The 122,591-nt window shown below is 40.5% G+C and overlaps 6 protein-coding genes across 8 annotated transcripts; 1 reads left to right on the top strand and 5 right to left on the bottom strand.

Annotated features, from left to right (window-relative positions):
• Positions 1-6,337: 6,337 nt before the first annotated feature.
• On the bottom strand, positions 6,338-9,834 carry LOC124415995 (peptidyl-alpha-hydroxyglycine alpha-amidating lyase 2-like). Its single transcript, XM_046896789.1, has 7 exons — positions 9,627-9,834; positions 9,180-9,337; positions 8,820-9,018; positions 8,514-8,715; positions 8,232-8,420; positions 8,034-8,146; positions 6,338-7,042 (listed from the first exon to the last, which is right to left on the bottom strand). Exons 1-7 carry the CDS (start codon positions 9,789-9,791, stop codon positions 6,923-6,925), a joined length of 1,146 nt encoding a protein of 381 aa, XP_046752745.1. The 5' UTR covers positions 9,792-9,834; the 3' UTR covers positions 6,338-6,922.
• A 930-nt stretch (positions 9,835-10,764) lies between these two features.
• Positions 10,765-12,452, bottom strand: LOC124416062. The gene is made up of 3 exons (XM_046896902.1): positions 12,266-12,452; positions 11,739-11,867; positions 10,765-11,663 (listed from the first exon to the last, which is right to left on the bottom strand). The coding sequence occupies exons 1-3, from the start codon at positions 12,299-12,301 to the stop codon at positions 11,481-11,483; spliced, it is 348 nt and encodes a 115-aa protein (XP_046752858.1). The 5' UTR covers positions 12,302-12,452; the 3' UTR covers positions 10,765-11,480.
• A 996-nt stretch (positions 12,453-13,448) lies between these two features.
• Positions 13,449-14,624, top strand: LOC124415994 (NADH dehydrogenase [ubiquinone] iron-sulfur protein 4, mitochondrial). Its single transcript, XM_046896788.1, has 3 exons — positions 13,449-13,593; positions 13,853-14,191; positions 14,279-14,624. Exons 1-3 carry the CDS (start codon positions 13,532-13,534, stop codon positions 14,454-14,456), a joined length of 579 nt encoding a protein of 192 aa, XP_046752744.1. The 5' UTR covers positions 13,449-13,531; the 3' UTR covers positions 14,457-14,624.
• An 8,190-nt stretch (positions 14,625-22,814) lies between these two features.
• On the bottom strand, positions 22,815-92,321 carry LOC124412794 (sodium channel protein 60E-like). Of its 2 annotated transcripts, none has more exons than XM_046892917.1 (21): positions 90,863-92,321; positions 53,265-53,473; positions 47,260-47,480; positions 41,147-41,327; positions 38,275-38,352; positions 37,820-37,961; positions 37,431-37,565; positions 36,090-36,304; positions 34,323-34,807; positions 32,916-33,004; positions 31,222-32,561; positions 30,777-31,092; positions 29,870-29,986; positions 29,573-29,734; positions 29,190-29,486; positions 28,040-28,194; positions 27,350-27,836; positions 26,898-27,217; positions 26,432-26,791; positions 25,431-25,805; positions 22,815-23,433 (listed from the first exon to the last, which is right to left on the bottom strand). In XM_046892917.1, the coding sequence occupies exons 1-21, from the start codon at positions 92,123-92,125 to the stop codon at positions 23,055-23,057; spliced, it is 7,326 nt and encodes a 2,441-aa protein (XP_046748873.1). In that variant the 5' UTR covers positions 92,126-92,321; the 3' UTR covers positions 22,815-23,054. The 2 variants fall into 2 exon arrangements, with proteins under 2 accessions (XP_046748873.1, XP_046748879.1); XM_046892923.1 differs by lacking the exon at positions 22,815-23,433 and adding an exon at positions 24,475-24,721.
• Positions 92,322-114,152: 21,831 nt separating this feature from the next.
• LOC124415338 (sorting nexin-2) lies at positions 114,153-118,025 on the bottom strand. Of its 2 annotated transcripts, XM_046896422.1 has the most exons (8): positions 117,881-118,025; positions 116,952-117,206; positions 116,593-116,839; positions 116,322-116,486; positions 115,942-116,063; positions 115,827-115,835; positions 115,196-115,495; positions 114,153-115,083 (listed from the first exon to the last, which is right to left on the bottom strand). In XM_046896422.1, exons 1-8 carry the CDS (start codon positions 117,983-117,985, stop codon positions 114,736-114,738), a joined length of 1,551 nt encoding a protein of 516 aa, XP_046752378.1. In that variant the 5' UTR covers positions 117,986-118,025; the 3' UTR covers positions 114,153-114,735. The 2 variants fall into 2 exon arrangements, with proteins under 2 accessions (XP_046752378.1, XP_046752379.1); XM_046896423.1 differs by lacking the exon at positions 115,827-115,835.
• A 419-nt stretch (positions 118,026-118,444) lies between these two features.
• On the bottom strand, positions 118,445-119,835 carry LOC124416063 (mitochondrial coenzyme A diphosphatase NUDT8). Its single transcript, XM_046896904.1, has 2 exons — positions 119,597-119,835; positions 118,445-119,241 (listed from the first exon to the last, which is right to left on the bottom strand). Exons 1-2 carry the CDS (start codon positions 119,660-119,662, stop codon positions 118,528-118,530), a joined length of 780 nt encoding a protein of 259 aa, XP_046752860.1. The 5' UTR covers positions 119,663-119,835; the 3' UTR covers positions 118,445-118,527.
• Between the last annotated feature and the right edge of the window lie 2,756 nt (positions 119,836-122,591).

The raw sequence follows: 122,591 nt of genomic DNA on the forward strand, positions 1-122,591 counted from the left end.
TGATTTGGCGAAGTATTCTTCGTTTGTACAATTAATCATGTTGATTTCGGAAAATCACTAGTTCGAGTTTGTACGAGTTGTATTTTCTGAGTGCCACTAGTGCCAATTAGTCAGAAGAGGCTGTTGAGAGTCTAATCAAAAACTGAGAGGTTTCCGACCCTAAAACTCGGAACGAAACTAAGGCTAACGCCTTCCATTTTTTGTTAAAGTTTTGATCGAGTTTGAAGACAACATGAAGTTACGTTGAGAATAGCTTCGCGAATGTAATTTGTGGTGAAGTGCTTCGCAGTTCGCACATCGATTAGACCTCGGAGAGTCAAGCTCAAAATAAATAAACGATAGTAATGGAACAGACAATAAGGAAATGCAATTGTATCTCTACTTTTTCCGATAACATCGTTTTGTAAGTCTCTTTTATTCAAATCAATCACAATTTTGAATAGGTAAAACATGAAAAATTTAAACAATACTAATTTCTTGGTACATTTGTACCCTGCACCGTATTGCATTACTAGCATCGAGCTGCAGGTATTTGAAACCAAGTTTCCCAAGTTCTCGATGATAGCAGTTTCGCCTCGCGTCCACATACTTATAGTATTTCGCAAAGATCCATGGCGGTGGTTTATAGTTACAGGTAGAATATTAACGGTTCCTCCGTTAAGCGTAGTATAACTTCTCGTCGACTTCTTTATCTGGATTATCTCAAAAGAAAGCATGAGTAATTGCTGGAGTGGGTTAACTGATCGAGCCTCATTAATTGGGTTTCTCGTACAGAAGTAAATCGTAATCATCGCGCGAGAGCTCACGTTGTAGAAAAATAAAGCAAGCAAGAGAGAGTGGGAGAGAGAGAGAGAGAGATCGAGGTTTGCTTTGAGGCAATTCTCGTCGGCCTTATGAGTGTTTTATACGGGTTTTATACGAGCCATGTACTCCGTGTAAAGAGGCGATATATGAGCGTATTAATATAACGAACGATTCGCTCTTCTGATATCAGGGATACTGATGTAGGTACCTACCTACGAAGCTGCGCAGTGCAGCCACACAGCATCCCAGCCTCTGGCACCTGCCTCTCGGCCATATATTACATCTTCAATGCGCTGCGCGGCGTCCCTCTTTCACTTTTCACGCCAGACCAGCCGTCAGCCACGCCCTTAAAGAGGAACCCATTCTCTCATAATTCGAATTTATGAACCCCTTAAACTTTTTCGATTCTGGAATCGGTCGGTCCTGCGGAGAGGTCCGGTTACACCTTCTTCGGGAAATACGTCCTCAATCTTTCAAGTCCTCGAAACCGCGAACGTTCCGCTCCTTTTTCACCCACGATTACCTGCGTTTGTTCCTTTTTATTTTCGTGCCGTCGACCGCAACCTGCGGTTTATCCAACCCAACAGCGTAACACGTCCCGCGGTGAGCAAACCGCGAAGAAGAAATTCTTGTTCGTTAAAAACTCACTCGATCTACCATCGAAATCATCACGACTTCTAGAAAAGCTTCGGAAGATTATTTAACGATGATAAATTTCACTCTTCACATTTCATTGCCACAACGTCGAACCGATAAGGAAGGTCATCGCATCCACGGACCGCGTTACTCAGATCATGGGTATATAATTACGTGGTAAAATCTAAATGAAACTATAAAGTTTTTATCCGTCACCCCTAATCTGTATCCGGTAAGCCAGAGTATTTCTCTGTATTCGAGATCACGGACGGTCAAAGATAAGAATTAAATGTTTCCGCTGATAATCGCCGTTCATCCGAACACATATGAGTGCCATCATTGGAAATGCATGCGGAGATCAGTTTGAAATACGTTTCACCTCTTCTTTGCGAGCCGATTTTCGCCCATTTATCCATTCAGCCGTTCCTTGTTCAGGCCTCGCCATCTTCTTCTTCCCCCGTTTACAATTCTTTGATCAATCCCCTTCCGACGCATCGGGACTACGGCCGTTGTTCGTCGGTCTCTTTGAAGTTTTGGCCGTGGTGTCAGCCATATTTCTTCCGGAACGGCCACTTAACTCAGCGATTTTTTCGCCGACGCAACGCCTGATCGGCCCCGGTCCCGATCTTTCAACGAAGCCTCTCAGAGGTAGTAAAGTATATAAAGCTGGGAATATGCATGTTGGTATACATACATTAAGTTATTTATGCGACAAACGCGAGCGCCTCGGTTCAAATCGCGAGTCGCAAATCGATCAGAAAACAATCCCGATCTCATCTCCCATCTCGCATATTGCAAAGTGCGACAATTGTACGCCTAATTGTGTAACCGTGAAAGGCGAAGCATGCTTTTCGCGTTCAAGCTCCTTCGAACGTCAGAAGTTGGCAGAGATCCATGCAGATGTATTCTGGGTAAAGTGTGCAAACTCTTCCTCATTCCGCATTCTTCGACCATCTGTAGAGATGCGTGTCGTGTGAGTTTGGTGATGAGTATAACGAAAGAAGGATCAAGATGTAGAGGCAGATCCTGCGCTGGGGGCTTTGCAGCAGACTAAAGAGCCGCGTAGGATAACAGTTAACAGACGATCTCATTAAACAGCGATTATTACGTAGCACGTAGCAATTTTGATGGGTATTTCGTGGAACAGATGGACGCTGCGCATCCGTCGCAATCCGGCCAGGCCTGCAGTTCGCGGTACAAGGAGGGCAATTAGATACGAGCTGGTTGATGAAACGGCATGGCTCCCAGGAATCTGCCAGTGTAAATGATCGAGGGGTAGGCGGAGGACCTCTTCATCTGGCAGTGAACGACGGCCATGGTTAGTAAGGCACGCGAATACCGCAGCTGCTTATCTCTTACACGACGCACGACGATTTGTTGTCAAATGTCCGATGGTTCGTTGAACTCCATATTGCACTGGCGAGTTATTCATGTTTGAAAATATTTCTCGGAAACTTTCACCGTTGTGTAATCTTATGATATGTTTGTAAACAGAGATTGCACGGCGTGCAGTGCGCTTGAATGCGAAAGAGCAAGAGTGAGAGAGATAACGAGAGTGAAAAAGAAGAGGTGAAAAAGGTCTTCCATTCCATTCCGTTCCGTTCATCTTCTCCAAGGGAACAATTTCTTGAATATATTAAAGTATACGGTCGCGATCTAGCGGCTGATTCACCGTTCGAAAACGGCGTAACAATTTATCCTGAACTCTCACGATTAGGGGAATCGAAACAACCGGATGTCGAAGAAGAAGCAACCGTCGCGACCTCCGGGGAACGAAAAGAGCGTCCGCTGTGTCGACCGCCATTACACAGCCATTCGCTGAGCGACGCGACGCTCTGTTCTCTTTGGGTTCGCTACGCTCAAGGCAGCATCTTAACAACTTAATTTCTGACGATAGAGCGAGCCGCTGGACTTTTTTTTCACCTTTTACTTCTTGCCTCCCTTCCACCACCACCACTACGACCACAACCATCGCCTGGTCCCACCGCAGCCGCTCATCCGCTTCTCTCTTCGTCCCTTTTTACTTGCGACTTTATCCATTTGGGGCTTATGATAAAGAGAGAGAGAGAGAGAGAGTGGAATTCAGTGATGATGTCAATCGATTTATGTGGTATTGGGGCCAGATATCACACCATTCTTGCTGGATATTCCAGTGCTCGAGAACCGCAACGTAATTTATACTGCGTAACTCGGATTTGGAGTTGGAATTACACACGTGCCGGATAATTACAAGACAGCTAAATCCTGGCCATTTAACTCGGCGCATCTTTGTCCTCGGTCCTGATATTATGTCGTGTTCTTCGTTGGTGTTCTACTCCAGCCCTGCAGAAGAAAACCGGACGTGTTAGATGCGGGACTAGCCAGTGTTCGGGGCAGTCGAGGATTAAAGCACTCAACGTAGCAGGTGTTGTCACGGTTTTTGTTTCAAAAATATGGGCTCATTTCAAGTCACTGGACCTTGTACGCCTCTAGTGGTGGAGCTGCGGCAACCCGTAACGAAGCCAATGGAAAAAATCAGACTCTGACTAAATGCACATTATACCCACTTCCTTGACGGTTCACCCAGACCCAACATCTATTCGGATACAAGTTTTCCACGAGTCGAAGCACCAGGAATTAGATCTTAATACTTCCACAGCTCAAATCATATGAAAACATAGACTACAGCTGCAAAGAGCTTTCGTTGGGAAGAGGAATGAGAAAAATGTATGCCTGCATGCTTTATTCGTAGAATTTAACCCAGTTGATCCAAGGTAAAGAAGAAGGTTCGAGTTATACGCTATCCGATGTACACACAGCTAGAGGCTAAGGCTCGGCGGTACCTTCGTGTTGTCCATGAGCTTGTTCTCGTGGCGGGTTCTCGGGGTTCGACATCGCGCGATCTCGCGCTGCCTCTGCAGCCTCGCATCAAAACCAGTTCAGAGATGTTTGGAGAGAGAAAGATCCTCGGAGGAGTATAAAATGAAAGCTGTAGCATGGGGAAGAGAGAAAGAGAGAGAGCGAGAGTCCAAGAGTGGAAATGGGAGGGCGGAGGGAACGAGAGAGAAGTTCGGAGTGAGTGAGAGAGAGAAGGCGACTGGTCCGGCACGTCTTCATTAGACCAGCATCTCGACCCTGACATTGGCGTCGAATTTCAGTGTCGTAGGAACCAATTGAGATGGAAATTTAATCGGTTTTTGTTTATCGCGGTAGTTCTTTTGCCGGAGGAGCAATTACAGACGGTATTATTACACACATCGTCCTCGTCTCAAGACGACCGTCTCTCGCCTTCCGGTATCCGATTTATTGCGACTGTCACGAATTCTGCACGCTTCGATGTCCGATTCGATGATTTTCGGCCTGACAGGTCGATGCGAATCGAATTCATGATCTCAACAGTTTTAACGAGCTCCGGATGTGACTCACTGCGTAGCAGTAGAGGAGGAAGTGAATGCAGGCGCATTGGAATTTTACGCCTGTCCCGCGTCGTGAATTCCGTAGGCCAAGAGTTTGACCACCTCAACGTGCATCTTCGTCGTCGCCGCGTATGGTAATCAACGGATGTTGAAAAACTGATAAAAATTCCCTTCGAAAGTCGCGCTCGACTCGCGGCTTCCAGCTTCCCGACTCTGACGCCGATGCTTCGTGCTTCCACCACCTCAGGGGCGAGATCAAAGCAGCCGAAACACGTTAACAAATCGTGGTAACTACGCGTCGTCCTACACCAGTACGAGTTGCAGTAAACTGGCCTAGTAATGCTGTACGAGTCCATGGTGAACACCGTAAATCCATGTGATCCTCGCGTTCCTGCCATGCAGGCATCGCTCAACCCTTTTCTTTGATGCCTCGACACCACGCCAAGAATCTGTAGGAAGCTTTAGGGTTGCGAGAAGTAAAAATAATTACCGAAAAACTAGGGTAATAACACCATGGGCTCCATTCATATCACGATTCTCTAAAGATCTTGCCGACCGATGTTACTCACGCAGCGGACTTTCTTGGTCGATACGAAGAAGAAATTAGTGTCAAAGAAGTGCACAATGCCCTGTGCCTTCGCTCTCTGGAGTAATATTGGTTTTTATATTAAATTTTACCTACTTTTTACACAGCTTACAACCGCCGCGCTTCGATGGCTTTTTTGCGGCAATTTTGTCACGGTATTCTCCTTTTGAAAGGCCGTCGGGAGGCTGAGGATGAGAAGGAGAGCGACTAGAGATGAGGAGGGAAGAAGACGAGAAGGGGTTTCGAGGAGTTTTTGAACCGAGGCGACGTGCGACGAGGAGGTGCTTCGACGGCTAAACGCGGAGCTGCATATATATGTATATATGTATACAGTAGTGAAATGTCTCCTTCGCTTAGTGCCTAGTGGCGTCTTTTTCTGAACTCCTTTTTCCTCGCCTCTCTTTTCTTTTCTTTGAACACAAAGAGCAGATGTTGTTGACGCTTCTACCGGGCCACTAATGATATTTGAGAAAAGCTGCAGCTACTTATATACCTACATCGAATCCGTAGGAGGAGAGCCGGATTTGAGCCGCATCTTTGTTTTTTCACGTCCTGGTTGAATGTAATTTACAGAATTGTGTCATCTCCACAAGGTTGAGTGAGGTGCGAAGAAAAACAACGTTCATTCCGGTTTTTACCGCGGGGACGACGTCCAATTTTCGTCCCCTTCAATTTTAATCCCGATTTTTAGTATGCTCGGGGAGACGGTTAAAAGGGGCCAATCACGGTTTTCGGTAGACAAGCAACAAGCAGGGGAAAGAAAAAAAATCGTTGTTTCTTGTTTACATCATAAAGTTTTCACCGATGATCTCATCTCGTCGAGAATACAACCGAAAGGTACGTGGATTCTTCGTTCAGACATTACGACTTATATGCATGCGAGTATGTTAAATATATTCGTATTTTACATATTTCATCATTTGACAGCTGAGCGTAATCGGTAAAGTGATATATTTTTTACACAGAGATATGAAGCTCGATTAGCGTTCTGGTACCACATAGTTGATTTCTAAATAACAGGTACACAATGTATTACCTGAATTACCCGTTGGCGATATTCCGGGTGAATCCGAATTGTACGTATACAGGCTTCTACGTGATCTAATACAATTACACACCTTTGTAGTCACAAAAATATTCAAAGGTTTCCTCCAGTTACAATACTTTCATTGCTAAAATATGGATATCTTGATATCGACGTTTAGGGTCATATTGGTCGTGTATATCGTGGTCCGGAAGTGACGTCACCAGCGGAGAAGAAGGGGTCAGGTAACCGCTACGAATTCTAACACCGTACATTACCTATAATCATAATGAAAACGCACGTGGGCGTTGCGGTAATGCCCGGGTACGACACAAAAAATTACAGATAACTTCATCGTCTTCTCGTGTGGATCGATATTTTTTTTAAATATTTTTTTTCTTTTTTGCAGGATAGATGCAGAGTTGCCGACATATTCCCGAGGGACTGCTAAATTGCAGCGTCAATGGACGTTTGTTGTTACTTCTTAGAATCGGTCCGGATCAGGTCGAACTTCCAAACCTTGTTAGGCTCAATTTCAACGACATAGAGCGCAGTTTCGTTCGGGCAAACGGCGATGGCGTGGGGCTGTGTAAATTTCTGAAAAAACGTATACATAGGTATAAGGAAATTAGTTGATCAAGATGCAAAGGCGGCAGAAATACGTGTGTTATTACCCCCTTACAAACGAAGCCAAAAAACCTTCCTGACACGGGCAATCACGCGATTAAGCAAAATGGCCGAAAAAGTGACGTGAGGAAAGAGACTCCCGACAGTTTCGGGAACTCGATGGCATACATGTGTAAGGTATGGTGGCACGGTGACGAAAAAGAGACATGCATGATATTATTATGTGATAAAAAATAAATGACAGTAATCAATCGAAAGAAGGCAATAAGCTCGCGAATCAAGTTCTACACACTCTAGAGCTGTTCGACTGTTCGGTTCGGCTGTGCAGGTGTAATCATCGAAAGTGATCTTTCGTGTCTGCCAGTGTATAATCATAATTTGTAATTTCGAACACACACATATACTAGAGTATTTTCAATATAGCTACAAAGAACCATTCATTTTCGCCTCGGGGCGCAATCATTCCTCAGGAAAATGACGGCGCGGCGTCGTTAAACCCCCTTAATGTCTTCATCGTGAGCTTGCGCCACATGGGCGGAAGTTGGTCGATGCTTGGGTTCGCGATTTTTAAAACACGGGGCCGAGAGCTGCGCGGCCCGATCGTGAGCTGCGGTCTGGAGCCCGAGCAATTTTCTTTTTTCACCCATCAACTACACTCGGGACCTTTCGACGCAAAAATATCCTGCATGGCTACTCACGAGGTAGCCAACATTTTAATAAAATTCAATTAGCTAACCAGTTCCATTTACAAAGCGTCGCTAATTTTAATCACCTCGCTAGTACGGAACAGCCTCCAACGGCTGAAGCCTAATGGCTTTGCAGCTGTGGCTAAATTACTACGTATATATATATAATAAACCGCCATCAATTCGACGTCTTTCAAGCTCCGCCGAATGAAACCTCGAGTTAACAAAACACTGCGATTTTTTCTCATCAATTCAAATTTTCACAATTCACTTACGCTCGATACCGGTGTCCAGTGATCAACGACTCTTTCTGTTCTGGGGTCCAGGGTGAAACCTCTCACCGGAATCATCGGCGACGTTGGACCATTTACGGCGTAGATGTAATTGCCTGCCGGAATGAGATTGAAATTGAGTAATTCATTCTGACGTAACATCTGATCCTAAAACCCTTCGAGTAACCCTGAACTTCTCACCGTACGCTGCAACACCGAACACTCTTCCGAGATCAGGCTGCTGAATGGTCAAAGGAGGACTTCGCGTCCGCGATCTTTTGAGACCCACGTTTGGACAGGTGACCCTCATATTCTCTCGGTCAGCGATGCAGACGACATCGAGTTCCGGAAGAAGAGCCAAACCATGAGGAACTTGCAGGGATAAGAATTCTGCGGAATGAAAATAACGGGAGCAGTTATCCCACTTGCAATGTTTCTGGTGTTTTCCATACAAAAGTCGATCAAGTATTTCTGCAGACTGACCTCCGGGCTGCGGAATGACTTCGAGTAGACCTCCGGCCGCATTGAAGACCATGATTCGGTTGTTGCAGTAACCATCAGCGACTATTATTTCCCCGGCTGGCGCGACGGCGACTGTTGTCGGCTGGCAAAAGTGGGCCGAATCGCTACCAGGTTGGAACCTCTGCCCTAATATGAGGCTCGGATTTCTGGCATTCCTTCGAAACTGTTACGTACAAACGAACGTAATGAAGAACACGTCAGCATAAAAATTGTACCAACTCTCATCTTCTCGGTTGGTGATCTCATTTTCCTTAACTACAGTTTTACCTTGAACACTTGGTGGAGGGCGACGTCCGTTAACCACACGTTACCGTACACATCAATATGCAGACCGTGAGGCATGTAAAAGAGACTCTTTCCCCAGCCTTCGATTACCTCACCGGTTACAGGGTCCAGGGTAAGCACTGTGTTCTGAAGGATTGGTCCTCGGGTCAGCTCTTGGTAGTGATAACTCGAGTTGAACGTACTGTGCTCAGAAAAAAGACGGTGATACGAGGTTACGCAAGCTCCAAATTTAATGCTTGGCAAAATGCTTGCAATGGAGGAACTGGCTGCCTTGTACAATTCACATTGAAAATCTATGCAAACCACAAGTAGGTAGGCTCGACCTTAAATGAAAATACTTACGAATATTCCCACGTGTGATGACCACGGTGAAAAATCACGGGTCTTCCATTCCAATCCACGGCGACACCCGATATTTGACCCAAACTCTCCGGCCCACGCCAAGTCGGGTTTTCCTCTGGACGAGGTGGTTGTTCTTCTTCGAACACTGACACTTCATTCTGTTGATTACGAAGCAAGATTTATCGTCGATAATACGCAAGGTATGCAGGTCGTGAAAACGGGGAATATTAACGCGATGTCAGATAGGCTTATATAATTCTACGTAATCTGTATCAAGGAAAACTTCTTCATCCCTTGTAGTCTGGACTTAACGATTCTACACGTTTCTGGTCTCCCTTGGCCTCGATTTAAAGAATTAAATATTCCAGCGTCAAGAGTGACGAATTTTTTTTTTTTGTTTATTTAGAGGCGGAATTATATCCGCCAAATGGGCTGAACTGCACTCACCTCTATCTCGTCGAGTCGTTGTCGTAAAAGTTCTCTTATCTCCCCGTAGAATGTTTCGCCGAGACGGGGTCTAGCGTAATTGTTGATGATTCGAGCCTCGCTAAATACGGCGACGAGCACCAGAAGGGGAAGGAAGAGCGTCAAGTAACTTGTCGAAAGTGTCATGGCGTCTTCTGCCTTGGCGATGCTTGTGGGACGTTTGGAAGCAGGTCGATAGCAGCATGCGCAACAACCGTCGACGATATCGAGCTCCGCGACTTATTCGGTCCGGGTCTCAACTAAATTGGAATTTGCGGGTGATAATATGATAGCGACGCCTATAACGACCCGTGGTTGGCTCTCATCTCGCGTCAGAAACTACCTTGACGAATACAATCAGCTGTTTTAAGATTTTTTTTTTTTTATCTGACACCAAGTTACGCATGTTTTTCCAAAGATTTTTTGAGTCACAAATTGAAGCTGTGCATCACAAAAGAAAATTGTATTCTTATTGTTCGCCGCAAAAAATGAAAAAACATTGCAACGAATTGAGCCATGGTTAGTCTGATATTCTTTGTAGTATTCGAAGTTATAGCGAAGACCGGTGGAAACTGATGTACACGTTTGTGTATACCTTGCTTTTACAGTGTTCGATCTCAGGCAAGGGATGTTTTTTGGAGAGGAAAAGACGAAGAGAAAAAAAAAAATCTCCCGGGTCAGGCGGTTCGTCTGATAAATTTATTTCCAACACTTGCTGACACCCCGAGTCTTTCTCGCTTTGAAAAATTTCAAAGGAGGAAAATGAAAGAAATAACACCCTGCCCCAGGGAGCCGGGATGGGATCTAGCTTTGCTAAGCGCTTGACGAGGGTCAACGCGCGTTTCTACCCGATAACAAATCGACTTTGGGGCTCAAATTCCGAAACCTGAATTATCGCTGGCAACCCTGCGGGCGAGGACCGATCACGCCCCGTGCTGGACACACTCGACAATTTCGAGTTGACTTTGTAGATGATTTTTTATTTTTTTTTATGTTCATTCTATCCTGCAGTCTTTGGAATTAGCTATGGACACATTCATTTGCAACGATCATCCATACAGCATCGAGAAATCGCGAAGCTGTATAGAATGACGTACATAATCACAATAATTCACAATTTTTCTTTTTATTTGTATAATATTGAGAAGGTATAAGAAAATAATAAATACCAATAAACATTGAGATATCACCTACGTTATTATATTTATATAGTATAATAATATTGTCGCAAACTTGTTTCTCTTGCTACTGCGCGAATATCGCGGCAATAATTGTAACGATTAAAATTCTATGAGTACATTTACTGTTATGCTTGCAGATCTAAAATTGTAAGAAAAATTGATAATCTGATCCTCTACCGCAATCTTATATTTTCATCTATTTTCCCTACTGATAGTCGTTGCATCACATGTTCGTTTAATAAGTTATAATTTTGTTCGACTCTATTCATCGCAATTCTCGATGTACAATTTTTTCAATCTTAGTCTATCATTGTTCGTTTTAAATTGTGGCTCATAAACGTCAGTGTCAACCCATCCTCCCGTTTCTCTCTGCAAAATCAGCATTCACCCGAGCCATTAGTCCCTCAACCACAAGAAGTGCAATCATCGCAAAACAATTCGAAATAAATTACAAATCATCATTCAATCAACTAATTCCAACGTTGGTTCTGTTCTCCTAGTATACGAAAATTTTATCAACGATTACTCCAAGCGAATCGTCAGATTCGCGAAAAGTTGTGCAGAAAGGATGTCCATGCAACCATAGCTAGAAGTCCGTCAATCTTGGTGAATTCAACCCAGCATCTTTGCGGGCTGTCATCACGGCCCTGATGGACTATTTTTGGATTTCCCGTGCCAAGGAAGTCTCCGGTTGGGTCCAAATGTACCCGGTCCTGGTCATGCTGCAGTGAGCGTCGTAGTAGCGACCTGGTGCCCTGCAGTACGACCATCGTGGACAACGGCAACGAAATTTGCTGTGAAATTCCTCCTTGCAAACTTCGTTCCACCAGCAAGTCCTCTGGTAAAAATATGAAAACAGTCAAAAGTTAATCTGGATTATCAAAGAAACGAGGAAAGCGAAAGGGAGGTCTACCTCTGCCAGATATCCTCTGACGCTTTGGTCACTGTAGTTTCGCTTGGTGATCACGTGCTTTGCCTGCGCTGCGAAGATCACTCGCGTGCAAATCGCTAAGAGCAGAAGGAGGCAAAGCTTGATCCCATTCTGAAAGAAAAAGTCCGATTAGACGTAAAATTATAACGACACAATTCCTCATTGATGAACACATGAATTTCGGTAAACACAAGAATTCGCAATCACAATAAAGGATTGAGGAATTGATTTCTCAACTGTAGAATGGTTAAAGAATTGCATATACGAAGAACAAGAAGGAGAAATGTATCACATAAACTGCGAACAAATTTTGGGAAAAAGTTGCGGGGAAAACGGGGCGTCAATACTTTTCGCATCTGGAAAAAGTGCGCAACAGCTGCTAGTGTAGCAACAGTTCCTTGCGATCGATCAGCCGTACATCTGGGGGATATTTGAGGCTACCATTGCGGTACGAAATGAAGTAAAATGAAATAGTACAGATAGCTAATATTGAGGTAGCAAATACTCACTTCCTGACAAATCCGGTTCTGTTTATTGGAGCTCATTATTGCGTGCCTGTTCGCACGTTTGATAGGCGAGCTTAGGACAGAAGGTGGAAACTAAAAATATGAATAGACTCGACAAGCATGGCCCTCCGATTACGGAAACTCAGGGAATGCGATATGATCCGACGTCGGCCGACATTGCCGCAACGAGTTCCTCCGAGCATGCGTCCTGCTTACTAAAAAGCTGCGATACCCGAAATCTAGCTGACTGATTTAGGACAGGTCATCCTGCCCATCGAACAACTGATTTGACAAATTTTTATTTCAATTAACTCTGGACTCATTGTCAGGTGGATTTCAGGGTGAGGAGCTGCTACGAGAGGTCATTGGATTGTCTATTAATATTGTCATCGCGTGCAATGATGTCCCAGATTGTGAAACGTCGGCTCATTTATACTTTATCAAACTTGATTTTCTCGGGAAAATTCGACTGTCGATTATTATGGATTGGAAATATCCATTTCTGAATTTATTTTTTGCAGCACTCGAAGTGAGACTTGCATCGGAAATACGATTAGATGTATGTACATACATATTTTTAAAATATGTTTTACATGTTTGGTCGCGATATCTATATAGGAAGAAATTAGTTCCAGAAAGTTGAACCTATCGCAAAAGATTCAGTTGTGCTGAATAGAAAATTTTACAATTGTGGGAATGAAAAGGAACAGTTATTTACGGTCTAACATTTAATAGAATCAAGAGTTTAATGGAATCATTTTATCAGATGCAAACACTATTTCAATTAGAATTGTTAAAGATAATGGAATGAATTTACACACTTTCAAATATCATTTTTTCATAATATTCCACAGTAAATAAAAATAGGTATGTGACGAATTTCTGTAGAATGTCATCGTTAAAATAAAGATGAGTAGAATTTTCCTTGTCCCAATATACTCCGAGAAAGAAAAAATAATGAATTGATTGTAAATAAAATATGAGGCGTAATTAAAGTATAAAATCGTGGTGGTACAAAAGTTAACAGAGTGAGAATCTGCTCCAGAAACAAATTTAGCTGACACGTAATCCGAATGAAAATCAAAATTGGCGGTCGTCGATGTGCCAGTTGCCTATCTTACCTTCCGAGTCAACGCTGCATCTGATGGTTATTCCAAAGCTGCATGAGGCGCTAGGGTACCGTGTGGTGTATGCATCTGCATTTGACACTGCTGCACAGTGTTTGCAACGTCTTCTGCTACCAGATATTCATCACACCTTGGCAGAAAAATGGCAACTCGTTTGTTGCTAAGAAACTGTACAAATATTATTAAAAACGGTAATCAACAATGGTGAGTAAATAGTGTTATTTAATTTCTACCAGCCACCGTCTTTTGTTTTCACTTACGGTCCAAACCTAACCTATAAATTTTATGTAATCGCACATATAACTCTGTTTTGAATAATCTGTCGTATTATAACCAAAGGGGCACATGAATGTACAAAAATATAGCTCAACGTGCACTGCGAAATTAGTAATAGATCCGAAACTGTAAATTACACATATGTATGAACACTGTTTTCACGGACCGTACTGTTTTCGGATCGTAGGACCGCCAAGAGCCTCTCCACAGGTAGCGTTCGCTACGGAGACGATCCCAATAAGGCGCTAGAGGTGCATGAACCCAACGTGAAGGACCCAAGTATCGAGTTGAATCCTACTGAATACGAGAAGCAGAAAGCTCTGCAGGGCTACATCACGATCGAGGGGCCAGAAAAAGTTGGAGTTCTTTCTGGTGTACCTGAGGAGCACATAAAAAATCGCACCGTTCGCATATACGAGCCTACAAAAAATGCGATGCAGTCTGGAACAAACAATATCAACTTCTGGCAAATGGATTTCGACACTCGCGAACGATGGGAGAATCCGCTTATGGGATGGACTTCTAGGTAGGGAAGAGCTACAGTTCGTAAAGCTTGGAATCATAATAGTCTTTCAATAAATAGTCACTGACTTTTATGCATGCTGCTTTCTAGCGGGGACCCACATTCCAACCTGAAGATTGAGTTCGCTACCAAGGAGGAGGCGATCGCTCATTGCGAGAAAATGGGATGGCAATATTATATTCAGAAACCCAATGCAAAAACTCCAAAGCCGAGAAGCTACGGAGTAAACTTTTCCTGGGACAAGCGCACTCGAGTTTCTACAAAGTGAGGTGGAAATTTATTTTCATTAAATCAATTTCTGTATCATATATCTATATTATAATAGTCGATATCGCGCGATGCCATCGGTATGTGTATCGATCGTGTGTTTAAGTGACGTGAAGTATAAAGTATGTATAGACATGTATTATATTGATGAATAAATATTGTTCGTGAATATTATTTTTAAATTGTCCTTTTTGCCTGGATGGAAAACTTGTGGGTAAAATTAAAGTTTTCGATGTAGCAATAAACTCCATTATTTATTATTTAGGAATGATTATATAATAATTTCTTATTTTTTGTTTTTGTTTTTCCCCTTTTTCTGTGTTTTTGCTTTTTACTTTTTTTCTTTATAATGTAATAATAATTGAAATATTATTCAAAACAAGCATAAATTTTACCTATAATGATAAATTCTAACTGATCATTGTCATCGTTTAATATTTATAATTATTCGTACTGAGTTGATAATAATAATAATTTATAATAAAATATCTGACTAAATATCTACTCCGCGTATAATATTGCTGATTTAATTATTATTGTTATTATTGTTGTTGTTGCTATTATTATTGTTATTGTTATTACTATTATTATTAGATCCGTAATCGAAAGTCACAAGATCCGAGCTTTACGTTCTCTGATTGTGAACTTATCACACGCAGAACTGCCTGAATTGCATAGAATTAGTAACGTACAGGTACTGCTTTCCAACGAATTACCGCCAGAAAAACAACTTAACGTGACAGCAGATCCTATGACTTGTCGAACGTGTCGATTATAGTAATGTTATTAATTTTTATTTGTTTTTTCTTTTCATCTCTGAGATGCCCAAAAAGGGGATTGAAACTTCTCACGATTCACGGACAGTCGAGGCGGTGTCACTGTCTGCTTATAACGATATATCCATAGTTATGCGTTTACGTATATATATTTGAATTTTGGTATAATGATCATATGCAGTGTAACAGTATTAACAGCGTCGATGAAAATGTAACAGCGTTAATGATAATATTAATAGTAGTAATAATAATAATGAAAAAGATTAACGCGCTCACTGATTTCTGTCCGTAAATTGTCGAGTGTAATTTAAATATACATGCGGTTAAAAAAAAAAAAATGTATATATACATATATATATATATTTATATATATATTTATATATATGTGTGTGTGTGTGTGTGTGTGTGTGTATATACATCACAAGCCAACGAGAATTAATTATTTAATATATATATTATCCATACATATATATATATATATATATATATGTATCTACACATGCTTGAGCCAAACGTACGCACAATTTGTTTTTTGTTTTCTCTTTGTATATACAGCAATTTTCGTCGAATTGTTACAAGACAACGAATGAATAATTCTCAAATTATCGTGTAGAGATATTATATGTATATACAATATATGTATGTATAATAATTATACCAAGGTTAATTGTATGCGTAAGTTTAATGCTCGATCTAGATTGCTTGAAAGCATAACAAAACAGGTAATTATATTATTTATATTATAAATTTAATTATAGTACGTAGGTAATAAATTTACAATATTACTCTATATGTACGATTTCAAACTGTATAATTTTCTCGACGTTATTCATTCTGTCAAATTATTATTATCGTTATTACTATTATTTCTTAGCTACAGTATTTATATACCTTCATGAGGGTCACCTAGATACCTATAGATATTTGTCTAATATTGATTCAAATTAGAAAATTAATATTCAAATTTATTTCGTCTATTCAAGCTTCATTCAATAGAAGGGCTAAAATATTTCAAAGTCTGTGAAAATGGTTAAAACTCAATCTATTCTTATAAATGGATGTAAATTTTTTTTTTTTTTTGTTCGAAAAACGAAAACGCACCTTTGCCAAAACCGTATTATATATTGTTAATCGCACAATATAACTTACGACACCGTGTGCAGCTTTTTAAACTTGACTTTTTTTCTTTAAACATTCTGTCATGTATACACATATATTTATCTATTTATCTATACTGTATATCGTTATTATGTACAAATTAATTACTAAATTATTTAAAATTAATTTTATCACGAAACTTGAGTCCCGTTCAGCACGGAGAAAACGCACTTATTATTATATATTGATCATTAGGACATAGCCCCACGCTATGGCTACTAAATTTCATACTATCTACGTTTTAATTACTCGCTATACGTGTGTATGTGTGCGCGCGCGCGCGCGTGTGTGTGTGTGTGTGTGGGTATGTATGCATGCGACCGTGACAAATATACGCATTTCCGTCGCATAATTCATTTGCAATAAATAATATTTCACTATTCTTAATTCGTCAAACATGCGTATATTCAGTCACGAAGAATATCATCAATAATACCTATATATATATACGCATGTATAGGTAATAAAATGGATAAATGATACAATGAAAACCGATAATCTTAATGTTAAATAAAGTTTAATTATATAATATTGAAGACATTAATTAACGCCACATCCGCTAACGTTACGTAGGCCTTTGATTGTAGATTTCATACAACTTTATTTAGAATTAATATTACATTTTTTTCCTTACTTTTTTTTCACATTTTCCGTGTGTGTGTTTTCTTTTTTTTTTATTCGTTTTTTTTTTATTTTTTTTTTCATTATTATTCTTTAATCTTTACTTAATTTTTGTGTTCTCCCTATTTCATAATCTTGCGTGGTAAATATTGTCAATGCCATTATACCTCTTAACATTATACGTAATGTACGAAGCTAAACAAAGGTATGATTAACTTTTAATCGAATTATGTATCGCGTATTGTACAATTTTCTTAATTTTTCATTAAGAATCTTTTTTTTTTTTTTTTATTCTTTATCACGATGCGCAAACCTCGCGTGCAGCTCCGCTTCGAAACGAATCGAATTAACCCTTCACCCTTCGCTTTATTACTAAATATACCCGAAGATTGATCGCACCGTTGAAATTAGTTTCAAAGTAAAGTGGATAGGTGAAAAAGGATTGGATGTTTACTAAGTTTTACGATCGTAATTTGATATATTATTATACATCTATAATGTAACACAGGCAGAATCGATGAGATTAATATTAAACCGCATTATGTATCGTGAAAACTATTCGCGTATATACGTCATTCGTCGTCGGGAAAATCTCATTCTTATAATTAAATCCAAATTCGAAACATTTCTCAGCCACAATTTAATATATCGTACGAGTAAATCTGGTGGAATTGGAAGTGAGAATTATTGAGTTCCAAACGCGCGATGCTAATGTATAAGCAACGATTTCAAGATTTTTATTACGTCAGTAAAAATACAGAAGCAACAAAGTCCTTTGCGTGATATCACCGGGAATGTGAATTTATGACTTTTGCATGCTACTTTCGTATTTCTACGTTGACGAAAGAACTTATTCATAATTAGGGCGTCCCGCGTTTCTCCTTTATACACAGTGAACCTGATTTTTTTTTCGTTTTTATCGTTTTTTTGCCCTTTATTTTTAATATAGAAATTTCTCGATTTTCACGAAATAAATTTTGAAAATGAGGTAATACGAGGTAATTTCGTGACAATTGATTGTTTCAAAGAATAATTGATATACGAAAAAAATCCAAAGCGTCGGATTGAAGGGTGCTATCACATTTCTTGGTGCCACTCTGAAGTTAAACGAGTTAATATATATATATACGCGTATAATATGTGGTTCCTTAGAATCGAATAAAGCAATTTCGGCGTCATCAGCCTGCGTAAGTTATAAATTTTGTCTGTTTTTTTTTTTTAACTAAATTCTCTTAATTTTTTGTCTTTCTTCGCTCTTTGAATTTGACGCGCTTACATCACATATATATCACATATATGTGTATATATTATACATGCAAATGCCACGTATATGAAAATTGTATGCAATGTAAATAACGACAGTATAAACAGGCAATAAATTGCGAAGACTGAGGAGTACACAGTCACAACAATTTCCATCTAAATATACGTCTATAATCTTTTCACTTTACACTTATTAATGAATTTTTTACCCAGATAATAATTTTTATCATTTGTTAGCTGTATTTATTGATTTTTTGTCACCGTTCGATTAATAAAGAAACAGAATTATTGCAGAAAATTGAGATTCGATAAAGTATACAGCTCGATGACTAAAAGTATAAGCAGATCCAGTATAGAAAGTTTACGTAGTAATTTGCATTTTTCTAAATGTACATTGTCTCAATTAGGAAAACGATTGATTATTTCATTTGTAATTGTGTATTTGTTTGTTTTTTTAAATTTTTTTTTTCGTCCTTTTGTCTTTCTTTAAAAATTGGAAAATGGTATCAATATTTTCTTTTTTTTTATATAAGTATAGTAGTAGACACGAATGTTATTCAACCGGTATAAATTCTACGAAAGTACGTTTGTGTGCGTGTGTGTGTGTGTGTGGGTGTGTTTTTGTGCATTTGCGTGTGTACCCTCCTGTTCTCTAACATATACAGATATAGTTTGTATTTAAAGGTGAAAATCGTAAGAATATGAATATTATAGCTCAGAAGATCTGCCTCTAGTATGATTTTTTTGTTTTCATACATTTTTATAACTCTATTTTATTTCTTTCTAACATGATATAACATTTTGATCGCGTACTCCTCCCGCGTAATATGAAAAAATTAATACGTATATTTATCGTGTAAACAACAGGCTCGAGTAATAATTTTCATTCGTTGATATGCTATTATGTTTATGCGTTCTACGATTCAATCATTTTGTCATTACAATTACAATATCTGTTATTATTATCATTATTATTATTATTATTATTATTATCATCGTCATTAATAATTTGGTTTATTGAGAATATCTTACCACAATACCTCGATAATTATAATATTACATGAATAATTGTCGTACAAACTTTTTTCATTACCGTTTCCTTTTTCTTCTTTTCTTTTATGATTTGTTTATTAGTATTTTTTTTTTTTGTTCTTTTTTTTTGTTTTCATCATCAAGCTCGTCGTTTTCTGCGCTTCTCTCTTGAAACGTTTACGTGAAGGTTTTTTCTTTTCCTTCTTCTTATTATATTTTATTGACCTATCGTTAAACACACCGGTAGATCCCCAGGGAGGAATTATATCCTCGATCCCTTGGCCCAAATGAAAGACGAAGAGTGCGCCGCGCTCTCACCTATCCAAATGGAACGGAAGACTGATAATATAAAACCTGCCTGGACCCTTGCGGCTTTGTTAGCCGACAATTAACTTGTAGTCGTGCCTCGTGTTTACGGATTTTAATGAGAGAACATCTTACTACCCCGAGTTTGAAGTCCGATTATTTTATTCAGCTCCGATTTTCTATATCGAATATACTTTCGTGACTTATATTTCTTTGTTGTTTTTGCCGGTTTTCGTCTTTGCAGTTCACGCAAATCACACTGGTTATACGGTTTGTAGAAATAGTTAATCGAAATAATTGCAATACCGTGCCGTTTAACGATCTCGAACGAGAGTGTACGAATCATATATTAATAAATTGCATAAACCAAACTCAAAGTTGATCCTGCAAGATATTAATCCTATTATTATAACAATAATTCTACAATACATATACGTAATAGTGACCCTTTTATGTATATGTATATGTATTTCTTACGTATACATAACATGTTATAATATAAATTATTCTTATATAATAGAATTATATAATTTATTACTGATTTCATTACAATTTATAATATATATTATAGTTTACTAAATAGGTATCATAATAATAATAATAACATATTATACATATATATTTTTATACAGGTGTAAGTATATATATACAATATACAGATATATATAATATACACCCATAATGTTTATTTATATGTATACGTATTTACGTATATACATATAAATGTATAACGCAGCTCTAAACGGCACTCTAGAAGCACCTCCATGATTGTACAGTTTTTTTGAGACATTTTCGTTTTATATATAAATATAAAACGAAACGGTATATATAATCGCTTTTGAAATTTTCACGTTTCATTGCTTCCCGCGCAAAGATTTGAAACATGTTAGGTATATACATATTAATTATACCTTTTCTCTTTCATTTCTCTAATTCGTCCCGCAAAATTTCTCTTGCTTGACTTCAGATAATTACACTATATATGTATATATATATACCATTAATTGACTTATATTTTATTATTAATATCTGCTTCGTGAATATCCCAAACTAACCGAAGGACGTCGCGGATTTTATTATCCTCTTTATGAACCGCTTTCTCTCTCACTCTCTCTCTCTCTCTTAACATACATGTATAGTATATATATATATATATATATATATATATATAAATATACACAACTACACAAGAAGTGAAAAAAATCTACTCGACACATCCCGCAAGGCTGTAATACATATAACTATATAACTCTTGTTGTAAAACTTCGAATTATAACGAGAATTATACAATAACATCGAATTAATTATCAATCGCGAACATTATCATACATGAAAAGTGCTTGCATCGCCTTATACATGTAACAATTAATTGAACCCAACCCATCAACCGATCTTTTAATGTTTTTGTTTGTTCTTATTTTTAAACATCTTCTTATTTTTCAATAAATTTGATTTGAAAAATTCGTTGTCCCGCGAACTATCGCTCTGTTATTTTACCTTTATTCCCGCGACGTCACTCGGTCAGCTGATAATAAAACGCGATTGTAACAGTTGTTCATCTATACAAGTAATAATAGTAATAATAATAATAATAATAATAATAATAATATATCGTAGCTACACCTACTTAACTGCGTGTTTTTATACATGCCTAGATATAATCGTCGTCACCCTTCACGTCTAGACTGCACAACTGTATTGTTTACTTTCCCTACGTAATAATGATAAATAATAATGATTATTATAACAATAATAATAATAATAATAATAATATTTTATAACTCCGGTAAGTAATTTCTTTCACCTATTATAATTTCTTTGAACACTTGTTGACATAAAGATTTAGCAGTTTGACGACTTTTCGTTTCAATTGCGGAAGTTATAAATTCGAAAATTTCAATTTCAAACGATTTTAAATCTGTTAACCTGTTACTCGCTAAAAGAGAAAGTAACGATGGAACGTAAAAACGAAATATCGAAAGAAGTGTGTGGAAATGTGTTTGACACCTCGGTTCTCTTGAAAGAATTAACACTCTCTTTTTCTACACGCTACGTGAGTAATTGAGGCAGTAGATTTTATTTTTTAATTTCATTATTTTACTATGGACTTTTCTTTTTCACTTCTGTTCAATAAATGACATCACGCTACGATAACTGGGATAAAATGTAAGCTATGTAAACATTTGCTAAAGTTGTAACACTGACCAGGGTAAATACGCTGGTTTGTAAAATGCGTTTGGGTTCGCAAAGAGAGGCTGGAAAAGTAGGTGATCGTGCAAATATACGTTTCTGCGCATGTAAATTAGGGTGTACTCGGAAAAAAACGTATTCATCTGCAACATTTATTTTTTTATCTGTATAATGTTATTCTTGTGCAAATTTTTTTTTTTTTCCACTGCTGAACTGACAAGTAATTTCTGGACTTGACGGTGTTTCCGAATGCATCTATCGGGACTCTGTATTTTTCTAGTTTTTTTTTTTTTTTTTTTTTTTTCCTGCAACTTTGAAACATACAATCGATGAACAAAAAGTCTAAGAAGTTTGAAAAGTTTTACCAATTCACCCGAAAATACACACATGCAAAATGATTTGCTGAATGTAGAAGCTGGGAAGAGTTGAAAAATGGTGTAGGAGGAGGGAAAAATAGAAAATCTTCCTAAGTGTATAATACATTCCCTAAAAACGACCGTAAAACTGTACAATAGTATTTTTATCCTTTTTCCTTTCCTTCGATATTTAATTCCCTATAAATCTAAATAAATCTACGGGCCAAGTTCAACTGCAACGAATTAGTATATAATGTATGAAAATTATGTCAAATTGCATGTTCAACTGCGAATTTAGCTGACTGAGGTTGACATAAATTTGACGTAAGTATGTATAATTTTAGATTGTAATTAAGAACAGCAGAGCGTTGTATGAAATTATTGTATAGCTGCCCTATAATATGTCTTGAAGCAGCGTCTGCGTTTTGAATAATTTTTTTAAAGTATAGTAAATTAATTACAAGTAGTTTTTTCAGTTATAATCGAAAAGAATCGAAAAACCAGAAAGTGATGAAGCAAATGAGAATATACTGGCAGTAAAGAAAGATTTCTCATTAAAATATAATATTTTTGTAGACGATCAATGAGCACTTGGTCGTCAACAAAGTAAAAAACTAATACTCGTTCTTTAAATAATAGCGCAAATGAAAAAAAAAAAACATGCCCCATACAAAAACGAAATTCGTTTCAAGAGACTATCGCATTGCACAGCGTGTATACGACAATTTCTTTCTATCTTCTTGTTCTTCTCTAAGATGTTGAAAGTCAACTGTAAGCTAGAAATTTGAGAAAAACCGATCGCCTATATATAATATAACTCTATCAACGATTCAAGTCTTGATAAATTTCCTCTTCAGAATCCGGGCGGGTGACCGCGTCTTCCGCATTATGCAGGGATCAGCTATCGTCACCGGAAACGTGATACTCCTCGCTCTCTCTGTGGACCAGGACGTGGACGACCGTCGCCTCGGACTGCTGACGAAGAAGAGGTGGCCTACTCGGCGGGGCGGTGCTTTCCGGGCTGGGTTCGGTCACCAGGATGCTCACGTCACTTCCGTCGGCGATCGGGAGCGGAACCGGTTCCGGAACCGGACGTCGCCTCAGGCTCCCGCAGCGCCTGTTGAACGCCTCCTTGATGTCCCGCTGAAGCATGTTCAAGGAAAGAGCCGTTCCACTTGGACGTAAGGAGCCGCGTTTCGACGTCGGCGGACTCAGGACATCTTCGTCGGCGTAGGACTCGACGGCGTCCTGACGCCCTAACGTCGCGCCTGACGATCTGCGGGAATCAAGACGTTTTTATACGAATTGGACACCCCCTCTCCTATTATCTAATTTCTAATTGTCCCAGTAGGATTTTACAATTAGTCTAATCGGGATATTCTAGGATTTATTGGGTGTAATATTACGGATGAATAAAGCAGTTTTCAACGAACAGTCGTAATAGCTAGATGATCACTCAGCGCCATCTTTCAACCACATGCATGTTTTTTTTTTTTTTTTTTTTTCACAAGACTGCAGAGGAATTCTGCATCCCAATTCATCGAGATCAGGTTCTCCGAATGACTTCTTCAAAGTGCTTCCAATTATGTGAGACATTCTTTTGAGTAATATATTTAATCGAAATTCGATAATTTCCTGCCCGGAAAATCGCTCGATTTACTCCGAGGTGAAACCTGCATCAGAGTAGGAGAATTTCTCTGCGGAATAACTCTGTAACGATTTTTCCTGACAATGGTGGGATTTCACCAGGCATTTGCCGCGGAGCGTGGGATAGCTGATAAGCGAGTGTGACCTGCGACACTAATCCGGAAAAAAGTTTTTGTATTCGGGCAGCCGGAAGATCCCAAGTTCATCAACTTGCCGCTTGAGTATAATCCCGCGAGTAACATATAGCGGCTCGTTCGTAAATTGAAAGAAAATCTGAGCGCAAAAGCTAAGCCCCATAGATCTCCCGCGCAACGTCGTTTGAAGATAGAGAAGAAAATATGAAACAAGTTCTCTTCATTACGTGTGAGATATGAGAGTATCATATATGTATAAGAAAATTACGATTAGAGGGAAAAAAGAAAACAGGGAGGACGTATGGCTCGGGTGAAAGCTCCTGTCTAAGAAACGAAATATGAAATCTCGTGTGCATACAACAGCAGTTTTTTTTCCTTTTTTTTTTACGAATAGCCATAGCACTGATGGAGAATGTTATGATATACATTAAACGATACGATATGGAAAAGAATCAAGGATGTATATGCAGCATAAACATTGTACATATTTTGTACATATATATGTATAAACGGGATTATGTTACATGGGAGAGAACTGAGAGAGATGAGGATATGATATACTCGTACAACGGGAACTCACTATATATCTTAAAAGGCTTCTAATCTAATTGTAAGTATATAGAATACGCTAATAATCTATGTATATATTCATTATAATAATGGGCGGTTACTCAACTAGTCGTAACGCGAGTAAACCACCAAAAAAACATATGTATACCTATGTAATATGTATATATTCTCGCTTATATGTATTTTGTACCGTTTACCTATTTATTGCCTTGCCTTCGGCAGTTTGAAACGAAGAAAATTTAATATCATTAATTAATACACAAGCCAATGATACAAAATAAAATTCAATAACTAATTATACAGCTCACGCGTGTTATTAATTTGCTATAACGGTCGCGCAAAATAGTCTGATTTACCACCTGCGCAGATCACCTTGCCGATAAGATCTCCAAATCTTATTATCGGATCATTTATACGTGCAGGCATATAGTTGTACCAAAAGAAGTCAAATAAATAATTACTTAATTTTTCATAATTTTTAATTTATCCTCAAGTAGGAATCTTGAAGTGCCAAAAACAAAAAAAAAAAAAACAAAGTTACGTAAGAGAAAAAAATTTCTAGGAATCAGGTTAATTTTTCCAGTAAGTGGTAAAAATTTCATCTCATTGAAACGTGCGAATTGATAAGCCCGCCGAAAGAATACTGACGTAATTTCGCGACAATCGTGAAAAAATGGTTCAGATCAACTCGTCGAGTATATTATAGGTATTCGAACATAAAATACCGCGGGAAGATATACAGAAGAGATAAAAAAAAATATCCTGAAAAATGGATAAACAGTTTAAAAAAACGCTTGCAAAAGAAGAAAAAAAAAACAAAAAACGAAGAAATCACAGTAACGCTATATCTATACGGATACGAGTGGATTAAATTGTTCACCAGCTGCAGGGTGGACATCGAGAATCGGGGGATGAGACTAACCTGACGGTGACGTGGGAGTCGGATCCCGAGCTGGAGGCTGCCGAGGGCTGCTCGGTGGTGGGCGAGGGGCGGGACACGGTCAGGGCAGGGGGCTGCAGGTCGTCGTGGGTTCCGGCGGCGCCGGAGAGTAGCAGCAGCGGTAAGTTCGGGAATAACCAGGCAGAGGCGGTCCCGAGTTCGCTGAGATCGCTGGCGTCGCTGGCCCGAGAGGACTTGCGGCTGCTGGCCCGGCTGCCCCGGTGCACGTGCAGCAGGGCCGACAGCTTCCCACCCCATCCACCCCCGCCCCTACCTTCGCTGCCTCCGCCACCCGGACTCGAGGTTTGGGTCTGCGAGTCGACCTCGTGGGCGATGCGCTCTCGCTCCTTCTTCATCCTAAGAGACGCGTCAGTTTCACTTTTACTTTTCATATTTCATTTACCCGAGTAGAATTGTTGCGGAATTGCTCTATTGACCACGGATTTTGAGTTAAAATGTTGAGGGGGTGATGGAAATTTTTTAATCGTGAGTTTATTGGAGCTTTTCCGCCACCCGGAGCTTTATAGTCCAGTCAAAATTGGTTGAATTCAATATATTCACTGGATGTGGCTGCGTTTTTGTAAATCCGATGTCATTTTTGAGCTGTGTAGCCGGTGTTTCGAGAAAACAGCAATGAAGTTTTTTTTTTTTTTTATCCATAGGTGAAGAATGACCAAGCCATCGTGGAGAGTGAAAAATTCTACGTCCAGTTATGTCCTCATATGACGGGAACGGAGTTGGATTTACAAATTGAGAAACAAGAAATTATTTGATAAAAATTCTCCACATGTCGTCGATAAGTAGAATTTCCTGATTTCTTGAAACTCTGGCTATGCAGTTAAAAAATTACTTGAGATTTGAGTTTCTGAGGGTGGAAAACCCCTGTAAACAAAAATGGAGTCGTATCCCGAATATTTTTAATTCAGACCCATTTTGACTGGATTATTGAAAGATATTGTATAAAATGTTGGAGGAATGCCTACCTAACGTATTCCCGGAATGTGTTCTGTATCAGCCTGGCCGCCTTGTCTTGGCGCTTCCAAATCCTGGTGGAAGACACAATCTCGAGTTCCTTTCTCGTCGGGAACTGTTTTTTGAACTTGACGTCCATCTGCTCCTGTAGTTTTCTGAAATCCTCAGATTCCTCAACGTGTCCAAGAACGTGCTTGACGAGAGCATGTAGGATGTCCAGACAATGGATCTTGTTACCCTTCGCAATGGGAAGATTAAAGCTTACCAACGCAACAACGTTGGGCTTTGATATTCCCAGCGGCGGGTCAAGACTCGCGATAAAATCGCTCAGCTGCGAGAACCGGATGAACTGGGTCGCGTGAGGGTCGTACCTGTGTGGAATAATAAAAGTGACGGTAAATCGATACACGTTGAAAACAATCCTTCAATCCGCAATCTCGCTTCCGCGCCACGAAACCGACGTCCATTATCACTCACTTTGACCACCTGATGTAAAACATCTCCAAGTCATCCTCGACTATCCCGATTTCCTCCTCCTGATGCGCTTGATTGAAATTCTCAAGTATTATCGCGATGTACATGTTTATCACGATCATGTAACTAATGATGATGAACGAGGTGAAATACGTTATCGCCAGGAGGGGATAACCGCAGTCGCCGTTTGACTGCCGGCTATTAGGCGTTGGATCGCAGTCTGGTGGTTGGACCATCAGAGACTCGAGGACGTCATTCCATCCAGCCGAAGTCATCAGTCGAAACAGCAGCTGCATGCTTCGTCCAAAAGTCTCGAAATTTACCTTTTATTCGGGAAAGAGAAATTCGGTCGCTTACCTCGTACGTGTAAACAGGAACGAAAACCACTGACGTCAAGTATACATAATATATATGCAATATATGTATGCAATAGAAGGTGAAGGAGAAGAGCTCACCATGTCATCAAGAGCGCCCTGTTTCCTTACGTGACCGAAAACGGACATGCCGATGATCGCGTATATGAACGTGATCAGGGCCAGAAGGGCGCCGATGTTGAACAACGCCGGCAAACTGACGACCAACGCGAAAAGTAGCTTTCTTATTCCCTTGGCAGCTTTAATGAGCCTTAAGATCCTTCCGATTCTGAACACCCTCACGACTCGCAGGAGCGTCGGGGACACGGGAAAGTCCATCATGATATCTTCCATTAGAATGCCGAGAATCGAGGCCAACACTAACAAAAAGTCAAACAAATTCCAGGGTACCGTGAAATAATGATATCGAAGCCCGATTATCTTAACGATAGCTTCGAGCCCGAAGACTGTTGTGAAAAATGCGTTCGATACTTCGAGGACGAAAAAGACGGCGTGCGGTTGGCTGTAGTGCTCGATTCCCATCGTCAGCATATTCAGAAATATCAGTACGAAAATTGCTATTTCAAATCTGGAAAAGAAACAAGAAAAAAACGTGTCTTCAACGCTGTTCCACAAATATATCAGAAAAATTGGTCCTCTTGTGTGTTTTTTGAAGGGTATAGGTAGTCAGTGTCGTTGTTTTCTTTTCGGTGTAGAGTTATGATGTGCCTTAGAGCGCTGCTGATTTGCGCCAGAAATGTGTAAACAGTGTACAACAATGGTTGTAATTACCTTCTAGAGTTGGACAGGTCGTAGAACATGGCGAGAAATTGATTCATCGGTCGCTTAATCACTTTCTGCGGCTTTTTGCGGCCGAGCTTTTTCATGGCAGTGTAGTAGTGCTTCTGACTCTCGGTCAGAAACATTTCTAGCACTCCACCTTCGTACTGAAAAATGAAAGATGGGAAAAAAATTTAATACGTCTTTCTCAAGCTGCCGCTCGTTGTGTTGCCTCTGCATACAGAAAAGCCGTGCTTTTATGGCCGTATTTAAGCTCCTCGTCAATCTTGATCTGTGTGTACAAGCACGCGGTTCTATCGTTCAACGTTCGCCTTTGATGACCGCCCTTATCAAGAATCTCCGATTTCATCCTGTTTCACTACGTACACTTTAGAAACGTGAGATTTTTTCACACTCTTGTATTGCTCAGAGTCCAGTTCACCCTGGTCAAATTTTTCTCCACTTTATCTTTGCAGATGTGATGTGAAAAAAGCCGATAAGGACATTTGCCACGAATTTTTAAGCTGCTCTAATAGGCTATGCAATTTTTTCAAATAATGTTGTGATTTTTTTTGTCTTTCTCAACATCCTTATCTTGTTCTCTACACATGTTTCTCAAAAGCTCGCAAATTTCATAAATTTTGCGCAGATGTTATTGTTACCGTGAGTTTTCGTACATTGAGAGTTAACCTGTACTAAGTTTTAAGTCGTATTGAACGTAGAGAAAAATTTATGAGAGATCGACATTCTCGAAAAGAGAAGCCAGACAAAGATTAAAAAGAAATTTAATGGTTTTCAAAGAGCAAAATTTAATGTTTCGGAAGAGTAATCACATAGAATGTCGGACATATTTTGGATGAAAAAGAACATTTTTTCAGCTTGATTCTGGGGTAAAACATGATAAAAAAATTTTAAGAGAAAAAATTCACCAGAGTAGCAGGTCGACTGACGTAAGCCTCACGAATATTTCGATATCATCGATTGACACAGGCAAAGAAAAGAATCTTGGTAGGGACTCTCATTAAGAGACGTAACTTTGAGTGATAAACCGGTGCTCCGGATGCTGTTTGATAGTGGCGAAACGTTAGTAGAAAAAAGACGCAGTGAAGAAGTGAAGCGGAGGGTGAAAAGTGTCGAATCTCGTGTTTCCTGGCGGTCTCACCTTCTTTTTGAGCATGTTGAAGTTGTCTATAATAACTCCGATGAACAGATTGAGCGTGAAGAACGAACCGCATACGATAAAAATGACAAAATAAATATACGCCCACAAATTGGCCTCCCTCTGAGGCTGGAGATCGACGCCTCGGGCGTCAACCGCGTCTTCCATAACTTCCATCCACCCTTCGAAGGTCGCGACTTGAAAGAGAGCCAAGTAGGCGATTCCCACGTGGTCGAATGTGATCTTACTATTCTCCCATGAATAGTTAAGATTGAGGCAGTCTTGTTTCGTATTTACTAACTGAAACCGAAATCCATAAATCATATTACCTGTTTTCTAATCGCTTGTATTAAACTTATTGTAACATAAACATATTATATACTGACCGATAAATTCTGCAGCAGTTCTCCGTTATCGTCGATGCACTTGAAGAATTTACCGCCGAAAAATTGCACCCCCATTATGGAGAAAATGAGCCAGAACACGAGACAGACGAGGAGCACGTTGAAAATACTAGGTATGGCGTACATCAACGCGTTCACTACGATCTGAGGGATGGAGAAGAGAACATGTCAGGCTTACAGATGAGCCGTTCAGAGCCCCGAGGTCTGATATTTTTCATCGATACGTGGGCACCGCCATACAGATATATGTATAGGTATCCGGGCACAACAAACACGTACCCTCATGCCTTGCCATCTTGAGATTGCTCTCAGCGGCCTGAGTGCCCTGAGAGTCCTCAGCGAGCGCAGCACTTTCAGATTCTCATTCTCCTCTATCAAAAGGCTAAAGATGGACACCTGTCAAAGGGTAAACTGTCATTGTACGCCCGTTATTACTGGCCTACATTATCGAGCACAGAACCGCTTCATATGCACTCACAAACAAACATAACACCCCGTACGAAACATTCCTCGTAAATTAATCTGCAACGCAAGATCCACGAATGAACTTTTCATCGCGACGATATCTCGCTGGGAAAATTTGGTGTTTATTTTTTTCACGTCAATATCCATAATAGTCTACACGATACAGGCGAAAAGTGAATTTCTTTGCATCGAAAGATGGAAATTTTCATTCCCCAATTTGATAATGGAGAGAAACGAGAGAGGTAAGATTGAAGAAGAGAAGAAGAGAAAATAACAGAACGTCAAATTTTTCGAGCGAGTTATCTGGCCGCAGTGAAATTGTAATGAAAGATATTCAACACATGCCCAACACAACATCGAACGTAAAATAAGAACAGCAGTATGAGAATGATGACGCCTACGGATAAAACGTATGTAACGCACGTACCTGAGTCCATGAGGCGACACATAAAACATAGAAAAAAACACGGAGACAACATTCAAAGAATTACCACACTTAACAATGCCATATAATATCCTGAACCGAACAGACTTAACCATATGAACGTTAAGCGATGTGTAAGACTTAACGGTCTAAGATGATGGAAGAAACACACGTATAATGTGATGTAACAAATACGTACGTATAATTACTAGGAAAACGCATGCCACAGCGATATGCGGTTTTTGATAAAAATTTATCTTTTTTTTTTGTATCGAACGAAGGAATTTCTTTACTTACGAAAACGATGATGAAATCCAATATTGTCCAGAAGCTTGTGAAGTATTTACAAAATCCAAGGGCGAGCCACTTCAGGAGCATCTCTATACTGAACAGAGCGCAGAATCCCAAATTTGTCCAGTAAAGTATCTTTTTCAAAAAGGGATTATCGTCAAGGTATATATCCTCGAAGCAGAGCGTTATGGAAGATGCGAATATGAGAACTAGGACCATCCATTCGAACGCCGGAGTGTCGACCACCGACAAAACTGCGGTACGAACTTTGACCCATTTTCTGCCAAGGTCCGTCGCGATGCAACGATCGATACAGGAACATCTGTACAAATGATCAATGATCACCAACTAGTTGTTTCTACCTCGAACCCCGTTACGATATAACCGCACAGTGTGACTGACGGCCCAGAACAACGGTCCTTGGTATAACCAAGAAGCCGTTGATACTTACTTCTGATAACAGTGCTGGGGAAAACAATCCTGCGGTGTTTTTGGCTGTTTGTTTCTTCCAAAGCCGGGAAAGGATCCCATTCCGTCGATGTACCTTCCCTTGCTGTCCCTCCTTCCCCCGACCGTCAATTCGTCAACGTAGCTGACGAGAGCGTGCCAGGGCCTTTTCTCCGGTGGATCGTCCATTCTGATGGGTTCCTTCTCGGGCAGCATGGCGACTTCCTCGTCAGGTTTAGTCGAGTCCTTCAGGACTTCGAGCTCGATGCTTTCCTCGGGATTCGCTGTTTCTTCAATTTTTTTATTCTCTCTGACGGTCTCCTGGCTGCTCTGACTGTAGGTCGTTACCGTTGCTTGACGGTAGAGGGGGTCGTAGGTGAATACCGGCTGGTTAAGGCTTTCCTGGTAGGATCGGTTGTAGATGTTTTCCTTTGGCAGGCTGAGCACCGTCTCCTGTATCGCGTACTTTTCCTTGTCAGATTTATCCATTACCTCCCGAACGATTTGCTCGAGTCTGGTATTCTTTTCATTCTCGGAATTCTCTCTGCGGTATTTCTTCTTCCTAACGATTGATCTTATGCGATCAAACGACCTGGCGAGTTTCGAGTCCTCCCCGACTTCTTGTTTCTTCTGCTTCAGCTCCTCGGAGTTAAAACTGTTGAGCAACAACGCTAAGAAGAGATTGAGGACCATGAAATTGCCCATCACTAACGCCGGGAGGAATATCGCGAAGCAGATTTCGGATCCCTCGTCCTTTTCCGCCCTCATGCAGTCCCAGAGGGGTTCGATCCACTCCCCGCACAGTATCCTGAATATCATCATGAACGAGTGAAAAAAGTCGTTGAAATTCCACCGCGGCACTGGGTCGGGGTAAAACTTGTCCAGGGTGTAGTCCTTGCTGAAGAGCTGCATGCCGATCACCGCGAATATGTATATCACGATGACGAGCACTAAGGTCAGGTTACCCAAGGCTTCGATGCTAGATATGATGATACTCAAAAGCACTTTCATCGTCGTCCAAGACTGCGCGAGCTTGAGTACTCTCAGCAACCGGAGTCCCCTTATCACAGAGAGTCCGTCGACTAGCTCGAAGGTCAGATCGATTAAAGAGGCCGAGACGATTATCAGGTCGAATATGTTCCAACCGTTGCTGAAGAAATCCTTGCTGAGAGCAAGCAGCTTGAGGAAACACTCGAACGTGAATATGCTGGTAAACACCTTGTTGCCGATGTTCAACGCCTGCCGGATGCTCTCGCTCATGCCGTGGTGCTCCATTGCTAGGAATCCGGTGTTCAAAACGATGCACAACGTGATGGTCAGCTCAAACAGCGGGTCTCTCACCACCTGACGATGAAATTACGTCGATGATTGATTATGTCGCGTCAAACGATCGCGAGCGACGTTGCAGTTAATCGAAAAACGATTTAATCGTAGGAACATGTCTTGTCTTGAGGGGTCAAAGAAATTGATCAAAAGATATAGAGGCGATCGAGAGATCGCCCAGAAGCGGCGATACAGTCTTCGATGAACGAAGCACTAGAACGTGGAAAGCGAATAACTGTTCGAGAACACGTGAAATAAAAGGATACGAGTTATTGGTTGGAGGGGCGCGTGTATAGGTGGGGGACAAAAGAACGGTTATATGTACGAGTAAAATGAAATAAAGGGATGAACGGGGGTGAGTAACTTTATAGCTACCTTATAAAGGCAATTCTGAAACCTGAGCCATCCGTCGTAGTCGACACAGCACTGGATACACTTGTCGCAATTTCTATCTGGAAGATCATCTGCGAGACAGTCATAAAATTTCATTTATTAAATTCGATTCCCAAACTCGAATTCAGACGAACAGTGACGCTGAATTTTAATTGCCAGCGATAGCTAGTTTACAACATTTTTTTTATGCAATAGGCGGTTCCTTCTTAAATCCTGAATGAACCGGCGAAAAAATTCATCGAATGCCAATGACTCGAACCAATTCTAACGTCCACAGTAGTACAACCGACGGTTTGACCCGACGCTTGAATTACTCTGCTTTGCATCGAACGCTACCGAACACGGGAAGCTGAAGCCAGCAGCGAAACGTGTCAAACTTTTTGAAAATACAAAAATGCAAGTCAGTTTTATCCTCATAGTGCTAAAAAATTATTGGGGGTTCAAGATATGTCACAAAATTTTGATTTTCGGCCTTCACTACCTTATTCGAACGGAAATTAAAAAGTTTGGCTACTAATTCTGGCTGCTAGTAGCTTCAGCCTCATGCCGAACACATTCTAATGTTCATTCAATCCGGTGCATACATCATTTGTCGAATGACAAGCGTTGTTCGCATCAACCGGAGCGCATCTGCGGAAGCTTTTACGTGGAACAAGCACTGCTGCTCGCTCAGGAGCTTTGGTGAAATTAACCACGAAAGCAGCCATGTGGCATCTACATGAATGCAGCCTGTTAACGATTCAAGGGGATATTGTATTGACCACGGATTTGATGCCAGTTAGGAACTCAGCATTTGAGCAAATTCAAACGAAGAAAGTTCAGTTTTGATTTACTTAAGGGGTCTACCCAACTGACGATCAAAAAAAGGGTTTTTTCAACTTTTTCGAAAAATGGCCGCCAATTTTTTAATTTTGCAAGTATCAAAAGTCGAATGATTCATTCCAAGGCCACATGCTGAATCTAAAACCGTTCGATTTTTTGGTTTCAGGTTAACCATCTTCGAGATATTGTCCGCACCGCAGACCTACTTTTTTCAGACTGATTTGCAACCACGATTTCCGTGTATAAAAAGTGATTAAAGTCAATAAAAAAAATTTGGAAGAACACTTTTCATTGGTCGTCAGATCTCTTAACGGATTTTTTTTTTTTTTTTTTATCTCTTACCAAAAAATGACACAACACCTAATCCAATTTGCCTATACTATAAAATGACATTATTCATATAACTTTTTGAGTTGAAATTCTAGGATCTCGAATTTTTCTTTCCGTACGTTTACAGAGATGCCGTAAAAGTTTTGATTAAATTCAATTTTAGGGACTTTGGTCAAGAATCGGTCTCGCATTTTTCCCAGCGATCTTCCGACTTCTTTACCTACTTCGTCGACTCACCTAAAACTACGATATGCGACAAGTAATCCGGGGGCAGAGTGTACATGTTGTGTTTCTTCGTTTTGATCCCGTTGCACTTTAGAACCCGAATTTCCCGGTTCGTCGTTCTGACGGCGACGGTGACGGGAGGAGCAGCCGACGTCGGCCTCTCCTGCTTCTCGTTGACCTCCAGGCGACGATGTTCGAGGGCGAGGCGTTCCTGCCGGTCACCCCGATGCTCCCTGCGCTCGTGTTCCTCGGCGGAAGTGACGTCGTCGCCGTCGTGATCGCCCTCGTGGTCGTCGACGACCCCGGAGTCGTCCAGCGACGACTGCTGGTTGCTGTTGCTGCTCGCTTGTCGCGAATGCAACATTCCTCGATGCGGCGCGAGCCGATGGACTATTCCAGGGTCCACGGCTCGCGACGCGGCGACGACCTGCAGCGGGAGATGAGACGGACGAACACTCGAGTGCCGAGGACTCGGACTCGGGCTCGGTGTCACTGACCTGACGGAAAAAGGCCATTTTCGATCGTTCAAGGGGGAGTTTTCATCCGAATGTCACGAGGAATGCATCAGGGATGGGTGATCGACGTTGGAAATGTTTTTTCCATGGCACGGTGATCGGTGAAAAATATTTCTTGAGACACACATGTGGAAGCGTGACTCTTCGATTATGAGGAATACATTGGTTTCGTTTGACTATGGAAAAAGTTATTTATTCGTCTGAGGAAAATTTTATAAAAATATTAATAATAATTTTATTGGACTGAATAGAGGTTTAATGATTTTGTGAAATTATTTCGTACAACGTACGAAATTTTTATCTTTTATATAAATTAATGACAAAAATTTTCTTCGATATGATAAAATTATTTACAGCAGCTTTGAGAAAGTATTAGAGATAAGATATTTCTTTTCAATAAATGAAGTTATTTCATGCCAAATGAAAGTACTTTAATTACTTTGGAAAATCGAAGAGTCACGGTCACTGAATTGAAAAAGAAAAAAACCTTAGGGCTAATTGATGAAATTTCAGAAGATCGATTTTACTGTCTACGATAAAAAAATATCAGTCAATTTAACATCCTCTATAAAAATTGATCAAATAACATTTCATCACTTGCCAACCAGATTTTTTGGCCATATGCTGTGCAAATCCTTTAAAACCCGCTCAACTCTGAACTAAATAAAATTGGTAAAATTTTGACCTTCAATTATCCCCCGACCGTCTGGGAGGTTTAAGAAAGCTAAAAATTAGCATATTAAATTTCCGCCGAACAGTGCTCGGCACAGCTGTACGAGTGCGGTTTCGCTACCGCGGAATAGGATGGTGTGTATAACACAAAATACACGTGTGTCTATGGCTAAGAGTGGTATTTATGGAGGATGTGTGTTGCGCGTCGGTTTGGAGCGAGTTAAACCGCGGAAACGGGTGCGATATATAGGAGCATGAAGCTGCTGCAGGAACGGACCACGTTTTGCATTATAATTTATAAGCCCACCTTAAATCATATTTGGCCCGTAAACTGAAACTTAGTAACGAATTCGCGGTAGCTCTGAACTTTGAAAATCTAGGAGTAAGCTAACTCCCAACTTTATTAACCCTGCATTCGAATCAATTATGCAGAATGGCGCGGTGCATTTCTGTAACGTTAGACTTTGGCAGGTAATAAAGGAGGAAAAAACATAATACGGATAAATTTTTTTTCTCTTTCCTCTCTTTTCACGTAGTACCTAATGAAAATTTCTAGTCTCTGGGGCAAACGAAAAACGTAATCTGCACGAACCTGCTACGGGTGCCGCCGTTTTTTTCCTGACCAGCTGAACTCCGGCCGCGTTTTCTTCTCCGCGTTTTCTTCCTCGTGTAGCTGCTCAACAGAACACCTTTTCGTGCGTCAATTTTCTTCTGTTTATCCTTCGTGAGGGTCTTGATGTTGATCTTTGTCGGGTCGAAACTAAACGTCGAGTCCTCACGGTGGTCGGTAAGATCCTTTCTCCGTTCCTGGGACGGGATAGAAGAGTATAATAACGATCCGCGGTTCTGCTCATTAACGATGGACGGCACGATAAAGCCCCGCCTAATTTCTCATCCAAACTTCTAGTTCGTATAACTTTGAATTTCCTTCCAAGCGAAATTATAATTGCAATTTGCGCCCATTATGGCAAACTTCTCCGCGAAAAGGATCGGATCGGATCCGATCGGATCGGATAACTTATGCAGCGGGTCGCGGAGGAGAAGGAGAAACACGAGTGGCGAAGGGGTGGTTGTTGAAGAAAATTGGGGAATACAAGGGAAAGCCGCAAACCCGCTGACGGCGATGCTTGAGCCGATAGCTGCTGATTCGTTCACCAATTTCGTAAACCTGTCGGTAAAACACGCGACCCACGTTTCTACACAGTAGCTACCAGCTTTTTTCTCCTGCGAATTATTGAGTGTCCGCGCGGACGAAGAGTGGTAAAAGGGTTATAACTACGGGGACTTGAGACCTCCTAGCAGTACTTTCGCGAGAAGGACACTTTCCGGACGAGATTTAAGCCTGGTAAGCACGAAGACGATGGATAGACGTCGCTTCCAGCTCCGTTCCTAACATCGTTCCCCATTTGATGCCGGAAAATGGACATCGACAACAGTTTCAAAAGACTTTTCTTTCCTTTGAAAACCTTTCATCGGATAATCCTGCAGTTACCGATACAAGCGAGGCTGAATTCCGGAAAATCCGAACCAATTTACCATCATCGTGGGGGGGTTTCAACATACGTAGCTTACTTCGTTTCATTGTAAAACAACGAATTCGTATTTTCTCCTAACTATCCAACTTGACACAGTATAATTGAAATTTTTTCGCCTTTTAAAATGTCAATTTGAGCACAGCAGTTTTGACATATCGATTAAACGCAATCTCATTTATACCTGGTCGCATCAAGCGCGTGTGAGAATCTAGTTTGAATCTATGAAAAACCGCGATTCACGTACAGCTGGTGACAGTGTGTCATTATATTTGTAGTTTTAATCATGGATTAATTTCGTTTTGGGGTAATTCAGACGACATTGGGATTAGAGGGTGAAACACATTGCTATAAATATTCAGAGAATATTATTATGATGATGTTTTAATGCCGCTACTCACCTCGTTCGTGATTTCGGCCTCCTCTTCGTAGCTCAACGCCACGACGGCAAGCATCAGGTTGATGAGGTAAAACGAACCGAAGAACACGACCACCGTGAAGAACGAGACGCTGATAGGTCCGCACGCCGACAATACCTGTTTTTATTTGTGTTCATGTTTTGCTCTTTTATTTCAATCCATTCCCAAATCACGTTGATAGATTTTAAACCAACCAATAAATGAAAATATCATATAATAATATGTACGTACAGTGACTTACGGACATGAAACATGAAAATTCACTCCCTCAACCATCGCGAAATAACAACAACACATAAATCAAGCCCGATATACTTTTGTACCAGCTTGTCAATGTATCAATTAGGTCTATTCTATCATTGAGATCAAACCTTGTTATAGACATCCTCCCAGTAGTCGAGAGTTATCAGTTGAAAGGTGGTGAGCATCGACCACAGAAAGTTGTCAAAATTCGTGTATCCATGATTAGGATTTGGGCCGACGCACAGGCACGTGTAGCTCTCGTTGCAGTGTCTAAAATTACAACGTTAAAATAATTTGCTAGCCCCTCTTGATGGAAGAAAGAAGGCGAGGAAAAAAATGGACAATGATAAAAATCATCTCTGGAAAATTATTATCATAGAAGGCGGGTAATTTCTCTTTCTGGCTTGTTCGGATCTGCTCTCTTACACTTAATCCATCAACTTCCGAGGGTATCGCCTCGCGGTGCATCAGAGCTCGAGGAGAATGGCGCATCAATTTATACAGTTAGTGTATACAGGTATGTAGTACATCGTATATATAGAGAGAAAGTTTGACTCGAGGACTAATTAAATCTAAAGCTAACCTGGCGCCAGTTACGTTGCCGCAAATGATGGGCTCTTCGGCTTCATTGAAGGCCCAATTGGACGAGTTCCAGTTCCACCTGTTGGCGATAGAAGAAGAAGATCTTTAGTTCTTGCCGAAGAGCTGCGAAGCCAAGGGTTAATATTATTTGCGACACTTCGGTCGATCGGGGTCTATCGGTTTTCTTTTTTCTTTTTTTTTTATGTTTAAATTCCTTTTCTTTTTCTTATACAGGATACTGAATTGCTTATTGTTCTAATACGCCAGGAAATTCGTGCAATACTTTCGAGTATATCACAGTTACATACTTTTGGTCATATCCACGTTATTAACTTTCCTCAGAACTTGTCATGTTTACTTTTTTATTGCCCGGTTCGTTTTGTTCAAGAATATTACAGGTGGCAACCCGCCCCAAGTTTATTTTCAAATTGGAGTTCTCAGAGTTTCAAGAGTGAATAATTCATGACCGAGTGAGAGGAGAAAAAAGTGCGCTATATCAAAGGTCGTTGAATCTCTCTCGATCCACGATACAGAACTTTTGCGAAGTCAGGATAAGGATTTAAGAGTGGCGTTGACAGGTCGGGAAGAATCTGCTTCAGATTGCTAAAAGAATCTGTCACGTAAAGTCAACTCTACCTGGTCGAAATCTATAGCGAGATTGTCAATTCGTGCAAAAAAATTGGCACTTCTTGCATGCTATGAACGCGATGAAAACCAATTGGTCAGCAAAATCTATACCATAAAAAAATCCGAAAATCCGAAAAAAAAGTTCCAGAAATTATTGCATGAAATTTCAGAGTGCGTACTCAGTATCGTTCGCGAGATTTACGTCCATATAAATATGCCTTATAGAGAGTGGAGGAGTCAATTTGCTGAAGACGCCGTAATCCTCCTCTTGCATTTACGACAGCTCGCGCGAATTTTAGTGTCGTAAAAAGTAATGGATAAGCGGTGGGACGGGGATAATGTCGTGTAACGTGTCCCAGCACGGGGATCAGAGTCTAGGCGATAAACTTCCTTGTTTAAGCGCAGAGAAGAGGAGCTACTTTGTAAAGTGTAAGAAAATTGCGGCCCATAAGATCCGAATGATCGGATACCGCCAATTGCCAAAGTGGTACATTTCACTCGTGCAGCTGCGCTGTCACAAAACCGCAGGGTGTAAACACCGGAAATTCGTATCTGTATCGATAATTGAATTATCCGAGTATCAAAAAGAATCGCGATAAACAAATCGTTTGATTAACGATTATACTCTTCTCGGGCTGCAGGTGGAATTTGCTTATTGCACGATGGTTGGACGGCCAACTCGACTGGTCATAACAGACGTTGACACGGTGTTTGATTAATTGGGGACAACCGGTGGAGGGCTCTTTTGAACGGCTAATCGCGTGACCGTTGTAGGAACAACGCCGGCACTAGACAAGGCCTAAAAGACCTATCCCCGCAAGCTTCGTACCGCTGCGCCGAATAATTATTACACCAGGAATTTATCGCACCCTCCGTTTCAGTCCCGACAGACGTGCTCGCTTCTCTCGGATTGTGTTGTTACAGCCATTTCATCCACTCTACCTCCATTCAACTCGACGAATCTGTGACTCAACTAATAGTGCATGGGTGTGATGGATATTATCACAAGAAATGTACGTAAATTAAGACTGAGCTGATAAAAGTCTTGAAGATCTGAAGAAGTCTTGAATCAAATTTTTACCGAAAAGGATTGTAACATGACTTTTCCACATTTTTCTGACGTAATTTTCATCCTTCTTTTAAACAGTTATATTAGTATTTGAAAGGTTGTAATTAATTTCAGGACGAAGATCAAGATAAGTTTAGACTGGTATTATCATTATCGGAGGATAGAATAAGTCATACTGTATTTCCAATAACCAAGGATAGCATAAAGTTTGTTAGAATTAATTTTTGCAATAATTTCTAGGTCACCGGGATGTGAACAAAAATTTGACGAGTGTATAAATTGAAAAAAAATTGAAATTTCGATGATATAATAGAATGGCAAAGAAATGAAGAATCGAAGAAATCGCTGAAAATAAATAATCGTTAAAAAATTGTCGACGAAACTTTGCTGACTACGAAAATAATATAATCTACAAGAGAGTTTGAAGAAAAAGCATTAGCCTCGAAGTTCGAACGAAGTATTACTCGCTCTTAATTGGGCTGTTCACTCAGTGTCTAAAGGAATGAAAGTAGAGCTGGAGCGGAAATGCTCATGAATTCGTATTAGCAACGGAAGTGCCCGAGCGTCACGACGTGATATCCGGTCGAGGCGTCGTGAAAAGAAGGGCGGATAAAAAAGAAGCCGGCATATTGTAAATTATTCATAATCCTGACTAGGTTCAACGTCAACAAGTTTAAGGGGCATTATCTCAGGCTCAATTTTAAGGAAGATTCATCGAGGACCGGGTGTTGAGACCAGCTGATAAATGATCAAGTCGAGTCGCGGGTTACCGTTCCGCACTTTGTCGGCTGGTAATGTTCGAGGGGTTCTCAAATAATTATACACAGTTAGCCTTGCGATTTGTCTCCCCTTTGTTTACGCCTCGAGTATACAACTCGGTCTGCAAGGTTCGCCCTTATTTTCGCACGCGAGAAGAATAATGAATTTCATTCACAGAAACGTCGGGAACACTGGTTGCCTTTTATTTATGTTATTATTATTTTTCATTTTATTATGCTTTCATTTTTATGTTTTCAGCCTTCCAGCCGGTTGTATTTATTATTATATTACCGCGTGCATAAAAGGTGCTAAAGTTGGGGTTCTTCTCCCTCCGGAGGTGAAATCAATTCGCCCAATACGGTGAGCGACTTCATTCCGTTGCTCAAGATTTCTTCTTTAAATTCTATGGTATACTTACTCGTACCAGTCCACTTGGGTATCGTTCGGATCCTGCTGCCTGACGCACTTGTTTCTCAATTCGCCCATGTAAACTTGGAGGGCAAAAAGGGCGAAGACCATTAAACAAAATATCGTCAACGTCATGACCTCCGCCAGCTGCTTGAAGCTGTGCAGCAGCGCGTTTATGATTGTCTTCAAACCTGCGGATCAGAAATCATTCCAAAATCAAGCTTTTTACAGAATTAAATACACAAGTTTTGACGAAAGCTTTTTCACAAGTAAAAATTAAGGTATACCAATTTTATGCCAGTACAAAGTTATAACAACAGCCGAGACAACAGCTTTCCTGCAGGTCTGTTATTATAAAAAATAACCGTAAATTATGATCCATGAGCACGGTATGAAATAATAACAGCCATAATACTGTATGCAAGCTACAAGTTTATACAGAATTCAAAATATACAACCTCGCTAAGGCATTTACAGCAAAACGACTTAAGTTTTAATTATATAATGATGCAGGAAAAATGTTTTCAAGTTTTATGATTCATCGTCGTGAAGAAAGTATAAAGTCAGGTACAGAATTAGGTGACAAAACTTCAATTAGTAGTACCCGAAAAAGTTTAAACTGTCGTCTTTTCGACTACGACTACTATCAAACACGGTGTATTACAGCTACTAAATTACACGGCTGCGAAAATTAAGGGATCGACTATCGCACGAATTCACCTTCTAAAAGTCTGCCGCACTACTCACGAATAGTTCTTGGACTATATCGTTCCAAAAATCCGATGTAAAAATAAAACAAAAATGAGTAAGAAAGGAGAAGGAACCAGGTCCCTTGTTTATGCGTCAAGAGTAAAGCTTTCGCGCGGGGAATCTTCTAGGCCATTGCGCCTCGGGATCTGGAATTGACCTGCAATTCTGAACAAAATTGAATTTTAAATAATGAATTCGCGGAAATACGCAGCCACAGGGGGCGAAATGAACGTCCGAGAAGAATACAGCATCGTCGTATCAGCTCCACGAGAGTTATAAAAGAATGCACAAAAAGAAACGACAAGATAACGAAAAATTTTATGTGAGAAAAAAATTCATATTTGTTCATGTTTCATCGCTTAATAAATAGATTATATGACGAGTTATTTCGTGGAAATATCACTGGGCTTTTCAACCAGGGAAAATCCTCCTGCATCTGGATAATACGGGATACATTTTACCATAATCCGCCTGCATTTATGCAATTCAGGGTACATTTTACAAAACTGTACTCCTAGTTGTCGAAATCCAGGCGAATTTTGGTAAGGTGTATTCGGAATTGCATAAATGCAAGAGGAAGTAACCTGTTCTTGAATTGATTATACATCATATTTCCATGAGATAAAACGTCATATTTGTGAAACGTCCAGCAGAACAGATCAGGAGTCGTATTCAAGTTCTACAATGAAATAGCCGCAGCATAGCAATATTGCTGGATTCCAGAGTGGTTGAAAATTAATTCCTTCAGCCAGTGAAATCCGTTATCCGATATAATCCACGCGCGCATTTCATAGCATATTATATATACGGATGAGAAGCTGGAATCGTCGATAATGTTGGGAGCTGTTGAAAAAGCGGGGGATGGATGGATGGATGGGAAGGTACTCGAAGGGACAATAGGGAATACAAGCAGAACTCTCGACGTTCGATTTCGCGAGCGTCTTAACCGAGACTGAATGAATGCCCCTCTAACGATGCCGTTCAAGAGAATCGCGAGGGAGGTACAAGAGCCGGGAAGCAAGAGGAGAGTGGGAAGTGGGAAGAGGGAAGAGGGAAGAGCAAAGCAAGGGTGGATACAGGGACTCCCAGCAAGAGACGAGCGGCTCGGCATCAAATCCGGTGTCACGCGAGTGACTAGGTCAATAGCACATCCCTGCTCAGTGCAATTCCCACCTCCCTTCACCCTCCGTTTTCCTTTGTACCGCCACTTTCTCACAAGCTAGCCGAACACTTTACGGATACCGGATTATTTCCGTGATGCGCTCCATGGGGACCCCTAATTATAGGCAAATCAGAGTACATATCTACTCTAGGCAGCTGCGAGTTTTATATTAGCCGCGTGCTAACAAAAGAGCATCGGAGCTGCTCAGAGTTGACTGGTCCCCTGATTTGCCTATAATTAGGGGCCCCCATGGAGCGCATCACGGAAATAATCCGATATACGCCAGATGATATGAGCTTGCGGCTTCGTGGCTCAGAATATCTACGTTGAAAACAAACGTGTGAATTCCATTTTATACGGAGCAAAAAAAGAGATAACATACATGCAAATAATTTCTGTCTATCGGGATAGAGCGAGGGAAAAGAGGAAAAATACACAACGCCGATCCCGGTTACCGCCCTCTTCGCGTGATTCAATTCTTATCTGAAAGATCTATTCGTTTATATACTTATACGTCTATAGGTAACGTGTGCACCTGGTACGTGGTCGAGACGAGGGATGAAAGTCGCCCCTTTCTATATCTACGGAAGCTTCTTGCAGAGATGTGCGCGTATAGTTGGCAGCGGGAAGAGTGAGGGGGAGGGAAAAAGAAGCGAGAAAAGTTTCTCTGCTTTGCCGGTCTTTTTTTTCCTGCAGTTTTATTCGACGGATGTGTTTTTTTTGTTCTCCTTTTTTTGCTTCTTCTTCTTCTTTTTTGCATCTCTTTTCTCTCATTTCTTCAGACTCCTCGTTTTTCCCCTGTTCCATTCCTAGTTTTTTCGCTCGAACGCGGTGATCACGGAGTGCGCGTCACCCTGCGAAACCTCTCGGGTCATCGACCCCAACTTCGAGGTCGTCGTGGCTTGGCAAATGGTCGTTTCTGGTGTAAGGGTGCGGGTCTCGAAGCTTGGAAGGGTCGCCGGGATCTCGTGCCCAATGAATACGTACGACGAAGACCGGCTATTGTTTTCTTCCAAGTATAATTCTGGCCCTTTAATGGCAAAGGTCAAGAATGGGTGGAAATACTCTCAGACGCGAAAGTTTCTCTCGAGCGTGTTTTAGGCCACACGGACTAATTTTTGTTATACGCTACGCGAACCTCTCACACTCATGCCTTTATAAAACACACCGTGTGAGCTAAACTTAGAACTGTAGCACCTTTTAGCCGAGAGAGGGAAATAAACGAAAAAAGGAATACATTTTCGAGCCACTTTTATTGTTTATCGCACGCGGTAAGACGTGAAATATATTAGTAAGACCTCCAGAGAATAGATCAACGTCCAGAAACCGTTTTTGTGGATACTACATTCCACTTGAATTTCAGCAAGGTCAGCTGGTATTTTGCTTTCCGCTTATCATTCAATTATTTTAAATCAAGATGGAGAGAGACGGATAGTGACTCGAAAACAGGCAAGTGTCACACCAATATATGTGTCGAATGAATTTTAAATCAGCTGTGTCATGGCCTCCAAGCCCAGTCTAGCGATAAGGTCTACAGTCGCAATATACAGCAACCCCTCGGTTATGGGTGAAGAACTGCCTAAGGCGTGATGAAAAATTTCAAATTTTTCCTCAAGGAGGTTGGTTGGCGGAGAAAGGAAACTTTTTATTAATTTTTAACGAGACAATCGTGAATTGAATATTTACCAAAATTTTTGTATCGCTAAGCTACGAAGATCCCTTTGATAATTATATAAAAATATAAACAAAAGCTTAAATATCGATATTTCGTTTCAAATCGATTAAAAACGGTGACAAATTTAGTTAATTTGGTAATTTACTTTTCTTTCTACACACACGCAATTCAAAATCACCATTTGTTGATCATAAAGAATTATATATCGGTTCAATTATGTAAAATTGAATATTCAACGATGCCAACACGATAAAAATAATTGTTTTTCAACGATTTCAAATAAAGCATTGATAACTCTATAACAAAGCTTTTATTTATAATTTCAGCCTTTCTAGTGTTTAATTAAATTGATTAAATTCATAGTCAATGTACGACTAGGTATCTTGTAATAAAATTAACAAATCGTATCGATTCTCGGCGAACCCACCATCCTTAGCTCTTTCTTTGGTTATCAAAAACGGACCCAGCTGTTACAATCGATTAATGATTTTCGCCCGCGTCAATATCGCCTTACGAAAACGCCGAAATCTGTATGGATTATTTCTCACCGTGTGAAATGGCGGCTGAAATGAAGGTGGAGCAGCAGCGAGACTACGTGACCGCGAAATTTAAATATCACTAAGCGGAAGGAGATATGTATTTATACGGTATACGGGTGCAGGTCTCGCCGCGAGGACGACATCGAACAAATGTTGGTCTTGTTACTAAGCCTACATCCACGGCCTTAAAGTGACATAATTTATTTAACACAGGGCGCCTACGCCTGCACGTTTGTGTTATTATATACATGAAAGTCGCTTTACTGTTACGCTTACACCATTACCTTGTAATAATCCTTAATTAATTAACAGCTCGAAGAAATACTCTTACCACACTGTGTTGTATACCGAGCTGCAGGCTATAACACAAAACTCTTGACATATACACGAGAACTTTTCTCATAAAAATTAAAATACAGCTTGAGTTGGCACTCCGTACGGGCTTACCGTAGGTAAATATCTTCGAAGCCTGATAATAATTGGTTCCCATGCTGATACCACTATTAGGATCGTACCGAAAACCACCGGCGAACTATTTCAACCTAGAATCCTAACATTCCCAACTCTTTGGTTATAAATGTTCAATGTACAGTCCAAAAGCCACGGAGCTTCGTGCAAACAGCAATTTTTCATCGTCCGAGTAAATATATTTTAAGCTTTGTATAAAGTACACGCTCTCAGATTTGAATTTTGAATAATCTACGTCCGCTAACTTCTGTATAACGTATATAATTTCCCCCCTTTTACCTACATTATCAAGTAAAATTATCACTTTGCCAAACATTCTGTACACAAAAATTAATTTTCACTTCGTTCGAATAGTTGGATGACACGAAGATTGAGTATTATATACAGATTGCAAAACACCTCGAGTTTCGCATATTCGCAACACGCTACAGCATGTGTCTGACGCTTTGTAAACTAACGCTTGATTTCTGCGATAAAACGTCTGACGAAAGCGATGTGTTATATTTGCATAGCGTGTTGCCATGTGCTTGATAACGTCCAAGTGCATCCAAAAATATTTTACTGGAAAAGAAGTTTTCTCGTCGATTCTGTTTACGTGTTTTATCTGATTTTGAAACCGCCCACATTTTCATGTAGTATTACTGTAAGCTTATTCACATCAGTAAAGAAATTATGCGGTTCAGTAAGAAAGATTCGGATGAAGATACGTATCAATTGCTTGAAAAATGACTTTGTTAATTCCTTGAAAATGAAAGTGAATACCTAACTGAGATTTCGTATGATCGTCAAAAAAATGACACAAATTCAGAGGAAAATGGCGTTTCATTTCCCATTTCAATGAAAATCCTGGTCATAAATTGACGAGCAAACAAAAAAAAACTCGTTGCGATTCGACTGAAACAATTAAAGTTCGCTCGTCTAGCAGTGCGGAGGATTGAAAAGCGTTTATCGGGAGCTTTAGTCAAGCAGGTTGCAGAGCAGCCAATGCAGTAGTCGGATTTTCACGGTCCGTGGTTCCATCTATAATACTATATATGTACCCATACATATATGGTATGCCCCATAGAAAGGCGGAAAACGGCAGGACCCAGCCGTCATGTATAATCCATTATAACATAGCGGTTCGGTTTCTCCGCTGGGACGAGAAATGCTCCATCAATTATACCCGCCGGCACGGTGACAGAGCACCAAACTCTGTAACCTGGAGAGAGGTATTTACACGGGGAACAAACATTACCTACACCGAATCTGATGTCGGCGCAGAATCCTTTCCCCAGAGTCGGATTTTCCCGAATCCGTCGAGATTCTTTTTATTGTTACGTACACTTTTTTCGCCTGGATTTATGCCCCGTGGCACTCTGCGAAGTTAGGTAGGTAGGTATATTGGCATTTTTTCCGACAGCCATCGACGCTGATTATTTACGAGCAGGCACGCGCGCCTCTCTGCATCATCGTGTATATACTTTCAATCGAACCCGCACGTCTGTTAGATTTTTTAATTCCCTCGGGGGATTTCGATCTGTACTCACCAGGCATTATGGAGACCGTCTTCAACGCCCTGAGCACCCTGAAGGTCCTCAATCCCGCCAGGTTCCCCACCTCCATACCGATCGTCGCGTAGCCGCTGGTTATCACTAAAAAATCCAGCCAGTTCCAAGGATTCCTCAGGTAGGTATATTTGTTCAATATGAACCCCTTGGCGATAGATTTTATCACCATTTCCGCCGTATAAATCGCCAAGAAGATATACCTGCGAAAAACACAAATATTCCGATTTTAGATTAGTTGTTCGTTGTACGATCTAGTCTGTTTTCATTTTTTTTTTTCTGTTTTCCACTCGTACACGAATTCAAAACGGAAACTGCTTGTACAACCTAGATTGAAAATAAAAATTTCCAATATCTATACATTCCCGATCATTCTGTTCGTGGAAAATTAATCTGTCCAAGAGGATGATAATACATCTTCTTTTCAAGCGTTAATAAATTATTCCTCGTCGGATTTCCCGGCCTGCCTTTGCTATCCTTGTCGAAGATTAAACCTTATAATCAAAGTTGCTCAAGTATAACATCCGCACATAAAATTCCGTGATCCTTTCGCCAAATATCAATGCAAACGGTTCACGTATCCTGGCGAATAAAGCCAGCCGTATTTAAGAGTAAAAAATATTACGTTCCTCGGAGAGCTTTATGGCATACCAACAATATATTGGTTACAATAATTCATCACGCGTTCGACATGTTAATTACCGGATGAAAATCTGTTAATAAAAAAGAATCTTATTTTTTTTCTCTTCTACAACAGAGAAGCAATCAGTATTTTTAATCATGTCTATAGAAACAGAGCATCAAGGCGGAGCGAATGCCAAATGAAGGGAAGCGAATCGCCGGAGCTCGAGAGAGGGGTAGGGGGGGGGGGTTGAATAAAAGTAATCAAGATGGCGGTAACAGAAAGATTCGCAACGAGGGGCATTGCGATCATTTCCTGGATAATTATACCACAGATGTATGGACGTATTCCTTAGAATAATTTGAATGAAATTCGAAAAACAGGCCTAAAAAAGCTCGTCAGTATGAAGCTGCCCAGATAATTATTGTCAAGGATGTTTATAGCAGTCGCATTTATCCCCAACAATTAACAGTTGTATCATGAGACTTGGTGTTTACACGTATTTTGACTTCTCACCAATTACCCTAGGTAATACGAATTTTGATTCTGGGTTCTAGTTGTCTAATTTTGATTTTTTCCATGTAACTAATGCAATAAAAAATAGTTTTATGAGATAAAGTTTGTTTTTTGTTCAACGTGGTGCTACCTGCTGCTCTCATACTATCAACAGAAAACTCGAAGACTTGTTTATCAACGCAAAAAAGACAAAACCAAACTTCATAAGTATTAAATAAAGATATTGGTCATTATTCGATGTATAGAATCAAAATTTATTTATTTGAATATAATCTCTCTCAAAAAAAAAATTTTTTTGATAACCTGTTTTTACCAGTGCGACTGGTTTTACGTTGCATCGAAGTCCGCGACGCTGATGTTATCTGCGTTGATACGAGTCTGATAGCTAGAGAAAACCTTGCGCTATATTACACCGCGAATGGTAGGAAATATTGGAATATGGCGTGAGCTGAATAATATTGAGAATTTTAAAAATAAGCCGAGCGATTAGCTGCCTCCGCGTGCTCTTATTTTATTATACGCTATTATCAACGCATACTGGTCGGGGGATAACGTTCGATAATGTTGGTGAATCTTTGTCGCTTCGTTTGGAATGCATTAGCGCTGATTATTATTAATCATGTTATTATACGACGGGAATTTTTGGCTCGCGAAGTGACTCTGCGGAGGTTTCAAAGTTTATTATTATTGAGAAAAGAATCGAATATTCACAAGTTCAGAAATACTTTAACTTCGAAAACTCTGACAGATGAAAGACATTTCAAAATTTGGGAAAATTAAGGCCGAAAAATTCATGACACAATTAAATATCGTAACTATATTTGATTTTTCGAATATTAACAATCGCGAATTTCGGAGTCTCGCAATATCGAGGTTTACAAAAACGAAAAGAATCGGGGACCAAAAAATTCATGCTATTTTCAATGGTGGTGAACACGAAAGAAACAACATCGCTACATTGTGTAATATAACTCAATCCAAACAAATGCAAATAAAATTCGAATGGCAGGAATGTTTCATTCGTGTAAACCATAAATCATTGGCGCGAATGACGTTTTTGAAAACATTTCAACCCTTCTTTTCTCTTCGTCTAACTTTCGATTCAGACGGTCTGAATGTATTCTTAGAAAAAAAAGTTTGACGATCTGACGAATTTTTTGGAATAATCAGTAGTGGACGTGTTTTTTCCCTCTTAACCAACTGCCACTTTACCCTAACGCGAGCCTGTGGGTACTAAATTGGCACGCGATCTAGAAGCCCGGACGAAATTTGCTCTACAAAAACACGACGCGATCAAAACGAAATCTCGCGACGCAAAGTACTAGTCACTAATTTCGCTTCTCACCCCCGTGTCGTTTCATCGAATAGAGCGACTGGTCAGGCAAAACTGTCTCAAGTGTGCAAGCGAGGAAAAGTCGAGAGTTGCTTGACTGACTTTATTCCTCCCCTGAGATCGACGTCAATGGTGTGCAGGGTAGATGGGCGAGTGCCAAATTGCTTTGGAATCACGTACTCTAGCTTCGAGAAAAAACTACCCCGAAGCTTGATGGACTAGGGAGGATGCTGCAACAGCTGATCTTTAGAAGTCTTTAAGAGTCAGTAGAATTGATTCGGACTCCGATCCAATCTCACGTGACACTTTATTCCAGGGCTGCTGTCTGGAATAATCATTTCACGCTTCTCAACAGGCAACAGTTTATCCCCTCCAAAATCTGCATCGCTGCGGGCTTCTTCCGCCAAGTTCACCTCGCTGCAGGGTGAATGATGATAATTAGAGCGAGGTGGCACGAAACTTGCGACCCTGGTGCTTACCCTCGTTCAAGCATTTGCTGAAAGCTCGTCATGTCGAACAAGCACTTCTGCTTCTCTTCGTTCGCCTATGGCAAATTGTATGAAATAAGAGCTATGATTTTTATTGCCTCTGTTATCACCCCACGCTGTGTATTGACGTGCAATAAATTCATTGCCATCTTGACTCACAGAGTGAACGTAATTCGTCTTCGGCAACTCAAGATTGTCAATCTTCCTCCCTATCCCATCCTTTTTTCTTCTATTTCCTTTGTTCCCTCTTTCAGAGGATAAAGGGACTCGGAATTCTTGCACAGTATCATAAATTTCCCTTTTCATATGTGCGGATATATGCTTGAATAGAAAGATCCACATCCATGAAGAGAAATAAGAGAGAACTGATATTCATCAAATGAGAGAATATTGCTATTACAATCGAAATGCAATCATTTCATTTAAAAGATGGCCGTTAACTATTCACCGTTCTGTGAATGTCAAACTATATCGTATTCAGATCTCCAGGCTTGAGCTTCCGTTGCTACTCGCCATCCATTGCCGTTATCGAAATAAACGGGCCGGAAGCTTAACGGCCAGAAATAGGCGACAAAAGCGATCGCCATCGGGGATTAGCTAATCTGGAGGTTCATGGATGATCGGATCCTTCTATCTATTCCGTAAACCATGCGCCTTTTTTCTCTCCCCTTCTCTACTGTCTCGACTTTGATCCCAATTTTCATGTCCGATGCTCGAGCTGCTTTCAGATGTGCTGGCAGAAGTGGCAAAGAACGAGAAAAGAGATTGGCGGGCAGACAGGCGGGAATACGAGGGAGTAATTAATGTTCGATGCCAAAAGCGCGGCGCGAGAGCTGCGGGAATCGATTCTTATAAATATCTTATAAGGACCCGGGATCCCTCCGGAGGTTCGAAGGAAGATTTACCCGGCCATGTTTCTAGTTAACCCACAAACACGCTGCTGGGCTGAATGTGTATTATACAGAAAACGCGTCGGCAGTTGCAAATCAATTTCTGCACGTCCAGAAAATTGATTGGCCGGTGAATTGGACCGATTATATTCCGATGAAAGATCTCGAGGACGCGTGAATAGTATAGCGTCGAAGCAGGATCAATTCGCAAGGATTCATGTCCGCGACTCTTACCTTCAAACTTCCGCGGCTGTAATAACAGAAAAATTTTCTACTCCGGTGAATTACTTTCTTCCGCGTATTATACAAAAAATTATATTTCCTGGATACACAACCGGATATTCAAATCGGGGATTCGATGTGAGCCTGAAGGCTCAAAGGAGTTCGTGGCAAAGCAGTGAGTCTTTTTAAAAATCGATCTGTTACAGATGTTACATGCTATAGACCCGCGGAACCGCAACTTCCGTTGCGGTGCGGGGCTCGATCACAGCAATAGACCCAATAAAACATTTCGGGCGGGGGTTAAAAGGTGAACAGATTAGAGAGGAGAAGGGTCTTCACATCGATTTTTCAGAGACGCGATAATCCGTATCGCAGAATTTCAAAATGGGAAAAGATGAAAGTACAGAAAACCGAAATATTATAGAATCATCGGATTTCTTCGTCGTCGAACGAATCGTCAAATATCTATAACTGGAAATTGTACAAAATTGATTTCCATATTTTGAAAATTCGATATTTTACATCTACATCTTTAACTTCACCCACATATAAACACACACGTCGATTTTTTCTCTCCGCAAAGAATTAATCCCCCAGGTTAAGATTTTTTTCCCCGTTAAGCTTGCGCAAGATTTGATGTAGACAAATATACTATACAACTAAATTTTGAAAGACGCACGAATCATAAAATAGTATTAAGTAGGATAAGTATATCCAAGTAGTAAAACTGCTACAACCGTATTTCCTGACGATCGTTCTCATCGAGATCTTATTTCTTACTAAGACTGCTTGTATTAAAAACTGAAGCGGAAATTGGACTCAAGAATCGTTCCCTGAGCAAGAATGATACTTTCGAATAACGGTCATCAGGTCAGCGCATAGACTTGAGCATAAATGTCAGACGAATTAACCAGATGCGATAGTATCACGTTAGTTTTTTCTCAAAACCATAATATGCCCGCGGCGCGAATTGTTTTGCAAGCACGAAATTCTCAAAGCCTGAACGATAAGCCTCGAGGATTTGACGGCTTCCGTTATAGCTTATACTACGTACTGAAAAAATTCACCGGAAATTTGTCGCGGTTAGATATTTGTCACCTGGCTGTCCAATTTTGATTCGACTAAGATAGCTGTCGCAGGAATTCCCCCAAGGAATCGATTTGTCTGATAAAATAATCACCATCCTATTGGCGAGATACTAAAAAGAAAGGAGGAATTAAATGCAAATAGTCAAGTATATTCATACCCGCGAAATCAAACATACTTCGTCGACACCTTGCACACCACGTTGTCGAACGGGAATTATTCTGCTTTTTCCTTGTAAAAGATCCGCCGGATATTGGAGTAAATAATGTTCGAAGATTTTTAACTTGTGTAGAAATTGATGCTTTGTCAGGATGTTGCCGATGTTGTACGCTTGCATATGATATTTGATCGCCCCTTCGGCAAAAGCGATCTAAAATCCCCCGAGACTAAAGCCGTAGCAGATGAACTGCGGATAAAGACTTTGGCTCAGAACGTCAGAGAGATGCGATGAAATTTCTCCGGAGTCGAGAATGCAAATTTTCTGTCTGCAGCTTTCTTAACCGGGCTCAGAAAATACCGGCGGGAATTCAACGGTGTAAACCACGATTCTTATGCCGTGCTGAGCGAAATCTTGCCGCGTCGCGTTGGTGAATTTTTAACGAAGACTAGAGGGACAGAAAAACGGAGAAAAAACAAGTAAAAAAAAATAAGAATAAAAATCAAAATAAAAACAAAAATAGAAAAATGTAATAAAATTCTACCGCGGTTGACAGGTATAAAAATTTTTCGCACATTTCTAACCCCCTGTCAGTTTTCGTTCTTCCTCCGTTGCACTCTTGATGCATATTTTAGTATAAACGAAGTGTGAATATGTTGCATGATATACTCACTCGGCTTCTTCGACGGTTTCAGTCTTGGCCAGGAACCAGCAGTTTAGTAGAATTGTGGTCATGACAAAGTAGTCGAAGTACTGGTTCGTACTCAGGAAGATACAACACCGTCTCACAGAATTCCAAGGCGAGAAGAAGAACCAACTGTTCGTCGCCGTGAACCTGTGAATGTAATTCTTGCGAAACCTTTTCGACACCACGCAGAAGGTCTGCAACATTTAAAGAAAAAGAACCCACTGATTATTCTCCATTTTTTTTACAGCATTAAAATCCTAAAAATCTGTACATTTAATAGTAAAAAAAAAACTATTCTCCCTTTTCGTCGATCGTAAATTATTCTCTTAAATTTTGCAAGTGAAAATGGATATGAAAACAATCAGAAAAATGGTTTCAGAAAACAGGATATTAAAATCTTTCAAGTGACAAAAATATCTGCATTGCAAGTCACTCTGGAAGCGATTGGTTCGGTTTTTTGGTATAAAGGATAGTGGAAGAAAGTAATATCGTGAATATACATAATTCAATCAACCATAATAGAAACTTGATACTTGTAGCATAGAATTATTATACGTTACTATTAGTATATTGGTAATAAATAAAAAAATATTTTTCTTTGCTTGAATAAAAAAAAAATAAACCGCAAAAGGATTTTTCGTGCAAAACGAAAACTTGAGATGCTTAAATCGGACGTTCTTTCGCGTCGATGTCACGGAGGCCTGATCAGCATTGATATATTGTATTATAAGAAGCTCCTCGAAATGCGGAGACGCTGGTTTAGAGGGTGTCGATAATATTTTTAATTAACTCGTTTAACTTCGTGGATCGAGATCCCAAAGATAGGATCTCATTCCGGTACCCAAAGTTTTGATAGAATTAAACCCCTTTCCGAGAAAGGGAGACGATGTTCAAAGCGTAAGACTCGTTATAGTAGGGATGAAAATGATCAACGACATTTGTTATTTCTGGTAGGAATAAAACGAGGGTTTGTTAATTACCACTGAATTTCGGAATGCTGTTTTAATTTATAAATCACAGAGATAATATTATAGAATAATTATTGTGCCTTCTTCGAGCAACGAATTAAAGCACAGGTATAATACTCTCGGCAATTTTGCATCAATTTGTATCTAACGCAGCACTCAAAATTCAAATTCGGCTATCTCCGAATAATTCGAACGATTTGAATAAACTCAATGCGAGTCTCTCGATTCCTCTTGAGGAACAAAATACGAACTTATGCAGAAATAATCACCGTCAGCGTATAAATATGTCGCGATATTTACTGAATTATACACGAAAACCAGAAATCATTTCTTCCTTTCCGCATCTCTCATTATGTATATCATCCCCGAATCGTGTAATATATTCAACTTTCCAAAGGCAAGTTGGTCAAAATTCCGAATTTTTATGTAACAAAATTCTGTCGATGGAATTATATCGTTAAAGAATGGATCTTCCAATTCTCAAACATATCGATTTTACCCCGAAGTTACTTCCTCCAAAAATTACACGAAGGCTGAAAAGTATTTTCTAGAATTTCAATCATTCGACTGCACGACGAAGCAAAAGCAAATCTCTTGTTAAGGAACCCAAGAAGGAACTCGACCTTTAATGTAACCCAATTAGTAACCCAAATGTAACCCAAGTCAGGTTCTGCCGGCACGGTATTGGAACAATGGAAAACGACGTACATGCATTAATAATCGCGGTGTAGTCCTGAACTTGGCGAGGACACCTATAAACAATGAGGTGGCTAAGCAATGTCCCAATGAATTTTCCACGTTCCGCACTTTGCGCCACCCACCCTTCACAAACCCAGACGTAGTTCATGAAACCATGGAAAAAAAATAAGAAACTGATGATAGGCCTAATACTTGGAAATGTCGTCCGTTCTCCAGCTGGGAGTCTCGCGTAAATTTCGAAAATGTTGATGATGATGATGATGATGATGATGATGATGATGATAATTAGGCAAGTTTATCGATGAAGTGGTAAATCGGAGAAAAAGCATTGGCATGACCCAATTGAAGGAAGTGAAGTTAACCGGCATTATTTCTGCATCATTGTTCATAATTCAGAATAGTCATTTTGCATCTTGTATAAAATTTCTTAAAGTCCATCGATTGCGCAAGAATAGATATTAGACACACAGATTTTAAAGACAGCACAAAGTTTGAGTACAGTTTTTTCTCCTTACTTTCGAATGAGACTGTGAAAGACGAGACCCAAGCATTCATCCTTAAGGATAAACGAGACTGCAAATCCAACGATCTTAAACAATCGAGTGCTAAGCACACTTCCAACTTCTGTCTGTATGACATAGAGCCTGCAGAACTGGCAAGGTAGGTAGATAGATAGGTATATTCTACTCATGTCGGGTGCCGCTGCGGTACTTTTAAATCTCCAAAATAGCTCCAAAGACACCGTCTCGACTGTGAACGAGAGGTAACTCAATGACGTCTTTCCCAAAAGAGCTTTGATGCTCGTGGAAAATGGGGCTGACGACACGAATCCGGGCTCACCTAGAGATTCGAGCTGTCCCTACAGATCCCGGATAGACGTGTGGGTGGTTGGGGTGCACGTGGGTGAGGATACGTCGCTAATGCAGCCAGACGCGTACATGTATTGTTAGAACGAGAAGAGAGACGACGGACGACGCGACGCGAGACGTCTCTGAAAGGCAATCCGGCAACATTTTATTAACTGTGAGCCAGCCCACGCCTCCGGGACTCTCTACCTTAAGCCTCATACCTACGCTCTCGGAAATATCAGACTCCTTCCTCGTGTTCAGGATTGTATACGCAGTCATCTCCGTCGTTTTGTGATGCAAATTTTTTTCTTTCGCCCACTCTGCAAGTATTTTTCAACCCTGTCAGCGAGCGCCCCTAGTGTAAGTACTCAATATATCGCGTCATCTTCTCCCTTGATCGATGTCGATTTGCAACGTAACGAAGCAAGTTTTTTTTTCGTTCCTTTCATTTTTCTTTTTTCCTTTTTCATATTCAAATTGGAAAATAACAAATCGAGAATTTATTTACATACTTTTTTTACACATTCAAACTACAGACTATAATTTTTTTTTCTCTCTATACTTCTTTTTGGCAACTCGTTTCGTGAATAAATTTTCTAAATACATACCTCAGAATAAGAGGGAGGAAAAATTGAAGGTCTGATAAAATTCGAACGAGTCAATTCTTCCTTCTACATATCGTAGAGACATTTCAATTCATCGATAAGCAAAGCGAGTGATTGAGAAAAATATTGATTTTCATGTGAAAAAATCACGACGAAAAGTTTTTTTTTTTTTTTTTTTTTTTTCAACCTCCGAAAACGAAGGGCGTCCGAGTAAATTAATACCCAAGCGAAAACCCTCGGTGTTTATTTTCTCGGTGAAAACCCACTGCGGGCACAAGGACGACACAGACACACACCCACACCCACGCATATTTGTATCATGCGTGGAATGAGAGGGTGTGTAATTTATATGGCTTCGTTAAGTGCAGCGGAGATATTAATTAATTTATTATCAAAGCTAGCGGGGTTCGGGCCGCCACGGGATCCCCACAGTTAATGTATCTCGCCCTCCGACCCCGAAAGAGGACTCTTCACGAGTCCGGAATTGGTCTCCTGGACGCTAACTTCAGTATTATTCGCGTCCCGCGGGTTCAGAAAGGGGTGCGCGCTGGGAAACCGTGTGAAAGTTTCGTAGGGGAATGGAACTAAATAAAAATGAAAAAAAGCGAACAAAAAAACGATAAAAAAAACGAAAAAAAAAATAAAAAATTGACAACCACAAAAAGTAAATAAAAAGAGAAAAGGTCGTTCGGGTCCCAAGAGCCGGTCACCGTCCATCCCCAAATTTACCCCGCTCCGCAGGGTGACTGGAGAGACAGTTTAGCCGGACAGCTGATATTATACTGGCTCATATCGGATCATCCAGATACGTGTGGGGTCGACCCATGTGTGTATTTGTCAGGCTAACAGGTCACGTATCTGACCATGCGAGGCCTGCTGCAGCAGTTACGCACAACGTTGAACTGGCAGGAGATTCGGGACATCGTTCGGCTCTTCACATTTTCGACGGTTTCAATCACTCGATAAATTCACGTGAAGTTTTTATGGATTATCGTATTATTGACGGAGTGCAGAGAATTTATGAAGATGCTTTTAATTTGCGAATTTTGTTACAAGAATTTATTTGAACTGGCGTTAATTTTTAAAACTGTGCTGAAATTGTATCGTCAATTAACGATCTGTTTCCCAATCAGACGTGTGGAAGTATAAAAACTGTTCAAACTAGATTTTTCTTTTTCACGCATTTCATCACCAGCAAAAACACTCTTCTCTCCGAACGGCTGATTGTGAAATTGGTCGAACAATCAATCAGTGTAACTGATTGTCCGTGAAAATTGGCTTAACCGAATTAGAAACTTAATCCGGGATTAGTTTTGATTTGATTAAAATGTTAGATCGCTCGCAAGTCTGAAAAATTGGATCGAATCGATTCGAAAAAGGGTAAAATAAGAATTCAGAGTTTGACTGATTTTTAATCGCATACGAATTCGAAATTGTTTTCTCAGACGATCGTCGCACACATTATTCAAGTATAACTTTCTGTCAATAATTCGATAATCTTTTTTTTCTCGCGCCAAAAACACGGGGGTGTAAAAATAGACAAAAGAGACATAAAATTAGAAAAGTAACGGATATATATATATAGAAATGATAAACACACGACGTCTGATTGTGAGCATAACGATTTCGTACATTAATCAGTCGGGTGAAAAGCTTTTTGCTTGAATATTCTAAATGTTCCCCTTTTGAGCAGGGGGCATCAGCCGACGCGTGTTAAGGTAGGTAATATATTTTACGAGCACACATATGCGTGGGTTCGTTCTTTCGCCTTATGGCGGTTGCACGTAGACACATGTCACGTATACATACATATATGATACATATCGCAAAGATACATGCATAAATACGTATATACACATATAACGCAATAACGCGTTATACATGTGAAAAAATATATGTATAGAGGGTAGTTTAAAATTCCAGTTCCATTACAAACCACCCCTGAGTTAATCCTGCACGCGATATTCTCCCCGACATTACATGGCTCTCTCCCACATCCCCCTTTTTTTTACCTTTGTAAGACTCGTTCTTTTTCATCCTTTAATCCTGTGGCAATTATTCCTAAATCAAAGAATACACCTGTACGAGAACAGAGTTTGAAAAGTTACGTAGGGTGTAACTACCCGTGAAACAGCATTTTTTTTAATTACCATGTTAACCGCTGAAGCACCAACACTTCATTATGTTAGCCTGATCATGACCAAGCGTTATCCTATACGGGTATCGTTGATTCGTACGTGAGCTTGCATAGCTTTGTGAATTTCCTGCCCAAACTGTTATCCCTCCTCAATTTCTTATTTTCGACGAAATTTAGAGTTCCGTCATAAGATGATTACATATGAAAATTAGAATGCAAAGGTGAACAAAATTTGCAACTTCTCTAATGACTAAACAAAGGGTAGGAAAAGAACAACAAAAAAAAAGTAGAATAGCGAGTTATAATTTTTTTCATCGAGTACCACGATTCCGAAATAGCAATATACATATATGTATATTATAATCCCGTTGAAAAGAAGAAGAGGCAGGTTCAATAGAAAATAGAGAACCGAGAAAAATTGTCCTCAATCCATCTACGGACATACGTGTCGACCCAAATCCGTGCAGGGTAGAACGGTGAAACTTGTCCCTGTTATTCGCTGTTCATCCACGCACACATATGTGATATGTACATACATAGATTTGGTGGCTTTTTATAACCCTTCGTTGATATGGTTGTGTAGGTCTGTATGTAGAATCTTGAATATTTGACGACACCCGGTGTATGATGGGGGTGTGCGGGTATGAAATACCGCAGTGTGTACACCCGCGCCGTAATATCCGTGCATGGGGGAGTACGGAGGTAGGCCTAGGCGCAGACTCGACGCATACCAGGCGCTGCATCAAGTTTATTTACATACTCGTGCAGATATTGCAGCAGCAGCAGCAGCAGCAACGGCAGAGGAGAAAAGAGAAAAGCGAGAAAAGATGGATATACGTGTAGAAAAGTGCGGAAAAGTGTGGAGGATGAGGAGATGAGAGGAGAAGAGAGGCGTTGCAGCGCCCCAGATAGGCGAGCAGCAGAGTCGACCGAGAGCTCGAAGCGTTTTAGAAAATTGCTGTTTGCACTGCCAGGACTTTAGATTAGGCGGGGGATCCGAGGCTCCCTTGAAAGGAGCATAACGCGTTTGCAAACTCGCGGTAGGTGGTATCCACCCGCTTTTTCGTCGCGTGAATCGCAAGCTCAACGATCCGCGTGCATGCGAGCAAGCACGTGTGTCTGTGTGCCTACCTTGCAGTCCGAATCACGAGCTTCCAAACACCGAATGCAAGATCCCACCGCGCGAAGCTTGCAGGAAGTAAGACAAAAGCCCCGGGATACCTCGGCACTCGCCTGTTTAACACTCGCGAGCTTCAGCCATGCTGAAAGCTTCCTTTTCACCGTTTTACCCTCCGCGTTGTGTTTAATTATTCTTCACCATTTTTTCTTCTTGCAATTTACACCGGCCCCCTTCTCGCATTTCCGCATTTTTATACTCTCCCAGTTTGCCGCACATATTTTCACGCTCAACGGAATAACCGTGATATGCGATCGCGGAATGTGAGCACAACGTGACTGAGAATCTGAGCGTTTAAACCCTCGGCGGTTTGTTCGTTGAGGGTATCGTTTCAAAGGATCCGTATGAACAACTAAAATTGTAAAATATTCCTCGCCCGAATCACAGCAGCTTTTTCTGTCTCTTGCACTAAAGTTGGAACGGTATTGGATCGTTTGGATCGTTTGACTCAAGTTGACGAGTCTACGTAATGTACAATTTAATATCCAAAGATCTTACGCGAACTTTACGAAACTCGTTGGTCTTACTCTTACACTCCGAATCGCAATTATTATCAACGAGTAAATCAACGCTGAAATAAATGGTTTTAGAGATAAATCACGAGCAAACGGGAGAGAGGATAAGCTTTCGGGAAGCGGCGATTCGGAAGACCTTGCAGGATCAGTCAAACTGCGATCCTGTTGGACTGCGGGCTTAATAAAAGGGCTCGATTGCCGGCACATATCCGAAGCCCCGAAGGCGCGGGTTGAATGAGGGAGGCAAACGAGGTGAGGCTGGAGGGGTTGCGTCTCGCGAGTAATCTAAGTTCTCAACTACTATACGCGAGGCATAGATATACAGATATATATAGGCACACCCGTCAAACGGGGTTAATGAAAGATCTCCCAAATCTCTCGGCGTTGATAAATTTTTGAGCAAAACATCAAAGCTCGCGGATCATCTCTGCGCACACCTGCGCTCGAGTGACTTTCTCTGCGGGTGAAAAAAAACAAAAAACAAATCCACGGTGGTTGAAAATGAAATTCATGAATCTCGGAACGTGAAACGGAACCTTGATTTCCTCGAACCACGCACGAGGCATGCACGAGTGTCGAGCGATCGTTGAAAACAACCCTGCAGAGGGCTGCAGCTGCCAAACGACGATTGGCGTGATTCCAGAAACGATCATCCACTCGAACCGAGTCAACCCAAAGATCTTCAAGAGCACCGTCTCGAGGTTTCGAGCTTCCCGTTTTCACCAGCAATCCAATTACCGCATTTCCTCGCCCTTTTCCTCCCTCATGTGAACTCGCAAGATCAAAATAAGTAGTGCATCCTAGTCACATGTACCATGTTATCATCGATTTTCCCATACGTGTAATATTACCGTGAAGAGCTGTGGAAAAGCGAACAAATTGCCGTGGTGCTTAGAGGAGTTTTCAAGATGGCGGTTCACGTCTATCTATTCTATGCCCGAAGAAAGAAGTCCCATTTGCGCATCTTCGTGGGGCCACGCAGAGATACGGAGCGTATCGCATTCCGGGCGGAAAGTACGGTATGACCTATAAAGTAGCGGAGTGACTGATACATTTGCTTGGATGCCCATTAACGTAAGGAAAATACACGTGACGTCTCGTAGTGCCTGTACATCAAAAAACATTTGACACGTATTTTTTACCTGCTAATTCAGACGTTTAAGGGAAGAATCCGGTGAAATTTCGACGATATCGAGATTTCCGGTTTGAAAATGACTAAAAAAGATGTGATCTAAAATTTCACTGGAGTCCTCCCTTACGGAGTAACAGCCACCCTCAAAATTTACCAAGAAAAATGGATGTCTCAGGATCTCTCGATAATAACGTAGAACTTTTTGACAAAGCCAATTTTACATTATTCACTATCAACAGCCGGTAATATGCAAAGTATGTTAACGGCTAGGGGTTGCATCCCTTATTTTTTGGGAGGGATGTCCTGCGACGTATTGCAGAGTGAATAAAATTGACAAGGTTATACAAACGTTACATAAACCGGGCTGAAATTAGTCAAAAAAAATTCGTTCGCGGTCGGGGTTTATTGAATCGTGATCATGATGGTCAAGAAAGAACTTGAAGACACCCCAGAGGGTGGTTAAATCCCCTCTCATCTCCCGAATCCGTTCCGAGGTTTAACCCAGAACCTGTGGGCCGTTGGCTCAGCTGCTATATCGATTAGTCACCCTTAATTACCGCCCGACGGTGTACATGTATATATAATATATATACAACCACAATACGGCAAGTAGGCAAAACAAAAGTCGTCCACTACTTTTGAGTGTTGCGTGTCGAGGATGGGAGGGTGGGGGTCATGAAAATGTGTCGTTAGTTCGAGTCTGAGCAACGTCTGCACCGCGTTTCGCTTTTTACATACCGTCGTCATTACGTTGTTTCAGAAATTTATAGACCGCTTTTTCCCCGCTGCAGAAGAGGAATTTTACCGCACCGAAAGAAGGGGGCCAGTATAAATCCTCTGCAAAATAACTGCGCTAAACCAAAAAGAAAAGAAAAGGAAAGGAAGGGAAAGGAATGGAAGCGTCGTGGCCGCTGGAGAGGGGTGAAAAATCTGATTACATAAGAGAGTTTCTGTAGAGCCGTAAGCCGTCATACCACGGCGGTGCGAAGTTGAACTATAACACCCGCAAAACACGTCGAATACCTCAATCTCCGTGGGGGGGGGGGGGGGGGGGGGGTAGGAAACTTTCTCCTGTATTTAACCGGAAGCGGTCTTTTCTCTGTACTTAAATCTCCCTCACTCGCCAATGGCAACAAATCCTCTTCGGACTCGACTTTTCCTCCTCGAACTCGACCAAAAAACCACAAAAGGAATCGAAACGAGGGTGGATTTTATACGAGCTCAAAATACGTCTTCAAGCATATATCACACTATAACGAAAAAATGTATACAAATTCCTCCGCTGGGGATGCTCCTATCGTTATTTTCTGTCTTTCTATCTCATAAAAAATATGTCCGTTTCTTCGTTACAATGTACCGTTAAATCCACCAATTTTTTGCGAACTCTTTAGAGTAAAAATTTCGATCTAGCTACATTTTTTGTATCTTCCCGAGACAGTATCTCCGATCTTCTTTGGACCTGAAGAAAATCTCGAGGTTATTTGAACGTCAAAACTACACATAAGTCAGCATTCCGATGTTTCCAGTTGTAACGAAACCAAATTCATTTAAACAACAAATTGATATCTATAATACGTCCACCAGTCTTGGCCGATTGAATTATTTCCAAGCTTTAGCGCAAGCACGCCCAGTCGGTGGTGTAGATACCTATGTGTAAAAGGGGGATCGACGTCCTTAGAAATACGTTCAAAGGTGTTGAATTTTCTCGGCATGTGCTCGCTCCGAGAATTAGTCGAGCTTGTTTTCGCCACCGGTGTGGGTATATAAAGATGGAGCTCTGCACGGTCGAATAACAGTGCAGTTAATTAAAACTAATTAAACGTACCCGTCTGCAGTAGGAGTTTAACCCCCGCTTAGAAAGTAAAGCATGATTTTTTTCAGACGAAGGTGAAATATTGTTTTCGACGCAATATGTGCATATACATATAGTATACATATATATATATATATATCTATTCAAATTGTAAAATAAAAAATATTGTGAGAAAAGCTTCGAAGGAAATTATTTATTCCAATAATCCTAATAGCCGATATATACTTAATCCTGTGAATTGAAAATGCTTATACATACATATTCCGCTGGTGTTACGAAACTGATTTGAAATAGAATTATTTTCCATTTTTCATAAAAGGTTAACTATTTACATAAATACTATCTCCGATCGAACGATATTTATTTACTTTTTCAGCACCGCAAGGCACATTTCTCGATGTTGAAATATTTACGTGAAAAACGAGGGATAATTTTTGTTTCTCTTTTTTCTTTATCCTTTTTTTTTCCCCTGTCTTTGTTTTTCGACCACCCCACACGTTTCCGCACACACAAACTGCGAAAATCGACGTAGAGCTTGCCGTTCGGAATCCTCGGGGCTGTAACTCTGCGATTCGGACGTGCAAACCCGATTCTATAGGGATTCTCTCACTCTCTCACTCGATCGGATTCAATTATTGCTTCGCTCGGGACTCACAACTTATGACAATTCAATTTCCACTGATTGTTACCACGCGATTTCTACGTACTTGTGCGTATAAACCACTGCTGTGTACTCGTTTATCTTGACTTGCATATCTGAACGCCGCACGTTCAGGCAAACCGTACGTGCGCTGGAGGGGAAATTCGTAAACTTTCGACGCTTTATTCCAGCTTTACAACGGACGCCCGGCTGTCGAAGACTCGAGGAATAAAGTAACTGGAACCTATTCAACTTCTTACAACGCCTAGAGTTTAGCTTATGTATTATACATATACCGAGTGACAGCTCTGAAACTTGGTCTGTCCTTTTTCTTCGGTTAAAAACAAGGAAAAAAAAAGAGAAAGTAGAAATTTATTGGACAATTTTTTTAGACAAGGTGTTCTCTCAGCGCTCTTTGAACTTTTCCCTTTTTATTAGATTCTTTTTCCTGCATGCTTCAAGTAAGATAAAAATGAAAATCAAATCGACGTTAGCCTAGAAATTGAATTCAAAACTATTGAAATAAACTTGAAAGTTATTTTGATTGAAGAAAAAAACAGCGTAGTGATTTATTCGTAGCTGTGCACAGTCGAAATTGTTATCGAAAAAGTTCCAACTTCACGTGAAAATTCATGATATTTTGTACGTTTTCTAAAAAAAATCTCGTTTATCGGTAAATAATTCTATAGAACGGTATTTTCTCGGTTCATCGAGATTAACTCTGCTTCCACTGATCCGTTTGATCAAATATTAAATAACAATGAAAAAAAAAAAACAAAAAAAAAAAAAACGAAAAGAAAAAAAAATACCGAGTAAACTAATCCATGCGATCGTTGTAAAATGAATTTTCAAAAAAAGGAAAGGAAAAAATTTAAAGCCGAAACAGCGGAAGGGCGACATTTCGGAAAATATATAAAAAGCGACCGCGTTATTAACGGAAAGCGACTTTCACCGCGGTTGGTGTTCAGTTTTTTTTAATTCCAAAACCGGTATGCGCGAGCCTCCCTTTGATACGCTTACAGCATAGCCGGTATAATCTGCTTGGTAAAAGCTGGTCTAAAATACAGAGGAGAACGTCATTCGGCGTGGTGGTAAAATCGTGAACTATCCACCCGCAAATGTACAAAACACAATGCCTGCGTAGATCTCAATTTTCCACGATGCGTATACACGATTCGCGATTCGCAATTCATAATTCGCAGAAGCGGCACGTGCACGACGGCGTTGTATTTACTCATCTGGAGGGTGAAAATCAATGGAAAGAAGAGTCGTCGCGTGGGCAGAGATGCCGATGCTGTACTTTATCCGATCCTCGTAAAATACAACGGACAACGGGAACTTTCGCACGTTTCGTTTAGGAAAGATTGCGCGCCGTGAGCAAACACGGAAACTCGACCACCCCTAGTCGCGGGGGTTGATCTGCACTGCGGAAATCAGGTATTCCAGCGGGCAGAACGCCGTTTCAGAAATTTATTTCCGATTGGCCCAGCTTCCAAGGCGGTTGATATCCTGCAGGACCTCCGGAGATGATGGGTAGGATCGCCTCCGAGTAACCCTCGAGAATACTTCCCAACCCTTCGACCGCGGGTGTATAATTTGGTGCCGTGAAAAAGCATTCGCTGGACTTGATCGTTGATTGAGCGAGTTGAAGTTGAAGCAATGCCTGCACTTTCTGCTTTCAGTATCGTGAAAAGTAGGTATAAACTTTCTGTTTACCGTCTTTACCACGTGATGTTATATGTTCGTGTCAAAGTTACATACGTCAGGGGAGGTATTATAAGACTTTGCCACCCCTGCAGACCGCGGTTGCGCGATATTAACTCCGTTTAACATCCGGAAAGCAGTATGGCCGGGTTGTCGGTTTAACCACGCAGACCGTGCATTGTTATATAATATAATACCGGAAAAGTTCATTCATTCAAATTTCATTCCCACCGGAGTGTGAGATTCGATTACAAGCAGCACAATATATGAGAGCAAACAAACCGCACCGACGACTGTTTTCACACACCGGATATGAGGTAACGTAGGTTCGATTACCCGAGAAGCAAGTATTAGCCAAGGATCCAACAAGGATACAAGTAAACAGTGCGAGGAATGTATGCTAACGATAAGCATGGGAAGAAGGGCTCGCGGTGTTCACTGTTTTCGAGAGGTAAAGGGGTGGATCGGTGCTTCAGACTTCCAAGAACCATGTTAATTCGGTTTGCCTTTGCGGGGTTCGTATAGCGGAGAATTAGGATGCCTCGACGAGCTACTCTGTGGATTCTACGCAAGGATTCGCCGCCCCATCCCCAAAGGATAAGGATCTAGAATGAGTCGTGAGACGCGGTGCAGAGAGCAAAGGGTTTGAAATAACAGTTGGTCCTTCCCCGCACCCTCTGACGATGGGGTTAATCCGGGTGAGGGTGAACATACACGTCTTTCGCGATTTCCTCTGATCCCGAAGCGTAACGACGATGAAGTAGGGACTACCTTGTTTCTTTGCATTGTTCGTTATTATTATTATTATTGTTATTTTTTATTTGTTTTTATTACGTTATGTCAGATAATGCGAAAAAGAATCCTCAGGCCTCGTGTAATAAGTCTGCAAATATCGCGATATTGAGGCGGGATATATGAACGCGTAAAACCAGCAGAAGATGAGTAAAAGGACACTTGGCCAAATCCAATAACACGAAATATAAGGACACCGCTTAACGTGTTCGTTGGCGATTGTAGGAATAAGGGATTAATTAATTGTTATAGCGATAAATCTGGACCTGTTAAACTTCCTGCAGGATTGAATGCAACCCGGAAGTTCGCTCCAACTTTTAATAAGTATTTTCAGATGTGGGTATATCGTACGATGTCCCTGAGTGCAGAGGCTGATGCGCTACTACTGCTGGCATCAGATAAACTGCGCAATTACTTAGCAGATTTTCAACTTCGTATAACCTGACATACTGCGTTCATCTCGTATATGCTATCCTGCAGGATTAGAGACGCTTTCATGCCTTGTGCATTGAGTGGAAAGAATAATCACCCCCGTTATCGGCGACCCTCTTCCTTCCACATTGTAACTCCTCTTACAGAAGTGTTTCTTATGTCACTTTTGAGATGACTTTTATGATTTAAAGAAAATAAGGCCAGATTTCATGTCAATACTTTAAATATAAGTTTTCAAAAAGCAGCCTCTTCGAATGTGAAGCATCGCATATCATCGGAATCGGCATAAATGATGATGACGATGATGATGATCCAGTGTTGAGCACGTGGCGAGCTCGCCATGCCCCGGGATCTCGTCTTTGGGTCGTGTTTACGCGGATCTGTCCGCTAAACAACCGAGTGGTAAACCCGATCGATAGGCCTTCTGCGCGCAGGTGGAAATTCCAACGGATCAGGCATCGCCTAAAGGGGCTGAGAGCTTTCGTGCTTGCGAACTGGGCTGCCTGCTTTTCTGTCGCCCGGTGTGAACGCGTCCTCGGGGGATCCTTTGCAGGTAAACTTTACGTTTCAGGTCACCGAAGTAATTTCAGGCTATGCGGTATTACTGGTAGCCTTGAAGGAGACTCGAAGAATGTGTGTTTCTTTCTCTCTCTTTTTTATTATTACTCTTACTTTTCTTCCCTTACATATACCCACGGAGATGCCTGTACAATATACCAAGACTTTGCAAGTCGAGTAATAACCTGACATGTTACCGCTCTTTTGGGACTGCTTTACGGCACATTTTTTATTCACCCTTCGAAAAGATGCTCACGCCTACTGGTTGAAAATAATTCAAAAATATTGATGTCGCACAAAACATACCTCTTGGCACGATTTTTGTGCTACTGTGACAAATCACACTCGACTGAAAAAACAATCTAAATTTGAATTGTCTGAGGTAGCCTTAATTTTCAGTTATCGTTTTCTGCTACACGATCAGATAGTTTTATTCCAAAAACGAACGAGTGGAGCTTTTGCTACTGGCTTGATATTTTAACAGGCAACGATGACGCTAAGTATTATTTTTAGCTCAATTTTGCGTTATTTTTGTTCAGACTAGGTTTCAAAGATGCCGGATATAAGTTAATATTAACGATGAAATTCACCTCCTCCAATTTCTTTCTCCGCAAGGCAATGAATTTCTACGGTATACTCGTACAGCGATATCTTTTACGTGGCGTATACGAGGCGCATCGCGTTATTAAAAATTGTCGATCCCCAGGGAAATAGGGAAACCAAGCAAGCATGGATCGAGATACAAGTGCTGCAGAGACGATTCCGCGTATACACACACATGAATGATTTCTTTCCCTTTCAGTTATTCTCTTTCTAAAATGTCTACCTGAAAAAATGCGCGGCGCCAAATTCAGTTTGTGGAAAATGTCTATAATTTTCATGAAAAAAAGCAACACACACAACGTAAAAACTGACAATAAAAAATAATCTACGGTAAAAAAACCGGAAGTAAATAATCGCTCTAAGGTCAAACTCGTAGCGGAAATGAAACCTAACAATCCATAATTATAATGACGTCAACAATTGCGAGGATAATATCTGATGGAAGCAAAAAGTGAAATTTAACCGAAACCACTTACTCGTTGTAGAATCCAACACCTCTTGCCTATCAGCGGTGAACCAGCAAGGGTTAGATTCGTTTTTAACCCGAATCCTCCTGCATGGTTTCCTCGTGATATTTTTCCATTAACCACGGTTATTGCCCGCTGACGATTGCGTTTACCAACGAGTCGGTTCAGTCGAGCGAGAGTTACAGGTATAGATAGATATATAGGTATGGTATAGGCAGGGCGGTTTGCCAATATCAGCGAGGCTCCAAATTGGCCGGAATTGGCGCACGCCCTCGGTGCGCCTGCAACTGCGACAGCTTGCCTCTAAATATCATCTACCTGTTGGAGAAATCGAACGTGCTGAGCCCGGATTTTCTCCTGCAAGTGTAAGTGTAAGGGGAATGAAAAATGAAAAGGAAGGAAAGCTCGCGTTTCTTCGTTGAAGACGATGCTTTTTTAAGGAATTTGGTTGGCTAAAGATCGAAGCTTTTTATTGATAATCGTACGTTGAGTATAATTTATCAAATATTATTATATTCGTAAGCTACCGATATCTATTCAAAAATACACGAATGGAAAATGATGTGATTTTAAGGATAAGCTGAGATATTGGCGCATGCTGCATTTGAAAACCCTTCAAAATTATTCGATATCTCGTAGATTCGTTCAAATTCACTCTGAGACGGCTTATTTTATTTTCCGTCTTTGTATTTTCGAAGAGTTTTTTTGTAACTTAGGAATATAATAATTTAAGATAAGTAGGTACTCAGTGTACTACAAACTTAACTCGCAGTAAAATAGTTCGCCGATGGCATCGACTGATACCTGACATTGCATCTCACAGGGCAAGTACAATTCGGTTCGCCTTGAGCGATTGGAATGTTCTCACTGGCGACTGGATCCAGTAGTAGTTGGGCATCCTCAACAGATCCTTGATACGAGAAGTGGCATTGAATCAATAGTGTCCTTGATATTTGGTCACTGAAGCAAATTTTCCCCGGAATTTGAGCCGTTCGATTGATGACAAGGGCGACGAATAGCCCGTTTGAAAATGGAAGAAGAAGAAGAACAAAAATCAAAGTCACACATCGAGTCGTTGAACCGACGAGTATTTCGACCAGGGTGAAGAAAAACGCGAAAAGTTCGGAAAGATGTGGGCTGCAGAGTCCAGAATCTCGGTGGGGCTGGTAATGAAGCCGCAGATTTTTCTGGGTGAAAAATTGCTCTGCGGTTGTCGTCGAAGTCGGAGGGCGGCCGGGTCTGACATCAGGATCGATAATTGCTGGGAGGAGAGAGTATGCTTGGCGAATTGGCAGGTAGGCCTCGCGGTGTTAAACGAGTCCTTGATCAAGTCGGAGTGTCGAGTCCCTAATTAAAGCGTGCGTAGGGCCTTTTGACTGAGAGATGTGTCTGTGCACGTCTCGGCTTAACAATGTAATCAAAACTGGTGGTTGATTGGACAAATTGAACCTCTTTACCTGAAACAAGTTCCCGTCGTCGTCATCGTCGTCGTCGTTGTCTGATGCAGAGCGTCTTGGGAAGGCGGGGGTTAATTAGAGCTTACAATGGAGGTGCAACAATATTTTCAATGAATAATAAATCACTCCGGTCCCGAGCTTTTGTTGTGAAGGTCTTGCGGTAAAATTAACAGAACGCCCTGTAAACCGTACAACCCGCAAGCATTGTTTGACCAACGCTTAAAACACAACCCTGCCCGGTCTTTACTCGAGGGCTTTACTGCCCGAAGAGGATCCATTCAATCTCCATTCGCTAATGGCGCTGCGATCATTTCGACGCCGAAATCTCAGGCTGAACAGACACAGCTGCTCTACGAATCATTTCTATGCATGTCGGACTCCATAATATTAAGCCCAGGCTTCTGGAGTCGGAAAAAAATTACACTTGACTTGAATTGACTCTTCTTATATCATTTTTACTCACTCTGCAAAGGTAGGAAACTCTCCATAGACGGACTCGATGAAAATTCGTCTTTAAAAAGTAGCTGTATACTTCGTTAGGTTGACGAGTTTTCGTTTAGGACGTGTGATCGAGCGATAAATCAAGGTATAATGACGGTAAGAATTGTGCAGCTGTCGTGCAGCTATCATGCCTACCTCGAGTGAAGTATTTAACACACAATGCACAACGGCGCTTGAGGAGGTGAACAGAATTGCCTCGTTTAGATTGAGGATAAGAAATTCACGGTTTTTACCCCGCCGTAATGTAGGTATACCTACTAGAGTTGATTACCTACGGTTCTGCACTAATCCTCAACGTTGACAACCTCGTTTACTCAATTCGACTGCATACCTCGCTCAAATGGTTACATTTGAGCCTCGATTATAGGATGTAAATTCAAAAATTCAATAACGATAAAAAGTGAAAAATTAAGCAGGTCTTAAACCTTAAGAAAAACGTCGTTGACGGGAATTAAAATCTTTCTGATCCAAAAGAGTCCTTTATACTAGATTCGTGGTGATCAAATTTTCATGCTCAATATAAAAAAAGCTGCAAATTTTCAACCACGAAGTTGTAAGATAAGTTGAGTGCAATGGAAAAGTTTTATCGATCGAATGACGCTCTTGTTTATTTCTAGGGCATGTTGGTTATAATAAGTTATTGATAAAAGCTATATAACCAAGTAACGATCAGGCACGAAGTGTACCTGTCTCTACGAATTGCATGAAAGGATCCGTGAATCGCAGAGAAATGAAAACATTGTTCTAGTCAATCGGACCGAAGCTATTGACACCCCCTGCATGCACGCTTCGACAGAGATTGGAGATGATGGTTGGACCACGTCAACCCCGCGAACCATTTTCACCCCCCGCCCCACATCGACGAAGGGGTAGGAAAATGCAGATCGAAATGGCGCGCGGTTCACCCGCGGCTCCTACCGCAGTGTCCGATTAAACTCTGGCGTTACTACTGCGCACGCATTCGTTTCTTCCTTCGCAAACCGAGGCTTTCCGCGCCCCTGCCATGCCATGCGGACACAACCTCGAGCTGAATAAATGACCAACGTACTCGTGTTCGTCTACCCAGGTGCAATTAGCGAAGCAAAGATAGCACAGTGGCTAGAAACTCAATTTTTACATCACGGATTCGAGAATCAAATTCACATTCAAATGTCACGTGCGCTATTCCTTCCGTCAAGCTAACCAATCTCTCGGGTCGGGTTGGATCAAGTTCACCTGCACGCAGGATCCGGTTTAGAGAAAGTCGTAAACGAGAATTAGATCGTTTAAATTCGAAAGCGATTTTTTAGACAGTGGTCAGTTGGACGTAACTTTTTTAAGAAGAATAAAGATAATGAAATTGAATCCCACTTATCGTACTTACTGCGCTGAATTTCGAGTCCAGGTTGACATTAAGGTCCTTGATTGAACCCCGATGAACCAAACAACGATTGCCACTATCGGTTTGTTAGCAATATCCACAGATCGAGGAACCGAAATGCCGAAGTGTTGTTCTTCGGATGTCGTGTATAAAGCTGCTTTCACAGCTTTGATCGACCAGAGAAACACGATTAGGAGCAATAATTCACATATTTAGAGCAACGAGAATCGGCCTTCAGAGGCCGTCGACGGATCGGGTCATCCGTGCGCGACAGAGAATCGTTTAATACTGATCAGTAAGCGGCAAAGACAGACTCGAGAGTTGGATCTGCGCCAGCGATATGCCGGTTGTAGCAACTAAGTAAATAGAGTGAGTATCAGCGGTCTGTCATCAACGCCGTTCCGTCAATACGATCCTGATTGGAGGGCAGTTGTTGACGTTGCGACGCCGTTGGAAGAGAAGGAAGGAAATAATGGAACGTCGTGTCGACGCGATGGCGTCCTTATCATCATGGTAACCCGTGACATCGTTCAGAGGAATTTTGGTAACACTTGGCACAACTTGTGGCTACAAGTTGATACTGAACAAATTATTCTACTTCTGAAGCAACGTGATGGGCTTTCAGTGTTAACAAAGCTTGAACTTGAACGAAACCATGGCCAATGGTTTGAGCAATTCCGAACCTTGCGGACGTCGGAGACCGTCCATTTAATTTTAATTTCATTCCAACTCGGACCAGCGGCTCGTTGTATTTACTTAACTAAGTGAGCAAAAAATCGAGACGAACCAAGGCGCACTCGTTAGGCGCAACGTAGACACAAATAAAATACAACCTAGAAGGTTGATGACGCATCGATTAACGATGAACGTTTCCGAATCGAGATGACGTTTTACTCGCTGGAATGATTTCCCGATTAAACGCTTTAGCGATGATTATAGTATAATATCTTCAAGAATATGCTGCCCAAAATTTGTTTCTTGGTCAGTTTAAGACCCTTGATTATGGGGTGAATAATCGATAACAATTGAAATAAAGTTTGTGTCTAGGAATGTTACGACGTTGTTAGAATTTTTCGAGTCTGGTTGACAAGAGAGTCAAAACAAAACTATTGAGAACGCGATGAATAGTAATGTCAAATGTAAATGAACGGTGCAGAAGTAGAAGGGAAAATCAGAAAGCGGTGGTTGTTAATAAGAATCAAAGCACTGGAATTTTGTCATACTCAGGCACGCACGAAGCCGCGTCGCTGGGAGGCCATGAGCAAGCAGATCGATAAATAATAGTCGCGGAGGTGGACGGAAAAAAAATGTAACGTAGATTTTACATCTGTTGTGGTATATGGTATATAGTATATGATAAATATATGTACAGCACTTTGTTTGCAATCAAATCTACACCAATTGTGATAGATCTAGCAATTGTTGGCATATCGTGACTGTAATTATTGGTGTTTAAATTCTAATTATCGAATTTGTAAATCTTGCCACAACTTCTATAGAATTGACTCGAAAAAATTATTTACCCATGTATTCACCACAGGAGATATAAAATCTGCAATATTTTTCTAACCCCGATGTTATCCGCGGGTAAAAAATGGCGAGACATAAACTCTGCGAAAATGGCGAGACATAATGTCTAATTGATAAGGACACCAGCCTCGTTCGATCCGGGTGTTCCTTTCACACAATTGGCCTCGCGTCAAGTGCCAGCGTTAGTGGTAGGTTAGAAATCTAATTGGATCAAGTCCAAGAGTCTCCGTACAACTCGACTTTAGCGAGGCCAAAGGACAAATTGCGTAGTCACGTAGGATCGATGCCCATCAATATCTGATTTGCAATTGATACGCAGTGTTACGTAAGCCCATCGGGCAAAACGGAATTCGATGTGATTAACAGATCCCCAGGTGCAAATTGCACCGGTTTTGATTCACCGCCCCCGGCGGGTGGCTCGATCCACCTTCTGCGGTAGACACGTTAAAATATTGAGTACCCTTCCCCACGTCTGGCATACCTAACCCGGGATTCGTACTCGATTGGCCATGCCGGCCGTTCCATGGCCGCCATACTTAATGCGGCACGAGACTGTGACGTCAGATCTACACACGTAAACAGCCCCGGCTTACGTATAAAATATCAATATTTTTCCCCGACAAAGTCCAGGTCTTTCGAGCCATTGCGTCCAGGTCACAAGCTCGGTGCTGATGTCGCCTAGGTATAGTGCTCGACTCACTGTCCGGTTAAACTTCAGCGCTCTTAAAGTTCGTGGATCGATGAAAAGATTGTCTATCGCCCAGATTCTTCCACCCTTGATTCCCGGGAGAAATTCTCTACCGCGACTAGAAACCTCGCCTTCTACTAAAAATAAGAAGTAATTAATAAGTGCCGTGTTCAATGTTTGAAACTCACACGACATTTTTCGCCCGTTCCATAATAGCCGAATACGTCACACTTGCCTGATTCTTATTCCCCCTACTTTAAAAAAGAAGGAAAAAAGATCGATCAGACACGATGTAAAGTCCTCTTGACGGATTGTAGAGAGGTGCATTGGTCCGATAAAAATGAGGCCTAACTATACAGGTGGTTAGATATTTTCATCCCTGATCCTCTGTCCGACTGGTCCTCCACCCCCGGTATTTGGTTCCTTTTGTGTTCGGCTCCCGCGGGCGAAATTATGTGATATCTTCCAGATGGTCAGTCCAGCAAAATTCAGGCATTTGAAAAATTGTCCCGAGTGTACGAAATTGGTCGGAAAGGTCCGTGACAGGGGAGTTTATTCCGTCGAAATGCTCCCCGAGCTATCGAGAAGGGTCCGCGGGTGTATCGGGGTGAAGAAAACTTTTCTTCATCCCCACGTGTACGAAGGTTAGGAACGTTGTTTTTTCGATCTTCGGAACAAGTCCGTCTCTCTTTATTTTCGTTGCATTGTACACCCCTAAGGCAATAAAATCATCGAATGCCGACGAACTCTGAGTTACGCCCATTTCGTTCTGAACCCTAGGTCAGACGCACTGCATAGACACTGCATACGATATATATATATATATATATATATATATATATATATATATATATATATATATATATATACATATACCGAGGTGAGAAATATGATCTCGTAACTTTCCCCGGTCCGTTACGACTCTTTTAAGAGAGCGCGAGGGGCGGACCGATGGATCGACAACGGAGGATGAAAAGGACGAGAGGGAGCGTCAAGGACACACGACGCCTCCAGTCGAACTCTGAAATAGGCCCTGGAATTTAACCGGTTCACTGGTACGAGTTTTTTCAATTTTTTTTGTCAGAAAACTTGTCGCCACATATAACTGACTAAATTAAACCAAAATTGGTATCCGAGGTTTTTTTAGGTCCCTGATTTCATTTCAGAATTTATTTTTGGAGTTTGCCTCCCCCCTCAGGGGGCAATTAGTTAGGGGTGGGTTGGAATAAATTTTCGGTTTTAATATGAATTTTTTCAAATTCGAAATTTGGTGTACCTGGAGCGGTTTTTGGGGTCACATTATCCCCACATATCAAGAGACTATAGTTATAAATTTACTAAATTCCTTATTTTGTGTTGGTATCAGGCTGACATTGGTGCTGAGAAGGCTAGTTATTTGGCTAGTCATAGTTTTAGTTTCAGTTATAGATTTAGGTATCCAGTTTTATTTGAACTATGACTCAGTTTTTATTACTTTATGCTTATTTGTCTTCTCTTTTATTCTCCAATTTGGGATTCGTAATCAGCAACCCCAAAATCCAGCTGGTAACAATTTTCAAAAGACTTATTCCGCTTCTTGACTTTTTGGCCTGGTCGTAATTACCGGTATTTGAAGCCGCCATTTTGAATTCCTCATATTGAATTTGTCAATTCTGCTTTCAAATTTGCATTCGACGACCTTTAAAATGGTAGTCTACCAATCTTCGTCCAAATCCATCGTAAAATATCAGAGTTATTCAAAAATGTACATCCATGATCCATTATCAGTTTGAGCAATTTTTTTCCGTACATATACGATCCATTACCAGTCAACCAGTCAAGACCGTCGCAGCTCCTGAAATCCGTTAGCTGAAGAGCCCGTGTTTCGGAAATCTTCGAATATTGTCACGACTTTCTAAGCCTACCAACTGATTCCAAGTAATTTTTCACCCCGAAAGTTCATCGCCGCGGATATCCCACAACCCTGCAGTATTTGAATACCCGTGGAGGGTGGAGTAAAGGTTTCACCCTTTTTTTTCACGGACCAACAGCTTACAGTTATACCGAAAGGCTGACGGAGTAGATTACAGTGACATAGTAAGCGAGGTAAGATTTTTGCGCAGCAAATTTTCTTTTACAGGCATGACATCATACAGGATTTACAGGATCCATCACGCGCGTACGATAAAAATTTTTTTGACTTTACACCGAGAATGTGGTGTGAAAATGATAAATTAACAAAAGTAGGTGAAATGCGATCCCGTCTGTCACTCCGATTCCCGTTGGATGCACCGACGACCTTGTAAGCTCCTGCGAATCACCTGGTGAACGGTGTTCTGGAGTAAAATCGAACCGGAGGTTGCTCGCGTCCCGATGATGCGAGAGGGCCTAAGTACGTTTCACTGTTTATCTGATGGATTAATGAAAGAATATAAAAATGGAAGCGCAGGAAAACTTGTTGCGAGCATCGAACCGAGGTTAAAATTTTCGAATCATCAAAGACCGATTCTTTCCATTAATTTTATTAGGAGATAGTCGTTCGATACTCAAATATTTCTCAAATTATTATGTCGGTAAGCTACGAAGATCTCTTACAAAGTATAAGTAGAATCGCCTGGTTCGTTGGTTCTTCCAATTGAGGAATGATCGGAATGAAAGCCCTTCCTCAATTGACCGACTCTTACTGCTTAAAGTTTCGCTCGTTCCACGAGCCTGAGTTTGAGATACCGATGCATACTTGTTCTGTTTTTGGTTAATTACGTAAATTACCGACACAAGACATTCCACCTGGAAAGTTTTCCGGGTGATCGATATCAACCTGGTAGAAACTCTAATCCTTCCCTTTTTCTTTGTGCCAGGATGAATCCACCAGGCGTAGTTGAAACGAGTCTCGACTTCGCTTTTCCGAAGTTCAATTTCTTGAATAGACTTTTTCACGCCCTAAAGTCCTTCGGTCTTGTCAAGTCCAATATTACCGATTGATCGTTCTCCCCATTTTCCCAGAGTTCCTTAAGGCCTTGGCCATGAGAATAAGACGAGGAGTAGGTATTCCTGAAGGCATTTAGCGATGTTTTCTTGTGGAGAATATGGCGCTCACTCCAACCTGTAACTCTGACTTTAAATTCTTTTTATCTTAGTGGGTGATCCGGTCACGTATTCGCCGTTATTCCGGGTCTAAAAATCAGCCCGTAGAATGAAAAAAAAATAAAAATAAAAAAGCACCAGCCTGCCAGGGATCCCTGGGGATAAAAATAGCGTCGAAGAGACAAAAGAGGGCGAGGTTAGGGATGAGTTGGGGGTACGGGGTTGTTAGTCGGAAGAAGACGACAGAGGGAGGGAGGGATTTGCGTCTGCGCCGCTCCGTCGCAAAGAGGGGTGAAAAGCGGGCAGAAAGATGAGATTTGAATTATGGAGGGCCATCTGGAAATCATGCGCACATAGACTCACGTGTGTCGGTGTCGAGGCGCACCTACAGACACAATCGCGATAAGACGGGCGTAAAATTGGGGGGAGAGATCCGCACAATCAGCCCTCGAGTTCTTTTCTTGTTCGTGGTCTTCCTTTTATGCGGATGGATAATTCCGGTGCAGCCTGGTGTTATGGTCGATAAAATTTCCGTGCAATTCACCCGCCTAACTTTTGTCTGATCCCTGAATAAAAGAACCGGCATTGCGTTTCTTACAATTCACCTGCATGCAGCGCAGCTTCAGATTACTTTTGTAAGACCACTTAAGCCTTGTTTAAACGAGATTATTTTATTACAAGATTATTATTATTATTTATAGCCGAAATCGAGGATGATAATGTTGAGATATTTGAACCGCGTTCGCATGACTTTATAACCGTATAAATTATACGAGAGGTAGATTCACTCGAAAGTTTGCTCTCGCTTCGAGTCGCTCGCCGAGCCGCTTCTTTCGGTGTATTTAAACAACTGTTAACCGGATGATCGTCACCTCGATTAACATGAATACCGCAAAATGTAAATCGTGGAGAGTTATCCGTCCCTTTTAGGACCGGGATTCCTTTCCGGTTGACCTGATTTCTACCACCACAAGCTACACCACGGAATATTCACCCGAAGTCGAACCAAAAATTTGCGTGATCGCGATTTTCTATTAAAAAAAAATAAAAAAAAGAATTAAGATACATAAATAAATACTAAAACATGTTAAAGTAAAAAATCGTCATCTGCAGTGAAAGTGGGAATAACGAATCACCGGGAACCGATTCAATTGAAACCCTACATTTCATAATTAAACAAAGAAAAACCATGGAAATTACTCTTCACTTGTTTGTTTTTTGGCCTGTGTCCAAAAACTTTTTCATTCCAACGAAAAATTACCGCATTCAATGAAAAGCTTCGCTCTAACATCGCTGTTGAAATTGCAACTATTACATATAATACGAAACGCGCAATTGTATCCGTGATAAATCATGGCCAACGAAAGCTCGGGTTTTCAAATGTAAACTGTGACCACACGATACCCTACAGTTCACTGCAGTTTCACAATTACCTACGCTCACGAAATTGCTCTGCGTGACGTAGAGTCTAAACTGCATGATCTAGATATGCCCGCAAGACCGTTAACCATGCGGTGATATTAAATTTACAAGGTTTTATCGTACGAGCTGCAGGCTGGTCATCGCTTTGTGCGAACGACGAAGTATCACCGGTATTCGAATTCGCAATGAAGCCTCATCAAAGATCTCACCTCACCCTCGTATTAATAACGTAAAAAATCGTTACACGACCGCGATCCGAGCAGCCAGCTTCACAGTACCGTCACAGTACCTTAAAGTCAAGCTTTGATAAATAAAAGAAAAATTCATAACAAACGTAACGAGTTACAACGCCGGCAAAAAGGCCGAGCGGTTCCATTTACTCCAATTAGTCGAGACTCTAACGGTGCAAGGGTAGTTTCCTGCAACTTTTCTCGCATACCTAATACTAGTATGAAAACTGCAGGCGGTGTAATTTTATTTTCTACCTAATGCACGCTCGTTTGATAAAAAAAAAAAAGAAAAGAAAAACACAACCACACGAGACAAAGTTTATAAATTGTGTTGTTAAATTTTTATTTCATTTTCGTTTGCTGTTGTTCTTACTTGCGGGTTTTAGGTATACATGCGTCACTGCGGAGTGGCAGCAGCAACGACACTGTGACCGTTTCATTCATTCCTACATTGGCCCCTGGACTGGATATTGGTCATTATTCCATTACTGGTGGGCATCAGGCGAGCCTCTGAATACCTCTTTCCCGAGATAAACGAGGTGTTCATGCGGAAGCCCCAAGTTCGACCAAGAGTTCACACTTCCCTGCACGGGTTACGTACGTTCGACTCGCCATTACACGCCATGGCGTAGGTTGCAAATTACGCAGATATAATACCGCAGAGCTAATTCCCACGCGAGGAAGTCGCCGCTGTCGTATGAAATGCTAACTATCTCTCTCGTATACAAGCGCGATAAGAAATTTCAGGATTGGGATACGTGGGTACGAGAAGGAAATCAAGACTACGACTCTGAATTGGAAAGATACTCTAACGGTGCCTTTTTTGCACTTACGTCATTCGCAGATATTATTACAGACGCTGAGTAAATTTTAAAGTGCTAAAAAACAAATTCGTAGATTTCTTAAGGCTGCGAAAGTCTGCGTAATATAAATTTTTCAGATTTTTCAAAAATTCATATCATGCAAGTTGGCACACATTTTGTAAGAAATGTTAAGTTTCTAAAGCGGTAAAGGCTGGCCTGAAAGACGTCGCGAGGTTGAAAATATTCCTGACATTTCTTGAGGAATTTCAATCTTCTTAAATAGTAGATAAATTAAGATTTCTCGCTGCAATTTCACACTGATTAAAAAGTGTTCATACCATTTTTCACATAGCAAGAATTAGTTGTTCGCACTCATGTATTTGCTTCTTCACTGTTTTGCGGTAGTTATTCTGCACGGGATATTCGAACAACTGTGTAAAATTTTTCGTTTGCGCGGAAGTACGTTTTACAACGTATGAGGAGTCACTATGAACGAGGACAAAGTAGCGAAATGTCCTTTAAACGTAGATTACTTATGTGAAATACCATTTATAAAACGAGCAAGTTTTACCACCTGTATGGTATAACGTGTAAGGGGTGAGATTCTAGGCGCAAAAATTGCTTTGGGGAAAATATTCAACCCCCATAGCCGTTGAACTTTTCACTTTATAACCAAGAGAATTTTTTGCACCTATATCGCATATCTAAGCAGTTTCAGTTTGCACCAATTTGCAAATTCTTCCTTTTTTTCCTGCATATTTGCATCGCCCATGTTTCAAGCTTCTGCTACAAACGAGCTGAGTTGAAGGATTCAATTGAATTCTGAAACTATTCCGGTGAATTGAAAAGGGAAGAAAAAAATAACAGAGTGCAACGAACTAGAAAAGTGAATTCATTCGCTCGAACTGTAAACCAGAGAATTATTATCAAATTTATTATAAGAAGAACTCTCTCAGCAGCTTCTGCTGGGCGATATAAATTTTCCCTCTCAACTTTAATCATTCTAGCTTGTAGTAAGTTTGTAGAAAAAGGAAGTAAGGAAAAATGCGACAAACACAATTCAAATGACAACGCATCCTACGATAACGAAAGTTTTCGTCAAATAACAAAACTTGAATTCTATCGCTATATATTACAGATATACTATACCTATAATATTGTGCGATGAACGGCGTGTTACGAACGAACGTCAAAATCAAGACGTAAGACATACAAAGAAAGACGGAAACTGCGACGTTAGACGTATCTGTAACGGTGACAAGCCAAACTTGTATTATACTAAGTCAACGTCTCTTTCTCCCTCTCCTTCCTTTGTGTCACGTGAAGCCTACGAATTGGCAAGGAAACATACCGTTTTCTTTCTCTTTGGACAAACATTGGCCCATTACATGAGGGTTAAAACACCTTCGAAACAACGTCAGTCTGTGTGTGTGCCTGTCTTGGCAGGAAGCGAACGGACATTAGGGAACTGGTAGGGAAAAATGAACAAGTGTTTTGGAAATAAGAAACGCTGAAACAAATTAGAGATCTTACTGAAAATAAAATTCCACAGATGTATTTGGTTCAAAGCGAATCCGCAAAATTATGAGGGTTAATTATTAGCCCACTTGACTGCGGATCCCCTGCGGATATGGAAAAATTGGATAAAGTTCCCTGAGTAATTGAAGTTTCAAATTTTGGACGAATTTTCTCATGAATTTAGGACAAATGATTGAGAAAGAAAAAACACAACTCTGTTGTAGGCTGTACGTGATTTTCATCTGTGAAGTAGTAAAAAAAATTACTCTACCGTTACCGCTGTGCCGAGGTTATGATAAATATACGTAAATAAATAAAAAACGGAGAAGAAAATTAAGATTGTGTAAAAAATTGTGGTGAGAATGAGAAATACAGTCTTTTTAAATATCTAAGTAGATGTATAAATAAGAGTGTTCAAGTCTAGACTCTGGGAATGTTTTTCTGTAAATTTCTTTTTGTTTTCAAACTGTCTTGTCTTGTCTCTCGCTTGCCTGCTTCGCATACACGAGGCGTCCAACCCTGTTTACCAAGTCTACATGTACATATGCATATATATTTTCCCGGGTAGGAAGGATCTGATATTTGAACAGAGCTCGAAGAGACCGAAATCTGTGTTTAAAACCGACTTAGAAAAAGTAAAAGAGATTGCGCGGATCGCGCGAATACTTATGAATCAAGGAAAGCCGGATTACCGATAAATATGCTAAAATGCAAGATTGAAAGTTGGATGTAAAAATGCGGTTGCTCAATCGATCAAGAACACTCAAAGTCAGAAAAAAAAAATTTTGAATTTATTTGAGCGAAAAAGATTTTATTCGAATATGTACCCGTACGCGATAAAATTTTATTTCCTTCAATCGAAATTTATTTCAACCCAAAATTTTTTTTTCTTTTCTCTCGAGTGAGCAAATATTTTTGCATCGTACGTAAGAAGGAAAAAATAATTCAGCTGGAGAAATGGATTTTCCGTCCGTCTGTGAAATGAGAAACGAGACGAGAAAAAAGTTCCCAAATACAGTGATAATTTTATAATATGTATAACAGGGTGGCGCACAAAAACCGACTATTTTTTTTTTTTTTGAGTATCGTGTGACAAAATGTTAGTTTTTGATGTTTTAGGAGCCCACTTCAAAGGACAGTTCAAAAAAATTTTTTTGAGAGGTCGCTCCACATTTTTTAAAACGTCAGAAATCGTCAAAAATCGATTATTTTTTTTAAATTTTTTTTCTCGTTACAGTATAATTTTATAGACAAAAAAAAAATAAGTTTCCGAAAGTTTCAGTTCAAAATTTGAATTTTGAAAGGTCGCTCATAATTTTTTTTCAATTTTTTCGTACATTTCTGTAGATCTTTTCGCGCGACCTTTTAATACTCATATTAAAAATTCAAAAATTTTTTTTCTTTAATTTAGTAAGAAAGAATCGATAACAATACACCACGACATGAATTAAAAATTAAACAAAATAATGAAAATACAATTTTTTTAATTAAATTTTTTGACGATTTTTGACATTTTAAAAAACTTGGAGCGACCTCTTAACATTTTTTTTTGAGCCGTCCTTTGGAGTGAGCTCTTAAAACATCAAAAACTAACATTTTGTCACACGAGACTCAAAAAAAAAAAATAGTCGGTCTTTTTGCGCTACCCTAATGTATATTTTCTCTATTTTTACCCTAAGATTCTCATTCCATTTTTGTAACAACTCGGCGACGATCGTCGAGGCCTTGGGTAATGGATAATCAGGTACAATCTGCAGGGCGGAATTATCGTGATGATTCTAAATTAACTGAAACCGGAGATGCGGAGATTTCATCCACCCCCGCATTGCACCCTTCCCTTACACTGCGGCACTGCTCGCGAGTAAGGAACCTAGTTTAAAAGGTCGGGGGTCGCGGCTCGCGTCTGAAACAGAAACACCCACCCCCACCCTCTCGGCCTCTTCTAAATCCACCCCTTTCTTCTTTTTCTCTTTTCATTTCCCCCTGCTTCAGTTCATCCACTAAAATATTCACGCTCCCCCTTACAAGCCCGGCTTGTGAATGTTTGCCACACGTTATGATAAAAAGTAAAGATCCACGATCCGCCGGAATCAAAACGAACCGCCGGATGCTGGAAAACACGCAAAGCAGGTCACCGTGATAAAAGATAAGCCCTTTTCTACACCGGTGGAAATAATTTTGGTAAAACGCCCAATTGAAATTTTAAAAATTTCTGATATTCGATGTATTTTTTCAAAATAAGTAAGACGTGATCAATTGACCCTTTCATCCTGGACATTGAAAATTGATTTCACCTTGGACACCCATCGATTACCAATATTTTTCCCAAAATTGAATAGAATTTTCCATTTATTTCAATTAATCCATGCAATTGCTGTCGGCTTTCATATACGTATGATAGCCTGGAACGAAGGTATATAACGAATGAATGAATACACAGACACGTACACAGGGTATAACAAGGGAGCGTAATTTATACACCGCCCCCGTTTAACCGCCATGAAGAATATTTTCTCCGTGGATTCATATCCGCGGAAAGAGGGTTGAAAGATTTATAACTCGTTTTCTTTCTTAAACAAAAATTCTACAGGGATTGAGTTCCGTGATTTACTTACTCAAGACCGTATGCAATAATAAAAGGTGACTTATGTTTAATAACAGTAACAACTGAAACTTTTTTATGCATCCAAAAAGATTAAATTATTTAAAAAAAAAAGACAAAAAAACTAAAATGTTTGATGTAATTAATTTGGAGTTAATTTCAAGCTAGAAATTTTTTTTCAACCGTAACTAATTTTGCTCGCAATAATTATTGCAAGGCACGACACGTGGGCACTTCGTCACGATGAGGGTACAAATTTTCCTACTTTTGTCCGATCAGCAAGATTTCAATAAGTTCATAATCAACCGCAAATGTTTAACAACCGGGTATCGAGCTGAGCTTGGATTTTACCAGGTATTTGAAATTCCCAGTTAAAACAGGGCAGCAGCTGGGATTTACTGGCAATCATGAAACGCGGGGGTTCAATCTATAATAATGCATGCAAGTAACCGAACCTCAATATCAATTACTTCTAGGCTCCCGAAATTATGCTCCGGGTGGTTGATACACAGTAACATTTATACACCACGAGAGAACGGTACGAAACTCTTGATTAAAAGGAAGATGTAAAATATATCCCCGTGTTTATAAATATTATTTCTCCTACCGAGATAAGTACATATCACAAGAGTAAAATTTAATCCAAACAACAGCCGTATTCGACTCTCCGCCCTCAAGCGGCATCACTTTGCGAAAATATAATTATTCCCGGAGATAGAAAACAATTCTATACGTTATACTCCGGCATATTTTCAGTCTCACCAAAAAAAAAAAAGCCTCGTCTCAATTTAATATTCATTTTCTATGGTCTCCGTGAAAACATCTTTCAACCGACAAATTAAGCGTTGAAAAATGATTCTTACGCTTTTCAACAAGCCGGTTAAGTCCAAGCTCCGCTATACCGAAATAAAAATTAGTATTTCGATAATTAAAATTATAGCTTTCATATCCGACATAGAAAGAAGCGCGGGGGAAAAATTATGGAAATTTTATAGAGTGTTTATATGATAGACTATTCAAGTCCGATTAGCCCCGACTCCTTAACGACGATAAAGCGACGCCGCACTTCCAAACCATTTGCAAGATTAATATACACTCTGGATTGGCTGCTGCGGAACTGAATGTAAAATTGCCTTAAATAGTAACACGAGGAGAGAGAGGAGCTCGGACGCTGGCGAGTTTCTAAAGCTCCCTCTGTTTTCACGTGCGGGAATTGTGTCAGTAGGCGCAGTGCGGTAACACGCACATTTCTGCAGTCGTATATATTTCTATCGCAACTCCCCTAGGCTGGCTAGGCAAGCCGATAAGCATAAATGCCCCCCGCACCGTGTGTAACATATACATATACGTATATGTGTATAATGTATATGTATATGTATAATGTACAATGCTGATACCGGCACCACTCCTGCATTACAACAGTACACCCTGTACATTTTTCGCTCACATATATACGTATTGTTCTATAACGTACTCATAGAACCTATACCAACGCTTCAAGGACCGTCTTTTTTCCTTCTTTTGCCAGGTTTTTTCATGACATTTATCATACTGTTTTTTGCTGTTTTTCCATTTTCTTTTTCTCATACTACATCACCGATACGCAGACGCGCCTTTGTATACATAAGCAAGTATAGAGCATAGTAAGTGTGACGTGTATCGTGTCATTGCACATCGTGTATAGATGTGTACCTACATATGTATATGTGGGATTTCTGTACGCAGGTTATATTTATATATAGGCACAAGGTTATAGGCAGGTAACTCCATACACGTCAGCTTCCTCCTTGAAACGAACTGCATGTCGCTGCAGTAGAGTGTGTGACCTACCTGAATATTATTTACGTTATAAGTATACCTGTATACTTGCAGGGTATAAAAACATGCGAGGGAAAAGTTAAAATCGGATGTAAACCACGTGAGCAATTACGCAATGCGCGCACAACACCTATGCTACGCGCTGTTTTCACTGCAAGCTGAATTCTGGGGTCTTATAGCCTTTCGTCGGAGGCGAAATTATAACCGAAATATTTTTGCCATCGTCTTTTTTCGCCTGCAACAACGTTTGACATCTTTCGAAATGCGAAACTCGTTTCGTGGCTGAAATAAAATCTCAAGCGTATGTCAACGGCGGCCATATTCATTTTTCATCAGCGTTTGGAATCGATCGTCAATTATTTCACAAATTTCTCACGATTCACGTCGAGTTTTCGATCACACTATAGTAATTATAATCGGTAGAAAAAAGATTTCACAACGGCCATGATGTGAAGATAACTTATATTGGAGAGTTTATTTTTAGAAATCCAGTATCGTATTCAACTTCATGCACGTGATGCTCGTTATAACTTTATCGTCTATTTTCTCTATTCCATGCGATTTCAATTTATATACGATCAGCCAGGATTTGGCGAGAAGACAAAAAAAGAGATAATAATGCGACGAACTCTGGGAAAGAGGAGGCGAGACTTTGGCAAATTTGTTCCCAGTTTTATACTCTGGTACATAGATGTGTATATAGGCACCATTTGCTCAATTCGTCCACTCAAGGAAACTCGACACTTCAGGTATAGATTGCTGGTGCTAGTGGACAGGCAGATTAGGGGTTAAGAACACTCTTTTATACTTTTAACACCGCAACGCACGACGGCACCTTTTTACTCGCTCAAGCCACCAGGGAGTTACACGAATACTTGTTCCCTGGCTTCTATAGCGTCGAGACCGCAGACGACGATACCAGATTAAAGTATTCTAAATAGGGTGGTTTTAAAAAACGTCCTGACCCCCATAATTTTTGGTGTTTGATAGTGAGAAGATCCTTCCGAAAGATGAGCCCTCTAGCTCAAGTCTAACGTGTCACTATATTAATTTTCATTTCCCATTCACAACACAAATTCCGATACAAATAAAAACCCACCCTTGGATGAATGAAGTGAAGCTGTACAAGACTCGGGAAGTAAAGAGGTGGAATGGAAGAAAGTTCCTGGAACTCCTGCTCAGCGTATTTACTTTACATCTTCCCTGAATCGTACATTGACAATCGGTTTGAATTCTAGAATGAATAGAGAGAAAAAAAAAAAAAATAAGCGAACATTGCAATATCCAACTACACCGACGATGCTACAGGATCAAAAGACGGCTGATCAAACGATTACTGGAATTGTATATCTATATATAGAGAAGTCGAAAGAATATCGAGCAAATATCAGAGTCCATGGATTTTATTCGTTTCCGAGCACATGTATGAGGGTATCTTTTATTCATGCAAAACGTGAAAACACCCTATTTCATGAATCAAATATTCCATAGGCTGCGTATAGTCTAATCCGAAATTACCGCGTTGTTTATTCTTTGGTATAAGGATATGCGTCACTCCGGAAATTTATCACAATTTGTCACGCTCGCGTTTTAGGGTTGGGATTACCCCAGTTTTCGAAGACTTGCAGTTCTGCACAAACACAGATAATGCGTCATATATATCTTATACCCGCTATACGTATACTGTGCAGGTCCAATTTCCGATCGAACAGCGAATAATAAATGACGTACAGACGTCGATGATTTTTGTAAGGGAAAAATAAACCCGACTCTATTATACATATATAATGCTCGTACCCATATCAGTGGCGGGGCAGAAATGCCTGAGAATCAATCATTCTTTCCCCGAAGATTTTACGAAAAAAGGGAGAGAAAAATCGGATTGAGAAGATGGGGGCAGAATAAAACGAGCTGTAGGTGGGGGACGATTTCTTCTCAGAATAAGGCAGGTGGTAAAGACATAGAAATTTCTAGCGGTGACTCGAAGATCGAGTACAATGCAATCACATATGGTTACGATGGTATGGTGTGGGTGTGTGTGTTCTAGCTCCCAATCCCATTCTTGGGTAAAAGGCTTTACATGGGTTTTGATATAACTTTGTACTTATACTACGATTGATACGTCTAAAGATCGATACACAACTCTGCCCTTTCTAGCGATCAATAGCTCGGCAATATACGTTTATCAAAAAGTTAGCGATAATCGGCAATGCGGTGATCGCAAAAAGACAAAAGCTATACACAAATTGCAATTTAATTAATAAATAAATTCATCGCGGGTGTAACGTTTTGCCAATTAATCAACGTGCGATACACGAACGATCGGTTATTGCCAGCGACAGGAAGTGGAATAATAAATGGCAACGTAAATCGAAATAATAAATGTCTCGTTGATGCTGTGAATATAAATCCGTGGAGAGAAAATTTCGGATTGAGTGGTGAGAAAACTTTTCTCATGGTCCGCGAACCTGGATAGTTATGAAACTTTCCTGCTGTATTTCACAGTGCAGAAAACGCGTTGTGGGAAAAGGTTGATGACAACGGTGCAGACAGGATCCGGTGGAGTAAGATATATTAATTAGGAACTCCAGGATAGCTCTGACGAAGCCTGCAGCCGGTGAAAAATTCATCGGGCAAAAATTACTTTTTAACACATTCCGTTGTACATGTATAATAATTTAACATTTTCACCGAAAAATGTTATTCTCTACTTCTTGGAGTAAGTATAATATCTTCGGAAGAATTGACGTGTTATATATACTTATAACGATATTATAATTATAACGATACGTAGAATATCTTCTAATCTCAACTTACGATTAGTGGCTAACACTGTAAAGATAAGAATTTCCTCCGAAGATATGCTTTGAAATCTAACAAGCCTAAAAGCTGACGATTTACTTACGTTATCACTCGGCCAGGATATCGCTTCCTTCGTACTTTCCAGTCAAGCAAAAACGCACAAGTTTTACACGTTTCGGTCTCAACGCCACCTTATAAGGGCATACGCGTAATGTATCGAAAATATTCTACTGTGCTAATGCGCTTACGATTAGAAAGTAAACATGATATTATCGCGGTTGATTATACAAAAACGTGCTAAACGTTTCGAGGACCTAATTAGAAGGTACAAGTGTAATCAATATCCAGCCACGTGCCGAAAATGAGGCCAACGGTATTTTTTCGGTAGTACCGATTCGGAATTGATTCTCCGGATCTCTACGGCAATATTCTATTGTCGGTAAAAGACAAACTCGAATATAGGCAAAGTCATCTTTCCGCACGGAGTTCCTTTGTCGAGAAGCTCGCCCACCCTCGGCGAGCTCTAATATCCGTGTATACAACACGAGAAAACAGTCTGCAACCCTACTCAACGTGATCTGTAACGCTGATGCGATTTTCGGTTCTCGACTAAACAAGCATCAATTTTGCTCACCTTGCAATTCAACCGTCGACGCTACTTGGAGAATGTGCAACGGGGTTGTATCCCTTAAACTGTGCTAAACTTTTTGTTGGATATACTATACAAAAAGGATCGACATATATGTAGATCAATGCCAGGGGCAAATGTCGGTATAATAATTATGATTATTGCTCGGATCATTAATTTTTATTGTCGAGGTCTCGTTAACTCAGACCCAACCGCTTGAGAATCTATCGAGTCTTTTGACGTCGCTACGTCGAATTTGCGATCAGTAGTTAGGTATCACTTTTTTTACCTTTATTGAATTCGTTAAAAAAAGATATGCACACATCATCCCGAGGCCGGATGGTGTTAACGCCGTGATTCGCGAGCGAGGAAAGAAACCTCCGCGGAGGAAGTTTAAATTGAATTTTTGCGGGAATAATTATATACCAACTCGGTGAAAATTAATACACCTCGATAGATACATATATATTATATAACCTAGAATATTTCGGTGCATTGGTCGAGCGGAAATCTTTTTTACTATTTGTTTTTTCTTACAAGACCGCAAGAATAGACGTACGCATTCTCGTATAAAAGCGCGATAGAAACGTAATGAAAGATTTATGAGAGTCCTCTTTTCTCCCCCCCGTGACTATGCCATTCGCGAAAAGTTACTCCGCCAGCCATTAAATCGAAACGCCTAAGAGTTTGTTTGCAGCTCTCTTTCTCCTCCGTGGACCAAAACAACTACCTTTTCACCCTGCGTTCTCCCCTCTATCCATCTTTATCTCTCTCTCTCTCTCTCTCTCTTTCACCCAACTTCCGTCGTCCTTTTTCCTCTTCGCATTTTATCCAGAATGGATCGCTGAGGAAAATTCCGGCGGTTTTAGCGTCTTCGAAGCAACCGAAAACGCGAGCCTTGTGCTTTTCTCCTTCGTCCGAAGACCCGCGTAATTGTTGGATAAGAATTACGTGAAATGGATCGAAAACCGATATAGAATTTCAGTCTTTCGACAGTCGAATTACAATGCGGATAGAAATTATTCACACCGAAGCTTATAGACGCTCATCGACTCCACCAGTTTCCAGCCTTAGCACTATACGCAAACAATGGTTACACTTTCCCAGCTGTAACTGGATTATCGCTGCCCATTGCACCAGAGCTTTTGTCTTTCCATGATAACGGTTAAACCCCGAAGCAAGGAAAGCAACGTGTTTCTGCATCGCATTACAGTTTACTCAGCTCGACTTTGTATATCCTCCTCATTTACATTTCGTGTGAGTGAAGTTTGCACAAGTTCGCTTAAAACTTCACATACTAATGAAAATGTGTTTTGCATTTCCCCCCAACATTATACATGGGCCCATAAACTGAGGTGTGGATCACAACAATTTCGCGTCACTTTTCAACGTCTATCTTCCTCTTTTTGGCGAGCAGAACCGACCAGCACCCTGAACGAAGAATTTAATGCGCACAGAGTAAAGAAGTATGGAAAACTCATCTGCTGTGTATTTCAAACGGAGCGACAGTTTCGCAGGGTTCGACTATACATGCATAGCTAGCCAAATGACATGCGCACTTTCATTGGAAACAAAATTTCTTGTCTAGACGTCTGTTAACCCACTACGCCAAAAAAAAAAAAAAAAATGAGCAGAGAAAGATTCGGTTCCCATTTACGGACCTGCACTAGAAGCAAAACTATTGTTTTGCCATAAGCACGAGCCACTTAAACTCCATACAATTGTTTTCAAAGTTAAAAGGAGGCTTCACGGTTTGAATTCGGGTAAAGCGTCATTCACTCCTTTTTTTTTTCTCCAAAACCAAAAAAACTCAAGTTAAAAATGCAAAACGAGAGATTGTTCCAAACGTTTACCTGCCCTGATAAATCATTATTCAAATCTGTTTTCGAAAAAATGCATCTTCATCGACAATTTTTTAAATCGTATTTGCTATAGTCTTTCGCTTCGAATTTTCGAGAAGATTTGTGTTTTTTTTTTTTTTTTTTAGGTAAGTTGAACCGAACCATCGAACTTTCCTCTAAAATATGATAATCAATCGATATTATGAAAATATATGGCAGGCTTAACGTACCTCGTCGTAAATGAAATTGTCAATTTCCTCCAAGGGTCGACCGTAGAGATCGGCTGGAAAGGGTTCGAACTTGTGTGGAAGCACAGCGCCATCTTCAACGGACGTTTTCCTGCGTGGCTGAAATCCGTACTCGCGAACAAGTTGAACAGTCCGATTTTCCAACCGGTCCAAACTCTCCTTTGTAAACGGTTTGACAGTCTGTTTCCCGGCATTTCCGGTGCCCTTGCTGTTACCACCGCAGGGTGACTTTTTCTCCGCGTTGACATTTCGCGCACTCAAATTGTCCGACAAACTTGTTACCGGCTGTGCAGGCGATCCGACAACCTCAGTCTGGATCTCCGCGCTCCCCGAATCCCCGGTTCCCGAATCTGCCGAGGTCCCGGCGATGCCGGCGAGAGGGGGTCGCAACCGGGTTCCGTCCTGCGGTTTCGGATCCAATTTCCTCCGGGGCGAGGTTTCCTCTGCCGACGACGTACCCTCGGCGACGTTCTTCTCGCCGTTTCCGCAAGACGGCGCGGTTTCCGGAGGGCTGAGAAAGCGCTCGTCCCTTTCGGCGGGCCCCGTCTCCCTGGGATCGTAGGCGGCAAAACGGGGCCCCAAATCCTCGGGGTACGGAGCACCGATCGCAGTGGCATAGGGCCGTGCGCTGCACCTCGGAAACAACGGCGATAGCGTGTCGCCGATCTCGTGATCGCGGGGACTGAGGCCCCCGTAGGAAGGGGGTGACTCTCGCGCGGTCCCAGCTGCGCTCTGCCGGTAAAACTGGTGCGCGACGCTATCCGCGGAGCCGAAATCCGTCGGGCGATGGGACGCGGACCCCGTTTCCGCGCGGTGCGGCCTTGGTGACGTCAGCGAGGTCAGTGAGGCCCCTCCCTCAGAAGGCCCCGCACGTCCTGGGCCCCCGGGCGACGATCTCCGCGGTTTTTCCGAACGCCTGCCTCCCCCCCCAGCCGATCTTCGCGGCGGCTGCGGGGTCCGCGATATCCTTTGGGGCCGGGGGTGGCCCCCAGTTCCAATCGAGGGGAGGTTCAGGCTGCGTTGGCTCCCCGAGGCCTCTCGCCGCTCGTTTGGGTCCCCGTTCGGCCCGTATATCCCCTCCTCGGAGACTCGGTCCAGCTCCTCTCTGCTCAAGTTCGCGTAGAGCCCGGCGACCCGCGGCCGGTGGACGAATCCGTTCTCCTCCGAGCCGCTGCTGGGCGAACTCGGGGCCCGATCGCCGCCCCCGCAGCCCACATGGCTGCCCCCACCCTGTCTAGATGTCATTCGGTCGCGATTGTCATCTCCCGTTTACCCGTCTCGGCACCGCTGCCTGCGTACATATTTTATTTATGCACGTTTACGTGCGCCCCGTGACCCCCTTCGGCGGCGTTTATTGACCGAAAATTTTTCACACCCTCCGAGCGCCGGCCGTTCAGCCGCTGCGAAACGTTGCTTATCCTGGGATTATTTTTCTTCTTATTTTCCTATTATCCGTTTTTACTGTCTTACGTATAGTCCTCTGGGATTCGAATGTTACCCGATTTTCTTCTCTTTCGTAATTTTCTTCTTAGTCAGTTATTCCAAATTTCAACGATTTTCTGGAAATTAATATCCATCTTTTTCTTGTTTGCAGTTATAATCTTGATTCAAATTTTCTTTTTTCTTTACTTTTTTTGGTTAAATTTCTTTATTTTTCACCATTCCGATTCAAACGTAACTTTTTATTCTATACATAACGCACCATGTGACTATCAATTTATAAAAATTCTCAATTTTATCTATTCGTTAATTATTTCAGCAATATTAATATTAGTAATCAAATTCTCAACAACAAAGACCAACGATTCGCTGGTTCTTTTTAACTTTAGATCCTTCTTCGTATTCGGTTTACTGCACTTTTTATTTTAGCTTCTCCACCCGTAGATTATAATAATAAAAGATCGATCGCGTCGCACACGCATATTTAACTGGCTCGCTTTAAATTACTTATTTATTTCTCACTAAATTTTCACTATTAGAAATATTTATGATTATTAAAAGATTTACTTTTTAAACAAACGATCCTTATAAGCTACAAGCTACGAGTCACAGTCATGAGATGAGCGTATATATTAATTAGTTACGAAATGAGCGCTGCCCCCTGCTACAACAGCCGCGTATAATATAACGTATACGTGTCCTTTTAAAAACGAGAATTTAAACAGCGATAATTAAATTTCCGGGCTGCTTTTTCATTTACTTATGCATAATACCTATAATGGAGACGGTCAAAAGTGCCTTGAATTTTATAACTTATATTGCGCATTATTCGATATTCAAAACGTGAACAGTTTCGATCAGTGAAGCCTTCATGCTGTGTGCTTCGTTCATACATATATATATTTCTCTCCCTTTTCTCTACTAGGGTAGAATAAAAACTGATACTGTTCTATATATTGAACTACGTTGCACCTAATTTTCACTTCATGATGATTGTTCAAATTTTCGTAGTATTATTATTCTTCTAAACATGTTTTATTATCGTCAACCGTCATCGTGAGGCGTATGGAAATAAAAAATTTAATTCGTATCACCACGTATGTGTATATACGTGCAGACATACATATATTGCTTGCTGAATTCGTTAAAAATTTATATCATGCTTTCACATACACGTTGCCCTTACAACACAAGTCGTCGTCGTCGATTTTTTTTCTTTTCTTTCATTTTTCACTTCACAAACGGAATGTTTTTAATACTTGTTCGCGAAGCAGCTTAATGTGATTTTATAATCTGTGCTAATCCTATATGCAATATTAGCCGCACGTTTTCTTTTTGTTTTTCTTTTTTCTTTTTACATTATTTAACGTGACTCGGTAGATTTTATTATTTTGTGTTTCAATCAATTTTATATTGAATTGTTTATTTAATATTCGTTCCGTTCCCTAATTTCATTTAAATTGCTTTTTACTATTAATATATTCCTTGTTTTTTTTTTCTTGTCACCGTTGTATTTTACTCGTTACTTTACTTTTTTCTCAATCTTTTTCACTCTCTTTCTTTTTTTCAGTCGCGTGATTCACTACGTTTCGTATAACATTACATTACTTATTATATGCAGAAACAACACACGGCGTAACGTGAATATAGTTTCTTTTTTCTTCTGTTTTTTTTCTTTATCTTCACAAACACAAATACTGAAGAGAAAATAAAAATGACAATTCACTTGAGGACCACAATTATTAAGTTTTCTGTCTATGTAAGGTAGATCGATGTATTAAAAATTTAAACTGCACCAAATCGAAAATTTTTAATAGAACACCATATTGCACGTTTCACACTTTTCCTTTGGTTTTTTCGTTCCTTCTTTTTCTTTACTTCTATATGATGTATTTCATCTCGTTACTCGTGTATTCTTTCTCGATGATGAACCGCGTGACGTCCACTCTCTCTCTCTCTATATATATATCTATTTCTCTCTTTCTATTTTTCTCTCTTTCTCTCTCTATACTCCCCGTACAGCTCCGTGCGGTTCGATCATAAACGACTTCTTGTCACGTACACCTATTTATCAATCATTTTCATTTGTACTTTAACGGATTCCCCATTTTCGAAATTATTCCGCGATCGTATATACAAATATTTTATACGTTATAATAATAATAATAATAATAATAATAATAACGACAAGACGAGTAACAATAACAACGTCAACGCGAACTATCTTGTTCGCCAAGTGTCGCGTGGCTCGAGAAACGATCGAATACAGTCAATTTCAAAATGGCTTCTAATTTCTCTCTCTTTCTCTCGCTCTGTCCCCTCCATTACTCTAAGTCGAAACCTCATCGTCATTGTGTACGGATTAAAAAATTTTTAATTTAAACGTCGAGAGACATTGTATAGAATTCAATAACAAAATTAACGATCTCTTAAACGAGTGATAAAGACTTAGCTCTATAGGTATGTATTACAGTATATAAGTTGAAAGCTCGATCATTATATACGGACAAAGGATTCACTCTCAAGCAGCGTGCAAAGCATTATTCAACCTATGGAGAGTGGAAGATATAGAGAAGAAATGGTAGAGAGCCAGGTAAGTGAACCCGGCGAATCAACCGCTGATTGTCAACTTATAGAAAAAGGCAAAAATTATGATAATATAATAAAGAGCCGGGTGACTCTAGACTTTTTGAAATATCGTGTTGAAAAATAGCAGCCGATGCGTTTGATATAAGAAACAAAAATTGACACTTGGGCTATAAGTGTAAGCATTATATATATATATATAGGTAGGCTCATCGCGGTATCACAGCTTTTCGAAGTTGGTGAACAGAATTTTTTAATATCTTGGAAAATTTTGAGGATTTACATGTTTCTGACGAATTGTAATATTTCTAAAATCTTCCTCGTAGCAGAAGTTTGCTTTTACATTTTTAACGATGAAGAATACGGATATTGATTGCTTCTCTAATTTTCACTATTCATTTAAACCAGTATATTATTATCATTCCCTTCACCACGATCATAAGAAGGAAAAACCAATTTGAACATCAAAGTGAGAAACACCGGTGAAGCGTGCTGCAGTAAATGAAAAAAAAAATCAATCCTAGAATGGTAAGAAAAAAAGTAAAAAAAAAAAAAAAAACACACGACACACGATCGGTGATAAATTTTTTTAAATTGATTCGTCGGCTTTTTTTTCCGTTTCATTTCATTTTTCGTTTCGGAATTCCAAGACGTTAGTAATAAATATCGAATTCTCGAGCCAGTGACAAAGCGTGCAATTTACGATTTTATTTCGTGGGGGTATTCCTCTCTCTCTCTCTCTCTCTCTCTCTCTCTCTCTCTTTTTCCTTACTCGCCACGGTAATAAAGGAAAAAAAAAAAGAAAGGAGAAAGGAGAAAAAAGGCGAATGCCGCTAAATTCTGACCAATGATTACACGCTAATGGTATGTATTGTTGAAGAATATATCACTTGGCGTAGATGTTTTCTTATCACTCCGGGGACCGCGTTTATTATACGGCTCCAGATCTCGGCGGGGTTACCGAACGAGCCGCGACCTCCTGCCGGCTCCGGAACCCGGTAAAGCAAAGCGAAAACGCACGGGTGCCTCGACGGAGAGCACTGACGGCACTGCTGGTGGTGGTGGGCTCACCGAAAGGCAACGGCACTGTCCGCGAAAAACGGGACATCAGGGCGCGCGCGCCTATCGAGCGCGCGGTCGCTCGTTGTGACTGGGAGTCACGTCAAACCGACCGTCGACCGTCAGACGGACTCGCACAGAGCGACCCGACGACCGACGACCGACGACCGACGAACGAAAGGGTCGCCGCTCCTTGAGGGCCCGGCTGCCGCAGATTCGCAGGTCGAGAAACGCGACGCGATAAACTTGGGGGTGCACGTCGGACGGTCGAGAAGAAACCGTTGAGGGGATGCGACGATTCGTCGTCGATCTGGACGTTGACATTGGCGTTGGCGTGTCTGTATTCAAGTATCGAAGTCCACGTATCTCGAAGGCGAAAAAGGGCTGAAGAGCGACATTTTGTACGCTATTCTGAAAAAAAACACTCAGATGTATTTTGATTTTACGCAGAAATATTATTGCTATTTTGTTGAATCTCTGTTGTTTCTTTACTTTGGCGTGAAATGAAAATTTGTTGAAGTCAATTTGTTCGGAATTGTGTGTAGAATGGCGGTTGTAAAGATCTTTTTTGAGTTTGAGATACGGGGGTTCGATATTTGGAAGTATATACGACAACGTCGAAATCGAGTGAGAATATTTTTTTATGGAAATAATGTTTGTCTTTTTTATTAATTCCAGACATTTTGGAATATTTATGAAAAAAAATTCGATTATTTTTTACCGACAAATTTTTTCCACAAATTATTGTAGTAAAGAAGTAGGAAACCGTTATTAGTAATTCAAAATTTACCTGCACTCACTCAGTTTGGCAAATTGAAAATCATGTTGCGGTTTTACGTTCTAAGACGTGTTTCAGGTATCGGTCAGGTCCACACGAGTCATGGCTGGATAATGCCTTATAGATTTACTATTTCAGAAACCGAATATTAGAACGTAACAAATTTCTCGCCCTTAGAATACGAAGCACGTTTCGTATATTTGTATGAAAATTGAACGAAAATTCACTGTATGGGGATCCGGCCAAGACGTGTCAGGTTATACGAACTTTTGCAAGCTCCGAAAATTTCGAGTTCATGTTATGATAGAACCTTGAAATTGCAGACATGGTAGTAAGTCTGCCATGTCTCTGAAAAAATTAAACAAATGTTTAAAGTTTTCTAATACTTGGTACTAAAAATTGGAATGATCAATTTTTCCAGCCAAATTTTTGCAAATCAACAGCAGATCCGATACAATAATCTAAAAACGAAAGATAAAAATGTCAATAAGTCCACAAAAAGAGCTGGAAAATCTGATGTATGCCGTAAAAACGTTCAAAATCGTCAGAACCTCCGTTCAACATTTCCAACTTTTAAACCTCGGTCCCTATAAAAACAAATCGAAGGGAAAACACTCAGTTGAGTGTAACGAAAAAGCAGGCAAAGCGTTAAATTACACCTCGCAAAGAGAGTATAAAAGCGCCTAATGCGAAAATCACCCTCCATTTTGATATTCTTTAACGAGAATATTTTATCCAATGGCGTTAGAGCGTACATGCCAGGGCCAAATGCACTTTGTAGATTGCATTTAATGAAAAACTATGCGTGCAGTCGGCGAGCTCAGTTTCGATTGCGTGTCTTAGATAGAGGAATGGCGCAAAGGGTTTGCGGCTGTATCTGCGGCTGTATCTTTCTCCGTCGCTCTCCCTCCACCCCCGAATCGCCGGACGTGACACGCGAGGGGCGAAACGTAAAGACCGCAGAGTCCTGAGGGGGGAGTTCAAACACTCCAACATTGGGATGGTGCATCGATGATATCCACGCGTTCTAGAATCATTTCAGTTCGGATGCGGGGAATGCGGAACCGGGTTTATAAAAATGTAGAGAAGCGAGTGTGTCCGGGGGAGAAACTCGGGAGATGATCTGGCGGCGTTATCCCTTCGATTTTTCCCCTCTAACCGACAAAACCACTTCAGGGCGAATTCCTGTAGGAGTATCGAGTAAGTACTCGAGTCGATACACGCAAAAGTACTTCGGTGAATATCGCTCGATACCTGTGAGTGAAAGAATGGGATCCTTGGGCTGCAGAGAACAGCTGCACTGTGTTTCTCTTTCCGGGTGCACCGCATTTATACGATACGTTTGGGGAATTCCATGCGAATCCGACCAACGTCTAACACCTATTATTGCGGAATTAAGTGTGAAAAAAAATTCTCTGAAAAGTAATTTTTCAGATTACTTATTCAGCTGCTCAATTATTTATAAATATTTTGAGGGATTTTGAGGAGAACTTTTTTTTAAAATACTCAAAAAAATTTGACTACAATGATTTTTCTATTTCAAACATTTCAAGACCGGGTCCGTAATGGGCCGATGTTTTATCCATTTTTTTTCAGCCGTTTCAATTTTAATGGTCGACTAAAACATTGTTTGAACGGTCTGAAAATTCTCAAAAAATTCTCAAAACTTCTATTTTTCTCTTAGAACATTTTTAGACTGGTTTTATTATAGCGTGATTTTTATCTATTTTTTGGCACATTCAACTTTTTTTTCATCAACTTCATAATGAAACCACTCTAAAAATGTTCTAAGTGAAAAATAAAAGTTCTGCGAATTATTTGGGATGTTTCAGAACGTATAAACAATGTTTTAGTTGATCCAGAAAACTAAAAGTGCCAAACAAAAATCGAAAAAAAATCAGCCCATCATGGGCTTCGTGCTGAAATGTTTGAAACAGAAAATACAGTTTTTTAGAATTTTAAGAAAGATCCTTCTCAAAATAACACTCAATATTTAAAAATAAATAACTAATTGAATAAAAAATCTGAAAAATTCACAACAATTGTAGAAATTAAATAAAAATAAAAATAAAAAATGGTGATGGTCTGACATTGGTTGGGTTCGCATGAAATTCCCCGTGCATTATACCTATAGTGCTGCAGGTTTATCGTTCGCCAATTTATTATTCAGAATGTAAAATCGACCCCAATTTTCAAGCTCAAAGGATTTGCGACATTACGGTTTATAAACAATAATAATAACAAATTATAGGTAGGGTTTATTCTCGATGAAAAATGCAGAGTGTCGTCTCACGCCGACAGCGGCTGACCCAACAATGCTCATACTACTGACAGTGTGCTTTGGGCGTCTTTGCACTGTTACAATGACCGCTCGATAACTCCGCGTACATTTTCATTTAATGTCCTACTAGAGAAATGCGGATACCGTTACTACGTAGATAACGAGTCGGCATTGGCATGTGGTTAGAGAAAATTGTAGGCCAATTGCCCTGCTGCGAAACTCGTATTACTCAGAGACTGTGCTGCAGGCGCATTTGCAGTAGTAAAACCACTTATTAGTCCGACCTGTGTTCGCGTCTTAAAAGCCACGCGTCGCGCCGCGCGGCATTACCGGAAATCCGGCTCCCTCGTCTAGGGAAATCGGTTCAAACTTGTTACAACAAGAAAGTGGGTATAAAATACATTGCAACAATGCGCTTTAAAATGATGTTTTTGAATTCCATACTGCTTGAATTCTATGTTTATGCTTTATGGTGTGAGATTCAACCTTATTATTTCAATATACAGAAGGCACAAACTTAATAGATTTAGGGAAAATTATTTTCGCAAAAAGCGGAGGTATTGACAAAAACGATTCGACAGTTTGTGGAAACTTGAGTTGGTGGAGGTACTTTGTAAAAGCACGTGTACAGAATTATACATGTTACACGTTAAGGTGTTTCGGAAAAAATTAATTTACGATTTTTCACCGTGGCAGACGCTAAAAATTTTTTTTGGATTAAGAGAAAGATTCCGTCGAAAGATGAACGTTCTACGTTTTGCAGAAAATCGTGAAGATTTAATTTTCACTTTTTTTTCACATTGTTTTGAATTTATCAACAAACACTTTGTAGCACTTCAATTGTTATTTGATTCCTGACATTTAGATTTCCAAAGATCATGATCCATAACAACAATATATCAACCACGGATATCTTATTCCCCTGAATTAAAAGTTCATATTAAATTATAACTATTTTATGAGATTGAATTAATAATGAAAAAGTCGTCAGATCCACTTATCAAACAAGTGAAGATCTTCTTTGTGACGTGAATTGAGATTATGATTAATGTACTTATTAAAAAAATAATTCATTCACGATACTTCATAAATTTAAAAAAGTTTATAAAATCGAAAAATCAACTAACCGTGATCATCTACACAACGTAGAACGTTCATCTTTTGACAGAACCATTCTTTTAACCTAAACAAACTTTTCAGATGTTGCCATGATGGAAAATGGTAAATTATTTTCCTCTGAAACACCCTATTACACATGTACAACTACACGTAGATTGTAGTTTTTGCGCAAGTTTTATTTTCGTCAAACGACCGTGACACCGGTTCACCCAACGATGATGGGGTGAAAGTTTGAGAAGAGAGAAAAAGAGAGAGAAAGCAAAAATAAGGGAAAAAAGGGAAAAAAAACAGAATACGAAAACAAAATGAAAAACGTTGTAATTCCGGGAGTTGGCAGTCGTTGTCGTCGCTCGTGCGAAGGTATAAACGGGGGTTATTAACGTCCTTGAAAGCTTTCATTTGTCAACGGCTCAACGACAGCTGTACGTTTCCCGACAGAATATTCCCGGCACACACTGCAGCAGCCGGTTCGGCTGCTGATGGTGGGTATAACGTAAAACGGCACTTGTTCTTAATCGGTCCTAATCTTCCCTAATCCCGACTTCTCTTCGCGCTTCATTTTCGACAAACGAGGCGAAATTCAATTGCCCGGTAATCTACTTACCGTCTGACACATCTCGCCCCCTTACCCCATACCCCATACCACCCTCGATCGTTGTGCACTTTTTTTACTTCCTCCCTCGCCGGTTATCGGCCAGACAAACTGACGCGTTCGCTACCCTGCAACAAACACCGGGTGTTTTACTCACCCCTCGAGGTTGTCCAGACGCTGCAAAACTTCTCCGAGTAGTTTCCCATAGAGAATTTTCCAACTCTCGTCGTCGTCGTCGTCGTCGCCTCGTATTCTACTATCACAACTTGCTTCTACATACCCACTGTTCTCAGACTTCTCTGCAAAGATGAAGTATTATAATTAAACGAACACAATTTTCACGCCTTTCGTGAAAGACCGATTCACTCGACACCCTGCAGCAGCTGCACGACGTCGATTGTAGATTACCATAATATAACTCTGACTTGCCACTTCGTACTTGTGATGATTCTAGATTACCGGAGTGGCGACAGATCCCCGCCTTCTTTCAACGAACAAATCCTCAATCCTCGCAGGTTGAGCTTGCAGGTGATACGTTACTGATTTGTTTGAATTTGGTTTTGCTCGATGATATCGGTCTTGAAAACGGTGGAACAACGGTCAGAGTTGGTAACAATCGGCGAATAAGGAGCTTAGGATCAGAGGCATATTTGTATCCTTATGTAGGGTGAGAGAACCTTGCTGTGAAAAGTCTATAAAAAAAAAAAAAATAAAAAAAATCATTTCACGTTTCTCTTTGATAGAGAAGAAAAAAGGAGAAAAAAAAAGAAACTTAAGTAAAGCAAGAAAAACGCTGCGGGAAATTGCAGCGCATAAAGGTGGCGGTTGAATTTAGATCGCGACTGAATGGACTGCGTTAACCCCGATGACCAGGCCTTCCGGCCTTCGCTCTCCTTTACGCTTTCGTTCGCTTTCCCTCCGCAGGCTTCCTCGCAAGGAGTTTAGCAGATACCTACATCAGTTCCTCGACGACGACAACGACGACAACGACGACAACAACCTGACAGCCATGATCCGGAAGCGTGCGACCCGCGTTCAGCCGGCACGAGAGCCTCAACCGCGTCATCTCTCTACGTCACAAAGTCGCCCCGCGTATTGATCGACCCTGGGCTTCTTCTTCCCACGTACAACGAATGAATTTCCTGCAACGGCGTTGCCGCCTTCCACAACGCGACAACTGCCTCCGGCCTGACGGCTGGGCTTTCGAATTCCAACTTCAAACGCGACGCATTCAGGCTTCAACGTCTCCTGCCACGCCGCACGGCTCTTCGGACCCACTTCAGACGGAAGAGGGTCACCGGCAGAGGCGAGTGGAACCCTTGCCAAGGTAGTAGTTCGACGTGAGAACGGTGATCTATGATATTCGACATGGGACGCAAAGAAAAAGAAACCTTGATGCAATTGGAAAAGTACCTCAGATTTACCTCCCCGATTTTATTCATTCTCTGACGCGACCCTTAAGGATATTAAGGTATTCAATTATCAGAAGAATTTCCATAATTTTTACATGTGAAAAAATATGGGTCTTGGTTTTTTGATGTACAGACTACAACTTGTCGCAGAATAAAGAAAATCGGTGAGTTACATCTCGAGTACTTTACTTGTGAGAAGCTCTGCAGAATCAAAACCTATAAAGACTGTTCGTAGGTAGGATGAGTCAAAGGAACTAGACTGTTCAGACAGAAGAGGGTGATATGTTTTACACGCGAAAATGCTCACTGCTGGATGCCACGTGAGTGCACGTCGTCAACGTCTCGAGTTCTGGTCTGCGAAAGAACGTAGCTGCACATTTTTGAAGAACAGATATTGCCGTTTTCATCAAACGTCTAGTTTTATGTCCTTGGTTAGAAGGGGCGCCAGTGCGGAATGTTGAGATGAATTCTAGCTTCCCCGGAGAATCGTACAGCACGGCTTGTGACATTCCTCAAGATCACAGACGACAAAACATTTTGATGAAAGAAAGGCGAAGACGAAACTATACAGTGGTGGATCTGCTGCAACCACTCAAACTGAAACCCCTAACAATATGGTAAGACGAAGATACAGAATGGGCATCACCTTCAGCGGAACGTGAACTCTGAACCGGACTATTTCGGGTCGCTGTACTCCTCAGTCAATCAACCTTACAGGGCATTTCCGTTGGAGTAAAGCTTCTCCAGGAAGTGAATTAGGTTACTGCAACGACCGTGAGATATATCGACCCGCAAGAAGGTCTCCGTAAGCCGTTACCCTCTCGCGTAGTAATAGTCCTCGGGGTCTCCGACGGGATCGCGTGCCTTTTAAGAACTTCTCAAAGGACGAAGAATGCCTCTATAATCGCTCTGACGTGGAGCGGGTTGGTTCGATTTATGTATTGTATACCTACCTGACGATACATATCGATACATACATTCTGACGTGCAGAGTATGTTATACTGGCTTCAACACTGGCTGATACCCATTGTGAATGTGTCTGCACGACGGACTCGCGGGCACACACACACACACATGCAATGTCGGAGGTGGAGAACACGTGAATACTCTGCCTGGCTACACTCACGACGACATGTAAACTGTCTTCCGGTACGGCGAAACACGCTTCGCTTCAATCTCCAACTATTTTTGATTGCACAGCTAACCTCGGGCTGTGGGGGTTGGAAAGGTGGGTGGTTCCACGAAGCGGAAGACACCGACAGCCAGCCAGCCAGACAGCAGGAGCTCTCGTCGGGGATTAGAGGCCGCAATCACGCCTGGAGCTCAACTGTTGTACACCAGCATGAAAAGTACAGTGCGGTTTTCGTCGCGATCAATCCTCTGACATTGAAATCTGAGATCTAAATTCTGGCTGGATATTTGGGCTTCTGGGTTACACTGGTCTATATGGGCGCCGGAAGCTCTTGGCACTAAAAGTGAGGACTTGTAGTTACAACCTATCCATCAACGGTAGTGAATTGATGAACGAATCTCGTTGGACATCTTGAACCAAATTGGTAACAGTAAACGGCTTTATGTTGCATTAATATTGCGCTTATTCTCGTCTTGTATTTCTTCGTGGATGACGTTGCTCCTCTGAGGTAACCGGGCGAAACTGGCCACCGCTAATTCCGGGGAAGGACTGCCCACAGATCTAGAACACGTTGTTGGATATTGCCGACAAGGTGAGCCACATGATGTGAATCCATAATAGAACAGCGCGCCAGAAGCGTCAGACCCCTGTCTGCACACTAAGTCAACCGTGGCCCTTGGCCCTCTGTAAATTCTCTGCTTAATCAGCAGCGAAGACTAAATGCCTGTTCAAGATCCTTGCTGCAAGATTCAGATCCTGCCATAAGCGGAGGCAATTGGTCAGGAGTCAAAACATATTTGAATTTCAAAAGGCGTTTACGAGTAGCGCTTAATCAAGAATTTATGAAGCAACACCTTGGGGGTGAACAATAAATTCTACCTCCCGTATTTCATAAACACGAAAAGCTTTCCTCTCATTACCAAAAATAGATTTTGCACCAGTTTGGGCAGTTCGTTGTATCCGTTGCGCGATCGAACCTACTATAAGTTCTCAGACCTCCACGCCCCTTGGCGTCGGATAAAATCAACCTCCAAGTTTCGCAGTCTTTTTTCGAAGTCGCTTTTCTACTTGTATTTAAATTTTTTCGGGCGAACGATCAGGGGCGGACAACTGCGAACCGAAAATGTTTCCCAATTCCATTTCTTCTGTAAAAAAGAAACTCCTTTCGCTGTAACTACTGTGTGAACTGATTTTGACCAATTGGTGAGAAGACCTGTAAGCAGAATACCGCCATTCTGATACACCGAAGTAACGAAGAACAAGCCCAAGTCTCAACACTATTTGAATTACACACGCCTGATGATCTCCAACAAAAGCATGATGATGTATATTGTATAGTTGTATCTAAGTAATACACACAGTTTCGTCTGGAAGCAAACAAGTCTTTGTTTGCGGTTGAGAAGTACCAAGGCGCAAGATTTTATCGTGCGATAAATTTATACCCGTGTGCATATACATATATCTATGAAACGCCATCCAAAGTGCTCTGGACGAAACAACTTCCCGACACTATCATCCCTTATATTTCTAACCTAAAACACACCGTAAATCAACTGCGAAAAATCCCAGAAGCCAAAATTACGAGAAGCACAGACCTGCAGCTAATTTTATGTCTCATTCTTTTTCGCCCCACTGGTGACTGATACTAGTTCGCAGCTTCGCGGGGCGTTGAGCACTGATTCATTAGCAGCTGTGCTGTGAAGTGGTTACCCTCAACGGACAGAGTTCCGCCGCACCACTTTCACCCAGGCCAAGCGACGCCTCCCAGGGGCCACGGCTGCTGCGACAACAATTTGGTGTCAGCGGTGGGATTGAGCTTTCTTGTTTTTGTTTTTCTTTTTTTTTTTTTTTGGGGGGGGGGGTTTTGTGACACGGAGAACCTTAATTCTGATTAGCGAGAGTTACGGTCTCTGCAGTGCCACGGCTTCGTGTTTTTGTAGTTTTTTTTTATGCATTCTTGCAGTATTTGATATTGCAACTGCAGTGATTGAAGACTTTCAAAACCGTATAATCAAATCCGTAAGATAACCCAGAAGATGACTAAAATCGGAGGATTTGTGATCGCACTGTGTTGAATGATACTGTTAAGTTTTTCCGCTGTTGATTGATTTGCACACCGCAGCGTGTGCGCATAGATTGTTTATGACAACGAAATTCAACAGCACGAGCCATTCCTTGCAATTTGCTAGTACAGGCAGTGAGACCGGGATCAATTTAGTTTGTTTCAAATAATGTTGTGATAATAATTATCCGTACTTGACGGGATTTAACACTTTTCAGTCATTCGTTAAATTTCTCAAGGGTTGCCAGTACCCCTTCCACGTTACCATACCTGTATTTATCGATTCCTTCTACTGTCATCAAAGCTAACCCTGCAGACCTGAAGTCGGGCGTAACACTCCCAGAAGGTCTTAAATTTTCATTCACTTTGAAAGTTTTTATAAAACCACCTCGGTGTGACGTCTTAAAGGTAAACCCGCCAGGGAACAAATGGATTGAACTTAAGGCCAAGAGCATCGGTGAAGATTGCCGACGTCCCGACGGCTGGAATGGTAGGAAAGTGTTACAATGCATTAGTCCGAGCTCCCACTTTGATCAAAAGACGTTTTACGTTTGCTCAGTTTCTCGAGGTCTGATAAGCCTGCAGGAAGGGAAAGAAATCGCGTTACGAGACCGAGTATACGTAATTCGCAAGCGGTTGAAGGCTGTGGGTGGAAATAAGTGTGGAATTAGCGAATTCGTGCGCAAAAAGAGGCAGTGAATAGATGCATGAAAAGGAAGGGAAGGGACCAAAAAAAAAAGACAAAAAAGGACAGAGCAAAACAGCTGAAAAGACGGAGCAAAAAACATGATGATAATAATGATTACAATAATAAAGAAAAAAGAAAAAAAAAAAACACCCCGCTTAAAATTAGGGGTCACATGAATCTTTACATGCGGCATCCCGCAAATTCATTTTTCCGAAACATTACACTTCGCACCGTGATGTTAAAATCAACACTGCTTATTTGATGTATGTCTTATTACGAGTCAAGCAAAGTAGAACAGGTCGCGATACGATATAATATGAAACGTAATAACGCCACTAACCTTAATAAGTACGGATTTCCGCTCAGCATCTCTTTGTCGAAACCAATGGTATCGCAATCTCTTCTTCTGCTAGTGTACAGCAATTAGTCGTTGCTCTGCATGCGTCACTGACACACCGCAATAAAGGCTGTGTCGTTTGTTCATCGTTATCAAATTTTGCTAATTGTTAGGTGAAAAGATTCGCCCTATTCTCTACGTCACATTTCGTCTTTGTGGTCCCATCAATTTTTTTTATTTGCTGGAGTTGTTCTGTCAAAAAAATCTGCAACTAACGAAACGCACGTACCTCAATGATTACTTCACAATATTCGCCATTTTGAACGAGAAATGGATTAATTATTTACCCCATTTAATGTTTTATGCAATGGATTTTCATGCCATTTCACCCTCCAGTTTCGAGTGTGACCCCGTCACTATAACCTTGGAATTGGAACAGGCGTACCAACGAGACGTAGGTAGGTATACTATTCGAGGTGATATGGTCATCTGGAATCGTGACCCCTCGGCCATTTCGCCATCCGCATCGCGTGCCAGCTGTTCTTTTTTTCGTTTCTTTTTTCGCTTCTTAATCGGCTCACTAGCTGTGTCTCGTGTTTTTTCCGGTGAAAAAACGACCCGGCAAATGTACATCGCCTGTATAAACTGGCCCTTATAGTCATAAGGTCAACAGCGTGCGTTGCAACGAGTGCTTACAGCTTGGAAGGGTAATTTATTTTTATGCATTTCTCTCTCTCTCTCTCTTTTACCCTTAAACATCGTAAGTATGGACATTTGTTCAGTTTAGAACCTTATGCTGTTAATGCACACAGTGACCAAGACACATGGTAGTCTGACGTAATTCAGTGCTATCAACGTGAACACGCAAACTCGTTCCATAAACCCTTCTTCGTGCGTAAGAGAAGTCTTGAAACTGGTCGCATACACAGACCCATACTGACTGCTGATCGTCGAATCCAGAGCTTGAAACTGGGAACTAATGAAACCCCGTCGACAAACGGATCGCTGAGCGATCAAGTCTACAACCACAGAGAACGTTCCCTCGAGTAATTACTCTCTGGTGCAATAATTACTCGACTACTTCGCATCCGTTACAATAGCAGGCAAAGCACACGTTGCCACGATGACGTTGAATCGTCAGTGTTAAAATAAAGCACTGATATGGCAAAGAGCATGATGCGAAATGGATGAAAGTGATATGCAACCGGATCTTTGAATGACCGCAATATTTAAATTGGACGATGAAATCTGAATTAATGTAGATACATTCGAGTTGGAAGTGGATGTTAATAGCTTCATCTTGATTTCATAAGGTACTCTACAACATCTGTAGTAATCCTTCGACGATTGATAGTGCTGATTACATACATCGAAAGTACCAATCAAACGTTTGAAAATGAGCGGCGGTAACTTTTAAAGGGTAGAATAATTGGGTACTACCATTAATCTTGATTGTACCTGCAGGCTTTGATGTTGTCGAAAAGTAGTTTTGTCGAAAATATCACGAATCGCGACGAGAGCCCAGATGGATGGTAAAGTCCTTCAAAAGTTCACATGTAGTAAAATAAGAATAGAAAATTTTTTCCTCGTACAATACCTTTAACTCTCTCTGATTTCTCTCTCATTTTACATTTTTGAGAATTTCCTAGTCTCTCCTAAAGTGCCAGTCATCTTGGTGAAAAATTTAATCGGCAATTCGTCCATTCACAATATCTGAAATCAGAGAAATTAAGTAGAAGTCATTATTCCAAAGTAATAATAATACAAAAAACTTGTACACAGTTTGCTTCATAATATTTTGGCACAACCCAAAAAGGCACAGTGGCGACCATAATTTTATCAATCCTTACACCCTTATACTTAAACTGTGAGCCGCAATGGCTCCGTGTGGAAGCGTTAAAGACTTGAAAACCCACCGTGATAACGATGATAAGGAAAGGTCTCGTTGCTCCAAAATATCTAAATGGCGAGAGCGAGGCAAGGGACCGCCTGTCTACGAAACATCTTTCACACCGTAATCGTCGGGCATATTTTTACCGAGTAAATAAGCTAATAATACAAGAAACCGTTTTATTATCATATCATGATACGAAATTTCTCGTAAAAAGTTAAAAAGAAGACTTGATGCGTGGTAATATGTAATTCATAATTTCAAATGATGGGAGAAACCTTTATTCCTAGGTGACGGAAATCGAAGATCATCGAACCAGTGCTCGAAGCGTCCCATTTAAACTCGAGCAGTATATCTCAGAGAATTAATTGGTTGTTGAAATTGGAATAGATAATATGTATGCATGACGCAATCAATTTCATGCTGGAATATCGAGCGAAGAATAGAAGATTTGAGTGCAAAAATTTTACGCTTGAGATCAGGCGATATGGAATAAATTTCGAAATCAAAGGACGCGAATAAATCCGTCATTTTAAAGCGTCCCATAAAAATGAATCTGAATTTTTTAAGCGTACTCCCTAAAAAGTATGTATGTATATCATTACTTGCGAAACATCTGGAGGTATATCATGATTTTTTATTGAAACACTGCTGCGCACAAGGTACGAGAGACTAGCAACTGAAACGGTGAAGCAAAGTTGCGCGCGCGCGTTCCAATTAGATGAAGAGATATATGTATGTACGTCTACAGCTGCTAGGGAGGAACGGGAATCCCCAAGAAGACGGTCAAATGTATAAAAAAGGAAGGCAAAATAAGCATCCAAGGAGCGTATTCACAGGGTACAACCGAACGATATTTGCCTGCGGAATCAGATACGGAAACCAAAAAGAATGGGAGTGCTTTACAGGGTAGCAGACCCGGAGGATGATTTTAATAATATCGAGTGGTAAATGTCCGGAGAAATTTCGAGGTGTAAATCCGAGAAGAATGAAGAAAGCAGGGCAAAATGGGAGCCGAAAAGAAGAAAAGGAAACTCTTTTGTCCTGCATGGAGGAGGAACAATCCAGGTGATTCCAGAAGTTTCTTTCTATCTTTAACGTGTATACTCTTTGTGGTCCTTAGATTTTTCGAAGCTTATTTCGTGGTCCAGAAACTTCATACTCAAGTACCGTCTCGTGCGGTGGAGGGAGTGAAAAGAGCGCGAGAAGAAAAGAACGCGAGCGTCGTTTTTCCGTTGAGATCTCTTTGAAATGACAATATGTATTGAAAATTGTTGCAGAATTGCGCCGAGTTTCATATATTTTTATCAGCAGCTTTGTGTATACGTATATACATATATAGATATAAAGAACGGTAGGAATCCGAGATACGTTGTGCGGCAAACAATGACGCGTATGTATATATATATATATATATATATATATATATATATATATATATATATTTATACGCGGGTCTTTTTGTCATGAATATCGCTAAAACGATATCGCGTAACAGTTGCTGCAGAAACCGTGGCCAAGAATGAAAGCTTTGAAAGTATACCTTTTCGTTCACCAGCGATTTACGGCTTGCGGTACAGCGAATAAAACCAGTTTTAAGTTTCAGCACTCTTTTGCAATAGATCCAACGTTTATCGTATCGGTTGGACAGGGTCTAGAGATTTGGCAGTACAACCTGAAACGTATATTTGAGGTAAATACGTACTTCTTAGAGCTCGACAAAGACAAAATCAAATTGCGAAGCGAATATCGAAGCACATTAGTTGATGAAATTTTCTAATACAAAGAAACGAAGTAATGAAAGTTTTGCCGTTGAAACGAGGTGATCAATCTTTTTTATTTTCACATCCTCGTGTGTTACCGTTGCCTAATTTTATAGATAACGGTTAAAGCTTTTGCGAAAAATGTTTCCGCCATTTTTGTACGCAAGTGTGCGTATACATCACGGCTGGGATATGAAAAGGTTAAAAGTTGAAGAGGTGAGCGGTATCCCGAGGAAAAGTTTCAAAGTTAGAGAGAAAGAGGTGGACAATTATTAAGCGGAACCTTTTTTCCGTGAACTGCACCATAAAAGATATTATATTCGTCGACAAGAGAATCGCTCATACCAAGAACGAAGAATTTTGCTAACGATGAAACCGTTCTACTACAAGGTAAAGATTATAAACGGAAAATTACGTTACCCATTGTAGAAAGAAAGTTGGATCCCGTGTAGAATGATCAGAACGCTTTGAAAACTCGATCACGGTGTGAGTGGCTAAATTTAATACGTGATACGACGGTAATTCGTCAAAGTTGTGTTTAATTTAATTGTAAGGTTCGGAGGGGTGGCGGGAAATCTGTACAACTACGCACGCGTTCATCGTCTAATTACGCTGACTGTAGAAGGGCAGTTAATTACATCAGACGAAGGAACAACTGACTTGGAGATGTTACATGCGGACGTGACGTAACGCGACACCCTCTTCGCGACTTCGCCGTCAAGACTCTAGAGCTGGATGTAAGTATAGAACTAGAATAATTAGACTTGAGAATCACGGATTCTCTGCTAATTACAAAGCGTACGTATTCAAAGCCGAATGCGCGGCAGAGCTTTTAAACGGAGGTACGTCGTGACCTTTTACATGGAATCGCTGAAACTCGCACCGATTGCACAAAGCGAAGCTTGAGCTCGTTGCACAGGCCATGAGGCCTTGAGAGCTCCACAAAACTCCGTTTTCTATTCGAGCAGCTGCAGCAGGCGCAATATTTGAGAGAAGAAAAACGTCTTAAACGCGATCGAGATACAGTATTAAATTTCCGTTACAGCTTTTCCTCGGCAATTCAGAGAAATTGAAGGTTGTCGCACCCTGTAGCGAGAAGGGCTAAGATAACGATAATTAGAAAGCGAAGTTACGCCCTTCTTCGGGTCCTCGCTTCTCTAGAATTTTTCCCTTTAACCACGCCCTTCTCTATACCTCTTAGCCCCCGATGTACAGATAACTCTCAAAAGTTCATCGCTGCTTAAACTGATGAGATTGCGTAGAGAAGTTCTGTTACTAACGAGCAAGGCTCGAAACTTTCACCTCGGAGAGCGCGATAGGAAAGCTCGAGTGACAATTAGGGAGTGTTGTGACAGGATCAGTGTGCCGTGAGTCCTGTAATAAGCTTTTTCGATTTTCCGAGGTACATGTAAGGACAAATTGGCCGAGGAATTAAGGGGCTGGAGAAAAGCGTTGGATACGAATTGCAAAAAATATGAACAAACCTTTCGTAAACCATTATTATAAGGACGTTCAACGGATTTGTTTCTGAACGATCTACGACGGGCGCAACTCAGGTTTTGATAGATCGAAAATATATTCCACGCGAGCAGCTCGGCTTTCAAATCTACGAGGTCATCGCCGCTCTTTAGGGCTCTCAGCCTCTCCAGAGATGAATCAAGATCGTATCTGCTCGCAACGAGCTGACCACGAAAGGTTCGCCGCAGACTCAAACCCTCAGCCCCGGTCGGTATTATCGCTCTACACCCTGTTGAATTCCAGAGTTGTGCTTCCACGATATTAACGGTGGAATGAAGCTTAATCGTGGGACTATTCTTCGAATCCAGCAGGACATTTTGCCGTCTATTGGGCATTAAAGTGTCATATGAACACCAAAATGGATCAACATTATACGTATTGCATAATATATATATACAGCAATATCTCATACTGCAAACGTCGCACATATTTTTCGCTCTCTTATTCGGCTCGCCAAACTTTTGCCACTATCAAAGATCGTATATTATCCATATCCATATTGCCGACTGCACTATATTCGCAGGCGATTAAACTCATTGCCAGAGCAAAATCGGCGTCGTTTAGAATAGATTCTTCCGCCCGGCGCGGTAGTTTGGCTACAATCTAGCGTAATATCGCGCGATTAATAAGCACCAATTTGCAGCTCGCAGATCGGAGAGCTTCTTGGCCCGCGTCGGCTCACCACCCCTAACAACAAGTTCCAAATATGATAGCCGAGAAATCTCGAGATTTCATCAGTGGCTGCATCATTTTACGACTGAACAAACTATATACGCCTACACTTAGCCTGAGATCAGTAGGGTGAAAGCAGATAACATTTCACCTTATGAGATGGCCAAGTATAATGAGTTCGGCGCAATCTCTTTAATTAACCGCATTACGCACTTCATTCAAGTTTAGTCCCCCCCTTGCCCCGAAAGCCAACTTCATCCCTGCATCGCGCCGGTAATTATCGGTTCAATATAATAAATATGCTAGTTTAAGTCCGTCGAATTAGTAATCATGCTTCTATCGATACAATTTTACGGTACGTAATTTTACTACCCTCGTTGAGTCGAAAGAATCTGCATACAACGCGAAATGGAAATTTACTATACTTGACACGTTTAACCACCGGTGCGATTAGAGGAGAGCATAACTAAATTATCCCTGGGCCTCATTCAGACCCGAGATTTGCGAGTATCGGAATTCTGTTAATTAGGGACTGAAGCCCAGCACTGCCATATCCATATCTCATCCACATCCAACAATTTACGTTGGCGGTTTGCAGATGGCACCCAGGTGATTAATCATCCCCACATATTGTGCTACACATGCGCAATACCTGCACAATTTGTGTTGTATTATTAATATTACCCTTACATCAGAGCGTTTGAAAGGATATATAGAAAGAAATATGTACTTCACGTTTTGGTTTTTGGTTCTTCCAGTTGAAAAGCAGTTCTTTCTCTGCTTGGAATTTGAACTCTTGCAGGAACGCTTTTTATCAAGTGTTTCAAACTTGAAGGAAAGAGGTCGACTCGTTTCACCTGTTATTCGAACAGAGACCTTTTCTATAGAACTTCAATAAATCTATAAAACATATTGTACTATTCAATAGCGGAAAGTCTAATAACTGAAATCTAATTAATACACGTCTTCCAAATAATGATCATTATCGCCAAGTCATTAATTATGTCCGTGCAGAGTATAATACATACTGCGCGTGAAATATCGCCTGCAATCATAAAGCGTGTGCTCGATTCGTTGAATTAAATATTAGAAACCATATTTACAGTATCCGACCGCTTCCCGTGATGATTTTTCAATACGCCACCTATACCCGGAGATATAATACACTAAGTATCTTGTCTTTATTCGTAGGGTCAGTTAGACGCCTGACAGCTCTATTGAACGCAATTTTACGCTAAGAACTGAAATGATTTAACTGGCAACAGCATATTGTAATAATTGAATAATGTAGGGGATTACCTTTTTTTTGAATTCCAATATGTTTCTTCTCTAGTTTTGATATCCTCTCAAGAAAGTAATGACTAAAATCCATATTCTCCCTGCAGATACGATTAATGATATATACACTATATATATGGTATGTCGTTCGCATGCTGCGGAGGACAGAAAATTATCACAAATTTCACACCCATGAAATGTAGGCTACGCAGTGAAAATAACATGATATGGTGTATTTACTAACTGTTGTCAATGGATATCGATAACACACCGAGTACAGTTACTTACAATTAGGAAAAGTAAAACAGAAATCTAGCATACCATTTGATAGGAAAGTAGCAGGTTACTGGCCAAGGGGAGAATACAGTTGCCAAATCCGATACAGAACAGATTCCAAAACAGTACCGTCGTCGATATGTACCTTCTGTATCAGTAGATGATGATTTGAGGAAGAACATGCACTTTCACAGAAATTTACACATGGTATCAAGGGGATTCAGAATCTGCCTTTCTTCTATCCTCGTTTTATCGTGAGAAATTTCTAAATTGAACAAATGGATCAATATGATATTCTATAATATTAAACCACAACTTACTTTCGTTGTTATGTGTTGTATACCTTTATAAATATGTAAAGGAATTCCTATATATTTATAATCAGTATTTTGTATAACTTCAATTTTATTGTCGAATAACATTCTCTAACAAATAATATGTGTATAGAATACGTGCCTGAAAAAAAGGAGTACGATTTTGATGTATGTATGTATATATATATATATAATGTATATATTTCTATAAATATTGTTTAACAGCGAGCGATTCGCTTCGAGCGATCATTTTAACGACTGTGCGACTGATTTTTTTTTTCCAATTAATTGGAAAAGTTGTTTTCTGTTGACTGTTTTTCGAATATAAGATTATGCATGTATACTAAATCTTGAAGAGCCTTAAAAACTAAATAGTAACATGATTTTTTTAAATTTTTTAAATAAAACAGATGGTACCTGTGCTCGAAATTTTGCATCTCAACTTTCGTCGTGGAAAATCAGGCAAAACGTTGAAGAGACTCAACTTGTATCCTTGCTAGTACAGTTTCAGATATGAATTATTATCTAATGCTTAAAAAAGATAATTTTGTTATCATTACACATTATATGTAAATTTTATCTATGTACACATAAATGTAGTTGTACATGTATATATACATAGATATACTTCGTAGTTTTATATACTCGTGGAATGTTCATGCGACTGCACGAGCCTCAGGAAGGAAACTTTCCCAATGTTTAATTAGCTGATTTTGATGTTGCAGCATTGCTTCGAGATACTCAGTCAATTGCTTTTTGAAATCCTCCACTCTAACTAATTCAAATCTCTCAACTTCCTTCTTTATCATTCGTGAAATATTATCGAACTCCTCTTGACCTCTGTCAACCTTTGATTCCCATTCAATTACTTCAGTTGCAGCTTGATTCGACTTTTCGCTACGCCCGGATTGTTCTAGCTTTGCTTTTTGTTCTCGTTTCTTATTCAGCATAAGCTGAGCGTGTTGCCAATTTTGAAACACTTTCACACGCTCGTGAAAAACGCCCTGTAAATAAAATAGTTTCCATCACCTCTCATCAAGAATACGCAAATTTTTAAAACAATACTTTTTTTAAATTACCAAGATAGGATGATAGAATAACTCTTTGCGTACTCACTTTAATTGCGCCAATCAACGCGACATAATCCCTCAGCATTTCTCCAAATTGATATAAATCGCTGTTGCTCTGAGCCCTCCTGACTACCTCGACTTTTTCCAATGTTTCAGCTAATTGCGCCAAAGCTCTGCCAAGGGAAGCGCCTGGCTCCCCATGACCAAGTACAGCAATGGACCTTGCTGTAGCGCCTGTACAATTAGCCAATTCTCTTCTTTCGTTGGTCAAACTTTCAACAGCTGCATGTAATGAGCGGAGTTGTATATCCAGAGAATCTATTTGAGTTGTTTTTTCTTCAAACCACTGAAATTTAGAGTTCATATATTCATTTGAGGAAAAAAAACTTGAAATCGCCTCTGAGCAACGTAAAAAGAAAGTGGGGATGAGACACCAGATTGTTAAAAAATATTTACAAGACATTAACGATACTCTCCATGGTATCTGCTTACTGTACAGTGACTGGGATAAATACACATAATGAGATTATTGTGTTATTGATGTATACAATTCCATGATGCATTATTAAATCAAGGTGAGTTGATGATCGTGAGTTCAAACGAAAGATGATGACATGATGATGGCAGTTTAAGAATAAAGGCATTTTGACAACAGTGACGATGTGTAATGAACATACCTTACCCTCCTAAATGTAAGCAACAGAAAATTGTTTCACAGCTTTTTTTCTTGCGACAATGGATGATGATAATGTATGGATAAGTTGGTGTTAAAAAAGAACAGTTAAAACTCACCGAATCATTTTCATCCATTTTGTAAGTGATTTTATTGACAGTTTCTCCAACTTTATTGAAAAGTCTCATAACTCCAGCACCACTAAGTGCCGATGTACTTGTGGCCTTGGGTAATTCCATATCTGTAAAATCAGACATGAAATTCGAAGAAAAAATATCTGTCAAAAATATTACACTCATCTGTGATGAATAGAGAAGAAAATATTACATGAATTTCAGAGAAAAAATTGATAATTCAACACTTCAAAGTACTATTTTAAAAATACACGTATTACTAAATAATAAGGACTTTCAAAATTGTTGCGCACTATGAGATTTGACTCATTTCTTCATCCATGTATTACGCTGTCGTCACTAGCTATACATATATTGATTCTCACCAGCTTCCAAGAACTCTCTGAAATCCGGATCAACACGAAGAACATCATGTGCAGCTGTTCTATTTACATATCTCTCCAAAGCTGCTCTGCGCCTCTCAATGAATTCAGTCGAACTTGAATTATGTTCTTGGGTTTTGTCACCGGACATTTTAATTTTTGTCATGCCTGAAAAAGTGATAAAGATACTCAAAGCCATGATCGAACGAACCAAGAGATCACAGAATGAATTCGAAATACTGGTCAGCTGGAGAGGACAGATACTTATTCGTACCAATAACGCTTTTCTCCGGTGCTGGTGGGATAATTCTACCATTTCTCAGATACTTCTCCGTCAGTTTGTCGTGAAGACCAAGAAAGTCACTAAAGCGTCGGACCACACTGAAACTACGCTTTCGAAATATTGGCATGTTAGTTTTAGTTTCAACTCGGTATGCAACATAGGCGCCCATACCTTCACCAACTTTCTGTGGCGAAGTTACTGTAATTTTTAAAAATACATCAGAAGTCTCCGTGGGCACCTGTAATTTAAGTATAAAAAGTATATGAATACATGTTTAAAAACTGAGATGATGCAGACAAAAAGGAGAGAAAGAAACTCAGCGCAAGATACTAGGGCTACATCTCAATCACCTCTTCAAGGGCTTGCGATTGGAAGACACTTTTTGGTGGTAGAATGTCACTGCTATCGTTAATAGGCACTTCGTCCATCTCTCCAATATCGCTACCAGCAGTTTCAGTGGTGGGACTCAACGGTCCTGGAGGAGGACTCGAAATAGATGAACCTGAATTCTGATCCGTCGCATCTCTTAATGTCAATTTCGGCAGCTCTGCCTGCATGGTGCCGATGCCGTTATAAGGTGAATCATCATCCAGCTGATTATGGTCCTAAGAATGCCAAATATTTATCAATGTTCAAATAGAAACAAGACATGTTTGGGAAGTAATCAAAGTATAAGTAGATGTTCGTATAACAGAGTTAATACAAATTTTTTACCTTACTTATGGGAAGATATAATGAACTGAACTGTAAACCAGAATGAAAGAATAGAAACCGCATACTGCTTTGTTGGTAATGAATTAGCAGAGATCCCGGAAAAAAGAAAACGATGAAACAAAGCCTATCAAATATTCCAGTCTCAGTATTACTGGTGAATAACAATTGATACTCTCTATCGTTCCTTGTTATCGTCAACCTCGGTAAACAAGAGCTACATATTACGAAAACAAATTAAACCGTACGATTGAAACTGTGGAGACGTTTTCAAAGGTGGTTTTGGTTGTGATTGCAGAAAGAATAGCAATACAGAAAGTCGACATTTACGAAAGTATTCAATTAGCATCATTTCGAATACTACGTGATTCACTGTTCATAGGTTACAGGATGTCGGACAGTTCAATACCGATTACAACACGTAAACGGAAAACAACGCTGATAATAACAAGCAATAACGACTTGAACTGCTCTCGAAAATATAGAACGACGAGCAGTTTGGATAGAATAGCCTCAAAGAACCGATTGAATGACTTGAAAATTTTTCATAATGTTATCAACAGTGTACCTGAACAGCGGATGCGAATAGATCGTCGTCGTCGTCCTCCAAATCGTCATTTTTATTAATTTCTACGCTGTCGAACAGAGGAGGAGGTTCCTTCTCGTCGGCCATCTTTGCTATACTGTCAATTCGAGGGACCGGCCCCCCGAAAACGTCGTGGTAGTGACGTCTCCACGGTCTCCACCAAGTTTCGTACCAATAATAGAAACTAGAATGTCCCTAGGCTTTCGGAATTTGGGTCTTATCAAGGAATTCCACATCTTGTTCCCCATAACGATACGACAGATCCATTTCTAGCGCTGACGTTATCGCTCTGTTATGATTTGCAAAGATGTAAATTTATATCGGTAAAACAAATTCAAACTGCAAGTTCTGAATGTAACTAGCAAAGTAACGCATGATAAATTGATCTTAAACGTACTGCGCATGCGCTAAGAAATTGCGGGAAATTTGAAACGCATTATTAGCAGTAGTTAAATATTTAGTAAACTATTTTAATCTGGTAGAAAGTATAGTGTTGCGGTTAAGGAAATGAAATAGAGTAGCCACCTGAGTAAAGCATTAGCAAAATTAATATAATTACATCTGTCTTTAATATTATTTGAAAATTACAATATTACATAATAAATTATATGTACAGAAATGGTATCGGTTTATGGAACCGATAAATTTGTTTTATTCGAAGCTGGATTTGTATCGTGAACAGGTTGAGCGTAGGCTAACTTATGTTTATAAACATTTGGAACTAGTGCTTTCATCACGACATGGGTGATAGCAGCAGTCAATCCCCAGACACGGTGTTTGCCAGCTAGATACGTCGGCAATGTAAAACTGTCACGAAATTGGGTAAAACGTGACTTCGTCGGATCGCACAGATTGCTCAAGCTCAAAACAAAGGCCTCTTCAACTTCGTCAGTGTTGAGCTGTAATTCGTTTGGCTCAATGTCGCCGATATAGGCAAGAACCGGAAGCACACTAACATGTTGTCTTCCCATTGGGTTTCCACTACCCCACACATCAATTTTTTCTCTCGGTATGCGAAGCTCCTCCCACGTTTCTCTGATGGCTGTTTCCTCCAAAGTTTTGTCGTCCTTATCGTGCATTCCTCCGGGGAATGATACTTGTCCTCTGTTAGTGTTTAGCTTCTTTGACCTTAGAGTATATAGCAATCCGAGTTCACCTTTGTGCATGCATAGCGGTACCAGAACAGCAGCTTTACTAACCTCTTCTTGGCTCGACGATCTGCTCGCTGGTCGATAGAGTTTTAAATTCTTTACGCAAACCTTCCTGTTATTTGCGCTCAATATAATATCGGCTTTCAAATCATTTACGTTTATCCCGCTAATTCTTCTTTGTGGTTCTACGGGCTTTGTTGCAAAAAAAAAATATTTCTTTATTTCAAAGTACCGATAAAACAACAGGTTAAAATTCAAACACCGTTTCTTTAATACGAAAGAGAACCTGCCAGAGTTCCTAACAAACATAGCAAAATTATTTTCTCCCCGGAACAAATATGATACTCGTTAAATTGTCTGTCTAATTTGATTAAAATATTTTCTTTCATTTCCCAATCATACAAAAAACTAAAAGCCCAATCCCTTGTTCGAATGCATTTTGTTTTTGCCGCCATGATTCGATAGATCGTTGAAAAAAAATACAGTCGAACATGCTGCCCTCTGGCGGCGAATTACGTAAACATGAATCTTCGGTGCGTCAACTTACCACGGATCGTAGAAATAATCTCCTCGACGCTGACCTACAAACCAAACTTTCTTTAACTATATTCATTTCTTACGACCGTTCCCCAGCCGTCCAATCGATACCCGTACAGAATTATTATCGTATATGTAACATTAATTTTGCTTAAAACTTTGAAACCAATACAATGGAAACAACACTGACAAAAGTTACTGCGATAACCGAATGACAGCGCTGAGGTCGCTCCGATGCCCTCGGAGGACCAACTGGTGTGGCTATGAACGAATACGCCGAACGAAATAGGGAAAAATACAATCTTGACAAGCCTTAAGACGTCACTACCACGATTAATTCATTATTAGGTATCAAGCTGAATCATGTGGACATGCACATGCTTTGTGGCATTCGACGATAACAGCAATGAATATCGCTATTAAATTATTACACATTATACCTATTTTTCATGCAAGTAACATTGGTGTAATCTTTAAATACAACTTTCACATCCAATGGCTTAATTACCGTCCTTACAAATATTCAGCATTTCAAACTACACGTTCCTATGCACTTATACAACACGGATGACTGGCAAGAATGAAGAAAAACTTTGGAACTTTGGAATGTCTACAAATAATATGTTTTATTGAATTGTTTAGTAGAATTAACTGTTGAACCAGAAAGGCAATGAAATGAGAAATAATTGGAATCGAGTAATTTCTAGCCTAATTCTCAGTTTTTGCATTCTGTCTAGGTGGATATTGATTATACATTATCTATTTTATTGCATATTTATTTTTAGCTTTGCGTAAAGATAATATACGATCCGAATACATATCTTTAGATGCGATGTTTCGGTAACTGTAAACATATTGATGATATTATTTTCTCGCAGCCGCACATTTATCGTTATGAAATATAATACTTAGAATTACGGAGCCTAAATTGATAATCGAAAGTCTTTACTCTGCAGAAGGTGTGACCTTGGGCTTGACTTTCACAAATTAAAAGTAAAAATACATGTATGAAAAAATATTTTGATGAATTGACAAAGCATCAACCAAAGATTTAATTTAATCATCAATTTTAGCGGGGAATCAGAAAACTTGTGGAATATTTTTGCCTACAGAAAATAACAATTTTGAGGATACTGCGCAGCGTAAAACTTTTTGCTTTTTAATTAAATTCTTGCAGGAATTCGGGAATTTCCGGACCGTTGCAGTCTCCTCCTCTGGCGATTGCGAAGTCTGAAAATAAGTACAGCGTGAAATTAAAATCCTGTAAATATGTTAATATATTGATAAAATTGGATGACCGCTACGGTTGGATGTAAATTTAATTGTTTAACTTTGAAAAACAGTATTATACGTTCAAGAAACGGCGACGTTGCAATTTTCGTGTTTACAAAATAAATGAAGAAACGGCGGAGCTATATGGTACAATGTTGATAACATTGTGCAACATTGCGAACAATAAACGACATCTGACAAAATTCCAATAATTTATACAATCATGCCATGAAACAATGGCAGATATTTATTCTAACAATTAGTCTCTTACCATCAGCAGCACGTCCTCGAAGGCGGCTCTTCGCACAATTGAATTCGCATTTGTTCCCGTAGGTAACTCCATCGTTTGCACACACTGGGGCAAATTCTCTTGTGCAAAGGCAATTAGGGACGCCTTCACCGGAGGTAGTCGCAAAGGCGATCATCGCCAGTAAAAACGCGATCAGGAAAAATTTCATCTTTCTGTAAAAGAGAGTAAAACGAAAGGCAAATCTTCAATTCTGATCTTTTATTAACAGTACTTGATTCCGTTGCGCTCTTCCAGTGCAACTGCAATAAATCCAATCTCACCGTTTAGTATCGTCTCGTTTGTATCCACAACAATCACGTGTTGTTTGGCTAATGAAACAAGATTGGAATTATTGATGCCTCTGTCTCCATTTAAAACTAGGTTCCTACTTACGTGGCCTAAGATAGGCTTTATCGTCGTCCATGATTAGTATCGTCCACAAAAATTTCAGATTACCAATCTTATACGTATAATATTATCGACCCACAGAGATTCTGTTATCAGTGTTTTATTCGGGACTTCAATGTACAGATTAAGTGCGGGTAACGCACTCTAAAACTTGAATATCACTTCTATAAAAGCAAAAAATATTCACCTGCTTCAAAAAATTGAGCTATATGATTCGAAGTTTATAGTAAAATAAACGAGTCTAGGTTGTTCTGTTGCTAGGAAGTTGCGAATCAATGCTCGGGATGATCCTCAACGACGAAGTACTTACACCTTGTCTGATAAAGTCCAACGGCTGAATGAATATGAAATGATAAAACAGAATCATTGATTTGACAGAAAATTTACTTGACTATAGATATGCGTTAAATATCTTATCTCGTGATACTTATCAATTAATCCTCATACAAAATCAGCAACGGTTCGTAATCTTCAAAATCACAGATGAAAAACCGTTCGGTCATACATCCGTTCTTGAATGTCTGCTCCAGATTGTCATGACTCGTGTCGTTTAATCTTCGTTAAAAAAAAAGATCACACTTTCGGCATTAACCTTGCGAATTGACCTCGAAATTTTTGCAAACTCGATAACCCCAACGCGTCACGTATTTCCCAATTCAAACGCATCTTGACTTTGAAACAATGCGCAATGGAATCGAGCCGCTTCTCTCTTCAAGACGCCTGACAAGTGCAGCATTCTTGTGCATCTGTAAAGCACATGCTGAACGAAGAAGACCAAACGACGTCGCATCGATTAAATTTGTTAAAAAAATAAATTTCATACGCGTCAATTTTTCCTTTACTTTACAACGATTATTACATAAATATATAATAAAATAAGGTACATAATATCAGCATGGCATTGACGATGTACATATACTTATGCCTGTAACATCCATTGACAAGATATCAGAGCAGCTCGAGGTGATGCAATTATTTGGAGCGCGAAGCCCCTGCGGCGAATATCTAATTGGATCCAAAGTCGGTCGTCTCACGA

Source organism: Diprion similis, chromosome 2 (assembly GCF_021155765.1).
Source record: "Diprion similis isolate iyDipSimi1 chromosome 2, iyDipSimi1.1, whole genome shotgun sequence".
Classification (NCBI taxonomy): Eukaryota; Metazoa; Arthropoda; class Insecta; order Hymenoptera; family Diprionidae; genus Diprion; species Diprion similis.

Excerpts from the sequence above, each read along its gene's own strand:
- LOC124415995 (XM_046896789.1), bottom strand. The coding sequence starts at position 9,791 with ATGACACTTTCGACAAGTTACTTGACGCTCTTCCTTCCCCTTCTGGTG. Across the intron at positions 9,019-9,179 it reads CATCACACGTGGGAATATTC|TACGTTCAACTCGAGTTATC; the intron begins GTAAGTATTTTC and ends TTCTGAGCACAG. Across the intron at positions 8,147-8,231 it reads GTTCGGTGTTGCAGCGTACG|GCAATTACATCTACGCCGTA; the intron begins GTGAGAAGTTCA and ends TCATTCCGGCAG.
- LOC124416062 (XM_046896902.1), bottom strand. The coding sequence starts at position 12,301 with ATGAGCTCCAATAAACAGAACCGGATTTGTCAGGAA. Across the intron at positions 11,868-12,265 it reads AGAACCGGATTTGTCAGGAA|AATGGGATCAAGCTTTGCCT; the intron begins GTGAGTATTTGC and ends TTTTTCTTTCAG. Across the intron at positions 11,664-11,738 it reads TCAGAGGATATCTGGCAGAG|AGGACTTGCTGGTGGAACGA; the intron begins GTAGACCTCCCT and ends TATTTTTACCAG.
- LOC124415994 (XM_046896788.1), top strand. The coding sequence starts at position 13,532 with ATGGCAACTCGTTTGTTGCTAAGAAACTGTACAAATATTATTAAAAAC. Across the intron at positions 13,594-13,852 it reads AAAAACGGTAATCAACAATG|GACCGCCAAGAGCCTCTCCA; the intron begins GTGAGTAAATAG and ends TTCGGATCGTAG. Across the intron at positions 14,192-14,278 it reads CTTATGGGATGGACTTCTAG|CGGGGACCCACATTCCAACC; the intron begins GTAGGGAAGAGC and ends GCTGCTTTCTAG.
- LOC124412794 (XM_046892917.1), bottom strand. The coding sequence starts at position 92,125 with ATGACATCTAGACAGGGTGGGGGCAGCCATGTGGGCTGCGGGGGCGGC. Across the intron at positions 32,562-32,915 it reads TTCAGAATTGCCTTTATAAG|GTGGTGAGAGACCCGCTGTT; the intron begins GTAGCTATAAAG and ends TTTCATCGTCAG. Across the intron at positions 23,434-25,430 it reads GACTCCCACGTCACCGTCAG|ATCGTCAGGCGCGACGTTAG; the intron begins GTTAGTCTCATC and ends TGATTCCCGCAG.
- LOC124415338 (XM_046896422.1), bottom strand. The coding sequence starts at position 117,985 with ATGGCCGACGAGAAGGAACCTCCTCCTCTGTTCGACAGCGTAGAAATT. Across the intron at positions 116,840-116,951 it reads AATCGCAAGCCCTTGAAGAG|GTGCCCACGGAGACTTCTGA; the intron begins GTGATTGAGATG and ends CTTAAATTACAG. Across the intron at positions 115,084-115,195 it reads CGTTGATTGGCGCAATTAAA|GGCGTTTTTCACGAGCGTGT; the intron begins GTGAGTACGCAA and ends TTTTATTTACAG.
- LOC124416063 (XM_046896904.1), bottom strand. The coding sequence starts at position 119,662 with ATGAATATAGTTAAAGAAAGTTTGGTTTGTAGGTCAGCGTCGAGGAGA. Across the intron at positions 119,242-119,596 it reads GATTATTTCTACGATCCGTG|CCCGTAGAACCACAAAGAAG; the intron begins GTAAGTTGACGC and ends TTTGCAACAAAG.